The following is a 111,107-nucleotide window of genomic DNA, read 5'->3' on the forward strand; positions in this document are numbered from 1 at the left end:
GCCTTTTCCCCATCCATCCAGCCCCCCCACAACTGCTGCCTGTCTTCCCAGCTCCCTGGGGACTTTGGCCAGGGCCTGTTAATCAGCACTCAGATTAACTCAGATGTCCCCTCATCTCAGGCTCAAGTGCAAATCCTCACACCCCTCAAAGCCAGGTCACTGGCCTCACACTCCACTCAGAAAGCAAAGCAGTGGCTCTTGGGACTTTTCTCCTGGGATCCAGCAGGCTGCAGAGGGGGGCGGGGGGGGGAATGACTCCTTACTCAAGGGCTCCCCTAGCCTCAGGTGCCCTGGGGTGGCAGTTTCTCCAGACTCACAATGTCTTGGTCCTTCAGGCTGGCTGCCTCCAGAGTTGATGCTCACAGGGTCACCCTGAACAGGCAGTGCGATCATTTACTCAGAACTGGCTCCTGACAAGGCTGTGTCCCTCCAGATACCCATCCCTCACCCGCATGCACACCCCAGGGTATGGATGGCTTGGCTTACCCGACCAGGGCTCTCTAAAGGGAAAAGCTAATAAGCACAATAATACCTCCCCCTCACCTCATAGGCTCATCTTTTTCTTTTTAAAGATTTTATTTATTTATTTGAGAGAGTGAGTGAGAGAGAGCATGAGTTGGGGGGAGGAGGGAGGCAGGGGGAGAAGCAGACTCCTCACTGAGCGGGGATCCCCATGCGGGCTTGGTCCCAGGACCCTGAGCTGAAAGCAGATACTTAACTAACCTGAGCCACTCAGGTGCCCTGAGTGAGTTTTTTTTTTGTTTTTTTTTTTTTTTAAAGGATTTTATTTACTTATTCGTGAGAGACACAGGCAGAGGGAGAAGCAGGCTCCATGCAGGGAGTCTGATGTGGGACTCGATCAGAGGACCCCAGGATCACGCCCTGAGCCAAAGGCAGATGCTCAACCACTGAGCCATCCAGGTGTCCCAGCCCCCCTTTTGAAAGATTTTATTAGTTTATTTGAGAGAGAGTGCGAGAGAGCATGAGTAGTGGGGAGGGGCAGAGGGAGAGGGAGGAGCAGCCTCCCCACTGAGCAGGGATCTGGTCACCAGGCTGGGACTGGATGGCCAGATGCTTGGGTCAGGACCTGAGCCTTCTAAGCTACTGGGCCACTCAGGTGCCCCAACTCATCTCTTATTACATCATCAAGGCCTGTGCCTTGCAGGAGCTTCGGTCATGCGGACTTATTTAATTGTCCTGCCACCTCTGGGATAAAAGGTCAGCTAAGAAGTGGAAGGGCTATCTCTCTGCTTCCCACCTTCCCTTGACCTTTATCCTATTCTGACTCCCTGGGAGCATCAAATGTCTTTCCATCCAGGCCACCCAGGCCTTGAGGCAGCCTGTGGGGTCTCGGGTGCAGGGCCTGGGGTGGTGGCAGGGGCGGCTGCCCCAGGAAACAGCTCCCAGGATCTTGACAGCATCTGAGGAGAGGTGAGGAGAGCAGAGCCTGACACCCCTGCTTGGGGCCTCAAGGCTCAGAAACCTGAGTTACTCTTGTACCACAAATGGCAGGCAGGGGCCTGACCGCCTGCAGCTGGGGGAGGCGGGACAGAGCAGCCCCAACAAGCCAGCTCTTAAATAAATAATTAGAAAGGTAGGAAGGGAAGGTCTGGGCTGGTCTCAGGGTACAGCTTCCCAGCCAGGCCTGAATGTCTAAAGCCCCGAGTCTCTTGGTTCTGATGTACCCACCTCCTCCTTTCTTTTCTGTTCTGGAAGGAGTCAACCCACATTCCCAGAGTCCCTACTGTGCCCCCTCCCCCACAGGGTGATGGTGGGGACTCAGATGTACTCAGGATGGCCCCCCACCTCCAGCCAGGTGGAGTGGACACACCCATCCCTAGGCAATGACCATCCAAGTGGGCAGGAGCTGAAGGAGCTTGGAGGGACATCCGACCCAGCCTGGGGGTCTGGAAGACTCAGGGGATCCCCGAATCGAAATCTGAAAATCTAGGTTAAACAAAGAGAAGGTCGTGTGAGAAAAAGATGGTGGGACGGGACACCTGGGTGGCTCAGTGATTGAGCATCTGCTTTTGGCTTAGGTCATGATCCCAGGGTCCTGGGATAGAGTCCCGCATCGGGCTCCCTGCAGGGAGCCTGCTTCTCTCTCTGCCTGTGTCTCTGCCTGTCTATCTCTGTGTTTCATGAATAAATAAATAAAATCTAAAAAAAAAAAAAAAAAAAAAAAAGGAAAAGATGGGGAAAGACCACGGAGGTCAGGAAGGAGCAGACTGGGTAGGGCTCTGCAGACCAGGGTTTTTCAAAATGTTTCGAATTTAACACCCTCGAGGCACAACAGAAGGCGTATTTTACTTGCAACCCAGCATGTGTATGAACAGGTGTGCACACACAGATAAAGTAAAATGCCATGACACAATACTTACACAATAATTACTTATACACTATGCTCTGATTTTTCTTTTTCAAGGTTTTATTTAACAGAGAGATAGAGCCAGAGAGCACAAGTGGGGAGAGTAGCAGGGGGGGGGAGTGGCAGGGAGCCTGGTGTGGAGCTTGATCCCAGGACCCCAAGATCATGGTCCGAGCCCAAGGCAGACGCTTAACCAATTGAGCTACCCAGGCACCCCTGCTCTTATTTAATATTCCTTGATTAACTGCTTGAGATGCCCTATTTTATATCTTACTAATAGATTGACACCCGAGGTTTTAAAATATAGATGTATAGACTGCTAAGAAGCCGTGCGCTCCCATCAGAGGAATGGAATTCTTTTTTTTTTTTTTTTAAGATTTTATTTATTTATTCATGAGAGACAGACAGAGAGAGAGAGAGAGAGAGAGAGAGAGAGAGAGAGAGAGAGTCAGAGACACAGGCAGTGGGGGAGAGGCAGGCTCTCTGCAGGAGCCAGATGTGGGACTCAATCCCGGGTCCCCAGGATCGTGCCCTGGGTTGAAGGCAGGCGCTCAACTGCTGAGCCACCCAGGCATCCGGAGGAGTAGAATTCTAGAAGCAGCAAGTATGATCATCTTCAGGGCTGGCTGGTCACTGATATTCCTGTTGCCCTCTCCTTCTGGGGGATGTGGTAAGATTTTACTTCCTTCCCTTTTTGCCTCAGAGCCCAGGAATCTGTATGTTAACATGCAAAGGAAGCATGTGATGAACTTGAGTCTTATCAAGTTACCCCTGATAAGACAGGACAGAGCCCCTTTGGCCACCGCAGTGACTGTGGCAGGACCCAGCTTGGGGTAAACCCTGTTAAATGCATGATTTTAATGAAAGCTGTGTGTTTTTCTGAAGATTTTATTTTATTCTGTTTTTATTTTTTTAAAATTTCTTTGTAAGTAGGCTCCACGCCCAGCATGGAGCCCAGTGTGGGGGCTTGAACTCATGACCCTGAGATCAAGAGTTGGGTGCTTACCCAATCACCCAGGCACCCCTGGATATTTTATTTTTAAGTAATCACTACACCCAACTTGGGACTCGAACTCAGGACTCCAAGACCGAGAGTCTCATGACCAGCTGAGCCAGCCAAGTGCCCCTCCACGTCATTTCTTGGCACTTTCTTCCTTGAATTTTCCACTCTAACCAATTGGACTGTTCTTGGTTTCATAAATTCCCACCTCCAGGCCTTTGCCCTTCCTGTGTCCTCTGCCTATGCGGGCTCCCTCTTTCCTTTGCTGGTTTGCTCTGACATCTTTCAAAATTCAGCTCAGAGGCCCCTCCTCCAGGAAACCCTCCCTGAACTCACTTCCCAGACTGGACTTCTGTCCTGGGCCCCTGTGTCCTGGGACTTCTCTCCTGGGGTCGTCATGGTCTGCCTCGCCCATTGGACTAGGAGCCCAGGAGGGCAGGAGTGAGGCCTGTCCCTGTCATTGCTGGGACCCCAGTGCCACTCAGTACAGGGCCAGGCACACAGTAGGTGCTCAGAAGAAGTTTGCTGAGCCCACAAATGTAAATCTGAGGGAGGAGCAGAGGCTGCGTCCTCCGAGAACTCTGATCACAGGTCTGATGGCAAAGGCTGGCACCCTGAAGTTAACTCAGTCCCACCTGCTGTCTGATACCCGGTCCTCCCACGGAGGACACCATTCCAAACAATACCCATTTCATAGATGGCGGACTGAGGCCACCAAGGTCCTCCCTGCTCTGTGCTGTCCACATTCCACGCTGCTCAGCCAGCCTCCTCCTGGCCCCTGTTGCCTCCTTCCCAGAGCCCCAGGCCTTTTCTTCTCTAACGATGAAATTTGAATCTGGGTAGGAGGTTTGGCTCTGCAGAAAGCAGGCTGGCTGAGACTAGTTGGTTTACTTGCCTCTCTAAGCCAGAGGAGGGAAGGGGTGGGACACTCCTGGCCAATCCTGGACCAAACCCTGAAACCTTCCCCTCTTGGCCCAGACTCACACCACACTTCCCGAAAGTTCTGGGATCCCAGCTCTCCTGAGGCCTGGAGACTCCTCCCTCCATCTTGCCTCCCCATCAGGCACCCCCCCTCTTGAAATGTGAGAGCAGCAACTAGGTGAAGGCTGGTGGCAGAGGCCCCTGCGGCCCAATGAGCCTGGGCCACTTCTCTATACCGAGGGCTCTGATTCTTGGGAGGGCTGCCAGAAGCTTCCCTGCCCCCAGCCTGGCCACCTGCTGCCACAGCACCTGAAACCCAGCTGCCAGGGTTGCACCCGCTGCCTCTCAGTCTCCCTTCGCCCAGTGGTCTCAAGGCATGAACACTTCAGGGGAGGCAGGTGGGGAGGTGGGAGCACCAGCCCATGAGTCTGTGTCTGCGGGGAAAATACAGAAAAAGCCTTTATTTTTATTTATTTTTTTTAAATTTTTATTTATTTATGATAGTCACAGAGAGAGAGAGAGTCAGAGACACAGGCAGAGGGAGAAGCAGGCTCCATGCACCAGGAGCCTGACGTGGGATTCGATCCTGGGTCTCCAGGATCGCGCCCTGGGCCAAAGGCAGGCGCCAAACCGCTGCGCCACCCAGGGATCCCAGAAAAAGCCTTTAAAAAAATATTTTATTTATTTATTCATGAGAGACACAGAGAGGCAGAGACACAGGCAGAGGGAGAAGCAGGCTCCCCGCGGGGACCCCAATGGGGGACTCTATTCCAGGACCCTGGGATCACCTGAGCTGAAGGCAGAGAGACGCTCAACCACTGAGCTACCCAGGAGCCCTGAAGCCTTTTTTTGCTTTCACTTTAGATAACACATTGATCTCAGGAAGTCACCACAGCTTAAGATACCAGGAGGCTGTCATTTGTCAGCTATGAGCCAAAGCACTTTGTGCACATGAACTTGGTTCATCCCTCCATGATCTCGGAGGCCAGATACCATTTCCATTTTGAAGCTGAACAAACCACGGGGCTCACACTGGAGCCACAAAGCCACGCTTTTGTTTCTGAAAGCAACCACTTTGAGCACCTTCTGTGGATTCTTTTCTTTTCTTCTCTTTTCTTTTTTTTTTTTTTAAGATTTTATTTATTTATTTATTTGAGAGAGAGAGAGAGAGAGAGAGAGAGAAAGGGAGGGAGTGCTCTCGTGTGGATTCTTGCAGAGATAATCAATACATTTGAGACAGAGGCTGTTCAATATTTGCTTTACCCCATAGAGGATGTATGCCCTGTCTTATACACCTTCTCCCACATCTTGTGTTTTCTCCTTAATGGTCTTTCTTGACACTTGATTTATTACTGAAACTGGCCCTCCACCCAGTTCCTCATCCGCCTCATTCTGTTTGACGTCTGTATTCCGTTCTGTGGATGTGTTTGTCGACTGACTAAATCAAGGAGTTACTGGATAGACAGATGTTCCAGCTGAAGAATTTGGACTTTATCCCAAGGGAAGCCACTGCGGCCAATCAGAGGGTGGGGTGACCAGGTTACATCCATGCTTGAGGACATTCTAGGCTCTTTTCAACTCCGAGGCTTTGCATGTACGGGTCCCTTTGCCTGGAATAGTGTCTCCTTGGGCTTGGTCCAACCCTTTGCTACCCAGCTGGGATGTCCCCTCCCCCAGGAAGCCCTCCCTGACCTCCAGGTTGGGTCAAGCATCCATTCTGGGCTCCCCATCTCTGCACTGCTCACTCTGTGTCATCACCTTTTGGGGATGGGTGGTCTCTACCCCATTGTCCTGTGAGTCCCCAGAGGACAGGGCCAGGAAGGTATTGGTCCCTGGCACCATTCATCACAGGGCCAACCATTGCGCTCAGGATAGATGGGGGTCCCTTGAAAGACATGCCTCTGCTTGGGGAGGAGCCAACTGCAAGGGTAGTCATGGTATCTGATAGGGGTTGAGGGCACAGGCTGGGGTCGGAGACACCTGGGTTCAAATTCCCTGCCCAGGTAGGGAGTTTGGGCCACAAGAAGTCTCAATACCCCAGGCGCTTCCCAATCAGTAAAACAAGAGCCATGAGGTCTTGAGGATTAGTGGAGCTAAGATAAGTTCTGATAGCACTTCAAACAGAGTGGAAGCCACTCCTCCTGCCACCTCAGGGCTTTGCACCTGTTCTTCCTTTTCTCTAGATGTTCTTTCCCGATTGAAGGCTCTTTCTTGTCATTCACGTCCCATTGCAAATGTCACCACCTCAGAGTGGCCACTCCTGACCACTCCACCTCTCTGCCTTACAATGCTTCAGTTTTCTCTAGAATCTACCCTCTGGTAGGCCAGGATTATTTTCCTGTCTCCCCTCACTAGAATGTTTGCAAGGAGTTGTGTCTTTCTTTTTCCTTCCTTCCTTCCTTCCTTCCTTCCTTCCTTCCTTCCTTCCTTCCTTCCTTCCTCTCTTTTTCTCACTGCCAAATCCCCACACTTGAACAGCACTTGGCCCTTAGTAAAGGCTCAGGAAATGTTTTTAAAGATTTTATTTATTTATTCATGACAGAGAGAGAGAGAGAGAGGCAGAGACACAGGCAGAGGGAGAAGCAGGCTCCATGCACCGGAAGCCCGATGTGGGATTTGATCCCGGGTCTCCAGGATCACACCCTGGGCCAAAGGCAGCGCTAAACCACTGGGCCACTGGGGCTGCCCATCAGGAAATGTTTTGAATCAAGGGTCACTGTGTGCACACTCAAATTTATGCTCACATGGGCTCCAAGACAAGTGAGAAACCCAATACTCAGCTGGTAAGTGGTGGAGTCGGGATTCGAACCCATGCTCCTGTAGCTTTAGTGCCCACACTTTCTAGCACACAGCCAAGCACACAGGAGCTGAGCAGGAGTTTGTTAAATGAATATGACTTCAGCCTGGGTGAGATGGGGGTGGGGGCTTTCGGAAGTAGCTGAGGATGGGAGAATATACGAGGGGAGATTGTTTGAGAGACACAGGAAGGAGGTCTACACAGGTGGACAGGTGCCTGGGTGACACGACTTCAGAGCCTGGGCAGATCCGGGCTCTCCTGGCGCCAATGCCTGAGATCCTGCAGGATGTCATTGGAAGTTCCCAAAGCTCCTTCCCAAGTGAGTCTGGGCCTAGGGCTGGCAGTGACCAGGAGGGAAAGCTCACTACTGGGGTCCAGCAGCACCCACACCTGGTCCAAGCCCAAACCATGTTCTTCAATAATAAAAATAGCAATTATAGTAATAGCTCCAGTTAACTTTTTAAAGGGCTAATCTGCATCCTGTCTAAATGCTTTAAACATGTGATCACATTTGATCCTCATGGCACCCAAGGAGTTGTGATCTATTCTTCTTCCATTTTATAGTTGTAGAGACTGAGGCTCACAGATGTTGTGACTTGCCTGGAGCCTCACAGCTGCCTCACAAGGAAGTTTCTAAGCTTATCACAGTCTTTGAGCAAATGTGAATGCCTGAAATGTCCTCAGAGAACACGACAGCTGGGGAAGGAATTAGGATTTCCTTTTTTTTTTCCTTTTTGAAGATTTATTTATTTAAGAGAGAGAGAGAGAGAGAGAGAGAGAGAGCATGAGCACGAGCAGGAGGGCCAGAGGAAAAGAGAATCTCAATCAGACTCCATACTGAGTGCAGAGCCCAACTCAGCACTCGATCTCACAACCCCGAGATCGTGACCTGAGTGGAAACCAAGAGTCAGTTGCTCAACCAACTGCGCCACCCAGGCACCCCAAGGAATTAGGATTTCAACACTGCTGTGAGGGGTAGGGAATCGTGATGGATTCACTGGAAACAACTCCAATAAGAAATTCTGGGAGGCAACCCAATGGGTAGGGTTAGGAACTTGGGAGGCAGGCATGCAACTCCCAGCCTTCCCAGGTGTAGCCTTAAGGTGAATGACTTCCTTTGGCCGTAAGCCCCAATTTTGTGCATCTGAAGAATGGGTATAATAGTGAGATCTACCTCACCAAGCAGTTATGAGGATTCCAGTGAAATCAGGCCTATGCATTTGTCAAAAATCAGTGAATGGCACTTGCAATCTATGCATTTCATCGTAGGTACATTTTACCTAAAAGAGAAAAAAAAAACGGGGTGCCTAGATGGCTCACTTGGTTAAGCTACTGGCTCTTGATCTTAGCTCAGGTCTTGATCTCAGAGTCGTGGAGCCTACTTAAAAAATACGTATGGAAAAAAAATTAAAAAAAATATGTATGGGTAAGTATTTGGTGAAAACATTTCTAAAATTATTAGCACAGGGACACCTAGGTGGCTCGGCGTCTGCCTTTGGCTCAGGGCTTGATCCCAGGGTCTGGGATCGCGTCCCACATCAGGCTCCTGAGGAAAGCCTGCTTCTCCCTCTGCCTGTGTCTCTGCCTCTCTCTCTGTCTCTCATGAATGGAAGGGTAAAGTCTTAAAAAAAAAAATCATTAGCACAGTTGTTAGATTGAATTCTAATTTTTAATGGGCGAATGGTGACTTACATACCAGGGTAAGTGGATTACAATCCTAAGAACAGCTGTTATTATTATTTTTTAAAATATTTTATTTATTTATTCATGAGAGAGAGAGAGAGAGAGGAGAGAGAGAGGCAGAAACATAGGCAGAAGGAGAAGCCAGCTTATTGCAAGGAGCCCCATGAGGGACTCTATCCTGGACCCTGAGATCACACCCTGAGCCCCCTGAGCTGAAGGCAGACACTCAACCACTGAGCCAACCAGGGGTCCCTAAGAACAGCTGTTTTGGGGGTACCTGGATGGCTCAGTAGTTGAGCATCTGCCTTTGGTTCAGGTTGTGATCCCGGGATCCTGGGTTCGAGTCCCCGCATCGGGCTCCCCACAGGGAGCCTTGCTTCTCCCTTTGCCTATGTCTCTGCCTCTCTCTCTGTGTCTCTCAAGAATAAATAAATAAAAATCTTTAAAAGAAAAAAAACAGCCGTTATTGATGTGTTGGGTTCTGGACAGTGAACATTTATTTAAAAAAAATTTTTTTTAAAGATTTTATTTATTTGAGGGTCTTCTGGGTGGCTCAGTGGATTAAATGTCTGCCTTTGGCTCAGATCATGATTCTAGGGTCCTGGGATTGAGCCCCGCATCTCAGCGAGGAGTCTGCTCGTCTGTCTCCCTCTGCCTGCTGCTCCGCTTTCTTGTGCTCTCTGTGTCAAATAAGTAAATAAAATCTTTTCAGAATTATTTATTTGAGAGAGAGCATGAGTGAGCATGAGCATGGGGGAGGGGTGGAGGGAAAGGTAAGAGCAGACCCCCCACTGAGCAGGGGACCCCCCCCCCCCCACACACACACTGGGCTCAGTCCCAGGACCCTGGGATCATGACCTGAGCCCAAGGCAGATCCTTAACCGACTGAGCCACACATGCAGCCCTAAAAAAATTTTTTTTAAAGATTTATTTATTTACTCATGACAGATACACACACACTCATAGAGGCAGAGACACGGGCAGAGGAGAAGCAGGCTCCATGCAGGGAGCCCGACGTGGGACTCTCGATCCCGGGTCTCCAGGATCACGCCCTGGGCTGAAGGCGGCGCCAAACCGCTGAGCCACCCTGGCTGCCCTTTTTTTAAGATCTTATTTTTAAGTAACCTCTACACCCACCGTCTGGCTCCAACCTACAGCCCGGAGATCAAGAGTCGCGCTCTCCACCCACTGAGCCAGCCAGGCGCCCCGGGAACATTTAGTTTTTGAATTATTAACACTATTGAATAAATAGCTCCATCTCATTTAAATCTTACACCAACCATGTGTGGGATGGGCTTTAACAATCTGCATTTTACGTGAGTTTCGAGAGGCGGCAAAAGACCAAACTCCGGGCGGAGGCGCTGCAGGCCGGGGGAGCCACCTGGGGCTCCCTTGCACTCTCGAGACCCTCACGGCCAAGGACCGCCGTGGGTTACCCGCTCCCACTCACGTCCGGATTCCTTCCGCGGGAAGGAAAAAAAGCGCGTCCCGTCAACGCCCCGCCCCCAGCGGGCCCGCCCCCGCCCCCGCCCCTCGGCGTCCGGGGCTCCCGAGGTAGCCGGCTGCGAGTCGGCCTTCTAAGGGTGACCGGGCAGGGCTCTGGCCTCAGCCCCACCTCTCGCTCGCGGGAGGGCTCCGGGGCGCCTCCGCCAATGGGCGCCCGTGGTCCGCTCCCCGCCTTCTCAGGCCTCGCCCCTGCCCTTAATCCCCGCAGCTTCCGCCAGGCGGGCTCAGAGCCACGCGGCGCGCCCGCGAGCTTCCCCCCGGACCGCGGCTGTTACATCCATCCCGGGGTCCCCAGTCGCCGCCTTCCGCGCGCGCCCGGGGGCCTGGATCTCCCCTCCCTCCCGGACTCAAGAGCCCGGCTCTCCTCCTCCCGGAGCTCCATCTCCCGCCCCCCGACTCAGCCTCCCCAGCCTCCGTTTCCAGGACCCCGGCACCCCGAGATCCCTCGCCCCCCGGATCTGCGCTACCAGGACCTGGCTTCCTGAGGACCCCTGCCGCTTGCACGCCTTGAGCCCTCATCGCCGAGGACCCCAGGTCCCAGCCTGATAAACTCCTGCTTTCCCATCCCTAGGGCCGAGGAACCCAGGGGTCCAGATTCCGGGCGCCGGGCGCAATCTGGAAGAGCTGGGATCTCAGACTCTCCAGGAACCAAGGCGCCGTGAACTCCCGGCCCCCGGGAACCCTCCAAAGTTCCCGGCTCCAGGCTGTTACAAAACTCTCGGTTCTAAGGAACGCACGTCCGCGCGCCGGGAAGGAGCCCCAGGCGCGCGCCCCGCTTCCAGGCGCTCAGGAGCCCCGGGGCGCTCATCATGGTGGCCGATCCGCCCCGGGGAGACCCCAAGGGGCTCGCGGCGGCTGAGCCCACCGCGAACGGTGCCCCGACGTTGGCCCCCCTGGAGGACCCTGGCGCGACCCGAGGCGGCCGCTGCGGCTCCCGGGACCGGGTGCGCCGCTGCCTTCGCGCCAACCTGCTGGTGCTGCTGACGGTGGTGGCCGTGGTGGCCGGCGTGGCGCTGGGTATGGGGGTGTCGAGGGCCGGCGGTGCGCTCGCTCTGGGTCCCGCGCGCCTGGCAGCCTTCGCCTTCCCCGGGGAGCTGCTGCTGCGCCTGCTGAAGATGATCATCTTGCCGCTGGTGGTGTGTAGCCTGATCGGGGGCGCCGCCAGCCTGGACTCGAGCGCGCTCGGCCGCCTGGGCGCCTGGGCGCTGCTCTTTTTCCTGGTCACCACGCTGCTGGCGTCTGCGCTCGGCGTGGTCTTGGCGCTGGCGCTACAGCCCGGCGCCGCCTTCGCCGCCATCAACGCCTCGGCCGCCGCCACCGGCGGCGTGGAAGAGGCCCCCGGCAAGGAGGTCCTCGATTCGTTCCTGGATCTCGTGAGGTCAGAGCCCCCTCCCCGCCCGGTGGAGTCGGGGATGGTGGTTGGCGGGAGGAAAGGGGGTGCCTCAGCCACGTGGGGAGGGGACACGTGTTAGGGAGGGCGGGAGGGCATCCCCAGGGCCTGAGAGAGACCGGATCGGATGGTGAGGGACGGTGACGGTGGCCCTTTGTCAGAGTCCAGCGCTGAGGACAGAGCCCTGGGGAAGGAGGCTTCTAATGTGGGCGCCTGGGGACATGAGTGGGTACCCTAAAGAGGGTGAGAGGCCAAGAAGTCTTATGCTTGGGAGTTTGGGGGCAGGGAGGGGACATAAGAGGGTCTGCTGTGAGGACAGAGGATGAGTGGGGGGGGGGCGCTTGGAAGGGGATTTGGGGGCTGTTAAGGGCCTCAGGATGGTGGTTCTGGATCCAGGGTCAGAGGGCTTAGTTCCTTTGTGTAAGGAGCCCCTGGGGGACCTGAGGAGATCTGGGTGACCTCCACAGGCCCCATTTCCCAGCCCCAGTGCTCCCCAGGCTACGTGTCACCCTGTCTTAACGAGGTTCTTTTCTCAGCCTCCCATCCCCGCCCAGTTCAGCGGGGCCCTGGCAGCTTCCCTTTTATATGTTCCTGCTAAACCCTACCACCTCCAAGGACTTTCCATTCCATTTCCTCCTGTCTGGGCTTTCCCTCCATCCGCCCCCCAACCCCTCTAGGCTGCACAGAAGGGGGCCAGTTTAAAAAGGAGCAGACTCCTTTTCTTCTGATCTTTGCTCTCTGCCCAAGAATGGCACACACCCCACCCCACCCCACCCCCCCATTTTGAGGAGGGCAGACCCCTGCGTTTACATGGCCTGGCCTTTGGGACCTGCTGATTCAATGTCTCCAGGTTGGTAGGGGACTTCCTGGAAGTGGGGAGAGGAAATGATGAGTCACGGAACTGGGTTCTCCCAGCCGTCTGGGGTATCTGTGCCCGCGGAGATGCTGAGATGAGAGCCCTCGGGGAGGGCTTGGTGTCCAGAAGCTGCAGTGGGTGGGTGCCTGTTGGCTGGGGGAGATTAGCTGGGTTCTGATCCAGCGCTGCCGGGCCTGGGTGGGTATAGGCCTACTGGCCAATGGACACACCCACTGGGAGGCTGTTTTTGTGCACAGGCTTCCCCTTGTGCCAAAATAGAAGTAACACGCACACTGGGCCAGCTCCTCGGAGACTTAGCTGGAACATCTCAGAGCCACACAACTTTATAGCCAGTTGACACACAGCTGGACACAGGCACTCAGACACACAGACACTCAGCCACAGATGGGACCTCTCTCTCTCTCTCTCTCTCTCTCTCTCTCACACACACACACACGCACACACACGCGCACGCGGTATACTAACATCCCTTTACACAGCCACTCACTGATGCCAATAACTACACCAGTGCAGCGAGAGTTGCCTAAACATTCATGCTCAAGACCACGAACATACCCAACTCTGTCCCACATATCTGAACACGAACCTGCACCCCCAACCGGATACCAATGCTTGAGAAACTGTATACAGGCCCACAACACAGCTGTTCACCATATCACTAGGGAGGGAGGACACCAGAACATGGCATGGTTAGAACCACGCAGACAGCTGGCTGGGTTCAAATCCCAGCTTGGCTATCTCCTGGCTGGGCAAGTTTCTTTCCCTTTTTGTGCCTTGGTTCTCTTTTCTAGAAAATGGGGAGGAAAGGGTGTTGTCAGGAGGATTAAATGGGTGGATTTAGGGGCGCCTGCCTTGGTGTTGATCCGTCAGGTCTCGATCTCAGGGTTGTGAGTTCAAGCCCTGCTCTGGGATCCAAGCTGGGCATGGAGCCTATTTAAAAAATACAAAATAAAAATAAGTGAGTGGATTTATGTCATGCACAACAGGGGAGACTACAGACCCATTTGCTGTAACTTTCATCCCACTCAGACACAAGAGGCTGTTGAGGCACAAGAGGCTGTTGTTCAGCACCCTGACCGGCTCAGTGGGGTTTAATGTGTGCTGCTGCACAGATACACATTCATGACACACACAGCCATCCCTTGTCTCTCTCTCTACCTCTTTCGGAGGCACCCAGACCTTCCCCAAACCCTCTGACCCACTCAGACCGGCCCCAAGGCCCCCAGGGCCAAAGGGTTTCTCAGCCCTGCAGGAGGAAGTGGCTGATGCAAGATGCTCTGGGTATTAAGTTTGCTCCCTGGGGTGGAGCTGAGGCCCCGGTGACTGCCCCAGCCTGCCTTGGGAGGCCAGCATTCCTCACCTTAAATCCACAATCCCTTGGGCCTAGCATGCCAGCCTCTCTACCTCCTGGAAAAGTGTGCAGGTCAGGGCTCAGGTCTACCTGAACACACCTGGCCTGAGGCATAGGTGGGGACCACATTTGGGTGCCAATGGGGCCTCCCAAGTTTGCTTCCATCCCAAGAGGCCAATTCAGTCCCTCACATCCCCCCCAACTCCCCCCTGTGGTTTTTAATAACATGCCCCCCTCCCTGTCTGTCTCTACAGAAATATCTTCCCCTCCAACCTGGTGTCCGCAGCCTTCCGCTCAGTGAGTCCTTGGGGGTATGTCCCGAGGGGTGGGGGTGGGCAGGGAGGGACACAAGCCCCTGGCAGCCCCTAGGCACCTGCTTTTGGGTGGTGCCTGGAAAAGCAGATGTGCCCCTGCATTTATGAATGGGATTATAGGGTTCTAGGGTAGCCTCTGAAACCATCCATGCCTAATTCTCCTAATTGAGAAAGGAGACTATGGTTTCTGAGCCCCATCCGGGTTCTAATTCAAGCTTTGTGATCCTGGGCAAGTGCCTTTTCCTCTCTGAGCCTCAGTTTCCGCCTCTGGAAAACAGGCATATGGTATGAACATCCTACCTCAGCAGGGTTGCAGGCAGGATGCAAGGCGATTGGTTGTATTTGGGGGGTGCTTAGGGCCGGCTTTGAGCACTGTTAGTGCCAGGATGGAGTGGGGGAGCCTCGGTGGCAATTGATACTGACTCTTGTCCACCCCCACCTGCAGTACAGTACCACCTATGAACAAAGATGGATCAACGGAACCATGGTGAAGGTGAGAGCAGGGGCAGGGGGGTGGGGCCCCATCCATTGGCCCATTTGGGGTTTTTCCATTCTGTTCCCACCACAGCCTGGGTTTGCTCCCTGGGGCTTCTGACACTTGGTGGTACTTATTTTATACTCTCAGTAGCCACCGCCCAGTTTCCGGTTTCTCTGTTTTGCCCCCTGCTCCCTGGTCCAAGCTTCTCTTCTGCTCCCACCCCACTTGCCCCTGCCCCCTGTCCAGTTACCTTCCCCCTGCAGCTCCCTCTCACCCACCTACCCTCAACCTGGCACAATGTATTCTTTCCAAAGCACAAACCTGACCCTGTCTCGCCCCCTACCCACGGCCCCTTTATGCTCCCCACGGCCCTCGGAAGAAGGCCCAGGCTCCTTGCTCCAATCCGTGAGGCCCTGCGATGTCAGGCTTCTGCCCAGCTGCCCACCCAGCCTCGTGTTTTAGCTCTGGCTGGCCTATCCCAGCCACAGTGGATTTCTCTCTGTCCCTTGAGTGCCCAAGGCTCTCTCATTTCCAGACTGATGCACATTGTTTCCCCTCTCTCGAACCTTCTGCCACCTGTCTTTACCTGGTCAGTCCTCTTGTTCTCCAGATCTCTTGGCCTCTTCCTCTGCAGAGGCCTCCCAGACTCCTTCCTCCTGGCCCCCTCCCCGAAGCTGGCATCCTCCCTCAGTTCCCACACTCCCCTGGGTTTCCCCATTCTCCAGTCACTCTGGCTGGCCTCTGGTGACAGGTCTATTTCTCCTGGACCCAGACTGAGAGCCTTGGGAGGAAGAGACAAATGAGCTCCAGGAGCTGTCTTGTCTGCGTTGGGTCCCAGCAAGGCCCCAGACAGGCCCTTAGAAACTGTGCAAGTTGACTGAGCATCTTCCCTTCCTTCCCACTCTGTTCCTTGCCCAAAGGTGCCCATTGGGGAGGAGGTGGAGAGTATGAACATTCTGGGCCTGGTGGTATTTGCCATTGTCCTTGGTGTGGCCCTGCGGAAGCTGGGGCCTGAGGGAGAGCTGCTCATCCGCTTCTTCAACTCCTTTAATGATGCCACCATGGTGCTGGTCTCCTGGATCATGTGGTAGGTGGTGGGAGGGGTGTGGGGGAGCAGTAGGATGCGGGATAGGGCAACCCTCCATCTGTTCCTCAGAGCCACACAGCCTGGATTCACACCAAGTGTTGCCCATTGCCAGCTGTGTGACTTTGAGCAAGTGACCTACCCTGTCTGTGCCTCAGTTTCTTCATTAGAAGATGAGGATAGGACAGTGCTGTATTACAGGGGAACAGAGACCAATTGAGCACCTTCCCAATCCTCTTTTTTTTTTTTAAGATTTTATTTATTTATTAATGAGAGACAGAAAGAGAGAGAGAGAGAGAGAGAGAGGCAGAGACCCAGGCAGAGGGAGAAGCAGGCTCCATGCAGGAGCCCGACATGGGACTTGATCCTGAGACTCCAGGATCATGCCCTGAGCTGAAGGCAGATGCTCAACTGCTGAACCACCCAGGGATCCCCTCTCAGTCCTCTTAGAAGGTAACAAGAAGCCAGCTGAGCTGTGGCCACAGCTTAACAAATGCATCTCCATTGAAGAAAATTTTATTATTATTATTATTTTTTTTTCCATTGAAGAAATTTGCATGTGATCAAACATCTGAGTTATCATGAAGATGACATGAGTAATAGGAGATCTAGGTAAAGCACTTGTAAAGTGTTTTAAATGATTAGCACCTCCTGAGCATTTACTTAATGTTAGCTGATTATCATTATGAGTTTTGTTAAACCTCAGATAACGGGGACACACACACACACACACACGCGCGCAGGCCTCTGGCTTCCACCCTGCTCTTTCCCAGCCTCCTCTTCACATCATCCCACGCTGATTCTCAGGACCTACCATAGTTCTAGAAGGTGGGAAGTCAGAGAGATGCCAGGTTTGCTGCGTTTTTGACCAATCCTATCCTCCCTCCCCATCCCAGTTCTGGTGTAGCTGACATCTAAGAAACTGCTGTGCAGAATTGAGTGCACTCTGCCAGAGAGTCAGGGTAGTGGTTAAGAGCAGGCCCCTTGCCTCTTCCCACTTGTGTACCCTAGAACAAGTTACTTATCTCAGTCTGCCTTGGTTTCCCTACCTGGAAAATGGGACTGATAGTACCAGCCACAAATGAGTGTAAAGTTCTTGGGACACCACCTGACCTATAGCATGCCTATAATAAATAGTATCAGCTAATATTTATCAAGTATGTCACTTTGTATAACTTCTAGGCACAACCCACTGGCCAGAGCTTGGGCGTTTGGCCAAAACTAGCTGCACAGATGGCTGGGAAATGGGCCCTTTCTTCTGTTACCCAAAGAGATGAAGGAATTTGGGAGACAGCCATCATGATCAAACCGGGAGGCAGTCTGGGGAGGCCCCCTAGCTGGGAGACATGAGCACCCCTGGGAGCTTTACTCCAGGAAAGGGTGATAATAATTCCAGCAGAAGTTTATAGATCACTTATTGTGTACAAAGAGCTTTCAAGTCATTTCACCTGGCACCTCATTTCCTCCAACATTCCTATGAGGCCAGTAGCCTTAAAGTCCCTGTTTTACAGACCTATTAGATTTTAATTCAACTATAGCTACAGAGGAGCTTTTGTGGGATTGTGGTAAAGATTCATTCATGTTCAAGGGCTCACTCAGCCCATCATAAATGCTTCATATCTGTGGGCTGTTATTAAGACATGAGCCACAGACTTCATTTCTCATGATGTGGTGAGAGATTGTATTGGTTTAAATCATCCTAGCTGCTTTAACAAACAAACCCGGGAAATGTAAATGACTCATGGAGGTCAGGTTATTTTGTTTTGTTTTTTTAAGATTTTATTTATTTATTCATGAGAGGCAGAGACATAGGCAAAGGGAAAAGCAGGCTCTCTGCGGGGAACCTGATGTGGGACTCGATCCCAGGATCATGACCTGAGCCGAAGGCAGACACTCAATCACTGAGCCACCTAGGTGCCCCTGGAGGTCAGGTGTTAAGACCAAATCTGGCAAATGGCGATAGAAGCCTCCAGGCTTCTTTTATCCCTGCTGTACTATTTTCAAGGGGAAAGAGCTGGGACGGTGGCAGGGAATGTGCCAGAGCTTCAGCACACATTGCTCTGGGTGTTTCCTGCCCTCGAGGGAGGCTGTGATCAGGCTGTGTACCGAGCACAAAGCCTGGTCCTCCCGGATGGCACATGGTCAGAGGCTGTAATCTGTCTCCTGCAATTAGGTATGCCCCTGTGGGCATCTTGTTCCTGGTGGCTGGCAAGATTGTGGAGATGGAGGATGTGGGGATGCTCTTCGCTAGTCTTGGCAAATACATCCTGTGCTGCCTGCTGGGCCACGCCATCCATGGGCTCCTCGTGCTGCCCCTCATCTACTTCCTCTTCACCCGCAAAAACCCCTACCGCTTTCTGTGGGGCATCATGACAGCGTTGGCCACTGCCTTCGGCACCTCTTCTAGGTATGGCCTTGGGGCAGACTAGTCCAGGATTTTTAAACTAAGGGGCCTGAAGTGGGCATCAGATATCTGTAGACCTTTGAAATTTTGTGTTTGGGGACACTGGATCTGGATACAGAGGCCATATTTTTGTGAGTTTCTGATAAGGTCCAGCAACATCCCCCCACGTCCCCCATTAGAAAACCACTGGGTTAGAGATTTCTTCTTCCCTTCCTGAGAATTTCTCCTCCCGGACAAGGCCTGGCCCTGGGGGAGCGGTGGGTAGTGGTCTAGTGCTCCCTGGATCCAGCCTCTGGGAGCCCTTTCCACCCTCTTCTAGGTATTTTGTCCACCTGTGTCCTCAGAACCCGGCCCTCCCGCACAGCAGCATCCCACAGAAGCCTGTTATTGGTGGAGGTCCATTATTGGTAGAGCAGGGAGGGGGTGTGGGTCAGTGAGCTCCTAAGCATTGTAGAAATTAGGTTGGGATTTTTGTGTGTATTTTGAAGGACAGCAGTCTGTACTCTCCCAAGGGGCCCAAGACTCATAAATTATGGAATGCAGGCATTCTACAGGACCCTGGGTGCCGCTGGCTCTGGGAGAAGGGCATGGAGAGCAGGGGAGAGCTGTGGGTGGAGCCAGTGGGTGTGGTTGGGCGGGACTTCATGGGGGTGGGTGGGGCTGCGCTGACACCACGCCCCCCTCCCGCCCCAGCTCGGCCACGCTGCCTCTGATGATGAAGTGCGTGGAGGAGAAGAATGGTGTCGCCAAGCACATCAGCCGCTTCATCCTACCCATCGGTGCCACCGTCAACATGGATGGTGCGGCGCTCTTCCAGTGTGTGGCTGCAGTGTTCATTGCACAGCTCAACCAGCGATCCCTGGACTTTGTGAAGATCATCACCATCCTGTGAGTGTGGGTGCGGCGGCCATAGGGACCCCCGGCCCGTCTGACCCCCTCTCCTGAGAGTGCACGCCGGGCTCCCATGGGAGCAGGGCTCCCGTGACAGCTTCTCCTGCTAGCTACCAAGGCTTCTGACCCTGACCTCCCCTTGCTTCCCCCAGGGTCACCGCCACGGCGTCCAGTGTGGGTGCTGCCGGCATTCCCGCTGGAGGGGTCCTCACTCTGGCCATCATCCTGGAGGCAGTCAGTCTGCCCGTTCAGGACATCTCCTTGATCCTGGCTGTGGATTGGCTAGTGTAAGTGTGGGTCTGGGGCTTTGGGAGTCTAATGGGTATCCCTGGGAAAAGGGGATTGAGCAAGAGGGTCATTGAGAGGGAGTAAGAAGAAGAGAGGAAGAAGGGGTGATATCTTGATCCTTCTAGTCAGAGGGAAGGAAGGGATCTTGGGGGGGGGTCTCTCTCTCTCTCTCTCTCTCTTTTTTTAAATCTAAGAAGAATCCCAGAGAGAGTGTGCCCTAGTGGTGAAGAGTAGACTCTTAGGCCAGGCTGCTTGTGTTCAAATCCTAGTGCCACCTCTGCTAGCCCTTATGACCCTGCTTGAGTACTTCATCTCTCTTATCTCAGTTTCTCCATCTGTAAAAGGGAGGGACTAGCCTCTCTTTGAGGATCAGATGACATAAACATGTAACTCCATTATAAGAGCCCCTGGTAAACAGTTAATGCTGTGTCATTGTTGGCAATCACCGTTGTGCTATTAAGAGCATTAACGATTGGAAAAGTTTGGTCTCACAAGTTTAAAACAAGAGTTACTGTTTCTCAGCCACATCACTCCTAGGTATAATGCCAAGAGAGTTGAAAACATATTCACAAAAACTTGTACATGAACATTCATAGTGGCGTTATTCGTGATAGCAAAAAGGTAGAAACAACCCAATGTCCATCAACTGATGAATGGATACATAAAATATTATATATCCAGAACAATGGAATATTATTCAGCCATAAAGTGAAATGAAGCACAGACACATATTTAGACGCTACCACATGGTGAGCCCTTGAAAACCTCATGCTAAGTGAAAGAAGGTGGACACAAAAGACCACATATCATATGAATCCATTTCTATGTGATGCCCAGAATAGGCAAATCGACAGACAGTAGATTAGCAGTTGCCAGGGGCTGGAGAGGAGGGAATGGGAGATAACTGCTTGGTGGGTGTGGGAGTGTTTTTAGAGTGATGAAAACATCCTGGAATTAAATATCAGTGATGGTCATACAACTCTGAATATACTAAAAAACACTGGGGTGGAAGGGAGTGGAGGGGGGGAGAAGAGGGAGAGGGCGAGAGAATTGTAAGTGGGCTCCACGCCCAGCACAGAGCTCAAGGCAGGCTCGATCTCACAACCCTGAGATCATGACCTGAGCCGAAATCGAGTTGGACGCTCAACTGACTGAGCCACCCAGGTGCCTCTGGATTGTATACTTTGAAAGGGTGAATTTTATGGTATGTGCCCTATAGCTCAATTTTCTCAAATGGCACACACAAGGTATAAGGAGAAAGCAAAAAGAGATCTTGTATTATAAAGAGAAAGGCCCGAATGAGAAAGTATTTCGAGGGGAAGAGGAGAAGTGGCATAGGTCTTCTGAGTCCCCAAGAAAAGGGTAGAGTGACTTTTTGATGTTCCAGGAGAAACAAATTTTGTGTCTTATTGGAAGAATTGTTTGGGTTCCTGGGAGGTTGGAGGAAGAAATCTTTGGAGTTCTGAGAAAGAGAGAGTATAATGGGATACTTTGGGATTCCATGGGAAAGAAGAGAGGTATTCTGGGTGAAAAGATCTTTGAGGTGTTATTTTTATTTTTTTAAGATTTTATTTATTTTTTTTATTCATGAGACACACAGAGAGAGGCAGAGACATAGGCAGATGGAGAAGCAGGCTCCCTCTGGGAAGCCTGATGCGGGTCTCTATTCCAGGACCCTGGGATCATGACCTGAGCCAAAGGCAGACACTCAACCACTGAGCCACCAGGCGTCCCCATCTTTGAGATTCTAAGAAGAAGGGTTATCTGGCATCCTGGAAGGATGGAGGGATAAGCTGAGTCTAGGAGTAGAACAACATCCCATGAAGGAAGATGCGATGGGGACTCCTAGTTTTGTGGGGGGAGAAGTGGGGGGTTGGACACTACCCTCTCCCCTCCCACTCACTTTCCTGTCACTCCTGCCCCTTCAGAGACCGGTCCTGTACTGTCCTCAACGTGGAAGGTGATGCCTTTGGTGCAGGACTCCTCCAAAACTATGTGGATCGCACAGAATTGCGGAGCTCGGTGCCAGAGCTGATCCAAGTGAAGAGTGAGACGCCCCTGTCTCCACTGCCTGTCCCCACTGAAGAGGGGAACCCCCTCCTCAAACAGTGTCCAAGACCTGCCGGGGATGCGGACCCCTGTGAGAAGGAATCAGTTATGTAAACCCCACAGGGACTTTCCCTACCCTGATTGGGGCACTCTGGATATTGCGATCACAAACTGGGGCTCTGGAGGCCCTGCTGCACACTCAGGACATCCAGAGGCTCCAGCCTCTCCCCCTGCCCCCTCCACCAACATCAGATCTGGGAGGCCTCAGTGCTGGGGTGTATGTATGTGTGTGTCTCTCACCAAATCTTCCCCAGTTCTCAATTCCCATTCCCACCCAAGGCTAGGAAACAAAGATGGAGAATTAGTGTAGTAATGTCCTTCTGGACATTATTACAGGGCACAGGGCACAGGTCACCACGTGGATTTCTGCCCTCTTTGAGGGAAAGGATATTCCAATGGGTAGCTGGCTCCTTTGCTGGTCATTTTTGTGGTTGAGTGTGTGTGTGTGTTTGTGTGTGTGTGTGTCTGGTGACTCTACGGTAATCCCACCTTGTCCCCAGGACCTCTGTTCCTTCTACAGTAACAAACACTCCAGGGGACCCTGCTGGGGTGGGGGTGGGGGCGCAAGGACAAAGACTGCTGTCACTCCAAAGGACATTTTTGAGCAATAAATTGTCAAGTATATCTCATCGGATCTTTTTAAGACAAACAGCATGAGCTACACAGAAAAAACAAACATGATAAATAGGACTGCTTGAGATAAAATGTTCATCCAAAACACCATTGGGAAAAATCCGTGATGAGATAGCACTGCGCACATCTGTTGGAGTGGCAAAAAGCAAGTACAAAGCGTGGCCGGGGAAGCCAAGCAGCGGAACAGAGCCCCATGCACCGCTGATGGGAATACTTAACGGTCCAGACCCTTTGGGAACTCCCTGGGCAGTTTTTTATCAAGTTACCATAGTTACACTTACTAAACAGCTTCAAGAGTCCCACTTACCAAAGAGAAAAGAAAACTGCTCACCCAAAGCCCACTACACAAATGTCTATAGCTGCACTTTCCACAAATTGCCAAAATTTGGAAATGAGTCAATTGATATATCCGGATGGATGATATATCATCCTTCCTGTGATGGATGGCCATTCAGGAAAAAAAAAAAAAAAAAAAAAGTTTGATCTTTCAATCTGGATGCATCCCACGGATAACATTTTGAGTGAAAGTTGCTGGAAACTGCTCATGCTGTACAGTTCCATTTATATGATGGTCTGGAATGGGCAAAACTGGTTTATAGTGAGAAATCCAAACAGATGACCTGGGGGGGTGGGGGCTTAGGGAAACTGGGAATTTTCCCCGGGAAGGGGCACAGGGAAACTTCATGAACTAGGAAATGTTCCATTTCTTTTCTTTTATTCATGAGAGACACAGAAGCAGAGACACAGGCAGAGGCAGAGGGAGAAGCAGGCTCCTTGCAGGGAGCCCAACCTGGGACTGGATCCTGGGTCTCCGGGGATCATGCCCTGGGCAGAAGGCGGCGCTAAACCGCTGAGCCACCCGGGCTGCCCCTCCCCCCCCCCTTTTAAACCCAGAATTTGCTGTTTCTTTTTTTTTTTTAAAGATTTATTTATTTATTCATGATAGACATAGAGAGAGAGGCAGAGACACAGGCAGAGGGAGAAGCAGGCTCCATGCCGGGAGCCCGATGTGGGACTCGATCCCGGGACTCCAGGATCTTGCCCTGGGCCAAAGGCAGACACTAAACCGCTGAGCCACCCAGGGATTCCCCCCTTTTTTTTTTTTTTAAAGATTTATTTATTGAATTTGCTGTTTCATAAAAATACGCTGTATGACCTCTTCTAAGTCCTGTTTGAGTCCAGGATGTGGGTGACACCAATTGCGGCTCACCTGCTCTAGATCCTGTCCTGTACATTGCTGAGACATGCTGCACATTACTGATCATTATCTCGCCCTTCCCAGGGCTCTATGTAGACTGCCAGGGCCTGGAGGCACGACCAATCTGAGTCCACAATTATAGATGATATCTTGAGTGTCTTCAGCTTTTTTTTTTTTTTTTTTTTTTTGGTTTGTTTAGTTCCATCTCATGATCATTGCAGCGTGGAGGGGAAATAATTCATATCGGGTTCTGTGTAAAATTGTTGTGTATTGCACACAAACATAACCACTAATGAGTTCATTAAGTGTTGAATAATGAAGTAATTGGCGTTTTCAATGCTTTCTATTATGCAAAAATCCTTGGTGGGTGGTTATAAAAGTGTTGAAGAGTTTTAATGTTATTTGGGGATATTGGTTGGGGTTTTTGGAAGGAGCTGGGAATGCATTATTTTCCCCACTTAAAATAGTTGTTTATCCTCAAATTTTCTATTTAATGCTTTTGGGAAATGGATTAGATTTGGATAATGAAGGATGCCTATTTAAGGAGATACACACACGCATCTAATATATTGCATATGCTATTACACAATGTATACATATGAGGAAATCCATAACTCGGCCAAGTTCCACAGAACAGTATTTCCGCTTTTTTTTTCTACTTCATTTTTAAAAGTTGCTGGGTACATGTCACTAATTTGCCTAAGATGCTGATCTGGGTGATATTAATAGTCTGGAACCATTTCAAGTCTCATGAGTGTGGACAGGGGCTCCCAGACCCAGTCCCCACTGGGACGCGCACTCCCATGAGGGAGCCACCTCTGTCCTTTTCACCACTGTAAGCCCAGAGCACAGCATGGGGCCCAGCACAGGATAAGCATTCAATAAATATTTGCAGAATGAATGAACTGAGCTCCAGCCACAGAGCTGCCTGGCTAGAAGAGGTTGTTCCCCTGGTTGAGATCCTGCTTCTGCTACCTGCCGGCTATATCGCCTTGTATAAGCACTACGGAGTCTCATGCCTCAGCCTCACCCAAAGACCACTGGTGAAGATTACATAAGAGCAGAAGGAGGGGCACCTGGGTGGCTCAGTGGTTGATCATCTGCCTTTGGCTCAGGTTGTGATCCTGGGATCAAGTCTGTATCCATCTCCCCACAGGGAGCCTGCTTCTCCTTCTGCCTATGTCTCTGCGTCTCTCACGTATTGATGAATAAAATCTTAAAAAAAAAAAAAGAGGAAAAGCACCTGGATGGCCACCCTCTGGGGCCCTCCTCCCACCTTTCTCTCCCTTTCTTCATTGTTCCATCCACCCGGTTTTTGAGCCCTCTCCCCTTCTATCTTCTTCAAAGGAGCCTGGCTTGGGAGTTGTGCTCACACTAGCCCTGCCTTGGGCTTGGACTTGCATTCTAGATTCAGTAACAGGACAGAGGCTGGCAGGCACAGGGTGATGATAGCTTTGTCTCTCCTCAACAATATTTCTAGGCCTGTTCGACTCCCTCCCCCAATCTGCTTTTTTTTGGGGGGGGAAGGGGGAGATGGTGAACTTTATTAAGATAATTTGCATATAATAAACTGCATCCATTAAAGCAGGTAATTGGATAAAATCGACAGATGAATAATTAGTGAAAACCACAATTAAGATCCACAATATTCCCAACCACCTCCAAATATCCTGGTGCTCCTTTGCATTCTATCCCTTTCCACCCTCAGGCCCAAGCAACCACTGACCTGCTTTTGGTCATTGAGGATTAGTTTGTTGCTCCTAGAATTTCGCATTAGTGGAATCCTCTAGCAGGTAGCTTTTGTGTCCTGCTTCTTTTAGCATCATGCCTTTGAGATTTAGTCATGTCTTTGCACACATCCGTTTATTCCTTTTTTTTTTTTTAAAGATTTATTTATTCATGAGAGACACACACAGAGAGAGGCAGAGACATAGGCAGAGGAGAAGCAGGCCCCATGCAGGGAGCCAGATGTGGGAATCCACCCGGGGACTCCAGGACCCCTGCCCTGAGCTGGAAGGCAGATGCTTAACCGCTGAGCCACTCAGGCGTCCTCCATTTATTCCTTTTTGTTTTTTTTTTTTTTGTTTTTTGTTTTTTGTTTTTTTTGTTTTTTTTTTTTTTATTTTTTTTATTTTTTTTTTTTATTTTTTTCTTTTTTTTCTTTCCTTTTTGTTTTTAATCACAAGTGTTCCACTGTCTGGGTGCACCAGTTTGTTTATCCATTCACCTGAAATGGACACTAGGGCATTTCCAGTTTGGGGCTATTTTTTTTTTTAAGATTTATTTATTTATTTATTTATGATAGACATAGAGAGAGAGGGGCAGAGACACAGGAGGAGGGAGAAGCAGGCTCCATGCCAGGAGCCTGACGTGGGACTCGATCCCGGGACTCCAGGATCGTGCCCAGGGCCAAAGGCAGGCGCTAAACCGCTGAGCCACCCAGGGATCCCCCCCTTTAAAAAAAAAAAAAAAAGATTTATTTATTTATTTATTTATTTATTTATTTATTTATTTATTTATGATAGACATAGAGAGAGAGAGAGAGAGGCAGAGACACAGGAGGAGGGAGAAGCAGCAGTTTGGGGCTATTGTATATAAAGGAGCATAGGTATGCAGGTCTTTGCTTGCCATCCACATCCAGCAAATATTTGTAGTGCCCAGGGAGGAGATACCAATACTGATTGGTAAAGGGAGCAGTGCATCCAACAGCATTTGAGACAGTAACCCCCTTCCCTCCAGATATGCCCAGTTAACCCTTTGGCTGCTGGGGTGGGAGGGGAGAGCCAGGGGGGTAATAATAGGGAGCTCATGGTGATGACTGTTTACCAACAGATCAGTTATCTATCATGTAATATTTTCATGTTTTATGATCATCACTCCATACCACTGCATGTGCTGGCTTGAATGTCAGCTCGAGGAACATCCTCTTGGCTCTGCTGAAATGAAGTTCTCAGATAATATGCAGATGCCCATCTGCACATGATTTTTTTTTTTAAAGTTTATTTATTTATTTTTTTTAGTAATCTCTACACCCAATGTGGGGCTTGAACTCACGACCCTGAGATCAAAAGTCACATATTCTTCTGACCGAGCCAGCTGGAGGCCACTGCACATGACTTTAAAAACAATCTCTAGGGACGCCTGGGTGGCTCAGCGGTTGGGCAGCTGCCTTTGACTCAGGTCGTGATCCCGGAATCCTGCGAGGAGCCTGCTTCTCTCTGCCTGTGTCTCTGCCTCTCTCTGTGTCTCTCATGGATAAATAAATAAACCTTAAAAAAAAAAATCTATATTGCCCTAACTGTAACAAAAAAAGGAGAAATAAAATGATAACTTATAATATAAATTTCAATATGTAAACTGTAGGGCCACCTCCCCCAAACCCAAGGAAATAGCCAGATGTTTACACGGGTAATGTAGGCAGCTCCCAACACAGCTGGAAACACATGGTCTCCGATGTCTAATTATCAAAAGCCATGTGGAACATGACTTTTGGAAATTATTGACAATTCCTGGCTGAGTTTTATACAAAACACAATATAAGCTTCCCTCATTTCACTCAGTAGTTGCCCTTACAGGAAAATTTAGGACCTATTAAAACCTTATAAAAAGGACTTTGTGTTTGCATGAAGACAGAATTAGGTTCTGGGCTTAGACATTTTTTTTTTAAGATTTTATTTATTTATTCATGAGAGACACAGGCAGAGGGAGAAGCAGGCTCCATGCAGGGAGCCTGATGTGGGACTTGATCCCGGGTCTCCAGGATCACACCCTGGGCCGAAGGTGGTGCTAAACCACTGAGCCACCTGGGCTGCCCTAGACATATTTTTTTAATTTTAAAATTTTATCTATTTTGTATTTATTTAAGTAATCTCTATACCTAACATGGGGCTCGAATTCACAACCCTGAGATCAAGAGTTGAGTGCTCTTCCAACTGAGCCAGCCAGGGGCCCCTGAGCTCAGATAATTCTTCTTTTTTTAAATTTATTTATTAGAGACACACAGAAAGAGGCAGAGACATAGGCAGAGAGTGGAGAAGCAGGCTCCATGCAAGAGCCCGATTCGGAACTCGATCCCGGATCCCAGGATCACGACCTGAGCCGAAGGCAGCCGCCCAACTGCTGAGCCACCCAGGCATCCCGGCTCAGATAATTTTTAACCAGGTTTTTCCAAGTGAGGTTAAAATTTGGTTAGTATGCACTAGTCCGGAGGTGCTCGTTTTTACAGTATCAAAATACTTCTGTTCTGGTTGGCTCATCATACAAGAGTAATTGAGAAAGCACTAAAATTCAGTAATACATATCCTAATATAAACTCATTAATTCAAGTTAATTGTTGCAATAGGTTTTCTGTTGTATTATTACCTAGTTGATAATTAAGATATTGAACACAGAAAGCTATCAGGAAGTATTATGAAGGCTATTCAAGTTTCTAGTGTAATTGTTGTTAGTTCAGGAACAATGATGAGAAAACACTATGAGTGGTGCTAAGAGAAATTCTTTATCTACTGAGACCCCAAGTCACCTAAATGGCACTTAGTTTAATGGGAAATTGCCAGAAGAACCTGATGTGGTTCTCTTATCAAATCACAGCTAAGACAGGGTTATTTTTATATATATTTTATATAATAAATAAAGTAATTAAATTAATGAATATATATATGTAATATATCAATGAAGAAACCACACCAACAATTTCTAAATAAAACAAAATGATCACATGATTTCAGAATGATTTGAGCATCAGCTTACGTTCTTGGCAAACAATTTAAAGAAATATATATAGAGAGAGATTGTTTCCATTCTTTAGAGAATAAAAAAAGACATATTTAAACATTTTGATGCATATATTGACATATATATTAATTTCTATCACCGTGCCAGTTGCAAAATATTTTGAATATCAACATCCTTCATGAATGTCCAATGGGACATTTTAAAACTGTATGTGACAAGGGACAATGCTTTAGTGTGTGGAGATGCCTTGCTTATTAGGACATCTCCATCCCTGGGCTATGCCTCCCAAGAGCCAAAAGCACCACCCGGTCACAGTCATAACCCAAATCATCCCCATATGTTTCCAGAATGCTCCATGGAAACCCAACAGTCCCTGGGAGTCATTTGCGGGGTCCAGTGGCTAAAAACAGAGGTTGTGTCCTAAGAAGTTGGCCTTTGGAAGTGAGCCTCAGGAGCTTGGACCAAATTTGCATTTATCTTCTCCTGCTGGTCTGCAAAGCCTCCTCCTCCAAGGGCTTCACATTTCTGCATCACCCATCCCCCCAGCCCAAGCTATAGGTTTGAAGAGGCAGTGACTTGCCTAAGATCACACAAAATAAGTGGCCATTTCAAGAGTCAAACCCAGGCTTGATTCCTGACCCCTTTACCACTCAAGTGCCTCATGGCATCCCTGTGGGGTAAACGCTCATTATCTCCATTTCCCAGTGCAAAGCTGAGGTTCAGAGAGGCAGTCACTGCCTCTCAGTTCGCACTGAGAGAAAGTGGTAGCACTGGGTTTTGACTCCAGGCCTCTCCCACCTCAGAGCCTGTGGTCCCAAAAGCTAGGGTGTCCACACCCAGGGAGTGTGTGGGACAAGTCACTGAGATGAGCCAAATAAAAAACGTCCATATTTATTTTAAATTCTAAAATGGAATAATTTAGGCCTCATTACTAATCTATAGAATGATAGCAGTACCTGTATATAATTTATAAGTAAATACACATATTCAGGATACTTGCCCAAAGAGCAATTAGCCTTAGGTGCATGATCACAAAAGACAGGCCATCATGGCTTCACCTGCTAGGTAGTAAGAACGGCCTCCTGGGGCCCGGTCTCACAGACCATTCTGAGACACCTGGATAGTATCCAACTTAGTGTGGGCTCCAGACTGCTTGGGTTCAGGTCTCTGCTCTGTCACTTCCTAAGCTGTCTGGCCTTGGGCAAATGACTATCATTCTGGCCTCAGTTTGCTCATCTGTAAAATGGAAATATGATCAACCAGTTAATCTGTGTGGAACACTGAGAAGGTGCCTGGCACATCATATGGTGCTGAGTAACCTGCATTATGATTACCATTTATCCCGCCTGGCAAGTGGGCTACTGGGTGCAGAGAGCTAAAACAATGAGGTAACACAGTTACAGGGAGTAGTGGGTCGGGCATCCAGGACCCGGTTCCTAGCCAGAGCTGCAGCTCAGGGCTGAGCTTCTTTCTCCTCCTCTGTAAGATGGGAGTTAAGAGCAGCATGCACCTCACAGGGCTCTCCCAGGAGGCAAGGAGGTCGCACTCTGGAAGAAGGGACATAGTCATCCTGTCCCGCCAGGTACAGGGGATTAGAGAAACCAAAGGCTCAAGAGTTAGGAAAAGCTATGGGCGCTGAGGTCCCGCCATAGCGGGACGAAGGCGCCCTCTAGTGGCGGAAGCAACAACCCCAGCAACCAAATGTCCTGTGGGCTCTTTGTGATCTGACACTGCAAGGGCGAGCAGCGGTGGGGGGGGGGGGGGGGGGGGGGGTGGTGGTGGTGTCCTACGCACCTTGAAATTGGGGCTCTCCCTCAGGCCCGAGTAACCTGTAAGTGGTAGAACTGGGGTTTTAATCCGGCAGTCCGGCCGCAGCACGTACACTTTCTCCTCTTTACAAAACTGTCCGTGCTCTAAATCAAACCCAAGTTCTTGGGAATCTTGGGCAGGGCACGTCTTCGACGTCCAGGACCGTGCTGGGCCTCGCAGGGCAGCTTGGCATCCCCGGCCCGCCCACCGAATGCCAGCGGCACCAGAGCAAAGGACTGCTCCCAGAGCATGAGTGTTCTCCAGACCCCAGGAGCGGGGCGCTGGAGCCTCAGCCACTTCCTGCCAAACTCAGGAGCGACGGGTTGGGGTACTCGGGGTTCTCGATGACCCCGGGACCGAACTTGAGCTCCAGGAAGCGACGGTAGTTGTTAGGCGCCTGCGCCACGAAGCCAGCAAAGGACAAGGGCACGAGAGGCTGCAAGAAGTGCTCGGGGAACTCGACATCCTGCCGGTGGTCCAGCCACGTGTCCTTGGTCATGACCCCGTTGCGGGGGTAGAAAGGCCACAGGTCCACGTGCAGATGGTTGCTCTCGCTGTACTGCACGCGGAAGAAGTCGCCCTCCACGGCCTTCTCCCACACGAAGCCGCGCTCGTCCACCACCGAGCCGGCCTCGGCGCCCCGCAGCTGCTCGCAGTTGCCCACGTCCTCCAGGTAGATCCCCAGGTCCACGTCGTAGTCCCATGGGATGATGTCCCCGTGGCGGGCGGCCCCGAGCAGCGAGCCGCCCTCCAGCCAGTAGCGCACGCCCGCCGCCTCCAGCACACCCACCACGTAGCGGGCGGTCTCGCGCAGCGCGCGCAGGCAGCACGGGGGCGTCCAGCGCTCCTCGTAGAGGTAGGCCGGCGTGTCGCCCACCACCGTCCCGAAGCAGCGCGGGGTCTCCTTGTTGCACCCGAACCACTCGAGGCGCCCGCCTTCCCCGCTCACCAGGCGGATGCCCAGCGCGCGCAGCAGGGCCGCCCGCCGCGCGCGCCCCTCGCGCTCTGCCTTCCAGCGCGCGTGGGCCGTGGCCAGGGGGGGCTGGCGCGCCGCACCGAAGGGCAGGTCCAGCAGCTGCACCGCCCAGCCGCGCAGGGCCGTCTGCAGGAAGAGGCCGGTGCCCATCGGCCGGGCTAGGGGCGCCGACAGGTTGAAGAGGTCGCGGGCACGCAGGAGCACCACGGCGTCTCCGTCCAGGGCATCGCAGCGGAGCGCGGAGGGGGCCGGGCCGTAGCGGGCCGTCCACTCCCGCAGGCTGACGTTCAGGGCCAGGCACCGGGCAGGGTTGGCCGAGGCGACGGGGGCGGCCACCAGGCGTGCCCCTCCCGCCCGGAGCACCTCCACCATGCGCTCCAGCTGGCCTGGTGCGTCGGCCCTGGCCCCGTCAGGCACCAGAGCCACGAACTCAGTGGCCACGTAGGTCTCGGGGCGCGAGGCTGCGGCGGGCCGGTCCAGGGCGGGCTGGAGCAGCGCCAGGCGGACGTTGGGAACGCGGGGCAGCGCCAGGGGCGGGTAGGGGAGCGTGTCCGCGGCCACCACCACCGGCTGGGCTGCGTCCTGCTGCAGGAAGGAGTCCACCAGCTCAGGCACCGCGTTGTCAAAGGCCTCGAACTCCCGCACCAGGACGGTGACACGGGGGCCGCCAGCAGCTCCACGGCGGGGACCCCGGGCCCGGGAGTTCCTGGGCTGGTGCTGCAGCCAGGAGACATAGAAGAGGACCAGGAGGTTGAGTGTGATGGCGGCTGCCAGGGCAGCCTGGCAGCGGGTGAGACGCATGAGGCCAAAGACCGGCCCTAGCTGGGCTTCCAGGGCATCCTGGGGAGGTGGGGAGAACGAAAGGAGGGGCTGGAGCTGGTTGTCAGAAGCCTCCTACCCCCCCACCCTTCCCATCCTCAGCACGGCCCTTCTCTCCCAGCCCTTTCTCTATTTGGTTTCAGCTCTGATTTCCCCTCCTCCAGGAAGCCCTCTCTGACCTCCCATCCATCCACTTCCTCTGGGCCCCCTTCAGCTCCTTGGGTTGTCCCACCCGTAGCCATTTAGCCATTTCTTCACGGGGACAAGTCTGTATCCTCCCACTGGGCAGGTCCTGAGCTTTTCTCAATCACCCCTGGGTCCCTGGGTCCACCGAGCACAAAGCCTGGTGCTTGGCAAGGTTTTGTCAAATCTTCTTTCTTGTTCAATTGCACCTAATCTTTATCCTTTTCTTTTTCTTTTTTTTTAAATTTTTTTATGATAGTCACAGAGAGATAGAGAGAGAGGCAGAGACACAGGCAGAGGGAGAAGCAGGCTCCATGCACCGGGAGCCTGACGTGGGATTCGATCCCGGGTCTCCAGGATCGCGCCCTGGGCCAAAGGCAGGCGCCAAACCGCTGTGCCACCCAGGGATCCCTCTTTATCCTTTTCTTTGTCAACTTCTCATTCATGTTTGGGTTCAGTTATTAACGCCCCACTCCATTCCCAGGTCTTAGTTTGCGCCTTTTGCTCTCCCATTCCCTCCTCCAGGAAGCCCCCGCACCCCCATCTCTCTCTCCTGTCCCTCTCACACCTTGGCCCTTGCTCCAGGGTCAGGCTGCAGCCTCAGCATAGCCACCAAGCCCCTCCCCCCCACTGTCCCCTTCTCATTTCCTCAAATCCTGTGCCATCTGGCCATCTCTTTCCTGATGGTCAGCTAGATAGTTTTGGTTTTGCAAGACAGGCTAGAAATGTTTTCTTAAATCACAATTATCCCAATTTTAAATATTGGCCACTAATTAAAACAAATCAAAACAAAACATGGAATGGGTCAAACTTACAGAAACAGAAAATGGAATGGTGGTTGCCAGGGGCTGTGGGGAGGGGAAAATGGGAGTTGTTTAATGGGTATAGATTTCCAGTTTTTGTTTTTTTTTTTGTGTTTTTTTTTTTTTAGATTTCCAGTTTTGTAAGATGAAAGACTGTTTGCACGATAATGTTGAATACACATAACACTATTGAACTATATACTTAAAAATTAAGATAAGTTTTGGTTTGTGTATTTTACCACAACTAAAAATTTTTTTTCCTTTTAAAGATTTATTTATTTATTTATTCATGACTGAGAGAGAGAGGTAGAGACACAGGCAGAGGGAGAAGCAGGCTTCATGCAGGGAGCCCGACGCAGGACTCGATCCTGGGTCTCCAGCATCAGGCCCTGGGCCGAAGGTGTCACTTAAACCGCTGAGCCACGCGGGCTGCCCTCTTTTTTTTTTTTTTTTTTTTTTAAGATTTATTTATTTGAGAGAGAGAGTGAGCAAGTGAAAGCAAGGGGAGGGGCAGAGGGAGAGAGAATCTCAAGTAGTCTCCCTGAGGAGCATAGAGCCCTACCTCCCTATCTTGGAGCCCCTTTGGGGCTCGAGCCCATGACCCTGAGATCACCACCTAAGCTGAAATCAAGAGTCGGATGCTTAACTGACTGAGCCACCCAGACACCCCTATATTGTTTTTTTTTTTTAACTGTGATGAGTACTGGGTGTTATATGTAAATGAGGAATCACTAAATTCTTTTTTTTTTTTTTTTTTAAAGGTAGGCCATAGTTTTTTTTTTTTTTTTTTTTTTATTATTATTTATTTATGAGAGTCATACAGAGAGAGAGAGAGGCAGAGACATAGGTAGAGGGAGAAGCAGGCTCCATGCACCGGGAGCCTGATGTGGAATTCGATCCCGGGTCTCCAGGATCGCGCCCTGGGCCAAAGGCAGTCGCCAAACCGCTGCGCCACCCAGGGATCCCCGGAATCACTAAATTCTACACCGGAAACCAATTTTACCATGTGTTAACTAACTAGAATTTAAATAAAAACTTGAAATAAAAAAGTACTTTTAATGCTAAGTCCTATCAAATAATAAATTAAAAAAATTTTTTTTTGATAATAAAAAAATTTTTAAGAGGTGTTGGCAGCCTCTTTTGCTAAGGGGCTTCCGGCCACAGGGCATACTCACCCTTCCTTCATCAGCAGCACTCCTGAGCAACCCCCAGATGGCGCTGTCTCCCTGTCCCCATCACAACTTGAAGCTCTGGCTGGCCTCTAGCATGGGAGGTATGACTAACACTCCCCAGCTCTGAGCAGATACTTAAAAAAAAATTTTCCCCATGAAGGATTTCCATAGGTTTCTACTCCTCCCAGAAAGGGGGACAATAGAGACTCAGCTAATCTTCGTACCTCCTAAATACTTCTGACCACAGCACCACCTTCCATCCTGGTCCACCCAGATCCCCACTCTGCCTCCCCTGGTTTCCTGATCAAGTCTGCTCCTCATGGTAGCCAGAGGGTCTTCATAAAGCACAAACCTGACCTCTCCCTCCCCGCTTGGAACCTGACATGGCTACCCAGTACCCTGAGGCAAAAGTTAAATTTCTTACAACCTCCCACAAGGCCTCGGGTGACCTATCTCCTGTTGGCCCCCCAGTCCAGCTCCATCTCCTGCGACCTGTCAAACTCTGCCTAAACCACTTTGGACTCTTCCTCAAACAGATGTTATTTCTAGGCCTTTGAATGTTTTTTTTTTTTTTTAATTTTTTATTTATTTATGATAGTCAGAGAGAGAGAGAGAGAGAGAGGCAGAGACACAGGCGGAGGGAGAAGCAGGCTCCATGCACCGGGAGCCCGACGTGGGATTCGATCCCGGGTCTCCAGGATCGCGCCCTGGGCCAAAGGCACGCGCCAAACCGCTGCGCCACCCAGGGATCCCTATTTCTAGGCCTTCGTATATTCTGTTCCTTCTGCTTAGAAGAATCTTTGCCCAAACACCGCTTCTCCCCATGCCTTTTTTCTCCTGGAGAACTACTTATGCTTTACCACTCAGCTCTGGTGCCTCCTCCCCCAGGAAGCCCTCCCGGAACCCAAGGCTGGGTCAGAAGTCCTCCATGGGATCTTGAAGCCCCTGGGCTCCCAGTCCCAGCCCTGCCCATTCTGATTGGGCATCATCTGGGGATGGGTCGATTGGCCTCACTAGACGGTGAGACCTGGGAGGGTAAAGCCAGGGTTCCTGGATCACCTCTATGTTCCTAGCACATGGGTGGGCACTCAAAGTGCACCTGGTGAAAAGCTGATTCCCAAGATCAGGGTTCTCAGAGTCTACAGGGCCTCAGGTTCCTGAAGTCAAACTCTGTACTACAACTCTGGGCCCCAGATCTTCCTGCCTCCTCTTCCCGCTGCCCTTTACCAGGAATGCCCTCCTACCCCTCTTCACCCATCCCAGGCCTGCTTGCCCTTCTCTGACCCAGCTTGGCTGACACTCAAGAATCTGAGTTGCACTTTAAAAGCAACTTCTTAATCTTTGGAATCACCTTCTGGACCTTAGATTGATTCTTCCTTCCTTCACTTCTTCCCTCTCTGTGGAATGTTTATGACATCCAGGCACTGTTCTTGGCTCTGGGGACTCAACAGTGGACACATAGGACGCAGAGACAGACAGCAACCCTGACCTCCTATTACTGTGGAGGGAGGGATCTTTGGAACCATAGAATCTTCAGGGCCTTAAAAATTTTAGAATCTTAAAATCTTAGAGCTTATGTATACAGAAACATAGGAGACCACTGATGATTCTAGAATCTTCTAAAGATTCTAAAGAAACCAGGTGCCTGGATGGCTCAGTTGATTTGACATCTGCCTTCAGCTCAGGTCATGATCTGAGGGATGGAGTCCTGTGTCAGGCTCCCTGCTCAGCGGGGGGGGGGGGGGGGGGGGGGGGGGGGGCTGCTTCTTTCTCTGCCCCTCTCCTGCTTGTGCTCTCTCTCAAATAAATAGATAAAAATCTTAAAAAAAAAAGATTCTAAAGAGATCATCTTCCTGCTCTGCCCTCATCCCCCCTCCCCCTAGACTGTTCCCCACTCAGAGCCCAGAGAGATCCTGTTAAAATTCAAATTAGATCCTGTCCTGCATCTGCTGAAACCCTCTGTAGCTCATAACCCAAAGGAAAAGCCAAAGTCTTCACCAGGGCCCATAAGGCCCTGCATGATCCCCCACCCTCTCCTGCTGATTTAGCTTCTGCCACACTGGCCACCAAACCCCAGTCTTCAAATACTCCCAGGACACTATGGCCAAAGCGCTGGCTGTTCCCTCTGCCTGGATGCCCACCCCCCCCCCTGCCCCTTCTGTATCTGCAAGTCTCCTCCCTCATGGCCTTCAGGTCTCTGTTAAAGTATCACCTGTCCAGTGAGCCCTTTCTTTGCCCACTTTTTTTTTTCCTAAAGATTGTATTTATTTATTCATGAGAGACACATAGAGAGAGGCAGAGACATAGACAGAGGGAGAAACAGGCTCCCTGCAGTGAGCCCGATGCAGGACTCAATCCCAGGTCCCCAGGATCATGACCTGAGCCAAAGGCAGACACTCAACCACTGAGCCACCCAGGTACCTCTGGCCAGTCTTTTTCAAAATGCATCTCCCTATCACTCACATATTTCCTGTGCCCCATCCCTGCATTTTTCTCTCCAAGTCTTTACTGTGCAAATTTTACTGTTTTGTTCCCTGCTATATACTCAGAGTACACCTCAGTGCCTGGCACATAGCAGATGCTCAATAAATTTGTATGGCATGAATGACTGAATCCAGTTGTTCAGATGGGGAACCTGTGGCTCAGAGACAAAGGATGCAGGGAAAACCCAGGTCTCTATCTCCCACATTCTGGCTCTCAGCATGTTCTGTCTGAGTGCTTCTGGGCCACGAGGTGCCCAGCAGAACAGAGGACAGAAACTGGGTCCTCAGAGACCAGTGGGTATGATAGCCAGACCAACAGATGAGGGCAGTTTCCACATAAGAGAAAGAAAGGAATCATCAAGTACCCTGACAAGGTTGGACTTGGCTTCCTCAACCACAAGGGCTCGAAATGCCTTTATTGAGGAAAAGTGGATGAAATGATGATTTTGAAGGTCCGAATATTCTATGTGTTTCTGCACCACAATAGGATGGTAATAGCAACAATTCTAGTTGCTCTTAACATGCCAGATCCCTTTAATCTTCAAGTTATTTTTTTAAGTTATTTATTTTTTTAATTCATGAGAGACACAGAGAGAGAGGCAGAGACATAGGCGGAGGGAGAAGTAGGCTCCCCGTGGGGAGCCTGATGCAGGACTTGATCCCAGGACCCTGGGATCACGACCTGAGCCGAAGGTAGAGGGTCAACCACTGAGCCACCTAATTAGGCATCTCTAATCTTCAAGTTCTGATCACTTATTTATTTTTTATTATTTATTTTTAAAAATATTTTTATTTATTTATTCATGAGAGATACAGAGAGAGAGGCAGAGACACACAGGTAGAGGGAGAAGCAGGCTCCATGTAGGGAACCTGACATGGGACTCAATCCCGGGCCTCCAGGATCACACCCCGGGCTGAAGGCAGTGCTAAACCGCTGAGCCACCAGGGCTGCCCCTGATCACATTTAAAGATGGGGAAAAATCAGCACAGACAAGTGAAGTCACTCATTCAAAGTCACAAAGCTGGGAAACGGTGGACTCAGGATTTGACCCACAAAGCTGGCCCCCAGTCATGTTTTTAACCAATAAACTCTGCTGTCTTTCTTGGGTCCACTCAGACAGCCCAGCTCACTGTCTACCTTCAGTGAATATTCTGCAGCCCTAACCCGATAGGTGCTTTTCATCAACTCAACCAACAGACAGATATTTCCTAAGTACCCTCTGGGCCAGACCCTGTGTTCTGGGGACAGGGAGAGAGCGAGGCAGTCATTGGGCAGGCCCTCCACAGAGAGGAAGACAAAACCACAAACACACACCTTACAGATAGGTCAGGAAACCAGAGAGGGGTGTGAGAGAGAAAAGGTAGTCCGGGGAGGAGAGAACAGTTAAGCTGAGACTTTGTCTCTGTTCTCCACAAAACAACATAAGGGGATCCAGATTCACTTGAGGTCTAGGTTCACCTGGCCCGAGTGCTGCTCTAGACTGAGCCTTGGCTGCTCCATCTGTGGCATGGGAACACGACAGGCAGAGAAAATGAGCGACATGTGGGGAGGGCAGTTTCCACACGAGTGCTGGTGACACTGAGGAACTTCTTACCTCTGAGGCTGCTGTGGGAGCTCCGGGTGGGTGGTTCCAGGCCAGCTCAGCTGCATTGCTGAGGGAACAAGAACCAGAAAACCCCAAATCAGCCAATTTTGCACAGGAGAATATGATTTCACCTTACCTACAAAAGTGGCAATGAGAAGGTCAGAGAATCTTTTCTCTTGTTGTTCCATAAGCTCACCCACCATCTGGAGTGTCTCGGGAATGGGTGGGAAGGATGTCAGTTAGCATAACGACCTATAACCATCCCTTTCTTATGAATGTGTCCAGAAAGGTGGGGCTAGAAGTAACCAAAGCTGTTACCATGACAACCACAACCCCTTCCCTAGACATACTCCATCCTGAGACACAATCCTAAAAGGTCCCCTACCTTGGTGAGCTTTGCTCTTAGGGTCTCTGGAAGGGGAGGAATGCCCATGTTACCATAGTAACTAGGGGTTAGTTTTTCCCCATTTCCACCTCCTGGTCCAGGCCCTGTAACCATAGCAACCATTCCTCAGCAGAGCATCTTCTCCTCTAAATAAAAACACCTGGTTGGTTTGGTCCTGGCTCTCTCACGACGAGAAGGAGGTGGATGGTTACCATGGTAATGCCAGCTGGGTGGCTAGGGGGAGGGGTTGGGAAAGAGGTGTTCTTTCAGCAAGTCAGTGTCCTTGGGGCTAGGGTCCTTTCTACCTGAGCGCTAGGTGAGGTTGCCATAGTAACCAAAGAGCCGGTAGGGGTGGAAGGACCACCAGGGACTTAGGTTACCTTAGCAACCTCCTCCCGGTGCAGGGACGGGAGAGGTTTGGCGCTCCATTGCCACAAAGGGGGAGGGTTACCATGACTACCGACCTGAGCCAGGAACCAGAGAGGATGGGACCATTGCTGAAACCACCCCTGGTGGTCGCCCTTTCTTTCAGGGGGGACAGTGGCAAGGAGAGTGACATTTGGGTCTGGAGGGGGTTGGAACGAAGCCGGAGGAGAGGGGGCGGAAAGCGGCTCTTCCCAAAGTCCTGCTCTCCCCCCGGCGCGACCCTCTGGGCCTGGGTCTCGTTAGCCCTCCTCGCCGCCCGCGCCTCCGCCCCGCCCCTTCCCCCCCTTCCCCGCGCGCGCGCTTCGGGGTCGACCCGGGTGGGCGAGGCGCGTGCCCGGCCTCGTTCCCATCACCGCCCCCCCCCACGACCGGCCCCCACCGAGCGCGCGCGCGCGCGCGCGGGCGGGGGGGGGTGGTACGGCCGCGCAGGCGCGCGAGGCACAGCGGGCGCGCGGGCCGGCCCCGGGGCCTCCATGATGGAGGAGCGAGCGGCCGCCGCGGTCGCCGCCGCCGCCTCCTCCTGCCGCCCGCTCGGCTCTGGCGCGGGCCCCGGCCCGACCGGGGCGGCCCCGGCCTCTGCCCCTGCCCCGGGGCCCGGCCCGGCTGGTAAGGGAGGCGGCGGCGGAGGCAGCCCCGGGCCTACGGCGGGCCCCGAGCCCCTGAGCCTGCCCGGCATCCTGCACTTTATACAGCATGAGTGGGCGCGCTTCGAAGCGGAGAAGGCCCGCTGGGAGGCCGAGCGCGCCGAGCTGCAGGTGAGCGCCGCCCCGGGACCCCCGACCCCCCGCCCGGCCCGGCCCGGCCTCACCCGCCGCCGCCGCCGCCGCCATCTTGGAGCAATGGCCGCCGGGACGGCCGGGGGGGCGGGAGGGGACCGCGACCGGCCCGGAGACTGAGTGAGGGGCCGTCCGAGGGGGGTCCTGAGGGCGCCCGGCAGCTCGAGGCGGGAGCGGGGCCCCACAGGCGGGAGGATGCGACCGGGACCGGCCGAGAGGAGGGGCGCAGGGGAGCCGAGCCGGCTGAGCGGGAGTGGGAGCGAGCGGACCGGCAGACGCTGCCTGGAGAGGAGCCCAGGACTCAGCGGAGGGTGGTGGGAGGACTCGGGGGGCCTTGTTGGGAGCGAGCAAAAGCCCGAAAGGTGCTGCGGGGCTCCCACCCCGTCTCCGAGCAGGTGAGGGGTTAGCGGTGGAACCTGATGGGCTTTGGGTGGGAGAAAGGGGGCATCGGGGGGACTTGGGAGCCGCCGAGGGCGACAGTGAGTCGAGTGGGGAGAGGAAGTCAGGGAGCCTGGGACGGGGTGCGTTTCGGAGCACTTGTCCGGGATTGGGGGGAACTGGAAGATGGCTGTATGAGCACTTGGGATGAGAGAAGGGCCTCGAGGGGTCCCGGCAGGAAGATGTGTGCCCTCCCCTCTAAGGAAGGAGGAAACTTTGGGGAGCCCTGGCATGTGTGGCTATGGAGTGCAGGCAGGGAGGGTTACCGGGCGAGGAAGCTAGATAGGGCCAGGACTTGCTCCAGGAGCCTGTATGGAAGGGCTGCAGAGCTGAAACTCCAGTCTGAGGGGTGTGGAGGAGTGCGGGATGGGGGGGAAGGCCTTGAGATGGAGCTGTGTGTAGGATGCCTGGTGGAGAACTCTGGACTGGAGTGCGGTGCTGGCCAACGTGGAGATAAGGGGACCCGGGCTGGAGAACAGGAGGACTCACAGTGGGGGATACCTGGAGGATGGCAGGGCAGCATTTTGCAGAGCAGGCAGGCAGTGTTGAAGAAGCATCTCAGGACTCTGAGAGAGGATGTGTCTGCAGAAGGTTCCCATGGTTTGTGGAGTAGCTTGGGAGAGGAGTGTGCCCTGAGATGAAGTTTATTAGAGCCTGAGGAGTTGGGCTGGATTTCACGACCTTGAGAAGTGTGGGTCTGCTTGCAGAATGGGTCTGCTTGCAGAGTGTCTGGAGGATGGGGCATCAGAGTTGTGAGGATTTAAAGGGATCCAAGAATGGGCCATGAGGACTCTGAGGGTTCCTGGGCTGGGGTATAATTAGCAGAAACCGGTATCAACTTCTAGCAACCCAGTTTTCCCCTTCTGGTTCACAGCTTCCTGTCTAGTTGATATGGGGGCACCAAATAAATAACTTAAAAATTTTGTCCAGAGGATGAATGAAGAGACATTCCATAATTCTCCTCCTCCATCCCCCACCAGGGATCTTAGCTGTGTGATAGCTGAGGCTTAGCATTGAGGTAGGAGAGGAATCCTTATGTAAGTACCCCTTACTTTTGTGTTCAACTCTGTTCCCAGAGCTCTTTCCCAGCATACATCCAGCTAGATCTCAGTACCTCATTATGGAGACCGGGCAGGTGTCATAGCCCTCACTCAGCAGTAATGACAGCAGCTGTTTATTGAGCACATATGCAGTGCCAGGAACTGTATGAAGCACTTTAGATACATGGTATCATTTAATCCTTCTAGGATGGTGAGTGATCCTATTCCCCCACCCTTGCTTTTTGAGAAAAGAATCAGAAGAGAAAGGGAGGCTCTGAGAGAGAGAGACGGTCTGTGATTGTGGGTGGCAGGGCTGCTAGCCCATTCTCCATACCTCTCTGCTGCCCAATACAGATGAGGAAAATGTTCCACAGAAGCCCAGTGGCCTCTTGAGAGTCATCCTAGACAACAGTCATAACTAGATTGAATCTTGGTCTCTGGGACTTTATGCCCGTGTACGCTGCAGCACCCACTGTACCACCTTCTCATGTTTGAGACTCAAGAAAGAAAAGTTGTGGGGCACCCCAGGTGGCTCAGTGATTTGGCGCCTGCCTTTGGCCCAGGGTGTCATCCTGGAGACCCAGGATCAAGTTCTGCCTTGGGCTCCCTGCATGGAGCCTGCTTCTCCTTCTGCCTCTCTCTCTCTCTGCGTCTGTGAGTAAATAAATAAAATCTTTTTTTTTTTTTTTTAAAGAAAAGTTGTGTGTTTATGTCCTTATCCAGCAGCCCTTCTTGGAGTGTGAGAGGAACTTGTAGATAGCACCCAGTTAGGCTGTCCCATGTCTAGGCTGCCACATCACGTATTTTGTACTTTTGTTTTCCTTTTGTTCTGTCCCATCAGTGGAAATCCAAAGGTCTCAGAAGTATGTGCATACGTACATATATATGTGCGTATGAAAAGAGAAAGCTCTCTCTCTCACTTTGTCCCTTTCCTGTCCTTTTTCCCCCCTAAGATTTTATTTATTTGTTTGACGGAGAACATGGGGGGGGGGGCTGGGCTGGAGATCCCAGCCTGGGATCAGGATTTGAGCTGAAGGCAGATGCTTAACAGATGAGCCCCCCAGCCCCCCCTCCACCTTCCTGCTCTTCTCTGTAACTGTTACTGCTAGAAAAGTAGTTCAGCTCTGTGTGTAAAATATGAGGTCACATACATATCATTTTGTGACTTTTTCACATACTTGTTTCTCGTGTCACTTGTTTCTCATGTCTTGGTATTCCTTTCCTATCAGCACAGAGAGCTTTCTTACTGTTTTTGACAACTATGTTTCACCTGCTGTTTGTACCATAGCTCTTTTAGTTGACCCTTGCTGATAGGCTTTCAGCTTCTTTCCAGCTTTTCCCCCATCAGAAATGGCTGCAGTGAATATCTTTACATTCCCATGTGGGTATAAAGCAGAATAGGTGGGTGGAATGGTAGAAAGCTATGTTATAAAATGGTGATTTTAAATTTAAAAATTTGTTCTGCCACATTGCCCCATGGTTCCACACACTCCCATCAGCGGCATCTCTTTTTACACACCTTTGCCCGAACACTTACTACTTACAGAGGTGTGACTTCTCTTGTGAGACCCTTGAAGGCTGGGTCTGTGTCAGACTTTTGTGAGGAACCCTGAATACCTTTTCTCCAAATAGCTGAGTATAGCTCTTCTTGGCACAGGACCAGCTGTGCAGTCAATGCTCCCAGTGAGTGTGTGTGTCGGGTGGATGGTAGAAAAGGCAGCTTCTTGTGAGGTTCTGCCAAGAGGTACCCAGAGATCGGAGCAGGGAGGTGGTAAAGATGCCGTCTAACAACAGCAGGACTTTTGTTGTCAGGTGCCGGATCCTGAGAAGCCCGCAGTGTGGTTTCTGCCCTTCAGAGACCTCCAGGCTAACAGAGGAGGCTAGTTTGCACCAGAGGCGGCAGAGAACTGTGCACGCTCACCCGCAAATGGGGTTATTTGACTGTGTGGCTCTGCTCGAAGCACAGTGATTACTTTAAGAAAGCATAAGGGATGCCTGGGTGGCTCAGCAGTTGACCGTCTATCTGCCTTTGGCTCAGGATGTGATCCTGAGATTCAGGATCGAGTCCCATGTCGGGCTCCCTGCAGGGAGCCTGCTTCTCCCTCTGCTTGTGTCTCTGCCTCTGTGTCTCTTATGAATAAATAAATCAATCTTAAAAAAAAAAAAAAAGAAAGAATAAGATTTTTTAAAACAGAAATATAAGTTAAAATCATAAATATGTCCGATTTTATAGATATGTATGTTACAAATTTAAGATAAATGAACACGGGACAAGCACAAAAGATCACGTACAAACCCTATAGAGTTTATAGATCTCTGGTGCTTCTGGGGAGGGAAGCTCCCTGAGGACAGGAGGAATGTCTCAGGGGAATCTCAACTGGGTATTCATATAGGAGCAGCGATAGGGAGATGTGGTGAGCATGGTGGCGGCAGAGAAGGTGTGGAACTGCCCCCCCCCCCCCCACTGCCAGCCTCACTGCTCTGAGGGATCCAGTGGGGAGTCATCCCTGCCAGGAGTCTCTGACCCTGGGGCAGGAAGAGTGTAGGAGTTACAGGGCTAGGTGGGTCCTGAAGGGAAACAGGCAGGACTAGGGGCTGGCACAGAAAGGTCAGCAGCAGGATACAGAGAAGCATCCACTCCTGGGAGGACTGAGATGCTAAAGCTTCTTAGAAAGGCTTTGCAGTGCCGCCTGGCCGGGGAGATGGAACAGCCGCAGGAGAGGCGGCAGCCGTGTCTGTGCACAGTTCTGGGGGTGTGTGTGTTCTAACAGTCTGGCCAGAGGGAGTGGCGATGGGTGGATATGGTGGGTAGAGAACTTCCAGATCCTGGGCTTACCTGCCAGCCCACCATGGCACTCCTAGATCAGGCAGTGGGGCTGCTAGCATTTTCGGAGGTAGGAGGAACTGGCCGCCAACACTTCCCCTTCCAGTGGGATTCCACCAAGTTGCTTCACTTCAACCACATGTTTCTGGTTCTCTCTTTTCCCTTCTTTGCCAGGGGAGCTGGAAAGGGGACAACAGAGCAGAGTATGCTGAGCCAGGTTCTTGCACCACAATTATTAGGAGAAGGGAGATCGGGGCTTGCGTGATGATAGCAAGGAGATAAAGGGGCCAGGCTGAACAAGTGTGAGGGCCTGGTATGTTCTTGACTTCCCTTTCTTCTCCACGCAGATGGAGTCACCAGTGTTATCAGTCCTGCTTCCTTATTACCTCAGATCCACCAACCCAGCACTCCTTCCTAGTCTGGGCCACTGTCATTTCTTCTCAGGATTTCTGGGACCGCCTCCTGTGACTGACAGGTCTTTAGCTTTTTGGGCATGCGGTGTCCCCCCGACACCCCAGCCATCAGTTCTCCACAATATAACTGGAATTGTCTTTGTAGCAGGCACCGATTACGTCTCTCCTTTGCTTAAAACCCTTCTGTGGCTTCCCCTTTGCTCTTAGGACAATTCTCAAACTCTAACCTGACCTGCGGTCCTTTCTCGGGCCTACAAGCCTCTCTGCCTTTCCTCACTAACCCTGTTACACGTTCTCATGCCACTGTTCTGGCCTTTTTAGCGTTCCTTAAGCCTGCCACACAGCTCTTGTCTCTGTCCTCTGCCAGCAGCACACTCCACTCCCCTGGCCAACTTCTAACAGCCTTCAGGTCTTGGCTGAACTGTGCTTCTTACCTCCAGGAGTGGGTTGGTTGTCCCTCCTCCCATAACATCCTTTGTTCCCTCACCATGCCTCATCACACCATGTGTTGGTTGTTGATGTCCCTGCCTGTCCTGTGATGTACTGAGAGCTTGGGGGGGTGGGGGGGTGGGAGCAGGAACCATTCATCTTCTCCATTACGCTGCCAGTGCCTCATGCAGGACCTGGCTGTCACAGGCAGTCACTAGTGCTGGATACTGAATGAACGTAGGCGTTCAGCAGGATGTACCTGTGCTGGCAAGTAGAAGGCTCACTATGGAAGCCCCAGAGGATAGCGAGAACAGTGAGGAGGTGACTTGGGGCTTAGGTTTGGTGGTTGGCTTTTTCTTCCCCACCTCTCTCCCCACCTTCTATTTTTTTAAAAGATTTTATTTATTTATTCATGAAAGACACAGAGAAGGAGAGAGAGAGAGAGGCAGAGACACGGGCAGAGGGAGAAGCAGGCTCCATATAGGGAGTCTGACATGGGACTCAATCCCGGGTCTCCAGGATCAGACTCTGGGATGAAGGGGGCACTAAACGCTGAGCCACCGGGGCTGCCCCTATTTTTCTTTTTTAAAGATTTTATTTATTTATTCATGAGAGACATTTAGGGAGAGAGGCAGAGACATAGGCAGAGTGAGAAGCAGGCTCTATGCAAGGATCCCGATGTGGAACTCAGTCCTGGGACTCCGGGATCACGCCATGAGCCAAAGGCAGACCCTCAACCACTGAGCCACCCAGGCATTCCGCTCCTCGCCTTCTAAAGTGACTGGACAGGGCAGATTTGGATGGCTGAGAAGATACACAAAGGACAGAGATTCAGACTTCCAAGATGATGACCACGTGTGAGTCCACCTGTCTAGTCTTAGGTGTTTATGGATATATGTGTTGATTTAAAGTGTATAGAGAAAAAAGTGTTCAGAAGGGGGCGAAGGTCCCATTCCCTCAACAGACAAATGGGTTTTTTTTCCACCCACGCCATACCTGATGACATATGGTGATCTGTTCATTCTTTGTCCCATCCTCTCCTCTGGAACATGTACCTTGTCTTGTTTAGTTCTATATTCCTCTTTCTGCAGCTGTACCTGATACACAGTTGGGGCTCAGTAAAAAATCAGTGCAGTAAACAAATGAGTGCATGATAGTTTTGTCTTATATCAATGCACATTTATTTCTTTTTATTTTCTTGAAAGGCAGCCTACATTGCAGTTATACCTGTAGGCTACATCCTCGGAAGTGGACCTGTCAGGACAAAGGGATTGTGCATTTAACATTTTCATAGATGTGGCCAAATTGCCCTCCGGGAAGGATGTGTTGATTTATGACCCCATCAGTGGTATATGAGCATGCCCATTTCCCTAGTCCTTGGCCAGTGCCAGGCATTAATTAGCACATGCTCAGTTCTCAGCTAACCTAAGGGAGACACCTGGTCCCTGGAAGAGGACCAAGGTGTTAGTAGGCTTGTGGACAGAGCTGTGCTGTAATCCCAAATGCACGGGCAGGTAGGTCCCCCGGGCCCCTCGAGCCTCAAGGAGAGGGAGAGCAGTGTGGGTGGGCATCTGAGAGACTGCCGAGAACTTACAGTCCTGGAGCTGGGCTTTGAGAATGGGCACGGCCTGGAAAAGGTGTCTGTGGTCAGACCCGGGGCTTCCAGTGGAGTCATTGAAGTTCCCCAACTAGCATGTGATATTTGGGGATTGGCTCCAGGAAGATGCAGCTGCCTGTGGGGCAGGAGGCCTGTAAGCCACAGACATCTCTGCTTGATGGGTCTTGGGTCTTTTTTTTTTTTCTTTTTTTTTAAATTTTATTTATTCATTCATGAGAGTGGGTCTTGGGTCTTAAAGAACTGGGCCCATTTCATCGTTGTGGAAGAAGAGACAGGGAGAATAAAAATAATGAGAGGTAGGAGCTGGCATTTATTAGCCCTTCTTCTGTGCTAGGCCTCGGACTGAGAAGAACTTAACACATGAGGGGCAGGCACTCTCGTGAGCCCCATTTTCTAGAAGGGGAAATGGAGGCTCAGAGAAGGCTGATGACCTGCCTAAGATCATGCAGCAAGTAAGTGGCCGAGCCCGGCCTGTAGCACAGGCTGTCCCAGCCTGTAACAGTGGAGCACTTGGGGAGAAGCCAGGGTTGAGCCCTGCTCTTAGGGCTTTGGCACGGGACTTCTGGAACATGGTCAGGGGCCAGGATCCTGCCTCGAAGGCCGTTGGCCCAGTGTCTCCAAAAGACCTGTTGACAGACCAGAGCAGACTGGGGCAGCCCATGCCAGCAGACGGTGTGAAGTGGTTGGCAGGGGCCCTGGGTCATGTCTGTAGCATGTCTTGCTCACCCTGGGCAGATTCCAGTGGGACGCTTGGTCCCCACGGTGGGGGTTGGGTGGTAAAGCTTTTGCATTGGAGCGGGAGCTGAGCTGAGCCACCCACTCTTGTCCCTAAGCTCCCAAAGTAGCTTCCTACGCCTCCCAGAGACAGATGCTCTGGTAGAAATAGTGAGACACCACCTCCAGCAGCAACCTAGAGGACAGCACCTGCCTTAGGGTGGGGGAGAAGGAGCCTAGGCTTTTCACGCCTACCTCTCCACCTTCATCCCCGATCCGACTTCTCCCCCAAAAGGCAGGGGCCAAGTCACCCCTTTTAATTTCAAGGCTTAAGGACTCCTCCTCAGCTCTTTCATGGTGGGTCACATGACAGGGGACTCTGGAAACAGATCCAGCATGCCCTGTCACTGCTCCATTGAACCCTGGCTCAGGGTCTTCACGCCTGAAGAAGTGGCTGCTGCATGTCATTGTGGGAATAGGGGCTGGAGCTGATTGTCCTTATGTGAGTGAGGGACACACCTAAGTGAACCTGAGCCCGGCTGTCCTCCTGTTCCCTTCTGTCCCCCCAGGCTCAGGTGGCCTTCCTCCAGGGAGAAAGGAAAGGGCAAGAGAATCTCAAGACAGACCTGGTACGGCGGATCAAGATGTTGGAATATGCGCTGAAACAGGAGAGGTGAGTCCTTTTGAGAAGGCAGGCCTGAGTGGCAGGGTTTGGAGGCTGGCTGCAGTGCCTTCCAGCCTTGGGAGGTTTGCAATCCAGTGTTCTCTTCCCCATTGCCCATCATTGTCTGATCGTAGCAGAGAGGGACAGAACAACACACAGTAGGTGGAGTTCAGGATAAAGGCTAAGGACAATATTTATCATGATGGTGGCTCTCACTGTATGCACGTTGCCTCATTGACCCCGTTGAGCCACCTTGTGGGTACAGGTGAGGCTTCCAGAGGGTGAGGATGTCTTCAGGGACCCCTGGAGCTGGGGTAGCACCCCAGGCTGCCTGACTCCAAAGAGTGGATTCCTCATAATCCCATGTGTGGTGCCTTTTCCACCAGAACCGCTTCTTCACGGCAGGGGGGGAGGTGACTGCTTCATCGGGACTCGGGGAGGCTCTGGGATCTGGGATCCCTGAGGTGAGCGCTGGCCCTATATACTCCTCTGCGTCTGTCACCTATTAATAATTTGCTCTCTTAGGGCCAAATATCATAAATTGAAGTTTGGAACAGACCTGAACCAAGGGGAGAAGAAACCAGAATTGGCAGAACAAGGTACCCACCCACATATCTCCCCAACTTGGGTTCCCCATCCCCTGCAACAGAAGTCAGTGTGATGGAGTTGTGCAGAGTTGGGCCACCTCTTTTTTACTTTGCTCCGCAGGAAGCTGACTTGGCTGGAGCGGGTGCTGGGGAGGATTTGAGCCTCACTCTCAGTTCCCCTCTTCAGGGGCTACTCTGTGGGGCCCTGACTGGGAAGGGAGCTAGATAGTGTGAAGTAGGCCAGTCCTGCCTGCTGTCCCTCTGTGAAATAGATGGACACTGTCCTTAATGTTCTAAGCTCCTCGGAAGAGGGCTCTGTTCACCACCAGGTTGGTAGGGCAGGTGTTCCAGGTAGAGGGACACGTGTACAGAAGCATGGCGACATGAAAGAGGGTGGTATGTTAGGAGACGAGGAGTTACTGAGTGTGACTGGAACAGGTGGGTGGTACAGTGGAAGTGAGGGGCTGGGCGACCCGTCAAGGCCTTTCAGGGCCAGTTAACAGTAATGTTCTTTACGTCAGACCCCTCCCACCAACAGGAGTCCCACAAAGGCAGGGGTCTTTGTTACTGTTGTAGCCTGGATACCTAGCTGGGTGCTTAGTAGATGCGATGCCTGATAAGTAGTTGATGAACAAAATAAACACAATCTCATTTAATCTTCACAATCCCAAGAGCTAAGTGCTGTTAGTATTAACTAGTATTCTCAGAAGAGGAAGCTGAGGCTTAGAGAGGTAAACCAACTTGCTCCAGGTCACACAGCTGGTGAGTGGCAGAGTCATATTCAAAGTATAGAGTGTGCTTTGCAGACTTTCTCAGAACGGTGCCAGCTTCCTGTGTGGAAAACTGACATAAGTAGATGGGAGTCTGAAGGTAGTCTGGGAGGTGGTTTGAAGAATCTCAGGAGTCTAGGTAGAGGGTGTGGAGGGGTGCCCTCAGGAGGGGACTTGGTAGGATCTATGACAGTGACTGATAGTGACTGAAGAGGGTGGAAGGGTGAGGAGGGTGGAGGAGGTGATAGGTACATGGTGCTGCCCTAAGACGGCCTGCCTCCTTTATCTCCATTCTCCAGTCTCCAATGGCCCTGTGGAGTCGGTCACCCTGGAGAACAGCCCGCTGGTGTGGAAGGAGGGGCGGCAGCTTCTCCGACAGTGAGTGTGCAGGACAGGGGGGCTGGGCTGTGTTGGGGAGAAGGACATGTTTGGCTCGGGAGATAAGTCTGAAGACTCTGCAGTCCTTCCTGACTCCCCTGGGGGTGGGATGCTGAACTATCAGGGTTTCTCTTGGCCTGTCTTCTGTGGATGGAGCCCAGCCTGGAGAGGGAGGGAAGACTTGCTAAGAAGGCAGATGTAGGGGGGCCCTACTCCTGGGAAGTGACCCCAGATATCTCTCACTTTTTTTTTTTTTTTTTTTAAGATTTATTTGAGAGAGAGCTAGAGCAGGCATGAGTGGTGGGGAGGGGCAGAGGGAGAAGCAGACTCCTCATTGAACAAAGAGCCTGATGCAGGACTTGATCTTAGAACCCTCGGATCATGACTTGAGCTGAGAGCAGATGCTTGACCTACTAAACCACCCAGGTGGGGCAGCCCTGGTGGCTCAGCAGTTTAGCGCCGCCTTCAGCCCAGGGCCTGGTCCTGGAAACTCAGGATCGAGTCCCACGTCAGGCTCCCTGCATGGAGCCTGCTTCTCCCTCTGCCTGTGTCCTTGTCTACCCCCCCCCCCCCCCCGTGTGTCTCTCATGAATAAATAAATAAAAAATAAATAAATAAATAAAATCTAGAAAACAAAAACAAAAACCACCCAGGTGCCTAGAAGTCTCTCACTTAAAAGAAAAAAAAGGGGATCCCTGGGTGGCGCAGTGGTTTGGCACCTGCCTTTGGCCCAGGGCGCGATCCTGGAGACCCGGGATCGAATCCCACATCAGGCTCCTGGTGCATGGAGCCTGCTTCTCCCTCTGCCTGTGTCTCTGCCTCTCTCTCTCTGTGACTATCATAAATACATAAAAAAAATTAAAAAAAAATAAAAGAAAAAAAAGGGTAGGGCAACCCTCTTGGCCCCCCCCCTCCCTTTAGGAGCTCAATAAACTTTGTTGCCCACCAAAAACCAAAACAAAACAAAAACAAGTTATGTCAAATTATTTTTTAGTATTAAAGAGATTTGTGTGTTTTAGAAAACTCGAGAAACATAGGGAAACACACACACATAAAAATCACTCATAATTCCACCACTACCCAGGGAGTCTCACGCACCTGTAAGCATTTTGGTGTCTCTGGTGGGGCCCAGTCTGTGTTTCATAAAAGCAAGCACTCCCCTTCTTGGTGTTTTATACTGCATCATGTTTGTTAAGTGTTACGGACTTCCATATAAGTTAGTTAGGTTGCATCATTTTAAGAACCATAAAATTGCCAGTCACAGGGATAACTATCACTTCCCATAGCCAATCATTTCTTGTGCATTTCATCAAAGATGGTTCTGTAGTATGACAAACATCAGGAAGTTATATGTCCGTATCCCCAATTTCCTCAAGCTGAATGTCTGGAAGCGCCCTGCTAGCTTGCAGTGTGTGCCAGCAGCAGTGACAAAACAGTTGTAATAGGCAGCACTTGCGAGGTGCCTGTTATGTGCCTGGCCCTGTGCTGAGTGTTTTGCATTCCCATGTGGCCAACTACTAGTATTCCCCTAACAACAGAAGTGCAGGGAGGCCATGTGTTGTCATAAGATGAGGGTAACTCTTAAATGGAGGGTCTTGTGACCTCAGGCAGTCTGTACCCAGAGCCCAGCATCTTCACCACCATGCTTCTCTGTGTCTCCTCTGGTGAGGAGGAGGAGGCCTCGGCCACGGGTAGGCACTTGGGACGAGACAGCAGGTGAAGGCAGGTATGCTCTAGCATGTGAGGCACAGGCCCAGGGGTCCCAAAGGGACCAGGGCATGGTAAACATAAAAGGCTTCTGAACGAACCTCCAGAGGACCAGATACCCACAGATATGCACAATTGATTTTTTTCTCTATTTGTAACTTTCAGACCAGTGCCAGCTAGCTTCCATTATTTTAAATTGTGGAAGTAATAAACGCTCATTTGTAGAAGTGAGTGGAGTAAATTGCAAAGGTTGCTTTTAGATCTCTAATCCCTATTCCGAAGGTTGAAGGTCGAAGGTTTCTGCGAGTGCAGTGAGTATGTATCTTTCCAGGCCTCGTGGGGGCACACTTCAAATATATGTTTGCGTGTGTCCTGTACTTGTACACATGTTAGTGCTTTTTTTTTTTATTTTAACCAACACATGAATTGTGTGGATCGCATAACTTATGATTTTTGTTAAGCCATTTATTATGGCCATCTTGGCCCTCTGCCCCTCCTTTATTTTGTGCCTCTGTGGCCCCATCAGTCATTTGCGGCTACAGTCCCCCATGGTGGGCATGTAGCATGGCCCCTGCGGTCTGGCTGTCCATATAGCATCCCCTCTAGCATCTGTGTGACTGCACTGTGCTGGTACATAAAGGCTTCCCCCGGAAATAGACTTGAAAGTGGAGCAGTAAGGTCAGGTTTATGCTTATTTAAAACACTGGCATGTAATCTTAACCTGCTTCTCCAAAAAGCCTGTCCCTGTTTGCATCCGCCCCCATTGAATATAAAGAAGCTGGGGAGGCCTGACCTGCACTGGTTCTGTCTCCCTGTAGGTACCTGGAAGAGGTGGGGTACACGGACACCATCCTGGATATGCGGTCCAAACGCGTGCGCTCCCTGCTGGGCCGCTCATTGGAGCTCAACGGGGCTGTGGAGCCCAGTGAAGGGGGCCCCAGGGCCACACCAGGTCCCGGGGGCCTCAGTGGCGGTGAATCCCTGCTGGTGAAACAGATTGAAGAGCAGATCAAGAGGTGAGCCCTTGGTGAGCCCTGACAGGTTCGTTCCTCTGCTTCCCCTCCTCCTGGTGAAGGCCAGTGTCAGAAAAGCCAGCAGTGCTGCTGGGTTGCCCTGGTGGCTACTTCCTTCCTGGAGTGTATTATGGGCTGGTTTGCTCCAGAGCCCTCTCGGGCCCTTCACGAGATCCCTGGATCCTGTTCTGGTTCCCCCTGTGTGTACCCTCTGTGGCCTCGTGTTCTAGCCGATCTGTGCCACAGCTCATGCCCAGCCCATCTGCCTTCCAGAGGCTCAGGCCTCATGCTGCTTAGCTACTAGAGGCTGACCCTGGGTGGCAAACTGGGGCCTGGCAGGGTGTGAAATGGCCTCCACCCCCCAAGGAGCTTTTTTTTCCTTTTTCCAGGTTCCTTGTGTCCTCTCTGGTTACTGGTCAACATAAATAACTTGACAGGTGCTGATGTTCAGCATGCAGAGAAAGGGGGGAAAAAAGAGGTGGGGAAAATGGCATGGTTGGGGGAGGGGCACTCTTCATGGAGGTGACATCTGGGCAGAAAACTGCAGGAAATGGGACAGTGAGCTACACAAGTACCAGAAGGAGCATGTTCTAGGCAGAGGGAATGGCGATGATCAGGGTTCCGCTGGGCATGTTCAGGAACCTGTAGCAAGGCCAGTGCGGCTGTAGCAAGTGAGCACATGGGGCTTGTGGTCTGTGGTGAGGCTGAAATCTCAGGAGTCAGATCAAATGGGCCATAGTGGCCACGATAGGGAATTCGGATTCTACTCTCTGGGTTGTGGGAAGCCCGTGGTTTCGAGCAGGGGTATGACACAATCTAGTGAGCTGGTCGGCTTCGAGGAGAAGCTGTAGGGCAGCGTTGGGAGCAGGAGAGCAGTGAGGAGCCTTCTGTGCCATCCAGGCAAGAGGTGGGGGCTGTGAGCGGCAGGGGTGAGAAGTGGCCAGCCTCTCTCTCCGTGGGTTTTCTTTTTAAAGAAATGAACATAGGGGAGAGGAAGGAAATGAGGGGGTGGCTATGGGGCTTGGTCCAAGTGATGGGAGCATCATCAACTGCAGTGGGAAGGACAAGGAGTGGAAGGGACATCGGGGCTGCAAAGGGCGGGTGGAGTTTGTGGTTCTGGGTCGCCCCCAGGACGGGTGATAGGAGCCAGCCTGGAGCGAGCTGGGTGGGGCTGGACTCCAAACTCACCTCTAGGTCACCAGCATGCAGGTGGGATTTGGAAGCTAGAAGCGACAGCAAAGGAGGCTGAGCTCGTGCAGCCAGTATTGAGGAGGAAACCTGAGTGGTGTCCAACAGCAGAGCACAGACCTGCTTCGTTGCCAGAGGCTGTGCACATGGTGGCTGGGAAGGGAGTGCTGTATCTGGCAACCTGGAGGAGAGATGTGTCCTCCAGGCAGTAACCACATACCTGGGCAGTTGGCAAGAACTCTAGGGCATCGACCTAGCAGCAAGAAAGGAGGATGTTTGCATTTATCCAAACTCTGAATTCCACCCACTTTTCTACCCTGGACTCCGGTTTGGCAGATATTTCCTTTGTTAAAACATATTATCCAGGGTCGTTAGGTAGTCGGCCAGGAGTGGAAACAGGAGGCCATCTGTCAGTCCGAGGGTACAGGCTTATTGGCGGCAAGGCTGGCAATAGGGACACAAACATTTGCACAATGACCGGTTCCTCTTTCCTGCCGGGTATGTCTGCCACTTGCCTGACCTGCGCCTGTGGTTTGCCCGGGCTGTGGGAAAGGGGGCTGCTCAGTCAGTGGCGCATACTCTGTCCAACTCCCCTGACTCAGTATGTGCAGGCAGATGTGTGGTGGGGCGGCAGCTCAGAGCTCAGTAGTTGGACCCAGTGCGTGGTCCAAGTAAGGGTGGTCAGGTCTAGGTGAATGAGGGTCAGGTGGAGGCCGGGATTGGAGGGAGCCCTGTATGTGATCAGAGTCCAGGCTTCTCTGAGGTCACAGTGGGCTCAGTCCCCTTGAGGGCTGGGTCGAGGCTCTGGCCATGGTGATTTGGCACCTTCCTATCCGAGCTCTGTCACCTGGCAGGACTAATGCCCCCTTTGTCCCCCTGTCATGGGCAGGAATGCGGCAGGCAAAGATGGCAAAGAACGCCTGAGTGGTTCGGTGCTGGAGCAGATCCCCTTCCTGCAGAATTGTGAGGACGAGGACAGTGATGAGGACGATGAGCTGGACAGCGTACAGCACAAGAAGCAGCGTGTGAAGGTGCGCTTCCCTCCCCTTCCGCCTCCAGGGGGCCACCTGCTTTGTGGATCAGCTGCAGATAGTAGATCACCTATGGGTGCTCTTGGAGCTCCCTTTGTGGCATGGTTTGTGTGTGGCCTGACCCTGTCCTTTCCCAGGGTCCTCATCCCCTCTCCAGCCAAGCCCTGCCTCAGTACTGTGTCACCTAACTCCTGTCTTCCATCTTCCCTTCAGCTTTCACATTCTTTCTGGAGAGACCTGAACTCTCTCCAGACTGGGCCAGCCATGCACTGCCCTCTCACAGCCCTCTCTCTTGGCCTAGCCTCATCGTGGTCGCACAGAGATATTTTTGGCATGGTTGTGGCTCTCTGTCTTCTCCTTCAATAGATTGTGAGCTCTGTCAGGCAGGGACTGCAGGGGTTTCCTTGATCTTCTCTCCCCAGCACCTAGAGTGGATGTGGCAGGGCCCTGGCCCCAGCCTGGGGCCAGGTTGGGGTCCCATGGGGACTTTGTAGGTGCAAGTGTCCAGTGTGCTCTTGTGTCAGGGCCTAAGCCCAGGGCACTGCCTGCAGGGTAGAGTTCAGGTCTCAACTTGGCTTCACGGTAATGGCTCCCACCCCGTTTAACCCTTGCTCCTCAATTTTCCGAGCCACTGTGCTCCTGCCATTTTAGCAGCCCTAACCTCAGGCAGGGCCTGGGCTCCCCTATCTGATAAACGCCAGTTTGGGCATTTGTGGGTGTAGCTCTGTGCCAACAGCAACGATGCGGAGACAGAGGTCCGGTCCCTGGTGTGGGTGAATGTGTGGCTAGCGGCGTGCCCATGCAGGGGGCCCTCTGTGTGGGCTTCCCATCAGAACCCCTCCCTGCCTCCTACAGCCTCACCTTAGCTAGCACCCCTCCTCCAGGCAGCCCTTTCTGACCTCTTGCCCACCCTTCCTCCCCTTCCCCTGGCAGAGTTGGAGCCATCTGGACCCTGACCACCCCAGGCCCTCCCTGCCTGCTGTCCCCATGGCTGTACAGCACTAGCTCTGTCTTGGCCGCTCTGTCTCCAGTGTCCCCGTTTGGCTCAGCCCAGGGTCCCGCCTGGCATGGGCTCTCAGGGAGTGCATAGAGCCAGCACACTAGAGCTGTGTTACAGGAAAGTCAGGATGGCCCTGAGCCCCTATTGGGATTTTCACTCCTCTCTCAGCTCTTACCGCATCTTCCTCTGGGAAGCCTGCCCGCCCCTCTCTGCTCCTCTTAGCAGAGATCATTGCTGACTGTACTCCCTTAGGACTTCGTGCCTGTCACCACGCTTGTCCCGCAGACCCTTTGGGGTGGCTTATTATGCAGGGGTCTCATGCCTCCACAGCCTGCACTCTCCCCCCACGCACCTGCAGTGACCAGACTGACTCCAAAGACCTCCGAGACTCCAGGAGTGGCTGCTGGCCTGGCTCTGTGCCTTTGGGCATGTCTTAGCCATGATACCAGAGTCCCTGGCTCTGGGTTGTTGAGGATTTAATTAACATGAACTCATGCACACAAAGCCCTTGGCTCCCCTATGGCTGGCCGTACCAAGTGATCAGTGGTGGCAGTATGAGCAGTGCTGTGCCCAGAGGGCAGAACAGAAATAGACAGGCACCCTCTCTTTTGAGACCCTGAGAATGCCTGTTAATGTGGCCATCCTCCTGTGGAGCCCCAGTGCACCCCCCTTGCCTCTCCTGGTGTGCTGCCTAAACCTGGATCCCGGGTCTTCCATAGAGAAGGAAGAGGAGGTCACCCTGACCTGTCCCTTGGCCCTCCCATACAGGCCAGAGGCTGGCCCCTCCCAGATGCCTGAGCAGTTTTGACTCCAGTCCCAGCTTGGAGTGCTGAGCCTGTGGGCAGATCGACCACACCTTCAGGGGGCTTGCAGTCTGACTGAGGCAGGCCCTTGGGGGTGCCCTGAACTTGATCTAGTCAGGGAACACTTTTAGAGGGAGAAGCATCCCTGGAAGAGGCAGTATTTGAGGCTAGTGGTAGTCAGACCCCAGTGCTGGAGTAGGGTGTGTTCTTAAGCCAGCACTTAAAGCAAAAGTCAGCGATCAGAACTGTTTGTGAAAATTCTGGGGCTCCCTAAAGCCATTTTCTGTGGTCTTTGAGGTTCTGAGCATACAGCCCCTGGATGGCACTTTGTGCACAATGTAGTGATAACTGCATCATGAGAGGGTAAAGGGTCATATACAAGATGTCATTGTAGAAGGCTGTGTGTGAAAGGCATTCATGTGGGGAAATGCAGATGCCATGCTGCCCTGAAATCCCAAGTCTGGGCTAGGTTGAGGTGCACGAATCAAGGAACACAAGAGGTTTGGTTCTTAGCATTGCTTTAAGACTGACGGGGAGGAACACTGGCACTCACCTGCCCTGGAGTCCTACATCTCAGGATGGAAGAGCAGTGCTGTCTTCTCTCGTCCCAAAAGTAGCATGCGCTTGTCATGTGAGAAAACAAAGCTTGAGGCACCCAAGAAAGTTTTAAGGAAGACTCAGAACTCTTGGGAGGCTCACGGTCTGGAGCTGTGTTAGTGTATCTTGGAGTGGGAACCTGAGGTGCAGGGTTTCCCTGCTTCAGCCTGTTTGCTCACATTAAGTGCAGCAATGATAACTGTTCACAAGCTGGTGAAGTCACGTGGGATGCTTGCCTAGTGCGCTGAATAAGTCACAGAAGCTGGCGCGACTGCTCTACCCAGGCATCTGTTCCCACTTGAATTGTGCGCCTCCATACACACACTTGTGCATGTAGGCACACGTATCTTTCTCTTCTGTCCTAAAACAGACTATCTCACTTGAGATAAGAAGTACTGAGAAGTACTGTGAAGTACTGAGAAGTACTGTGCTGAGGGGGTGGGGGTTGTAGCAGGGGAGGGAATGGGAAGAGGGCAGGAGTCAGGAGGAGGGTCCTGGGAGGAATCAGAAGAGGAGGTAGTAGTGATGGGGAAGAGGTGGGCAAAGCCCTGGTAGGGGACTGCCAGTTCCCTGGCCCTAGTAAGGAGCAGCCTTTGAAGGCTTCCAGCAGGGGGAGCACAGCTGCCAAAGTGTGTGTGTGGGAGCCCTGCAGGGGGAAGGACACTGAAGGAAGGGAAGGGGAGCTGGTGGCTGGCACGCAGGATGCTTCTAAGCAGGGCGCAGGGTGAGGTGGAGGCCAGGAACCCTGGCTTCTCTGCCCTGGAGACTGGGTGGGCTTGGGCTCTGGGCCAGAGCCTCCTGACCTGTCTGGCTTTCTCCATGCCCAGCTTCCCTCCAAAGCCCTAGTGCCCGAGATGGAGGACGAGGACGAGGAGGATGACTCTGAGGATGCCATCAATGAGTTCGATTTCTTGGGCTCAGGAGAGGAGGGGGAGGGCTCCCCAGACCCTCGACGATGCACGGGAGAGGGGACCCACCATGAGCTGGGTAAGCGGAATTTCCTGGCCAGCTTTCCTTACCAGGCGAGGTAGAGGCACACACAGCCGCCTGCAGCTGCTTCCTGCCCCAGGGTCTCCACCGGACGGATACGCTTCCTGAAAGGAGGGTGGCCAAGGAGAGCAGGAGGCCGACACTGTGGTGGCCAGGCCCTCACCCCTTCCCTGGAAAATCCCTGCGGGGATGCAGAAGGCCCAGTGCTTCCCGGAGTGGGGTCTCCAGCCCTCCCTGAGGGGGGTCTCCAGCCCTCCCTGAGAGTCTAGGTCTCAGCGGCCCTCAGGGAGAAACCGGATGAGAACCTGGTGGGGAGAGGCTGACAGGGCAGTGCTGCATCTTCCTCCCGTTCCGTGACTCTGAGCCACAAGGCCCTTAGCGGTCACATAGGATGGCTGGGACCACAGAGGGTCTCAGCTCACTGTGTCCCCTCTGCCCGTCCCCCACTCCCACCTGGAACCCCAGTACTCTCTGGGACCGGGGCTTCCTGACTGCCTCACATTTACAGGAGGGGCTTCTAGCAGCTGGGTGGAACTGGTGGGCAACTCCAGCCCTGGACTTTTGTCCCTGCAGAAAGCCGGCGGGTTAAACTCCAAGGCATTTTGGCCGACCTTCGGGATGTGGATGGGCTGCCCCCTAAAGTGACTGGTCCCCCTCCTGGCACACCCCAGCCCCGGCCACACGAAGGTAAGAGGCCCCTGCACCCTGGCCCGGTCCCCTGGGGCACCATGGCATAGGGGTGCTGCAGAGCTAAGCCCGGGGCTTCTGTGTCCTCAGGGTCAAAGCCTGGCCTCTAGTCTGCAGCCTCCCTGTCGCAAAAGTTCGTCTGTCTGTCTGTCTCCCTCTCTTTTTGTCTGTCCTGCCCTGTCTGTCTGTCTGTCTCTCCCTGTCTCTCTCTTTCCAGCTGTGATTCTTGATCTTGTCCTCTCCCTGGCTCTCTGACTCCTTACCTCCTTCTCTGCTTCTCTCTCTCTCTCTCTCTCTCTCTCTCTCTCTCTCCCCCCACCCCTCTCTGCCCCCGCCTCCCCTCCCCCTACCAGGTTCCTTTGGCTTCTCCTCAGACGTTTTCATCATGGACACTATCGGGGGCGGGGAGGTGAGCCTGGGGGACTTGGCAGATCTCACCGTCACCAACGACAACGACCTCAGCTGTGATGTAAGTTCTCGGGCTGCCTGTTCCCCCGAGGGGCCTCCTTGGGCATCCTATGCTGTGCCTGCTCTCGCTGAGCTGTTACTGGGTGCCTTGCCTGCTGCGCTCAGTCCACTAGTGAGAGGATGCTGTGAGGTCATTCAGCAGCTCACCCTGGTTTACGGAGGGGTGCAGACAGGGCTGAGGGGGCTTAGGGAGGTTACTGAGGTGCAGGGCCTGGAAGACACTGGGGTGTAGCCGGCACTCAACTCCTTCAGGCCACACTCCCTTCCACCTGTGGCTTACGTGCATCTCAAGTCCTGGCCTCCCGCAGGCTGGCAGCAAGGAAGGGGGCCCAGGGTCAGCACGGTGCAGGGAAGATGGTCTGGACAGGAGATGGGCATTGAACTGACCTTTGTGGCCAGAAACCCCAAAACGAGGTGCAAGTGGGGCTGGTGGCCAATGGGCCAGAGGAAAGGAAACAACAGGGCCAGTGTTCTGAGCCCAGTACCCACAGAGGGGCCTCTGGCTCGCTGATAGTTTCTGAATCGGGGGTGTGTGTGCATTTCCCTGAAGCAGAACACCACCATGGCTTGTAGCAGAATTTCAAGTGGTTGGTGATGCCAGCAGGGTTGGAGGCACTGCTGTAGGATGCCAGGAAGTGGGGCCAAGATGGAGGCTTTGAGCAGGGGATGTGCCCGTGAGGGGGTAACCGTGTAGCGGCAGAGCCTTTGGCCCTAAAGAGCTAGGGCAGTGGTGATGGTGCAGGTGGGGACCATGGGGGAGAGAGCCCACGTGAAAGGGGGTTGGTTAGGTGGTGTGAACCTTATGTTGGGACAGGACACTGAGTCTTGCCTGACAGTCTGCTCATCATCTTTCCCAGTTGGCTGCTCCTGAATCCTCCATGCACAGAGCAACACCACCACCTCCCAGGGCATGTACAGTGACTCTAGAATACCCCTAATGTGTGGTCTCTGTGGCCTCCTGTTGTCCTAAGAGGATTCTCTTGTGACCCCTTAGCTTCTCTGCAGCCATTCACATCTTTCCAGTCCATGTCAGTTCACAAACGTGGCTCTGGTCTCAGCTTCTGTCACTTTGTCCCTTGCTTTGTAACCAGGGCCTCCTCTCAGGCTCTAGATCTGCTCTGGCAGCCACAGGGACTTTTGCACATGCAGTGTTCTCCTTCATTCCCCTCCCTGGATCTGGTTAAGTCCTGTTCCTTTGGTTCCTTTGGTGTCCCCTCAGGAATGCCTTACTGACTGCCACAGAGGCAGTCAGGCTGCTTGGGTGTCTCTTCCCAGTTCATTTTTAATTCCTAGCACTGCTTCTAGTTCATAGTTCCTGTGCACTGTGGGGTGATCTGCCTGTCTTCCCCAGGCCCCCTCTGAACTGAGTGTTCAGAGGGGTGCTGCACACAGGGTGCTTGGGGCTGGAGCCCAGTGTGTGAGGATGCTCCACGTGGGTTTGGGTAGGGAAGGGGCAGATCCTTGATATCCTGGATGCCAGTTGGCATCCACAGGACTGCTGGGACACTGAGCTCCCCCCACTCTAGCTCTCTGACAGCAAAGATGCCTTTAAGAAGACATGGAACCCCAAGTTCACTCTCCGCTCACACTACGACGGCGTGCGCTCCCTGGCTTTCCACCACAGCCAGTCTGCCTTGCTCACCGCCTCTGAAGATGGCACACTGAAGCTCTGGAACCTACAGAAGGCTGTCACAGCCAAGAAGTAAGGGCGACAACCCCAGAGGGGGAGGTAGAGTTCTGAGTGATGAGGGCCTCTCAGTGACATCTGGCTCCTCTGCCTCCCCACAGGAATGCTGCACTAGATGTGGAACCTATCCATGCCTTCCGGGCTCACAGGTAGGGAAGTGCCCCCCAAAGGCAGTCTGGCTCCTGGCCCACTCACTGCTACCCCAGGGGGCCAAATGCCCTCTGCACACGCACCCCCTTGATCCTTGTGCTCTGCAGACCAAGTGTCCCAGAGCTGGTTCTCAGCTCACCCTTCAAGAGAAGGAAACAGGCATGGGGAGTTGGGGGAAGGCAGGCCTGGTTGGCACAACCAGAGCCCCAGATGCTGAATTCTTTTGACCATCCTTGAAAAATCTAGCATTGGACTTCAAGGTCCCATCGTGGGGAGCCTGGAAAGGAGTGAGATGGAGTTTTTCATCTCCCCTTCACCACCTCTGCATCCTGTAGGGGTCCTGTATTGGCAGTAGCCATGGGCAGCAATAGCGAATGCTGTTACAGTGGTGGGGCAGATGCCCGCATCCACAGCTGGAAGATTCCGGACCTCAACATGGACCCCTATGACGGTTATGGTGAGGACAGCTCCCTCCTCCTGTCTGCACCTCCCCTCATGCCCCCGTGTCCACAGGAGCTTCTGCATTCCCTCAGCATCCACCTGTGCCTAACTGTACACCCCCAGCCCAGGGGAGGGAGCATAGAGCAGTGTGTTCAGCATGTGACGGGTCAGACAGGCTGAGGCAAGAAAGAGATGGCTTTGGGGAACGGTTTCCTAGAGGGGCTGGTGGGTGAGCGGACTCTGAGTCAGCACTGGGCCCGGGCCCCAGCATGTGCAAAGCCTTCTGGTGGCTGAGTGCAGGAGTGAGGAACAGTAGAGCAGGGGAGGGGGAGAGGTTAGTTGGGCCAGGTTGTAGGGAGTTCGCCCTTGATTCTTGGTGCACCTTTAAAAGTTAAGTGGAGAAGTGATTACACTGTCACTTCTGTTAAGTGTGTCGCCTATCCTCTGACATCTCTTTTGATAACTTTGATGACATGCATGGCTCTGTGTAGCAGTTGTTATGGCAGACAGAATTCAGAGGTATGTGTCTTCCCTTGAAGAAGACACAGTTTTCCTAAGAACAGTCCCACCCTGTGAAAGGTCAAGGGTCAGTCCCAGGTAGTATGTGCTCAGGGCCATGCAAGCTGCCACGCACGGGTGTGACGTCAGCAGGGCCTGACTGAGCACCCCGTGTGGACTTCAGTGAGCAGGGAGGCAGGGGTGAGAAGGGCTAGGGAGCTTTGGAGAGAGTGGGCAGGGCTTGTGCTCTGGGCAGAAAAGACTGCAGGGAGCATGGGTGGGGCCAACCAATAGGGCCCAGGCTGCAAAGGTTCTTGGGGCCTCAAAGCCACCATTGTTCTTTCTCCCCTTCACTAAGTCCTAAAAATCGTGTCCCAAGCACCTACTTTGTGCCAGGCACTATCCATGGGTCCTGTGGGGATGGCAGTGAACAGGGGGGAATAATCCCTGCCCTCTGGAGCTTCCATTCTGGATTGCCTTCAGAGTCCTAAAATCTTCCCAGAAGTGTTAGTGGGCAGAGTGTGAGTGGCTAGCAGGGGCAGGTTCCAGGGGTAACAGCTCTGAGCCCATGAGGACTCTAGGTATGAAGCTGGGTGAATGGGTGGACCCAGCCCAGCTGCCTGGCTCTCAGCTGTCTAGGTTGGAGCTGGCAGCCCTGACGTAGCCCGTTGTCTCCCTTTGGTACGTCCAGACCCAAGCGTGCTGAGCCATGTCCTGGAGGGCCACGGGGATGCTGTATGGGGCCTAGCCTTCAGTCCCGCCTCCCAGCGCCTGGCTTCCTGCTCTGCTGATGGCACTATCCGTATCTGGGATCCCAGCAGCAGCCCAGCCTGCCTCTGTACCTTCCTCACAGCTAGTGGTGAGTGAGGGCTGCCGACACCTCATAGAGGAGCTGTATAATTGGAGGCCCCTGCAGGAGCGTTACTCCTGACAAGGGCCCAGCTTTCCCAAGTCCTGTCCCACAGCCCTGGGGCAGGACCAGGTTTGTTAGGCAGCCTTTCTTCTCCTCTACCCTCAGATCATGGGATCCCCACCTCAGTGGCCTTCACCAGCACCGAGCCTGCCCACATTGTGGCCTCCTTCCGCTCTGGCGACACTGTCTTATATGACCTGGAGGCTGGCAGTGCCCTCCTTTCGCTGGAATCCCGGGGGAGCAGCGGTAAGAGGGGGCCCCAGGGCCGGGGGCTAGTATCTGAGTGCTTCCCAGGCCTCAGTCCCTCCTATGGCTTTGGTGACCCGATGTCCAGTGAACAGAAGACATTTTCCCTACCCCCTTGCGGGGGGCTGTGTGTCAGATGGAGGTAAAGTCCCAGCTGCCACTGTTGTGGCCAGCGAGGGGCTCTTGGGAAGGCTGAGGGAACAGAGATCATCAGGCCTCTTGGCAAAGCAGATGCTCCATGTGGGTGGCTGTGCCACCCCAGGTGGGGCACGGTGCCTAGGTTACAGAGGAAGTACTATGACCCTGAGCAGGAGAGCCCTGGGGGCCCAGTCCTCCTGGACAGCTAGGCATAGGGCAGGGCTGTAGGGCCGTGGTTCTCCTCTCGTCCTTCCCTCCTCCTTGCCTTCCAGGCCCAACCCAGATCAACCAGGTGGTGAGTCACCCAAACCAGCCCCTCACCATCACTGCCCACGACGACAGAGGCATCCGCTTCCTGGACAGCCGGACAGGTGAGGCCCCACCTTCTCCATCCACCATTCACTCATGCTCATGGCAGGGCCTGCCCAGATAGCAGAGCTCCTGGTGCCCACGCTGCAGGCTCTCAGCGTTTTGTCTGGGCCATCACCTTCCCAGGCAAGATGCTGAGAGGAAGTAACCTGCCACCCACCCTTTCTCCTCTCAGGGAAATCTGTGCACTCCATGGTTGCCCACCTGGACGCGGTCACCTGCCTTGCCGTGGACCCCAACGGCGTGTTCCTGATGTCGGGAAGTAAGTCCGGATGCTCCTGACTCCCTAAAGAGCAAGGGTGTGTGGGAGCAGAAGAGGAAGAGATGTGGGCACTGGTCACAAGGGAGTACTCCGGGGCTCCCTGAGGCAGGGGAACTGGCAGGGAGCCTCTGGGTAGAGCCGCCTGGAGGCATTTGCCTCTATCTCCTTTCATCCAGATAATCCTCTTGGGTGGGTGTGTTGTACCCGCCGTGCAGATGTGGACAGGCTCAGAGAAGTTACATGTTTTGGTTGCGGCCTGGTGGGTTGGTTGCAGGAATGAAGTTGGGGTCTCTCAGTCCCCATGGGATCTTTAGCATTTGCCACCACGTGCTTTCTGTGGATAAGAGCACTGAAGCCCAGCTCCTGTGGAGCTGTGCCTCAGGACGGGGTGGGACGTGGGCAGGTGGAAAAGGGGCCGTTGCTCCCCAGGGAGGTGGAGGGTGTGCCTGGGCCATCAGAGAGGCCATGGGCAAGGGGCCTTCTTCCACTCACTTCTGCTCCCTACCAACCGAGCTTGTGGGAGCTCATGAGCCAGCAAGTGCATGGGATGACAGAGCAGGTGGACGGGCTCGGGCACCCAACAAGCCTGTTCTTCATCTTCCGTGTGACGGCAGCAGCTGTCTCTAAGGATGATGGTAGAGGGAGTGGTCAGTAGCATCAAGTCCAGGGGAGAGAGGGTTTGGGACAGGGCCTGGGACCCCCCCACTGTAAAGGACAAATAGAGCCAGTCTCCACCACAGCCAGCTGTTCCTTCTAACATGTAAGTCAGGTCATCTCCAGAGGTGGCTCATGCCCCAAGGCCCAGTCCTGTCTGCTCCTCACTCTCTGACCACCTCTTCCTCCTCCCCATACTCCTGCTCAGGCTGCTACTGCCATATCCACCTCCTGCCAGTCCTCCAAACCTTCCCTTGGCCTTGCTGCCCGCAAGACTCTTCCTCCTGGTTTCCCCTTAGCCCTTCTGTCCTCACCCTGACCAGCCTGTATCCACAGTGCTGCTGACCATCTGGCATCATTCTTTCTGTTTTATTTACCGTCTGCCACATCGGAACGTCAACAGCCCTGGGCTTGGGGAGGTTAGCCTAGTACACAGGTCCCCAGTGAATACTTGGTAACTAGATGATGGATAGCAGGCTAGGCCAAAAGGATTCTCCCTCAGCCTGGGTGTTGAGAGGTGCGTGGAGAAGATGGGCCCTTTATCCAGTGCCAAGGCCAGCTCATCCAGAGGGTGAGGTTTGGAGGAGCTGGGGTTTGTCCTGGGGGGCAGCCCTTTCAGCTCCCACACCTGCGTAGGTCACGACTGTTCCCTGCGTCTGTGGAGCCTGGACAATAAAACATGCGTGCAGGAGATCACAGCCCACCGCAAGAAGCATGAAGAGGCTATTCACGCTGTCGCGTGCCACCCCAGCAAGGCCCTCATTGCCAGTGCGGGTGCCGATGCCCTGGCCAAGGTCTTCGTATGATGCCCACCTGGCCCCACCCTGGCTGCCACACCGGCTGGGGAGTGGGGCCGGGCAGGTGGGACTGAGGTGAGAGGCTGGGCAGGAGGCTTGGTCTGGGAGGGCAGAAACTCCTTGCATCCTCACCCCTAGTGAGACCTCAGACACATCTCTTCACCTGGCACTCCTAGAGGGTGCCACGTCCTGGTAGCCGGGGTTACCTTGTGAGAATCATCAAGGTAGCTCCTGGGCATCAAGAGAGAGGGCCGAGGTAGCCTTCCCTCTTGTACCTGGGGTGTCATGCTCCAGTCTTCCTTCTCTTCTGTCTACTCAGGTGACTCCCAGCCTCAGTCTGGAGGCCTGGAGGCCTGGCTCTTCCCGCCTGCCTGGGAACCTGGTGGTGCTAACGGCCCTTTCCCCAGGAGGCCATCCCCCATGGCCGTCCCTTCCCCAAGCATCTGCCTGGGGAGCAGCCTCCTTCAGGAATCACCCTCCGGGATGGCCTCCGGGAGCTTCCTCTCTGTGCCCTGACGCCCAGTCCTGCTTTCTGAGCTGCCTTCTTGGGTGCAGCACAGCCGGGGCTGGGTGTCCTTGGGGATCAGCTTTTCCAAGATGCCAGAAGGTGCCAGGTTCTCTCTTTGAACCCCCAACCCCCCTCTCCCATCTTCCCAAACCTGAGTGGCAGCTGTGCTGGGAGGAGCTCCAGGCGCCCCTGCTCTGTGGTTGACCCCCTGGGAAGCTGTGGAGCCAGCTGGACCCCGGGCTGTCCTCAGGCAGAGTGCCCGGCCTGGCCCACCCCAGAAGCACTCCCACCACCCTCCCCTCCAGTTCCCTCAACACAGCTTTCCAGACACTACCCAGCACCTCCAGGGCCAGTAACCCCCCGGGGAGCAGGTGATGCCCTCAGGGGAGGTGCCCACCCCTACCTCCCCCACCGCTCCCAGCACTCCTTCCAGGGGCAGCCCCCCAGCCCCCACAGGGTCACCCATGGGGAGAGATGCCCCTTGTTTGCCCCTCTCTGGGGCATGGAGGCTGGAGGGGTCCCCCACAACTCCCTGTATATCTGTATAAATAAATGGGATGTTAATGGAGCCCTGCCCCCCCCCACCCTCATGTCGTTATCACTGTGTGATAGTCTGTGTCTTCTTTCCTGGTCCTCCACTCTCTTCCTCTATTTATTTCACTCTCTTTTTTTGGGTCCCGCCCTGAGTCCTCAGGCCCCCTTCCAGGTTCCTGTTTATAAGCCCCCTCCCCTCTGCCCTGGACTTGGATGTGAAACTTGTCTCAATAAACCCTTTGGAGTAAGATGGGTGGCGGTGCTGACTGTCGAGGGGACCTGGGGAGCCGAATAATGGGCTCTGCCTGGGCTGGGTGGAGCTCAGAGAGGGGATATGATGGGTTGGGGTTTTGTGGTAGGGTGGGGGGCGGGAAGAGAGGGGCCCGGAGTTTGGGCGGAGTGTGGGTGGAGGCCCGGAAATGGGGGCACAGGACCGAATCTCCCCGTGCCTCCTAAGTACTCCCTCCCCAGGGGCCTCAGCAGTGGCCTGGGGGCAGAGTCCTGACAAGCAGATGATGTGATGTGACAGATTAAGACCTCCCCCCCTCCACTCCCAGCCCCCCCCCCCATGATGGCTGATTAAAGGGCTTGCCCTGAGTACTTAGCCGCCCCCACTTTCCCTTCCCTCCCCACGTGAGCCTGGGCTTACAAGGAGCCTCAGCCAACATGGAGTGGGGAAGGGAGAGCCTGGGACCTGCCCTGTAGAATGCCTCCGCTATGCTGGGAGCTGCCCCGAGGTTGTAGGTGGAGGCACCTGGTCCCTCACTGCAGGTGCCCCATGAGTCCCTTCCCTTCCCCAGGACAGTTGAATTGCAGTGGTCAGTCACACACTTAGCAGGAGCCAGACCCCACACTAAATTCCTCACATACTAATTCACTGGGTCCTCACAACAAGCTTAGGAAGCGGGAATCGTCAGTGTTAAGTTACAGAAAGTGAAATGGGGGGGGGGGGCTGCTTAGGGCCTCCAGCAAGCCATCAGCATTTGTATCCAGTTCTGTGGGCTCCCTCTGCATGTGTCTGGGCCTCAGCATCCTCTGTACAACAGGCCTGACGCTAATGCCCACCCTCTGGGTTAACAAAGGCTGTGCCCCAGTGCCCAGAATAGGACCCAGCCCTTGTCAGGACCCCAGGAACACTTGAAGAAGGATGCAGGTGGCCAGATGGCCATCAGGTGACACTGACCAAAACCTAGCTACGAGCTCCACGTGGCCTCGCTCCCCCCTCATCCCTCTGGGCTCTGAGCAACTTCCCCAGGTGGTGGTTTGGGTTTTCACTCCAGCCTCAGACTTCCTTCCCCAGCCCCAGCCAGCCCCCGGATGTGGTGGCAGAGTCACTACTGTACCGACCTCAGCTGCCCCCAGCAGCCCTTTACGGGGAAGGGGGGCTTGTCTTGAGGCCCCCATCCCGCCCTCCTGGTCTGGACCATCTACCCTGGGATGCCTTTGGAACTCAAAGCCAGGCTTTGAACCCTCAGTGAAGGGAGTGGGGTGGTAGCAGCAACTTGAGTGGTGATCTTGGATGACTTGGAGGAGTCACTTTGCCCCTCGGGGTTCAGTTTCCTGAGCGTAAACTAAATGGTAACCACTCTTATTATTAGCTGGGGAGGAGAAATCAAGTCTGAATTGTTCCTGACCAGGCTGGAAGAGCTGTTTTAGGACAAGCCTGGCGCGTAGTAGGCCAGCATTCAATGCTTGCTGGATGACTGATTAATGAACATACTCCTACTAAACATCTGAGGGCTTGAGCCCACCCCTTTATCTCTGCCAAGTACAGCAATGGCCACCACCTACTGAATCTCAGCTGTGTGCCAGGCACCATTCTGCAATCTCCCCACAAAGACTTCTGGGGTCAGGAGCTGATGGAGAAACAGGCTCAGAGAGGGGAAGCCACCTACCTAAAGCCACACAGACACATGCACGCTGTCCCAGAACAACCAGTTCATCTAGGGGGTGGGGAGGGTGTGGTGTCTTCCCTGGTTGCTATGGCCCTTTGAGGACCCCCGGGTCCGAGGCTCTTGGCTCTCCTGAGGGCTGGGGCAGAGTGGGGCGCCAATTGAAGGGAAACTACACCCCTTCTCCACCCGTCTTACTGTCCCGGCTCAGACAACCCAGCCCAAGCCCCTCCAGTCCATGCACTTCATCGAGGTTGGGGTTGCCAGAGACAGACATGAGGCAAGGTCCTTCCGCCCATCTGGAAGCCGCTGTCTTCCTAACCGTGTAATGGGCTGCGGGATCTCTACTGCACCCCCTCCACCGAGCGGGCATGGGGGTGGGGTAGACGACGCTCAGAGAAGAGGTAGGCCGAGCCCAGAGAACCCTGAGCGGGCTGGACCCGACACCAGTTTCCCACCCTTTCCCCTGCGGTGGGCGCCGGATGCAAGCCCGGCTAGATGGCCCCCTTCCTTAAAGGGCCAGACGCCTCCCCGACCGCTGATGGGGGTGAGAGTGGCTCGCCCCTCCTCTCTAGCTCAGGGAAGAGTTAACTTTCCAGACTTGGGTGTGTTGGGGGTCGGCATCAGTCCGGGATCCCTGCCCCGCGTCTCGCACCCGAGACGCCTGGGCCCGGGGCGGGGCAGGTGACGCCCCCACTTCGGAGGTGCCGGGCCTGCCCTCCCCTTCCGCCCCCGGCCCCCCCGGAAGGCTCCGCCCCCTCTGACGTCACCGAGGCCCGCGTGGATTGGCCGACTGCGCCATCGCTCCCGACACTTCCTCCTGGGCCGCAGCCGCAGAGTTAAACTTTGGAGGGGGAAAAAGAGCCACCGGCTCCCGGCGCCGGGCGACCCTCCCTCCCCACCCCCAACCGCCGGCGGTAACGCCCCCTTCTCCGCGGCCCACGACCGAACTTTTCTCCAACTTCTGAGACCCGTGAGATTCCCTCCTTAGCACCCCGGCCCTCGGGATCCCTTTGCCCATCCCCGGGCCCGTCGGATCCTTGGGATCTACTCGATCCCCGACTTCCTATCCTCACCCCCGAGGCCTGGTGAATCCCTCGAGCCCCCTTCTTCACTGGATCCTCGTCTTAGAGCCAGTGGGTTCTGGGATCCCCCCTGCTCCCTTTTCAAGCCTTTCTCTCTCCAAGGGGCTTTTTGATCCTGAGCTCTCCTGATCCCTGAGATCCCGACCTACTAGATTTTCTTGATTAGTCCTCTTTCTTGGACTTTTTCAATAACTGGATCCCCTCAAGCCATTAGATCTCTCCTTCATGACTCCCGGGTATCTGATCACTAGATTACATTTCTTTAACTTCCCAGGGTCCCGCCATCCGCAAGTGCCCTCAACCTGCTAGATTTCTTTTCTCGTATCCCCGGGATTACCGCGCTCCCAGCACCAGCTTCGAGCGCCCTCGAATCCAGCGGCCCGGGGCTCCCGGGCTCGGGCTACTTCAGCCGGATCCCGGGTGGGCGCCGGGCGGCCGGCGCCGGCGCCCGGTCCCGGGACTCCCCCCACCTATGGCCGCCTCCCCCTCCCATCTCGCCGGGCTCCCAGGCTCTCCCGGGCCGGGGTCCCCTCCGCCCCCCTGCGGCTTGGAGTTGCAGTCGCCGCCACCGCTACTGGCCCAGGTACCAGCTCCGAGCTCCGGGGTCTCCTTCCACATCCAGATCGGGCTGACCCGCGAGTTTGTGCTGCTGCCCACCGCCTCTGAGCTGGCCCATGTGAAGCAGCTGGCTTGCTCCATCGTGGACCAGAAGGTGAGGGGAAGGGTTCTTCCCATCGAGCTTGGGGAGAGGTCTGGGTGGGGGGTGATGGCAGGGGTGGCCTGGAGCCTGGCACAGGGGAAGGGGAAGAAGGAACATTAAGCCTTGGGTGACTGGGTGTGTGTGGATGGGGCATTTAGTCCCCTGTTGCCTCTTCACCCCACTAAGCCTTTGAGGGAGGCCTGAGCAGGGGTGGGGTGCTCCAAAGTCCTCCCCAAATTGCATGTCCCTGAATGTAGTTGTTTTCTGCAGCTAGCAGGGAGTAAAGGAGGGGCCAGATAGATGTAGAAGTGGGGAGGAAGGGGCAGGTGGGCCAGCAGATGGGGAACCTCCCCAATCAAGCCCATCCCCTACCTCCCATTTTGTGGAAACAGTAGAAATTGAAGCTGAGCTGGCCATGGCTATCGGGTGACATGTGTGGGTGTGGGTGCCTGCGCTAGCTGCCAAGGGCAAGTGAGGTCTCAGAGCCCAATCTCTGCCCCCCACCCCAGGCCTGAGCTGTATGTAGAGGGGCTGGCACCTCTTTGGATCCCCTAGAGGCTCTGGGGACTCTGTCCCCTCTCCTAATCACAGTGTCTCCACCCCCTCAGGTCTGATTCCAGCCTATTAAAATGGGCCTTCCCCAACCCCACCCTATTCTTAGTTTTGGATACCAGGGTCATCATGGCGAGAAGCTGGGAATCCTGGCAAGAGGGATTCAGGTAGAACTCAGTGTGTGAATTCTAGAATGTTAAAAGTTAGGTTAGTGGGCTTCTCAGTTGTTGGAATTCTAGATTGTAAAAATGTTAGAATATTAGAATTCTAGATTGTCCAAATACACAACTGCTAGGTAATTGAACACGTCTGACATTAAAGTGTTCAGGGGCACCAGGCTGGCTGTCAGTAGAACATGCAACTCCTGATCTCAGGGCCATGAGTCCCACACTGGGCATAAAGCTTACTTAAAAAAAAAAAAAAAAAAAAAAAAGATTAAGTGTTTAAACATTAGAATCTTAGCTTGTTGGGATACTAAAACATTAAAATGGTAGAATATCAGATTCCTGGGTTGTTGGAATCCTAGATGTTAAAATGTTAGAATTTTGGAATGCTGGGCTGTTGAAATCCTTTAATGGTAAGATACTCAAATGCCCAGAACATTAAAATATCAAACTGCTGCTGATCCAGATTATTGAAATCCTAAAATATATCATGATAATACATTGGAACCTAAGATTTTATATATGTATAATCATATCATGTGAGCATGTTGGAATCCCCAAATGTCCAAATTCCAGAATCTTCTCAGACCCCCAGAAATGAATTCCTTGGGCTTCAGAGGAACATTGGGAGCTAGGCGTACTCCCCTATTTTACAGCCTAGAGACAGACCCCCCCGACACACACAAACACAAGCAGTCAAGGCCCAGGCAGTCCCTGTCACCTGTGGACCCTCTCCCAGCAGACAGGAATATGGGGCTTCCTTGGCCCTTCCACCAAAACCCCCAAACCCACAGGTCCAGTTTTCACACCCAACTCAGCCTGCTCTTGGGGCAAACATATGGGGTGGGGGTGGGGTAGAGGGCAGATTGTCCCCTGAGTGTAATTTGTCTACCGCCCAAATCTTCAGCCTCCTCCCTCAGGCCTCACCCCAGTTTGGTTTTCTATCCTTTATGTCCAGGTGTGGCTGGGCCCCATTTCTTCCTTCCAGCTGCTCCACCTGGGCAGTTTCACTTTCTGTTCTACCAGGTTTCATTTCCGCCCCCCCCCCCCAACCCCTGCTAGGGACACCTGGGTCTTTTGGACATTGGGTGGGGGGCACCCTTGCTACCTCCAGCTCCCTTGAGCCTAGCTTTCCTGTTACCCCTCCTCTTCCACCCCCTCCCTGAGTCCTAAGTCCCCTTCTTCCAGCTGGCCCCACCCCAGTGCTGGGCCTGGAGCCAGGTAACAGGGACAATAGATCCAGGAAGGAAGCTGGGGTGGGGTGGGGGCATAAAGGAGGGGGTGTTCACTTAGCACCCCTCCTTCCCCCCACCCCCTGCAAATTCTACTAAGTGCTCATGCTCCCAGAGCCACACTCCCTCCCACCTCAGCTTCCCAGTCCAGCCACCAAACTCCGCTGGCGCCCCTCCCCGCACACCTGGGGCCCTGGCACCCTGCCCGCGGGAGCTGTGAGCTGCGCTGCGCTTGGGAGGCAGCAGGCAGGAAGCGCAGGGCTGCGGGGTCTCTGTTTCCGGGGGAAACTGCGGGCCCTGCCCTGGGAGTGTTCTAGACAGCTGCTGAAGGCAAGCGCAGAGCCTTTGAGCCTTTCCGTGGTGACCACCTCCGTCTCTCTCTCCCGCCCCTCAGTTCCCGGAGTGTGGCTTCTACGGTCTTTACGACAAGATCCTTCTCTTCAAACATGACCCCACGTCGGCCAACCTCTTGCAGCTGGTGCGCTCTGTTGGAGACATCCAGGAGGGCGACCTGGTGGAGGTGGTGCTATCTGGTGAGCGTTGGAGGCCCGCCTGGGGGCCTGGGGGTGCAGCCTCTAGCGGGGGCAGGACATCTGGCGGAGGGAGAGGAGAGGTGGGCCCAGAAACACGTTTTTAAAGTCAGGGCCAGTGGTTCAAAGCCCTGGTTGCAAGTTAGTCCCCTATGAGCTACCGCCCCGGAATGGGTGAATATATAGCTTGTGCACACAGTGGAATTTGCTCAGCACAGAATGTAGGCAATGTCCAGCACCACGGGTGAATCTCACAAACTTAATGCCAAAGGCAGATGCTACGTCAGACTCCGTATTGTAAAATTCCATTTATGAAGCACAGAGATGGATACAGGTAGGAGTGAGGGTGGCCAATGCCCTTTGAGAAGGTGCCCTGTTCTCCATCTCGGCAAGGGGCATCGCTACCATCACCTGCGGGGCAGGAGGGAGATCTCTGAGGATTGATTTAAACTTCCATTTATTTATCAGGATGTTGGTGACACAGTGTGTGCAGTTTGACAGTTCGGTGAGCCATGCACTTGAAATGTGTCTTTTTCTAGATGTTTGTTCTACTTTGATAGAGTTGTTGTTTGTTTTTTAAGATTTTATTTATTTGAGAGAGACAGACAGACAGTAGAGCAGCAGGGAAAGGGTGAAACAGGCTCCCTAAAGAGCAGGCAGCCCAATGAGGGGCTCGATCTCAGGACCCTGAGATCATGACCTGAGCTGAAGGCAGATGCTTAACCTACTGAGCTACCTGGGCACCCCAATACAGAATGTTAAATATTCTGATGCCCATGCCTCCATCCCACTGAAATGCTAGATGAAATCAGACTCAGATGCCTTGGTGGCTCAGCAGTTGAGCATCTGCCTTCCGCTCCAGTGCCTGGTGATCAAGTCCAGCATTGGGCTCCCCGCAGGGAGCCTACTTCTCCCTCTATGTCTCTGCCTTTCCCTCTGTGTGTCTCTCATGAATAAATAAATAAAATATATTTTTTTAAAGAAATCACACTCTGAAGGGTTAGATGAAGTCTGTACCTCACTATTTTCAGCCAGAACCTAGTCACCCACTGGCTGTTTGCATCTGAGAGATGAGCAAACTCAGCACCTCAAAGGAGTGGACAGCTCAAGGTTCTTCTTGGAACACGGGGGATAGGGGGGTACCTGCCTTATTCTTGGCTGCATTTCCACCCCCAGCCCTTGCATAGTGCAATGCTCAGTAGAATGGGTTGAATGAATGGATGGCAATTAGCAGAAGTTTGGATGTATGGCCCTGGTGATCTTTTTCAGGTTTTAAATACCCTCGTGGAGGCTGCCAACTCTTGGATTTGTATTCATCCAGGTCTCCCTCTGATAAATCCAAATCTTGGTCATATAGCTTGTCTCCCTGACACTTTTACTTGGCAGCTCTAGGCATCTCAGATATGGCCTGTCCAAGACAGAAATCTTGATTTTTGTCATCCTTTCTTCCAGCAGTGTTCTGCACCTTGGTGAAGGTCATCACCATTCACTCAGGTGCTCATGCCCCAAATCTTGGGGGCATCCATGACTCCTCCTTTCCTCTCACCCATTGCTTGATCTGTCATCGAAACAAGTGGTCTTACCTTTAGCATACATCCTGAATCTATTTCTTACTACCTCCTCTGGTCCCCCTGCTTTGAGTGTTACAGTAGCTCGTAAGTCAGATCATGACACTTCACTGCTCAGAATTCTCCCATGGCTCCCCACTACCCTTGGAACAAAATGAAACTCCTCAATATGGCCTTAAGGCTGTCCATGATCTGGCCCCTGGTAGTTCCCGGAATTCACCTGCTACACTGTCCCCCTTATATTTTTTTGTTCTTGCCATGCTTGCCTGTTCTCTGTCCCTTGAACAAACCAAGCCTTCCTCTCATCTCCAAGTCTTTGCACTGGCTCTCAGTGCCTCCTTCCCCACCTCTTTTTCTCACAGCTAGCTTCTTCATGTTATTTGGAGTTGAGCTTGAATGCTATTTCTTCCAGTGTCTGAAATTTCCTTATTTGTATGTTTGCGTTCCCTGTCTGTCTCCCCCAAACATGTCAGCTCCCTGAGAGTGGGGTATAAATCTGTCTTGTTCATAACTTTACCCAGAGTGTATAAACAGTGCTTGGCACATAGAAGAGAGTCCCCTTTCTGTTACACAATAACAAGGAAAAAAGCTCAATATTAGACTGAAATTCGGGGGGGCGGGGGGGTTTGGGGTAGAAAAGAGAATTAGTCCAAAAATGAAATTTTAAAAGCTAACAGGATCACCTGGGTGGCCAGTCGGTTAAGCGTCTGCCTTCAGTTCAGGTCATGATCTTAGGGTCCTGGGATCAAGCTCCACATGGAGCTCCCTGCTGCTTCACTCTCTCCCTCTGCCCCTACTCTCACCCCCTGCTGGTGCTCTGTCTCTCTGAAATAAATGAATAAAATCTTTAGAAAAAATTTAAAAACTAGCATTTATTGAGTACTTTCTATGTTCTCTGTTTAAATAGCTCTGGTTAAAATTTTTTTTTTTTTAATTTGTGCTTGGTTTGGCAGCACATATACTAAAATTGGAACGATACAGAGAAGATTAGCATGGCCCCTGCACAAGGATGACACGCAAAAATGTTTTAACATAAAAAAAAAAAAAAATACAGGGCACCTTGCTGACTCTGAGTGTGCAACTCTGGATCTCAGGGTTGTGGGTCGAGCCCCACATTGGGTGTATAGATGACTTAAAAATAAAAACTTAAAAAAAAAAGAGCACTGTGAGTTTTCCATATGTTGATTCATTTAGCCTTTAAAAAAAGTATCTATAAAGAATACTATTGTGATAGTGGGCATGTTCTTTCCTGGATACCTGCATGCCTCATACCCTTACCTCCTTCAGGCTTTTGCCCTAATGACACCTGAAGGAGGCCCTCCTCAACCACCTATTTAAAATTGGACATCCTGTACTTTCTCTCTCTCCCTTAATTTTTCTCCTAAGCACTTATTGACTTCTAGCTTGTTGTACATAAATTTTTTGTAGTTGTAATTTATTTCTGGAATATAAATATATATATATTGCATATACTTATGCATGTAATATACAAATATACATATAAATTACATTATATATTTTAATAAATTATGTATAAGCATACATAATACATATATGATATATATTTATATACATTTTACATTATATACATTTTACATTATGTGTAATCTAAATATATAAATATACATAATGTTCAAATTATATATTTTATATAATTCATATATAAAATTTATATATAAAATATATATTTCATATATATATATATATATATATATATATATATATATATATATAAAATTTTACCCTGGGGAAAAGTGCCAAGTTATACGTATAGAGATAAAGAACATCAAATGAGAGCATGCAAGTGTCTGTTTCGGCTGACTTGTGTCTTCCAGGGTACCCAGTTTATATTGGTTTTCAATAAATATTTGTCCCATTACTGAGACGAATTGCTTGAGAGGCTTTTTTTTTTAAATAATTACTTGAGTATAGTGGACACTTACTGTATATTTTATTACTTAAACATTTCCAAGAGGCAGTAAGTACAGTACTAAAATCGTGAACTTTGGAGCTACACTGGCTGGGGTTTTTCTTTTTTTTAAGATTTTGTTTATTTATTCATGAGAGACACAGAGAGAGAGAGAGAGAGGCAGAGACACAGGCAGAGGGAGAAGCAGGCTCCATGCAATCCCCGGTCTCCAGGATCACGCCCTGAGCCAAAGGCACATGTTCAACCACTGAGCCACCCAGGCATCCCAGATTTTTAAAATATATTTATTTGACAGAGAGAGAGAGAGAGAGAGAGAGAGAGGAGGTGAGCAAGAGAGCACAATCAGGGGGAGGGGCAGAGGGAAAGCAGAGTCTGGGCTCAGCAGGGAGCCCCATGTGGGACTCTATTCCAGGACTCTGGGGATCATGTCCTGAGGCGAAGGCAGATGCTTAACCAATTGAGCCAGCCAGGTGGCCCCTTTAAAAAAAAAAAAAAAAAAACATTTTATTTATTTGAGAGAGAGAGAGAGTACATGAGCAGGTGAGAGGGGCAGAGAAGGAGAAGCAGACTGAGCAGAGAGTCCGATACAGGGACTTGATACCAGGACCCTGGGATCATGACCTGAGCTGAAGGCAGAAACTTAATCGACTGAGCCATCCAGGCACCCCTGGGTGATTGTTAAATAAGAATATTTATTTTCGGGCAGCCCTGGTGGCTCAGCAGTTTAGCGCCGCCTTCAGTCCAGGGCCTGATCCTGGAGACCCGGGATTGAGTCCCTGCATGGAGCCTGCTTCTCCCTCTGCCTGTGTCTCTGCCTCTCTCTCTCTGTGTCTCTCATGAATAAATGAATAAAATATAAAAAAAAAAAGAAGAATATTTATTTTCTTTGTTTTGGTTGTCTGCCTCCCTTATTAGAGGCCAGGCAGGGAATTTGTCTTTTGGTTCTGTGTGGTGTCCCTAGCATCTAGAACAATGCTCAGTAAATGTTTATTGGATTTCCATTTTGAAGATGAGACAACTGAGATACATAGGTGTTTGGTCTTTTCTCTAGATGCTCAAGCTCCATCCTAGACCAAGTAATCAGCAACTTTGAGGGTAGGACCCAGGCATGCGTATTTTTAAATTTTATTTCAAGTGTTTAATTGTGGGGCACCTGGGTGGCTCAGTCAGTTAAGTGTCTGCCTTCAGCTCAGGTCAGGATCCAGGCTTCCTGCTCAGGGGGGAGCCTGCTTCTGCCTCTCCCTCTGCCTGCAGCTCCCCCTGCTTATGCTCTCTCTCTCTCTGCCAAATAAATAAAATCTTTAAAAAAGTAAAGTAAAATACTTAATTGTGAAATATATATAAAATTTGCCATCTTAACCATCTTTAAGTCTCTTGTTAGGTAATGTTAATTACATTCACACTGTCATGCAACTATCTTCTGGAGTGTTTTCATCTTGCAGAACCGAAAATCCGTACCCACTAAATAACTTCCCAGTCACTGGCTTAGGTGTCTTCCCAGTGGTGACGCTGGGATTGGAACCCTCTAGAGTATAGAATGTGAGCAAATGAAGGAAGGCAAGATGAAACCTTGCCGCCTGGAAGCTGGTGAGAGCCCCGGGAACGTACCCCGCTGCCCTGGCTCAACCATCCACCCCCTCCCTGCTGCCTGCAGCTTCGGCCACCTTCGAGGACTTCCAGATCCGCCCGCACGCCCTCACGGTGCACTCCTACCGAGCGCCTGCCTTCTGCGATCACTGCGGGGAGATGCTCTTCGGCCTGGTGCGCCAGGGCCTCAAGTGTGATGGTGAGGGTAGAGGGGCTGGAGGCGGGGCCCAGGGGCAGGGGGCGGGGCCCAGGGTGCGGCAGGGGTGGAGCTCCTATTAGGAGGCGGGGCTTCGAGGGAGAGGTAAGGCCCAGAGGCGCCGCTTGGGGGAGGAGTTGGAGGCGGGGCTTGGGACGGGGCGGGTCTCAGCTCTGGAGGTAGAGCCTGAGGTGGAGCTCCGAGGGAAGGGTTAGGAGGGAAGGGTAAGGCGCGGAGCTTGGAGAAGGGGAATGTGCCCAGGGAAGAAGGTGGAGCCTATATAACAGGGAACAACCAGAGAAACAGTCAATAGGAGGTGTATATTAAAGGATATTTGAAACGAATTGGCTTACAGGATGATGGGGGCTGGCTAAACTACTCTGAAATCCGGTCAGAAAGGGCAGCCTGGATTACCCGGCAGAAGCAGAAGCTGCTATCTCCAGGCAGAATTTCTTCATCTGGGAAATCTCAACTCTGCTTTTTAAACCTGTCAATTGAAACGGGCCCACCCAGGTTAACTAGGATACTTTCCCTCACTTCAAGTCATCTGATGGTGCACTTAAATCCCACCTACAAAATATCTTTACAGCAACCCTTGCATTCGTGTCTGAATTACTGGGGCTGCCAGCCTAGCCAGGTTGACACATAAAGCTGACCATCAGAGTTTGCTCCCTATTGACCAGGCACCTCAGTGTGCCAGGGCTGCCATAACCAAATACCGCAGGCCGAGTGGCTTAAACACCACATATTTATAACTCACAGTTCCGGAGGCCGGAAGTTTAAGATCCAGGTTCAGACAGGGAACCTTGGTTCCTGGTGGTAACCAAGCCATCTGCCTTGCAGATGGCTGCCATCTCTCTGGGTAGCTCACATGGTGTGCGGAGACACAACAGTTTCTCAAGTGTCTCCCTTTTACAAAGACCCCAGTAGCATGGGATCAGTACCCCACCTTTATGGCCTCATTTAACCTTAATTACCTCCTTAAAAGATCATTTTCAAATACATTCACATTGCAGGTTAGGGCATCAACATATGGATTTGAGGGGATGACCACATGTTCAGTCTACAAGCACTCATACACATGTCCTTAAACTATACTTTTTAAATTTTTTTTTAAGATTTTATTTATTTTTTATTTTTATTTTTTTATTTATTTATGATAGTCACACAAAGAGAGAGAGAGAGAGGCAGAGACACAGGCAGAGGGAGAAGCAGGCTCCATGCACCGGGAGCCTGACTGGGATTCGATCCCAGGTCTCCAGGATCGCGCCCTGGGCCAAAGGCAGGCGCTAAACCGCTGCGCCACCCAGGGATCCCTCTTAAACCATACTTTAAAAATAAAAATAAAGGGGTGAACACATAACCAAAATGTCTCAAGATTCCACAGGTCCACTCTTCCCATCTTTGACACTTCTGAGCAAGAACATTGAGATCTCACCTTGCCTGCAGATGAAAGCCACATAGCTGCCTTGACTATACACACAGCAGTTGAAGACCATCCATTCCATGAAGGCTATCTGCACCTGCATTGACTGTTCAGTGTTCTCTTATGTTCCATCATCTGAGGATCTCCAGCTTCGTGGTGGTCACGCTTATATGGAAATCTTGAGTCTTCAGTGCCCTGTGTTGCAGATGAGCATTGACTGGGATTGTTATCAGGCAGCCCTAAATATGCCGATGGCATTTAAGAGCTCTAAGGATGACAGCCACATCAGACCTGCAGAAAACCGATTCAGTGCGTTCAGAGCTGCTGTCAGTACTGCCATCATGCACAAACCATATCCAACTCTTAATGTCTTGGCATATGTAACCATCACTGCGCAATGTCATTAATTTTTTTTTTAAGAGGGAGAATGCACATATGCACATGATAAAGGGGGAAGAGGGATAAATAGAGGGAGAGAGATAATTTTAAGCAGGCTCCATGCTTAGCAAGGAGCCCAACACAGGACTCAATCTCAAGACCCTGAGATCATGAGCTGAGCCAAAACCAAGATCCAGACACCCAACTGATTGAACCATCCAGGTGCCCCTTGTGTCATCCATTCCAATGGACATCCTTAGCACAGACTTCATTGGCTCAACATCATAGATGATGGTCTTCGTTTGTGTGGTTCCAAAGGAATCACAAATGACTGTTCCTAATGCCATTAACACCTTCTGATGGGAGTCTGACTCTACCTTGATACTCACATAGGGAGTCAGGGATGAGATTTTGAAGTGCTATGAAGCACAGGAGTGAGTAAAAAACAACACTGGGAAGTATTTCCTGTAGGCAAAGGTCATTTGCCAACCTGAAGCTCTTCCCGAAGCACCACCTTCAGGAAAGCCTATGATAGCCGGGCTACCAGAAGACAGGCTTTATAAGGTGGCCCCAAAGAAGCTTCCAAAAGTGTGAGGAGCATTCTTCACTGCAGAACAGGGAGCATTCTTGGAATGATTTGGAATCACTGGAGATGTGCTGGAGCAAGTGCTCAGGAAGCCCACCAAGAAAATAAGCTGAGCCTGATTCTTTCATAGACAAGGATTTAAAAAAAGAAAAAAAAAAGATAAATTAGGAAAGAAATGACCATAAAGTCATACTTCTTTCTGATATGATAGAATCGTCCCGAGTACAATTGAAAATATGCTAACCCTTTCCCCAGAAGACAATGTGTGTTCACACTTTTCCTTCAATACCCTGTAATTTAAATGTTATACGGTGCTCCCTTCGGCGGCACGTAAACTAAAATTGGACCAATACCATATTAAAAAAATAATAAGTATTGTGTTAGATGATGAGGGGAGAGAAGGAAGAAGATAAAAATATTTGGTGCACATATATCAGAATAAGGAAGAAGTAGTCATTGCTAGTACGCTCCTCCTTTGTGCAACTGGTACAGTGGTTGTGGCTTCCTTCTGCCACTACCCAGTCCACATTCCTGGGGCCCTTAGCAAGCACCTCACCTGCTCATGGTTCTTTGCCTGGTGACTGGCCCAGAACCTTCTAGGCCAGTAGCACTTCTACCTGATTTGGGTTTTTATAGTTTTTCATTGACTTTAACGGCACTACTAGGGGGCCCTCCTGAGACAGCTGCTGTATTCCTAATCTACAGAGAAGGCAAAGAGGGTGGGGCGGAGCTTTAGAGCTCAGGACTGGCGAGAATAAGTCTCTGATCGTCTGGCGCCCCCCGCAGGCTGCGGACTGAACTACCACAAGCGCTGTGCCTTCAGCATCCCCAACAACTGCAGTGGTGCCCGCAAGAGGCGCCTATCGTCCACATCTTTGGCCAGTGGCCATTCTGTGCGTCTCAGCACCTCTGAGTCCCTGCCCTGCATGGCTGATGAGCTGGTGAGGGGCTGGGAAGCGGGCAGGCCGGGGTGGGGGGCGGGCAACAGGGCCCAGGCATGGGGTCACCCACTAATGTGTCCCCTCCCATCTTGCTGACCCCAGAGCCGTAGTACCATGGAGCTCCTGCCTCGCCGCCCCCCATCCTCCTCCTCTTCATCATCTGCTTCCTCCTACACGGGCCGCCCCATCGAGTTGGACAAGATGCTGCTCTCTAAGGTGAAAGTTCCGCACACATTCCTCATCCACAGCTACACACGGCCTACCGTCTGCCAGGCTTGCAAGAAACTCCTCAAGGGCCTCTTTCGCCAGGGCCTGCAGTGCAAAGGTCAGCGGGGGCCCCCATGGGGTGATGGAGGGGGTCAGAAGGTCCTGACACACACACACACACACACACACACACACACACACACACACACACTTAGAAGCTTGGGACCTCTCTCACCTGGGCTGGTGGCAGGATGTAAGACTCCCAGTACTATGGGGTCACCTGTCTGGTTCAGTTGGTGGGGCCTGTGACTCTTGATCTCAGGGTTGTGAGTTCCAGCCTCATGTTGGGTGTGGAGATAACTTAAAAATAAAATCTTAAAAAAAAAAAAAAAAAAAAGAATCCCAGGATTCTGATCCTTAGGAGCACAGAGCCTCAGAAGAGTGCCCTGAATCCTGGTGTTTTAGAAACTTTGGAATTCTGGAATCCTAGAACCTCAGTCAGTTGAAACTTAGAATCCTAGAACCTTAGACATTTAGATCTATAAGCCACTTATTGTGGCATTCTACAACTGCGGAACTTGAGAATTCTAGAACTACAGAACTGGAATCCTAGGCTTCAGGAATTCTGGATCCTAGGATTCAGCAAAAAGAACCACAGAACTTCAGACTCATAGATCCTAGAACTACCAAATTATAGATTCTTGGAATATTGGAACTTTAGAACCATGGGATTTGAGAATAATAAAAGCCCAGAAGCATTAAATGAGATCCTAGAGTCCCATAAATCTAGGACACAGAACTCTGGATTATCAAATTTCTAGAAAACCAGACATCTAGATCTATAAAAACTTATAATTCTAGAATCTCACCCAATTCTAGAATTCATTGAAACTGTCAAATTCTAGAATCTTAGACGTGCAGAGCTAAAGAACAATAGGAACATGAAATTATAGAATCTCGGGTGTATGGAATCCTAGAACCTTGGAATCATCAGATTCTGGAGGCTTCACAGTCCAGAAGTTGTAGAACTCTAGAGTCACTGATTTCTAGTCCAGAAATTGTAGAACTATAGAGTCACTGATTTCTAGAGTTTAGATATTGAAAACCCTAAAACCTTGGACATCAAGGAGCCTTATCAGTCTAAAATCATAGATACGTCAAGTTCTAGAAACTTGGACATTGAAATCTGGAGTCTTAGAAATCCAGAATAAAAAAAAATTTTTAAATCATATGAGAATGTGCTATTGGCCTCTAGTGGGTAGAGGTCAGGGATGCTGCTAAACACCTATGATGCACAGAAAAGCCCCTGCAACAAAGAATTACCCAGCCCCAAATATTCTAGACTCAAAGAGGGACAACCAGAGAAGGTTCAGCTAGGTTTCCTGCCCCAAACAGCAAAAGCAGAATCTTTTGGGCCTGGGGTTTAGGAGTCAAGGTTTAACCCTTACAGATGACCTGTCTCTCCCCTCCCACCTGTCCACTTGTTCCCTGTCCTCATACCAGACTGCAAGTTTAACTGTCACAAGCGCTGTGCCACCCGTGTCCCTAACGACTGCTTAGGGGAAGCACTCATCAACGGAGGTGAGAGGCTGTGGGCTGAGTGGGAAGGGGGGCGTGGGGTGGGACTGGGCAGAGGCCCCTCTAACACCCCTGTCCCCCTAGATGTGCCAATGGAGGAGGCCACCGATTTCAGCGAGGCTGACAAGAGCTCCCTCATGGATGAATCTGACGACTCCGGGGTCATCCCAGGCTCCCACTCGGAAAATGCCCTCCACGCCAGTGAGGAGGAGGAAGGCGAGGGAGGCAAGGCCGAGAGGTACCCAGGGCATCCTTCAGGGAAGACCCTTCCTATCTCTACAGTGGGTTGACAGCCCCCCCACCTAAAACTCCCAGGCACCCACACTTTGTTTTTTAATTTTCCCTTTTTCCTGAAAAATGCACATGGCTAGAAAGTTTTCATAGAAGCAGATGTTAATTTATATTGTAATTCTTTGGGGGGAACTGCTAATACAATCATTCAAGAGGTAGATAGTTACAACTCTTTCTGCCCAAGGGTCCTGTTACCATGCATTTTATTATTGTTGTTGTTGTTGTTAAGGTTTCATTTATTTGTTCTTGAGAGACACAAAGAGAGAGGCAGAGACATAGGCAGAGGGAGAAGCAGGCTCCCTGCAGGGAGTTTGATGCAGAACTCGATCCCAGGACCCCGGGATCACAATGTGACCCAGAGGCAGACACTCAACTGCTGAGCCACCCAGGTGCCCCTGTCCTCGTGCTTTAATCAAACCACTTTTTTGCACCCCCCCCCACACACAAAGTTAGTAGCTAGTCAAACCCTCCTACTTCCCTGTCTCCTAGCTGCTTAGCTCCTCTCCCTGAGGATGCCACTGGGATCAGCTGCTGGCAGGCCCTTCCAGAAAGTCTGTGTTGCAAAGTGACAGTGCAGAGAGTAAGAACAGGACTGCTATATCGCCTCAGGCAGGAGATTAATCTCTCTGGGCCCTCAGTTTTCTTCATCAGTAAAATGGGGATTCAGGAAGATCTACCTTTAAGGATTGTTGTAAGAGCAAAGTGAATGAATAGAAATGAAATACCTAAAATAGTGCCTGGCACACAGTAAGCATTCCATAGTGTTAGCTCTTCTCGCAGTATACTCAAATCTTAGAAAGGAAGGGAAACTACCCACTTTCTTATAACCATTTTGGCCTCAGATTGACCTGTATGGTCTAAGCAAGTCCCTTCCCCTTTAGATGCCTTAGTCTTCTCATCTGTTAAATGAGGGGAAGGGGAAAACCATCCCCAAGGACCCGACAGTCAGTGGCTTTCTTCTGGCACAGAAGCTCTGAAAAATAATTGGCTTAATTATATGTGTTTACATTATAAATGGGATTCATATTTATTCAGTTCTACTATCCCATACGCTCAAGTGCTTGGGGGCAAGGAGCTGGTGGGTAGATGTCAGGTCAGGTCCATTCTCCAGGTGCCTAGGACAGAGCCTGGTTTCAGGCATGGGTGTGGAATGCCTGTGTGTCCAGGAGGCAGGAAGGCAGCAGGGTTTTGGGAGCACGGGGCGCTAAAGGTTAAGAGCATCAAGGCTAGGTCCCAGCTCTACCACTTACACTGCTGGTCACGTCTCCCTGTGCCTCGGTTTCCTCCTGGGGCAGTAATGGCACCTGTCTCACAAGGCAATTTTCGAATTCCATTACATCATGTGGATCAAGTGCTTGCTGGGTTGTAAACACTGAGGAGATGGAAAGAGAATCCTCCCTGGTACTCTGTTCTTGAATTCCCAAAGTGTGGAGGTTGGGAGGGGATCCATCCTGGGGTATGGGGAAAAAATGTTTGCATCTTCATTTCTCTTTACTTTTACTCTCATCTTTTAAATGTTTTTACTTTTTAAATATGTTTTAGAATAATATTAATACACAATTAGTACATTGTATTAATACAGTAATACATATGTAAATGAGCGTAACCTCTGCATTGAAACCATCATCAATGTATAAGTATTTTTTTTAAGATTTATTTATTTATTCATGAGAGACACACAGAGAGAGGTAGAGACACAAGCAGCGAGAGAAGCGGGACCCCTGTGGGGAGGCCAATGTGGGACCTGATCCCAGGACTCCGGGATCACGACCCAACCCAAAGGCAGATGCTCAACCACTGAGCCACCCAGGCACCCCTAATTATTTTTTCTTGAACTAAATCCTTCTCAGAAGGAACATAAGGATTGCTGTCCCCATTCCTAGGTTAGAAGATTGAGGCTCAGGGGCTTCAGCCAATAATTACTAAGAGAAAGGGAGCTAAGACTTCACCTCACAGGGTAAGGGAGGCATAAACGTGGGGAGAAGGGTGAGCCACTTCCACAGTGCATCAGTAGACACTTAATGACCACCTACTGGGTTCTAGGACCCCAACCACACAGCTGTTGGGAAACTCTCTGGCCTCATAAAGCAAACACTCTAGTTGGGGAGACAGGTAGTAAACAGATGCATCCATAGCATCAGGTATTGATAATTGCTATCAAAATAAATAAAAATAAAGCAATGAGAGTGGACAGAGAATGAAGATATGCTATTTTAGTTAGGGTCATTAAAGGGGGCCTCTCTGAGGAGGTGACATTTGAAGAGATCTGAAGGAGGGGAGGAAAGGAAACATGTGAAAGATAGTGAGTGGAAGAGCCTACCAAGCAAAAAGAATAGCAAGTGAAAAGGCCCTGTGGTAGGGCCAAGCTTGTTCCAGGAACAGCACAGAGCTTGGTGTGGCTGGAGCAAGGAGGGCAAGGGGAAGGGAATGGGAGACCAGGCCAGAGGGGAGATGAATATGCAGGTCATGATGATGTCAGAGAGTTTCTTACTGGTGTTACCTGACCCAAGCTGCCTGGAGGTTCAAATTCCCTTTCTGCCAGGTCTTTCCTGGAGTGTTTAGTAACGGAGTAAGAAGCTGTCAGAGTTGGATCTTGATGGACTTGGGTGGGGGTATTGGGAAAGGCAGCCTATTTCACCAATGAGGAAACCAAATCTCAGAGAGGCAAAGAGAAGTGCCAAGGCCACCTGAGTCCTGGTTTAGTGGAGGGATCAAGAGGTGGCTGGTTCTGGAGTTGAGCAAGTCTGTGACTCTCTCAGGCTTCATTTCCTCTCTGTAATAATAGCATGTGGCCAGATAAGGGCAATGAGGCAGAGAGGTTGAGTCACTTGCCCAGTGTCACACAGCTGGCCGCACAATCACTGGGCTCAGTACAGATTAGCACTTATCAGAGGACCACTGGGTACCGAGCATTGTGGTAAACTCCTCAGAAAGATTTCACTCCTCACAGCTACCCCTTTGGGTGGAGAAACTGAGGTATATAGAGGGTAAGTGATTTGCCTGACTTCACAATCCAGTCTTGTAATGTGACCCTCTCAAGAGTCCCCTCCCCCATTATGGGAAATGTGGAAACCACAGAAGTGTGGCCAAAAAAACCCCACTCCTCGCTGCCCAGAGATGTGCCCTGCGGCACAGAGATGTGCTTATGCGTATTTTCCACTTGTAACCTCTATCCTCTTCCTCTCCCCCTCCCCCTCAGCTCCTTGGGGTACATCCCCCTAATGAGGGTGGTGCAGTCGGTGCGACACACGACACGGAAATCTAGCACCACCCTGCGCGAGGGTTGGGTGGTTCATTACAGCAACAAGGACACGCTGGTGAGTGGGCGGGGCGGGGCCAGAGTTAGGGGCGGGGCAAGGTCCGCCTGAGGAGGCTGGATGGGCGGGGCCGAGCTGGAGGCGGAGCTACAAATAGAGGGGTGGGCTCTTAAGGGGGCGGAACTAAGGACAGGGTCAGGGGAGGAGTGGGACCAGCAACTAGGAAGCTAGAGTTAGGGGCAGGGGCGAGAAGGACCTGAGGTTAGGTTATAGAGGATGGGATCAGCGGGTGCTGGGCCGGGCTAGAGGTATAACTGGAGGTAATTAAGTAGGGGTGTGATATAGGGTGGGGCCAGGCAGGTAGGGTCAAGTCGGGAGGGTGTGGTGGGGAGGGTTTATAGTGGCGGGGCCAGTTCTGGGCAGGCAGGAGATGGGTTGGGGCAGGAGATAGGGGCGGAGGAGCCTGGTGGAGGCTGACCTAAAGTTGGAGAGAGGTCATGGGACGGGGCAAGGTGGGGTGGAGCCGGAGCTAAGGCGGGAGGGGCGTGATCAACTTGAGAAGGGGGCGAGATGGAGGTGGGGCTGGAGTTAGGAACGGGCGGGGCCCACTGCGGGGCGGAGCTAGGGTAGAGGGGGTGGGAGATAAGAGGCGGAAGGGTGGAGCCTTCTGGGGGCGGGGCTAGGTCTGGGGGCGGGGTTTGGCTCTGCGAAGCGCGCCAAGGGCAGACCACCTCACCTGGGGCACCTTTCCCTACAGAGGAAGCGGCACTATTGGCGCCTGGACTGCAAGTGCATCACGCTGTTCCAGAACAACACGACCAACAGATACTACAAGGTGGGCCTTCCGGCCCCTGGCTCCCCCAGACCGCCTCCTCCCACTCCTCTTCCAGTTGCTTGCCCTGCTTGCCTGTCACCAGCAAAAGGGCTCACATGGCCCCACCTGGCTCCGCCACTTCCCAGCTGGGGAACCCGGGCAGCTTACCTCACCTGCCCGCACCTCAAGTCTGGCACCTGTAAAAGGCCCCATGGGCCGCCGTGGGGCTGCTGCCCTCATTCCAAGTTAACCTCCGTGAAGATAACTTTCGGAGCTCCCTGTCCCGTTTTCACTTTATAATGAAGTATTGGGTCATTTTTCAGTCTTCCCCACCACCTGCCCTGGTAGCGCTGTGCGCTGGGCAGTTTCCTCCTGGGTCCTTGGTTCTGCACTGCCCCCACACTCTTGTCCCACATAGCAGCCAGAAGAGCCGATAAAACCGCCAGAACCCTCCGGTTGCTCTTAAAATAAAACTTGGATGCCTCGGGGTTACCTGCTCTGGAGCGGCTTCCCACGGGGTTGGGGGTGGGGGGTGCCTTCTCATCTTTCCTGTATGCTGGGCCACACTGCGATGCCATCCCCACCACGTCTCTATCTCTTGTTTTTATTAGCTGTGTCTGTCTGTCCCTGTTTCATTTTTTCGTTTTTAAAATTCTTTTCTCCCTCTAATGCAACACTCCTCCACCCCCGCTTTCTCTTCCAAAACTTTTCAAAGCATGCTCTTTCCCTCTGCACCTACCTACCTTGCACCTTCTCTCTCTGTCCCCTCCCCTCCATCTGGCCCCCTCAGCCTCCTTCCTGATCTCCTATCTCAGTCCCATCCTTTCCCATCCACCCTCTGCATACAGCCAGAAACCTCCCCCTGCCTTGTTCTAAACCCTTCCATGGGATGCCTGGGTTGGCTCAGTGTTTTGGTGCCTGCCTTCAGCCCAAGGTGTGATCCTGGAGTCCTGGGATTGAGTCCCCCATCGGGCTCTGCGTAGGGAGCCTGCTTCTCCTTCTGCCTGTGTCTCTGCCTCTCTCTGTGTGTCTCTCATGAATAAATAAATAACATCTTTTTTTAAAAAACAAAAAACACTTCCATGGCTCCCCAGGGCCCTGGAGACAAAGCCCGTGGTCCCCTCTCATGACCTAACTTTATTTGTTCACCAAACCTGGCATACCTCCTGTGTGCTAGGCACCATCCATGTAATGGGAAGAGAACAGGTTGAACAGAAGCCTTTCCCACCTCAGGGCTTTGGCACATGCTGTTTCCACCATCCTCCACCAGCTGGCCTCTTTTTACCTTTCTGATCTCTTGCTTCACATACTTTCTTCCAGGAGGCCTTTTCTGACTACTCTATGCAAAGCAGGCCCTTTCCCACTGATACTGGATTCTATATGCACTTCTGAGTAAGTGGGAAGCCCCAGGGTCTGCCTGGCATCCTCATTGGTGCTGGTTCTTTTCCTGCCAGGAAATTCCGCTGTCAGAAATCCTCACCGTGGAGCCTGCCCAGAACTTCAGCCTTGTGCCACCAGGCACCAACCCCCACTGCTTTGAGATTGTCACTGCTAATGTCACCTACTTTGTGGGCGAGACTCCTGGCGGGGCCCCAGGGGGGCCCAGTGGGCAGGGAGCTGAGGCTGCCCGGGGCTGGGAAACCGCCATCCGCCAGGCCCTGATGCCAGTCATCCTCCAGGACGCACCCAGCACACCAGGCCACACACCCCACAGTAAGTCCCCACCCTGGGCCCTGAGAGGATGGGTCTGGAAGGGCTTGTGGTGGTGGGGAGGGTCCCAGGGAAGGGAAGAGCCAGGGAGAAGGCAGGGAATGGCACCGTTTAGAATGTGGCTTCTGGACTCAGCTGGCCTGGGTTCAAATCTCTATTAAGTCCCAGACCTGCTGTGTAGCCTTGAGCATGGGCTTTTCCCTTTTCTGAGTCTTGTCCCAGGTGGTGACAATTCCTCTGGATTGTGAGCTCAGACTGTTTCATTCAGGTATTTACTGAGTGTCTTCTCTGTGCTCATCCTGTGTTAGAGAGTTCTGGAGACATAGCAATGACCAAGATAGCCTAGGAGCTGCCCTCACAGGGCTCACAGTCCAGTAAAGGAAACTGACCTGTCTCCAACAGTGATGACCCAGAGTTGGCAGGGCGGGACAGGGGAGTCAGAGGACTGTGGGAGCTCAGAAGGGATAACTGATCCAGCCTGGGTATCCAGAAGGGCTTCCAGGACATGGCAACATCTGTGCTGAGACCTTGAAGCTGAGGAGGGTGGAGAGAGGGGAAAGCAAATGGGAAATATTTCAAGCAGAGGTAGAAGATGATCAGAAAGTCCCAGGTTCCTGCCTTCTGGAGCTCATAATCTAGTGTGAGTGACAGACACTTATCAGATCATCCTGCATGAACAACAAGTGTACACTACAGAACGTGTGCCCAGGAGTGACATTTGAGCTGAGACTTTGTGATGAGGATGATTTAACTAAGTCCAGAGTTAGGGAAGCACATTCATAGCAGAGGGAACAGCAAGTGCAAATGCAGGAGATAGGAAGGGACTTGCTGTATCTGAGGCCCAGCAAGGAGGCCAGGGTGTCGGGAGGACCCAACATGTTGTTTGATGGGGGTTGAAGTCAAAGAGGTAAATGAGGGACCAATGCCTGTGAGGTCATTGAAGGGGCTTAGGCTTAACTCCTGAGGGTGCTGGGGAGCCACAGCAGGTTTGGAGCAGAGGAAGGACAGGCTCAGGTTTGTGCTTCCCCATGGATGGTGAATAAGAGCAGAACAGGGGAAGAGAGACCAGGGAGGAAGGGGAGGGGCCAGACCCAGGATGGCGAGGGGGCAGATGTTCAAATGGCAGAAGGATCAGAACTCTGGCTCTGGTTGGGTGGTAGGGTGGCAAGTTCAAGGGGGAGATGTTGGACTCAGTGTGGACTTTCCCATTGAGCTTCAGTGTCCTCCTCTGTAAAATGGGATCAGCATGGCTTCCCTCGGCACTACTTGGGGTGCAATGCTCAGTGAAATCATTCATGATATCGTTTCTTGAACCCCCTCAGCCTATCTCATTTACTTTTCCCCTGGCCCTATGAGGGAGCTCCTCTTATTACCCTTATTCTTTAGATGTGGAAACAGATTCATAATGGACAAGTCAGTGGCCTGGAGCTGCACTGGATCCCCTGGATTTGAACCTGGGTGGTGTGGCTTCAGAGGCTGCCTCTGGAGCTAAGGGTGAAGATTATCCTGAGCCTGGGGTCCCCTCACCTCCACCTCTCCCCTCTCTCCAGGACAAGCTTCTCTGAGCATCTCCGTGTCCAACAGCCAGATTCAAGAGAATGTGGTGAGACCCTGCCCACAACCCATGGTCCCAAGGATGTCCTCTACCTCCCACACAGCGTCCCACCCTCCCTAGTCTCCTCAACACCCCATCTCCATCTGCACCCTTGACCCTCCCCTCCCTGCCATACAGGACATCGCCACTGTCTACCAGATCTTCCCAGATGAGGTGTTGGGCTCCGGACAGTTTGGAGTGGTCTATGGAGGTATGAATGCTTCTGAGCTAATCCAGAGGGGATCCTGGGGGTTTCTGGGCTCCAGATCTTCCAATCTGATTGGCTATATGCTCACTTCCTATTCTGGGTGACTTAGAAAGCTAGATCTTCCAGCCAGATGGTTGCAGGCGCTTCTTTTCTCTCTGAGAAAAGCCAATGGACTTTCACCCATTAATAGGAGAACGAATTCTGCACTCTGATTGGCCACAGAGCTAGTTCCTAGATTCCAATTGGTTATAAATCTAGTTTACCATGTTATAGATTTCCCTTCTCAGAGCTGTTTTCCACCTTCTTCATTCCACCTTTATTCCCAAGGCCCCATACTTGTTACATCTCTCCTGGAGACCCCTCAGAGCCACCTTAATGGCCTTCTGCCCATATTTGTTCAACTATGCCTGTGTCTCTGTGGTGGTGGTGGGGGGGGGGGGGGTATGCCTCTTGCCAGAACTGGAAGGTCTTGCTCCCTTCATCCCCTACCTCCCCTATCCTCTGCCCAGGAAAGCACCGGAAGACAGGCCGGGACGTGGCAGTAAAGGTCATTGACAAGCTACGTTTCCCCACCAAGCAGGAAAGCCAGCTCCGGAATGAAGTGGCCATTCTGCAGGTGACCATCAGGCTCTGGAGCCCAGCTCAGTTCCCACCTAGGAAGGATCTTCCCTTCCCACTTCCTCCTTTCAGGGGCCAACTGACCCAGGCTGAGGGTGGTCAGGGAAGGCTTCCTGGAGGAGGGAATATGCATGTTGGGACTGAGGGGTGGAAAGGTATTCTGAACAGAGGGACCAGCCTGTGCAAAGATCTAGAGGGGAGAGGGACATGAAGTCTTCTAGGAATTTGAAGTTCAAAGATACCAGATGGTTTATGTGTGGGGAGGTGGTGGGAGGTGAGGACACCCCATGGATTTTCTCCTCAGGGTACTGGGGAGCCATGGAAAGATTTTGAGCAATGAAGGGACAGGGTTGAGTGTGTGTACTTTAGGAAGATCTCAGGCTGCCCTGGTAGGTGGGTGGAGAGTGGTGGGACTGGAGCCTGGACCCCAGGGAGGAGGCTGGGTGGGGACCTGGGTGGGAGAAATGGAGTTAGGCCAGGCACGGCTGGGGGGAGGGAAGAGGATTTAAAACAGAGATGCACAGAGGTCGTTCCCATTGTTCCATATTTCTGTTCTCTCCCTCCCCCCTTCCCTCCTACAACCCTGGGCCTTCAGCAGAGCTTCATACCATAAAGATCCTTCTAGATACAGTGGTGTGGGGATGTGATTCTGTCTGGCCTGTGGGAAGCCCCTCCCCCTTCCCCCAGTGCCACCCCCAGGGAAGGAGCTGCCGCCCCCCGGGGTCATCCTTCTTATTTGTCGTCCATCTGGTCCCATGGCTTGCCTCGGGGGTCCCAAGTTCATGCGCAACCTGGACCCTGACTGCCACCCTACCCACCCCAGAGTCTGCGGCACCCAGGGATCGTGAACCTGGATTGCATGTTTGAGACACCGGAGAAGGTGTTTGTGGTGATGGAGAAGCTGCATGGGGACATGCTGGAGATGATCCTCTCCAGCGAGAAGGGCCGGCTGCCCGAACGCCTCACCAAGTTCCTCATCACCCAGGTACACCTGTCCCTGCCCCCCTCTGCCTGGCTCACCACCTGCCCTATGCCCAGGTCAGGCAGACACTGGTGGGAGTCCTAGTAGTGGACAATAAAAAATAGTAATAATAATAATAGAAAGAATAATAGAATGGTAATTTCAAAATAGTAGAGTAATAATAGAACAGACTGGAGAATAATAAGAGAATGATAACAATAGAACAATACAAATAATAGAGCAGTAGTGAAAAATCATAGTTATTAGTATAGAAAAATAAGAAATTATTATTTTATATTTTTATTACTTGAGATAATGAGATTCCCTAGGCCTGACTATATTCGTGTAGGAAAAGGGAAGGGGAGAGAGGTCTTTCTGTAGGGAGCTCATTCAGCCATGTATTAGATGGTTCACCAAGCTCTCCCTGTACCCGTGCTTTGTTCCTGGCCCCATGCCAGAGAGTGCAGGGGACACAGCTGTGACCAAGATAGCCCCAGCCCTGGACAGCAATCACCCAGAGTGGGCAGGGCAGGGATGGGGAATGTTAATGTGATAAGTAATTCAGCCACTCATTTTTACATACTGTGTGCCAGGCACCATTTTAACTCATTTTTTCTGCAAAGCAACCTATGTGGTAGTGGCCATGATTGCTCCCATTTTTTGAGAGGAAAGAAACCAAGGCTCAGAGACTTTAAGTAACTTGCCCAGAGTCATACAGCTAATGGGATTTGAACCTAGGATCCGTGCTTTTAACTAGTAATATCAAACTAATTGGTGTCATCCATATGTTGCCCTGCCTCTTACTTTGTTCACTTTAATAGTACTTCTGGAAGGCTATTCTATTTTGGTATGTAGTTAGTAGAGCTGCCTCTTTTTCTGAATTGTATCCCATGATGGATATCATCAAATCCTGTAATTGCTGAGTATGGAGGTTGTTTTCATTTCTCCACCATTACAAACAACATCCTGTGAATATCTGTCTACACATATTGCTGGGTTCTGGTGGGAGAATTTCTGTAGAACATGTTTCAGATTAATAGACTCCTGAGTCCAGAGGAATGTGCTTTAGAAATTTTTTAAACATGCTGCCAAGTTATTCTCTAAAATCCCTTTCAGTCTTTGCTCTCAACAACAGGTTGAGGCTATCTACTTCCTCACTCCTTACTAACTCTGGATAAAATAATCACCAGTCTTATAGGTGGAAAAGTAATACTTCATGTGGCTCTATTTGGCAGTTTAAAAATTATGGGTAAGGTTGAGCCATATTTTCCTATGTTTATTAGCTTGTGCTTTTTTATACCCTTTGCCCATTTTTCAATTGGATTATTATAATTGAATTTTGAGAGCTCTTTGTATATGAGGGACCCTGGATCCTTGTCAATTGTGTTCAGTTTTTTTCCTAAGATTTTATTTATTTATTCACGAGAGACAGAGACAGAGAGAGAGAGGCAGAGACACAGGCAGAGGGAGAAGCAGGCTCCAGGCAGGGAACCCAACGTGGGACCCGATTCCCAAAGAGGGTCTCTAGGATCACGCCCTGGGCTGAAGGCGGCACTAAACCGCTGACCCATCCTGGCTGCCCAATTTCTTTCTATGCCAGGATTTCTTTTCTTTTTCATTTCATTCATGGCTTTTGTTTGCCATAAAGAGTTTAACTTTTTATGGCAAAAAAGTTTTTATGTTAAACATTGCCTTTTGTGGCTTCTGGGTTTTACAGCTTTCCTGGAAAGGCCTTCCCATCTGGCTGGCCCCTCACCTGATTTGGGACTTGTTCTTTTGGTTGCAAAGTCCCTTGTGCTATGCTTCCTTTATGCAGGCCCAGCACCCTCATTCTCCCCAGCTCTATGCCTTCATCAGGTTGGCTTGTGGGGTGGGGAGAGAAGCCCACTTAGGCAGGCTCATCTAGACTTCGGGTGGGGAGAGGGAACTGCCTGCCTTCACCAACTGGTTAGTTTCTCTTTCTAGTCTTCCATCTCTCCCTCTCTTTTTGGCCTGTGCTCTTTTCTGTCTCCCTGCAGATTTCTGCCTTCTGCCTCTTCTCTGCCCCACCCCAAGTCCTGTGCTAGGCCCTTTATCTCATGGGCTTGTTTATGCTTCACAACTGCCCTCTGAGGTAGGTATTACTATCACCCCCATTTTACAGATGAGGAGACTGAGGTGGAGGGAGGGTCTTTGTCCTGCCCAAGGTCACACAGCTAGGTGGCCGAGATTAGAACCTGGATCTGTCAGCTTCCAACCTGCCCTCTTTGTTCTCCTCATTTACTAGTAAGGGAGGAGGTGGTCAACAAACAGGAAATCTGGAAAAGAGGTACATACACACCGGGGATCTCAATCTCCCTGGCTGTAGTACAAGGATTACACAGAATCAAGATGTTCATAGTGTCCGCAGATAAAGTGGTTGTAAATTGTATGGTTCCTTTTTTTTTTTAAGATTTTATTTATTTATTCATGAGAGACAGAGAGAGAGAGAGACAGAGACAGAGAGGCAGAGACACAGGCAGAGGGAGAAGCAGGTTCCATGCAGGAAGCCCGATGCGGGACTCGGCCCTGGGCCTCTGGGATCACGCCCTGAGCCAAAGGCAAATGCCCAATTGCTGAACCACCCAGGCATCCCTGTATCTGTTTTTTGCATTTTGTTTTGTAAATCAGCTCACCTCGCCATCATAAGATATTTTTGAATTAGCAGATAGAGCAGGAAAAGGTCTGTTTGAAACACACAAAGAAATATGTTCACCCGCAGGCCATCACAAAAAGAGTAGCCAGTGCCAATGATAGTAGTAGTTAACGTAGTGCTTGCTCTGTGCCAGACGCTGTCCTAGGCACTCTCTATGCCTCTACTCATTTAAACCTCACAGCAAACCCTGAGGTTGGGTACTTTTATTACCCGCATTTTACAGGCGAGAACACTGAGACCCAGAGGGTTAAAATGGCTTGCCCAAGGCTACAAGCTAGTTATGAAGTGTAGAGCCGGGTTTTCCACCTGCGGAGGCTGGCTCAAGAATCCACCCCTCGCCCCGCCTCTTTAGAATGTTGCATTCGATATATAATGTAGATCATTTTGGTATTTGGACTATTTCATATTAAAGTTTTTTAATGGATGAAAAATACTTCCTAGAAAATGGAGTCACACAGTAGTACCATCTTAAAGGCCACTACTTTACTAATAGCTGCCCCCTTTTAAAATATTTTATTTATTCATGAGAGAGAGGCAGAGACATAGGTAGAGAGAGAAGCAGGCTCCCTCGGGGAGCCCTACATGGGACTCAATCCCAGGACCCGGGGATCACACCCTGAACCAAAGGCAGACACTCAACCACTGAGCCACCCAGGCATCCTGCCCTCCACCCTCTTTTTAAAATAAACCCTAAGCTCAAGGTAGGGCTCGAACTCATGTTCCAGGAGATCACACGTTGCCAGCTCCGCAGACGAGCCAGCTTTACTAATAGTTCTTTTTTGTCAAGAGCTTACCACGTGCTAGAGGACCTCAGACTCTTCCCAAACCCCAGTGCTACAGTCGAGCCTTTCTGGAATCTTCAACTCTTAACCCAGGTGTCATGGTTTTGGGGTCCTGAGATTCTTATTTGGAGTTCCAATGCCTCCCCTGCCCCTGGGGGGGTATTTTTAGGGGTGCCGAGAGGGGCATGGATGGGGTTTGGAGGGCTGGCAGCTGCAGGCGGAGTGTGGGACTAGTACCTTTCTGCCTTTCTTACCCACCCCACCCCCTCCCCTCAGATCCTGGTGGCTCTGAGACACCTTCACTTCAAGAACATCGTCCACTGTGACTTGAAACCGGAGAACGTGTTGCTGGCGTCAGCTGACCCGTTTCCTCAGGTCAGTTATGTCCCAGCTTGATTTGGGGAGCCCAGCAAATATTGGAGGTGGGTGGGGATTGAATGAATCAGGATAACTGGAGACAGAGACTCGAGGTAACAATGGCTTAAATAAAATAGAGGCTTATTTCGCACTCATGTAGGGTCCAGCATAAGCATTTTGAGGCTGAAAAAGCGGTTTCTTAGTCAGGTACTCGGCTCCGGCTGTCTTGTTTTCAGCTCTCTATGATGTTGCCTCATCTCCGTGGTTCATGATGGTCTCCATCATGTGACATAACAGGAGGGAGAAGAGGAAAGAAACACGGTGGAGGGAATGAACACACCTCTTTCCTCCAGAACGGCGGGTGTGGAGGTTTACAAGGCACCTCTTCCAGCATCCCATTGGCCATGAGTAGCTCACGTGGTCCTGGCTGGCCGCAAGGGGGGGCTGGGAAATGTAGTCTTTATTCTCCATGGCCCTGTGGCCCATTCAATTCGAGTTTTTATTATTATTATTTTTAAAGATTTTATTTATTTATTCATAGAGACACAGTTACAGAGAGGGGCAGAGACACAGGCAGAGGGAGAAGCAGGCACACCATGCAGGGAGCCCGATGTGGGACTCCATCCCGGGTCTCCAGGATCACGCCCTGGGCTGCAGGAGGCGCTAAACCGCTGCGCCACGCGGGCTGCCCTCAAGTTTTTATTATTAATGGGGGAAGCGGAGGGCAATTTCTTCTGTGGGTCTGCTAGGAAAACAGTCCTAAGGAACCTTGGACTGGGCGGTGAGAATGCCCTTCAGGGGCAGAGCCAGATTGTATAGGGGTGATGATTATTAACAGATGGGAGTTTTTTGAGTGCCTACTATGTTTAAGGGCCTTAGTTACAGATTCTCATGTACCCCTTCCACATCCTGTGTATTTTTTTGCTTTATGATCTGTGTTTTGCAAACTTTGAGTTCATTTCACTTCAAAAGCCAGAGGTTCATTTTAGTCAACTAGGAATTGCTGTGTGCTTACTATGTGCCCAGCTCCATGTAGGGGCATCAGAAACTGTGGTGAGCAAAGATATCTCCTCTCTAAGGCCAACGAACGTTCATCTCTAGCAATGGTTTACAGCTAGGGCAGTTTTGCCCCCTAGGGGACATGTGACAATGTTGGAGACATTTTGGGTTGTCACAGCTGTTGGGCAGGTGAGGTGAGGATGGGTGCTGCTGGTATCTAGAGATACCAGATACTACAGTTTAGTAGCCACACTTTAAAAAGTCAAAAGAGGGGAGCCCTGGTGGCGCAGCGGTTTGGCGCCGCCTGCAGCCTTGGGTGTGATCCTGGAGACTTGGGATCGAGTCCCACATCCGGCTCCCTGCATGGAGCCTGCTTCCCCCTCTCCCTGTGTCTCTGCCTCTCTCTCTCTGTGTCTATGAATAAGTAAATAAAATCTTTAAAAAAAAGTCAAAAGAAACTTGTGACATTAACTGGATTTTTAAAAATTTGTTTCTAAGTAATCTCTACCCCCAGTGTGGGACTCAGACCCACAACCTTGAGATCAAGAGCTGTAGGCTCTATCAACTGAGCCAGCCAGGAGCCTCTAATGATATTAACTTTAATAATATACTTTACCCCAGTATATGGAAGTATTATTTCAATATGTAATCAACATATTAGTTATTAATGAAACATTCTTTCTTCCTATACCAAGCCTTCAGAATCTGATATGTATTTAACACCTAGGGCCTATCTCCATTCAGATGTGAAATTTTTATCAGAAATACTTGATTTTTTGCTTAGATTTCATAAAATTAGCAGTTGGAAAAGTAGATTGACATATCCAAGTTGTTCCAAGCATATTTTAAAAAGTTCTCCAATAACTAAGTCTAAGATGGGTTTTTTGTTTTTTAAAGATTTGATTTATTTGGGAGAGAGAGAGAGAATGAGCAGGGCGGGGAGGGACTGGGGGGAGAGAGAAAGAAGCAGACTCTCTGCTGAGTGGGAAGCTTGATCCCAGAACTCAGAGATCATGACCTGAGCTGAAGGCAGACACTTAACCGACTGAGCCATGCAGGTGCCTCTGCTTTCATCGTCGTCGTCGTTGTTATTGTTTTTAATAGTAAAATATATTATTCTCATTAACATTTATTGTGGAAGGGTAAAAGATTTTGACTCCCAGTGGAAACAGCTCACATCAACCTCATGGTTTCTTTCCACTTCTGGAAATCGTTCAGTTGTTAGTAGCACCCTTGGATATAACATAGGATCAGTTATGTAAATTAATGAAAATTAAATAAAATAAAAACTAGTTTGTCAGTTGCTTTTGCTACATTTGAGTGCTCAGTAGTCACAAGTGGCCAAAGGCCACCATATTGGTCAGTACAGATCACAGAGGGAAGAGCAAATGTCAATCATGTTGTCACAAAAATACTAGTATATCTGTAATGAGTTCTGTGATATGGTTCTCTGAGCTCACATAACTGTATAGCCCATTTAGAGAGTAAGAGAAAAAAGCCGCTCTGTAGAAAGAGTAAGTCCATTTTTTGGATGGACAAGTATTCTAGGCAGTAGGAACAGCCTGGGAAAAGACCCTGTATTTTTTTTAACAGCTTTATTGAGATATAATTCACATACTATATAATTCACTGATTCAAAGTATACAATTCAGAGACACCTGGGTGACTCTGTTGATTAAGTGTCTGACTCTTGATCTAAGCTCAGGTCTTGATCTCAGGATCCTGAGTTCAAGTTCCATGTTGGGCTCCACACTGTGCTCCATGCTGGGCATGGTGCCTACTTAAAAAAAAAAAAAAAAAAAAAAGTATACAACTCAGTGGTTTTTAGTGTATTCAGAATTGTGCAACCATCACCACAATCAATTTTAGAACATATTTAGAACAATTTTATATTTAGAACAATTTTAGAATATTTAGAACAATTTTAGAACATTAGAGAGAGGCCCCCAAACCAAATCCTTGACCCCCCAGACATCCTGCAATCCCACCACCCCTCATCCCAACCATGAATCTACTTTCTGTAGATTTGCCTATTCTGGGTGTTTCGTTTAAACAGAACATTCAGTAATAGAATATGTGGCCCTTTGTGACTGGCTTCTTTCACTCAGTTCATGTTTTAAGAATTCATTTATGTTGTAGCATGGATCAGTACTTTCATTTCTTAACAGCTAAGTCGTATTCCCTTGTAACATCTGTAGAAAAGGGTGCATCTTTGAAAAGGAAAAGGATCTTAGGACAGGGTGGTGTGGCTGTCACATGGAGTCAAGAGTTTGGGCTGTGGCTCTTTTTGAGGGCAAGCAACAGAGGCTTGGGGCTTCAAGGGTTTTGGACTCTGTCTGGAGAGTCTTCGTGAGCCACACAAGGGTTTTGAACAGGGGACGAACGATACACGAACGGAGATGGCAGCACAGAGGTGGTGCCACCTATGGACTTGGTAGGAAGGAGAACAGGACCTTCAGCCTGAGTGTTGCTGGTTCCAAAGCTTGTCCATGACCCCCGGCTGCTCCACCATCAAGGGAAATGGGGGCGAACATCTGTTACTGACTGCTAGCCATCGCGGTCAGCAGTTTACATGCAGGGTCACACTTAATCCCCAGGGAAGGCTGAGAGGAAGCTGCTTCAACATCCCTGAGACAGATGACGCTGGGGCTAGCAGAAGTTAAGGCCTGCCCCTGAGATCGGGGCCCTCACTGTGAGCCAGACACTGTGCCCACCACTTTATTTATTTGTTTTTTCACTGCATACAACCACCCTTTAAGGTAGGGATTTTTTTTTTTTTTTTTTAAGGTAGGGATTTTTAGGATCTCCGTTGTGCAAAAGAGGAAATAGAGGCACGGGGTGGTTAAGACACCTGTCTGATGTGGCGGAAGTATAGGGGCAGGTGGCATTTCTTGTCCTATGTGCTTTAGATGGATTAACTCATGTGACCCTCATGATGGACTCTTTGAGGTAGACGCTGTTTCCATCCTCCTCCCCGTACAGATGAGGAAACTGAGGCATAGGGAGTCACTTGGCCAAGGCCGCTTGACCAGTGAGAGGAAAAGCTTGGATTCCAACCAGCATGCAGTTCTGTCTGGAACGCAGTGGTGGGCGTGGTGGAGGGTCACTGGGCAGGGTGCAGCCTTAACGCCCCTTCGGACCCTCCACCCCACACCCTCCGCAGGTGAAGCTGTGTGACTTCGGCTTCGCGCGCATCATCGGCGAGAAGTCCTTCCGGCGCTCGGTAGTGGGCACGCCTGCCTACCTGGCGCCCGAGGTGCTGCTCAACCAGGGCTACAACCGCTCGCTGGACATGTGGTCGGTGGGCGTGATCATGTACGTCAGCCTCAGTGGCACGTTCCCTTTCAACGAGGACGAGGACATCAAAGACCAGATCCAGAACGCTGCCTTCATGTACCCAGCCTGCCCCTGGAGCCGCATCTCCTCCGGAGGTGGGTGGAGGCGGGCAAGGGGGGCGACCGGAAGTGGGTGAGTGGGCGGGACCATAGGAGAGGCGGGCCCTGGAACATCTGGTCCTGTGGGGGTGGAGCCTGGAGGTAGGTGGGGCTATGGGGAGGTACCCAGGACCTGGAACCTTGCGGCAGGGGCTAAAGGGTGTGTGTGGAGCTAGTCAGGCCTAGTTCTTAGTTCACAGGAAACAAAGTGCTCCAGGTGCGAGTGAGGGGTGCAAGGAGAGGGGAGCCAGGCCCTAGGGGGACACTGAGATCTAGGGGCTTTGGCCTGTGGCCAGGTAGTGGCATTGGGGCCTGTGAGTTGAGCCCCTGAAAGTTCTCTTGGAAGGCCTGTAACAATGGGGCCTGAGCCAAATGTGGAGGGTGGGCTTACAGCGGTGCTAAGATCCTGGGGAATGTTAGAAAGCCCAAGATGGAGGGGCAGGTCTTGGAGTCAGGGAGCTCAGGAAAACAGAGGATAGGAGGGAGGTTAAGACAATCACTATTCGGAACAGTTTATTCAACAAGCATGTGTGTGTCTACTGTGTGCCAGGCACTGACTGTCCTAGGTGCTGGGAATTCTGAGATGAGTTGGAAAGAAGAGGTCATGTAGGGAAAAGGTTGTCGAGGAGGGAAGGGCTCGAGAGGGATATAGCCTCATGGAGCAGGCAGAGAGGGGGTGACATAGGGCTTAGTACAGGAAAAGGTGGCAGCAGTGGGCCTGAGAGAGCTAAATAAAATAGTAAGTGATAAGAATGGATTCAGGAGGGATACCTGGGTGGCTCAATCCGTTAAGCATCTGCCTTCAGCTCAGGTTATGATCTCAGGGTCCTGGGATGGAGCCCCACATCGGGCTCCCTGCTCAGCAGAGAGCCTGCTTCTCTCTCTCCCTCTGCTCCTCCCCCCGCTTGTGTTCTCTCTCTTTCTCTCTCTAATGAATAAATAAAATCTTAAAAAAAAAAAAAAGTGGATTCATGAGTACTGGGGTAATACTGGAGGTCCTCAACATTGTGTTTTGGGACCCACTCAGAAATCTTTGTAAAAGCGCATCGGGTATGCGAAAGTGAATTTGGTGTGGATGGATATGTGTGAGGGAGGCTGTGTGGACAAGGCCTAGACTCACAGGGGTTCACACAGTGAGGCCTTGTCCTTCAAGGCTTCTGATCAAGGAGACAGCCTCGGACAAGTGCCAGCTTGTCTCGAATGCCTGACACTTGCTAATTCTCCTTTTCTTAAAGAACGGGCCTCTCTCTGAGCCTTCTGCAGGAAACCACTGACTATCATCTAATAATATTGTTTTCTGTTCATTTTATTTTTGTGGGCATGGCCAATAAACTTTGGGTTTTCATTTCATTGATAGAATATTTCTGTTATAAATAAATTCACTTTCGGGGATCCCTGGGTGGCGCAGCGGTTTGGCGCCTGCCTTTGGCCCAGGGCGCGATCCTGGAGACCCGGGATCGAATCCCACGTCGGGCTCCCGGTGCATGGAGCCTGCTTCTCCCTCTGCCTGTGTCTCTGCCTCTCTCTATCTCTCTGTGACTATCATGACTATCATAAATAAATAAAAAAAATTAAAAAAAAAATTTAAAAAAAAATAAATTCACTTTCCCCTTGAAAGTCCTTCAAGGGGAAAATGAATTTTTAAAAAGTGAAATGATTTAAAGCCAAATGTTATCGATTTTTTCTTTGATCAAATACTGACGTGGCTCAGACTTTTATTTTTTTTATTTTTTTTTAAATGTATTTTTTTTTATTATTTATTTATGATAGTCATACAGAGAGAGAGAGAGAGGCAGAGACACAGGCAGAAGGAGAAGCAGACTCCATACACTGGGAGCCCGACGTGGGATTCGATCCCGGGTCTCCAGGATCGTGCCCTGGGCCAAAGGCAGGCGCCAAACCGCTGCGCCACCCAGGGATCCCCCAGACTTTTAAATATACACAAGGGCCTACAGTGAAAATCCTCTCTCAGTCCTTTGCCATTCTTCCCAAAGGCAATGGCTATTACAAGTGTTACAAATATGTATGAGCAAATATGTAGACATGCATTCTTTTAGTTCCCCCTTTTATACAGGTGGCAGAGTACTATACATGCTGCTTTTCAACTTGCATTGTCCTCTTCACAGTACATCTAGGACAAATGGTTTAGCTTCAAGAAAAAAAATATTTTTAGAGATTTTATTTCTCTATTTTACAGAGAGCGGGTGCATGGGCGGGTGGGGGTGGAGGGAGAGGGTGAGGGAGAGAGAATTTCAAACAGACTCTGCGCTGACTGCAGATCCCCACTTGGGGCTCCACCCCACGACCCCAAGATTATGACCTGAGCCGAAATCAAGAGTCCGTAGCCCAACTGACTGAGCCACATAGGCTCCCCTGGCTTAAAGAAAAATGTTCAGTGAAGAACATTTCCAGGGGTGCCTGTGTGTACCTGTGTATGACAAAACTTAATGAAGGTGACATAGGAATGGGAAATCTGAGGGAGAGGCTTGGTGAAAAGATGTGGGAGCTAGTGTGTGTGCAATGTGGGGGGAGGGGTGGACAAAATGGTATTTTATTTATTTATGTATTTATGTATTTATGTATTTATTTATTTGACAAAATGGTAATTTAATGTGGATATAGGTGAGTGAGCGATTGGTGCGATTCCAAGCCACCTGGGCCAGTGCAGAAGGCAGGCCGGGATGGTAGCAGGTCGGCTGGAGTGGCCTGTTGGAGGAGGGGCGGCCCCTGACCGCTCAGGCCTTGAACTGTCTGTCTCCTTCCCATGCAGCTATTGACCTCATCAACAACCTGCTGCAGGTGAAGATGCGCAAGCGCTACAGTGTGGACAAGTCTCTCAGCCACCCCTGGTTACAGGTGATGCGGGGGGGCGGGGCTGAGAGCGAAGGGGGAGGAGAGGTCCCATTGGCTGGGTTGGGGGAAGGGGTGGAGCCCGATGGCTTATCGGCTGTGTAGGTGGTGAAGGATGCAGGTGCATTTTCCGTGAATCCGGAACGTGGCTGAGCTTCCCATTGGCTGGGAGGCAGGAGGAGGCGGAGCTGAATGAATTTCTATTGGCTGGGCAGGTTGCGAAGGGTGTGGCTTCACCTTCGTCTGTACCCGGCCTGTCACCCGCAGGGCAGGTGATGCGCGGGCGCCGCTCAGCTGCTATGGGCTGTGCTCTTCCTGCTAACACCTGTTCTCCCGGGCCCAGGAGTACCAGACGTGGCTGGACCTCCGAGAGCTGGAGGGGAAGATGGGCGAGAGGTATATCACCCACGAGAGTGACGACGCGCGCTGGGAGCAGTTCGTGGCAGAACACCCGCTGCCCGGACCCGGGCTGCCCGCCGATGGGGACTTCGGTGGGGCCCTGCCGCCGCAGGACCATGAGATGCAGGGGCTGGCCGAGCGCATCAGCGTCCTCTGAGGCCCTGTCCTCCCGCCTCGGCTGCCCAGTGATGCTGTCCTCTGGTCCCCGGAGAGTGGCCCTCCACACCATCTCAGCAAGGAACTGTTCTACACAGAAGGGGCTTCCTGCCCCGAATGGATGGGACACGCCCCGGGAGAGGAGCAGGTCGGGGGTCAGTGGTGGGTCAGCGGTAGTTATTTCCAACCCGAATTCCCCAGCAATTAAAAAGGACTCATCTCTGGCCCCATGGCTTCGGTCTCTGGCCACACCACACTCTATCATGAATCTGTTGCTAATCGAGATGGAGTTCACCTGGAAAGAGGACTGTCTGAAAAGGAGGCTGGAGGGAGGGGAGGTTGAGGGTGGGGGAGAGGGGACTGAAGGTGGAGGAGTTTTGGAAGGACTAACTGGGTTAGGTAATCTGGAGGGAGGACTGCCAGGATGGAAGACTACAAGGGGGAAGGTACAGAGGGTAGCATAAGGAGGGCAGGGAAGAAAAAATATGAAGAGTTCTAGTTGGAGGGAATATGCCAGAAGGGGAGGATGGATGGAGGAACGTGGCTAGAGAGATAGAGGGTTTAGAGCCAAGGCATCCCATGGCTTGTTTGAGGCACTTCTTTGGTCAGTGGTGTTACTGCTAATCATAACTACTAATAACTACAATGCAATTAGCACAGGTCTGGTCCATAGTAGAAATTGATCCACAATATTTATTTATTTATTTATTTTTAAATTTATTTATTTATGATAGTCACACACACACAGAGAGAGAGAGAGAGAGAGAGGCAGAGACACAGGCAGAGGGAGAAGCAGGCTCCATGCACCAGGAGCCCGACGTGGGATTCGATCCCGGGTCCCCAGGATCGCGCCCTGGGCCAAAGGCAGGCGCCAAACCGCTGCGCCACACAGGATCCCTGATCCACAATATTTAGTATTTTCTTTTAAATTGATGCAATGACTTCTCGACACACTGAATTTGTTCATACACTGGGTGCTGGGTGATGCTGGGGACACAGTGGTGACTGAGGCATCCCAGGTCCTACCCTCAGGGGGTTCACCATCCAGTGGAGAGACAGACCTGTCTGGGGATAGTAATGACCAGAGTGGGCAGGGCCGGGCTGGGGGAGTCCAGGAGGGTGGGGCAGCCTTGAGCGAGCCTGAGGGTCCAGAAGACCAGTCTTCTGAGATGACTTCTCAAGCTTCATCTTAGCCCGGAGGTTGTAGGCAGAGGGAACATCACTGCACCTTTGGCCCCCGCCCTCTGGTCCCCCAGCTCCTCATTGTCACCCAGACTTTTAAAGTATATATATTTTATTAATTTATTCATGAGAGAGGCAGAAACATGGGCAGAGGGAGAAGCAGGCTCCCTGGGGGAGCCCGAAACAGGACTTGATCCCAGGATACAGGGATGCCCTGAGCCAAAGGCAGACACTCAACCACTGAGCCACACAGGCATCCCTCACCCAGACTTTTGACTCTACAGCTGAGGGCAAACGATTGAAACAGGCACCTAAACAAGTTATCTCTAAACATTCAGATTTTCGTGCCATAAAGACTTTCCCGACCCTGGAAAAACAAGCTAATACTGAGAGCTTACTCTCTGAGGCTTCCTGGTGTATGTCATCTAGTCCATCTGCTGGCTAGTTTCAGAGCTACAGCTCCGATTTGAAGAAGGCCAGATGAACCTCAGTCAGTGAGGATCTCCAAATGAACAAGAATGCCTTTGAGGCATAATTTGAGCTAATAATAACTGGGAAATACTGGAGTCTCTTGGACTTCATCCTGAATGGCTCTCCCTCTAAAACTGGTCTAAGATCCAAGAAAGACAACTCCATCTCGTGATAGAGCCATGCTAGCAAATGCATGGAATGCACTCAGGCCTGATCCTGAATAATCTTACTGCTTCTGTTTTTTTTTTTCCCCCTAATTTATTTATTTATTTATTTATTTATTTATTTATTTATTTATTTATTTGAGAGAGAGGGAGAGTGCACAAGTAGGGGGAGGGGCAGAGGCAGAGGGAGAAGCAGACTCCCCTCTCAGCAGGGAGCCGGAGGTGTGGGGCTGGATCCCAGGACCCTGAGATCATGGCCTGAGCCGAAGGCACTTAACTGAACCACCCAGGTGCCCCCACATTGCTCCTATCTTAGCCACCAGTTTTGTTAACACCCTGAGACCTGAAATTAGAAATATGATCATAAATATAATGTTAGGGGCACCTGGCTGTCTCTGTCAGAAAAGCGAGTGGCTCTTGATCTGTGGGTTGTGAGTTCAAGCCCCACATTGGGTACAGAGATGACTTAAATGAATAAATAAATAAAAACTTTTTTAAAAACTCACAATGTGGGACGCCTGGGTGGCTCAGTCAATTGAGCACCTGCCTTCGGCTCACGTCATGATCCTGGAGTCTGCTTCTCCCTCTCCCTCTTCCCTCCCCCCACCATCCCTGCTCGTGCTCCTGCTCTCTCTCTCTCTCTCTCTCACACATGAATCTTTAAAAAATAGAAATTAAAAAATTAAAAACCCATAATGTTAGCTGGGAAAATGCCTTGATCACAGAATTCCATGAGGCCGTGTAACATCATGAGGAGGCCACGGCAGGTCAAATCAAAGCCACATGATGTCATGTAAGGCCCCACAACTTAAACAATCAGAGATGAGAAACCCCATCCTATCAGAGCCATCGGATACCACCAACCCCAAACTTGCAGGGACTGTAAAGAAAATGGGACACTAAAGTTGAGGGGTAAAATTTCGTCTCCCCAGGGATTCTCTCCTGGCAGGCTTTCTCCTCTGTGTCTATAAATAACCCCTCAAGACACAGGGGAAATGACTATCCCCATTAGTGGGTATCCTACCCGGTTTGGGACACAGGGGCCACGCCCTCCTCTTAAATATCTCCCCGCTCCCCTCTCCCCCTCCCTCCGTACACAGTCAATGATTACGATGAATCCCACAGTCCACCATGTGTTTATGTTTGTCTAAGTCACTCTGTGACTCATTAGGCCCCCTGACTACCCAGGACGGTTTATTCCCAAACGATTCTAAGAAATCTTTCGGGAAGGGATTTTCCTTCCATCTGGAACGTTATGATTTCATGTTTATGTCTTACAGTCCTGGAGTGCTCCTGTCCATCTCAGCCCACTACCCTTCCTCACTCCCCAGCACCCCCCGCCACAAACAAGCCCAGCAAACTCTCCCCCATTTTACTGTATTATCACCTCCTCTACAGATTCTTTCATGTCCCTCTGTGCCTGATTCACAATCTTTTTCTTTTCACCTGGGAAAGTCAACAATACCTGGGGATGGGTGGGCCTCAAGAGTTCACTAAAGCCCCTCCTTACTTTTCGGGGACTCTGAAGGCTGATTTGCCTGATGTGGTTTTCCCTTGCAATACCCCTGGAATCCCTCATGTGGATGATCCCTCACTCAGCTCACTCACTGACAATACCTACCCCAGGCCCTTGCTCACAGAGACACAAGGTGTCTAGGGACAGATTCCAGCCATGTGAGTCACAGGTACACCATCTAGAACATGACATCACCCCCAAAGGCTATCCTTATCCACAAAATGAATTTTTTTAAGATTTTATTTATTTATGAGAGACACAGAAAGAGAGGCAGAGACACAGGCAGAGGGAGAAGCAGGACTCAATCCCAGGGCCCTAAGATCATGACCTGAGCCAAAGGCAGATGCTCAACCACTGAGCCACCCAGGTGCCCCATCCACAGAATGAATTTATCTCATTGTTGTTGTTTTTTTAATATCTCATTGTTAATATCATCTTTCCCCAAGACTAAAATGCAATTCCAGTGATTTCTAGGCCTGTTAGGGGTTGAATTATGTCCCTCCATGCCCCCAAAAGATATGTTGAAGTCTTATTGCCCAATACCTTAGCATGTGATCTGATTTGGAAATAGGATGGTTACGAATGGATTGAGCATTATCCCACATACCCCTCAAAGACCCCCTCCCAACTCACCGCTTGATTTTCAAAAAATTTTATTTATTTGACTGAGAGAGAAAAAGCACAAGCAGGGGGAGCAGCAGAGGGAGAGGGAGAAGTAGGCTCTCCACTGAGCAGGAAGCTCAATCCAGGACTCCATCCCAGGATCTTGAGATCATGATCTGAGCCGAAGACAGATGCTTAACTGAATGAGCTGCTGCCCAGGCGCCCCTCAACGCCTGTCGCAGCAAAACTTGCCCTCTCCCTGACATCTATGAGTCAGGATTTCTGCGCTGCTTCCCCAACTTCCCCAACAGCCCCTTCAGGGGACTCAGTCTCTAGAATCACTGAACCTTTCACGTGGTAGATGACACAGTAACAACCCTAATGGCAAGAACCACCTCCTCACTGAACTCACCCAGATTTTCCAGCTATCAAAATATTGCTGATCTCAAGTCAACTGGTGCCGCTCACAATTTCTCTTGGTATCAATTGTATCACCCCTCTGATGACTCATTTTATGGTCCCAGTCCTGTCCCTGCATCTTCTCCTTGGTTTTCTACCTTAATCAATATTTTTAAAAACAACAACAAGAAGAAAAAAACCCCACAATGTTTATTTTCTGACCCCTCAAATAAATAAGGCAATTATTCACATGAGTCTTGGGATTGCCCCCAGTGACGTGTATTTTTTTAAGAATTTATTTATTTATTCATGAGAGACAAATAGAGAAAGAGAGGCAGAGGGAGAAACAGGCTCCATGCAGGGAGCCCAATGCAGGACTCGATCCCGGGACTCCAGGATCACGCCCTGGGCTGAAGGTGGCTCTAAACCGCTGAGCCACCTGGGCTGCCCAGTGATGTGTATTTTATGCGTAAATATTTTGCAGACTAGTATCCACCTGTCAGAGGCTGGACTGGCTTCTGGTATCTTGCCAATCCTGTAAGTCCTTTATCAGAGTTTTGATTCCCCTTCATTCTATGGATGTCTAAACTTCACTCTATCTTCTTCCAAACCTCCACCAAATCCCCCACAAATATAAGACATCTGCCACATTCTGTAAAGGCTGAAAGTCGCCGTGCAGACGCAAGATCCAGGATGACTGTGACCTCCTCCTTCATTAGTATCCAAAGGAGGCTTGGAACAGGAAGCCAAATGCTTAGCAGTAAGCTCTGAGGATTTCATATGGCTTCCAACCATGTTTGAACAACTTTTTAAATTTTTTTATTATTATTTATTTATGATAGTCACAGAGAGAGAGAGAGAGAGAGAGAGAGGCAGAGACACAGGCAGAGGGAGAAGCAGGCTCCATGCACCGGGAGCCCGATGTGGGATTCGATCCTGGGTCTCCAGGATTGCGCCCTGGGCCAAAGGCAGGCGCCGAACCGCTGCGCCACCCAGGGATCCTAAAAAAGATTTTATTTATTTACTCATGAGAGACACAGAGAGAGAGGCAAAGACACAGGCAGAGGGAGAAGCAGCCTCCCTGCAAGGAGCCGGATGCGGGACTCGATCCCAAGGCCCGGGGATCGTGACCTGAGTTGAAGGCAGATGATCAACCACTGAGCGATGCAGGTGCCCAATGTTTAGGCAACTTTTATACCGTGGTTAGGAACTTCCAAGGGAAGGACTTGTGTGTTAAGGTTGGAAGCTACTGCTGCACGTTCATTTCCAGGGACCCCTCATACGTCATTGTCATCGGTAAGAACAAGAGGCCACCCAGGAAATCTGCAGAACTGTGACTGCTGTTCTTACTCCATCAACCAAGGATCTCTCTGTACCTCCTTCTGGGAACACTCTCAAATGGCTGCCCTCGGGTCTCAAATCTTGGTTTTACTCCCTTATTCAACCATTAATAATTATCTTTTAATTTATCTTCCTAGGAATACTCGTCTTCGAATGTCCAGTGATCAGAACCTAAGTCCGTTCCAGATCCAACATTCCAAGCAAGAAATGGTTCAACTGGCTTTGCACAAAGAACAGAGATGAAAAACCAACCCTGACGTCATCCCAGACACTAACTACTGAGAAAATCTCGTTTGAGAGCAAGCTCCCCAAATCCACCTATCATAAATCCTGATCATCTACCCACTGTTGGAAAATTAAGGCTATTTAAGGACAGTCTAGGTGTGTCTTTTTTTTTTTTAAGATTTTATTTATTCACGAGAGACATAGAGAGGCAGAGGGAGAAGCAGGCTCCCTGTGAAGAGCCTGATGTGAGACTCAATCCCGGGACCCCAGGATCACACCCTGAGCTGAGGGCAGACGCTCAGCCACTGAGCCACTGGTCTGTCTTAAACAAGAGGGGGCTTAGGATTATTTTGTATTTATTTATCAGACCCTTCTGTGGCTCTTTATACACGGAAGGCGCTGGACAATATCTCAGTTCTAAGAATGACTGCAGAAGGTAGACAGCATTGACTCCCATCATACAGATAAGGAAATTAAGGCACAGAGGTTAAGCAAGTTTTCCAAGGTCACACAGCTAGAAAGTGGCAGAGCTGGGGCTCACCCCCCAGCCCCCCACCCCCAGGTAGTCTGGTCCAGTGTTTGTTCTCAAGGGCTATCCCTGTCTCTCCAGCTTACCACCAGAATGTCTCTGGTGCCATAAAAGAGGAGGTCATAAAAGAAGGAAGTTCTCTCATGATCTTCTGTGAGCCCTGGCTTGTAGGGAGTCAAGGTCTGTCTGAGAAATGGGTATGAATGTCGGAGCTAGATCTTGAAGGTTGTAGGGACACACACTCGGCGTAGTGACACGGGCTGGCCACCTGAGGGGGCGCCAGCCCGGCTTGCGGAGCCAGGGGAGCCAGAAGGGAACCTTGGAAACCAAAGTCAGGCTCAGACTCTTAGGACCACAGAACGTTGAGAACAGAGCATCTTAGAACGCTGAGAACAAAGCCTCTTAGAACGTCGAACAAAGGCTCCTGGAATCGTCGAATGATGGACGCTATGCCCCACACGATCTGGGAGACAAAAGACGCTTAGATTCTGTTTTGGTCGAATCGGAGAATCTTCAACCCAGGAAGGTCTCATAATTCCAGAATTTGGGATATAACCGACTCTTAGAAGCAAGACTGGCTGCAGAATTTGTGAAGCCTGGTGCAAAATGAATATGCGAGGCCCCTTGTTCAAAAAAATAAGAATTTCAAGACGGTGACAGAAGAATATTAAACTAGGTGCGGGGCCCTCCTAAGCTGGTCACATGCCGGTGAAGCCGGTCCCGTTTAGAAGCATTTTTTTAGGGGAGGATGTCGGTCTCAGCTGGCCTCTAGTTTTACAGCGGAGTGTCTGGGAAGGCTTCGTGGAAGAGGAGGCAAAATCAGGGCTCGACTCAATAACCCGTTCCGCCCCCTGCTCAGCCTCAGCGGCTTAGCGTCGCTAGGGGTGGGGGGAGAGGAAAGGCTGCCAAACTGTCACGTGGACCCATTCTCTATTTATAGATCACCCCTTCCCCTTTCGCCGGACAGTCCAATGGTAGCCGGAGCTCGCCCGCAAGGGGGCGGAACCAGCCGCGGGACCGG

The 111,107-nt window shown here is 51.5% G+C and overlaps 4 protein-coding genes and 1 non-coding gene across 8 annotated transcripts; 4 read left to right on the plus strand and 1 right to left on the minus strand.

Annotated features, from left to right (window-relative positions):
- The first annotated feature begins 10,503 nt into the window (after window positions 1–10,503).
- Window positions 10,504–22,085, plus strand: SLC1A5 (solute carrier family 1 member 5). 2 transcript variants are annotated; one of them, XM_041745312.1, is made up of 8 exons: window positions 10,504–11,653; window positions 14,148–14,190; window positions 14,653–14,700; window positions 15,606–15,772; window positions 17,943–18,176; window positions 18,867–19,061; window positions 19,217–19,351; window positions 21,281–22,085. In XM_041745312.1, exons 1-8 carry the CDS (start codon window positions 11,085–11,087, stop codon window positions 21,513–21,515), a joined length of 1,626 nt encoding a protein of 541 aa, XP_041601246.1. In that variant the 5' UTR covers window positions 10,504–11,084; the 3' UTR covers window positions 21,516–22,085. The 2 variants fall into 2 exon arrangements, with proteins under 2 accessions (XP_041601246.1, XP_041601247.1); XM_041745313.1 differs by having other exon boundaries at window positions 11,421–11,653; window positions 14,148–14,204.
- A 5,686-nt stretch (window positions 22,086–27,771) lies between these two features.
- LOC121484029 (fukutin related protein) lies at window positions 27,772–39,824 on the minus strand. Its single transcript, XM_041742629.1, has 3 exons — window positions 39,477–39,824; window positions 37,867–37,924; window positions 27,772–31,651 (listed from the first exon to the last, which is right to left on the minus strand). The coding sequence occupies exon 3, from the start codon at window positions 31,610–31,612 to the stop codon at window positions 30,125–30,127; it is 1,488 nt and encodes a 495-aa protein (XP_041598563.1). The 5' UTR covers window positions 31,613–31,651; window positions 37,867–37,924; window positions 39,477–39,824; the 3' UTR covers window positions 27,772–30,124.
- STRN4 (striatin 4) lies at window positions 39,074–66,248 on the plus strand. 3 transcript variants are annotated; one of them, XM_041742627.1, is made up of 19 exons: window positions 39,293–39,423; window positions 46,541–46,658; window positions 47,490–47,593; window positions 48,110–48,183; window positions 49,241–49,319; window positions 51,845–52,042; window positions 54,117–54,258; window positions 57,486–57,645; window positions 58,222–58,335; window positions 58,689–58,804; window positions 60,330–60,505; window positions 60,592–60,639; window positions 60,976–61,097; window positions 62,271–62,438; window positions 62,598–62,738; window positions 63,149–63,247; window positions 63,421–63,507; window positions 64,798–65,033; window positions 65,278–66,248. In XM_041742627.1, exons 2-18 carry the CDS (start codon window positions 46,650–46,652, stop codon window positions 64,965–64,967), a joined length of 2,007 nt encoding a protein of 668 aa, XP_041598561.1. In that variant the 5' UTR covers window positions 39,293–39,423; window positions 46,541–46,649; the 3' UTR covers window positions 64,968–65,033; window positions 65,278–66,248. The 3 variants fall into 3 exon arrangements, with proteins under 3 accessions (XP_041598559.1, XP_041598560.1, XP_041598561.1); XM_041742625.1 differs by lacking the exon at window positions 46,541–46,658 and having other exon boundaries at window positions 39,074–39,423; XM_041742626.1 differs by lacking the exon at window positions 46,541–46,658 and having other exon boundaries at window positions 39,075–39,423; window positions 58,710–58,804.
- A 2,481-nt stretch (window positions 66,249–68,729) lies between these two features.
- Window positions 68,730–103,917, plus strand: PRKD2 (protein kinase D2). The gene is made up of 18 exons (XM_041744762.1): window positions 68,730–69,689; window positions 72,020–72,158; window positions 77,308–77,439; window positions 80,613–80,767; window positions 80,870–81,092; window positions 82,478–82,555; window positions 82,637–82,790; window positions 86,043–86,160; window positions 86,858–86,935; window positions 88,369–88,627; window positions 90,175–90,227; window positions 90,357–90,429; window positions 90,936–91,042; window positions 91,868–92,029; window positions 95,738–95,836; window positions 99,981–100,248; window positions 103,022–103,107; window positions 103,445–103,917. Exons 1-18 carry the CDS (start codon window positions 69,450–69,452, stop codon window positions 103,655–103,657), a joined length of 2,637 nt encoding a protein of 878 aa, XP_041600696.1. The 5' UTR covers window positions 68,730–69,449; the 3' UTR covers window positions 103,658–103,917.
- On the plus strand, window positions 74,661–74,767 carry LOC121485903. The gene has a single exon (XR_005986409.1). It is a non-coding gene; the product is annotated as a U6 spliceosomal RNA (small nuclear RNA).
- Window positions 103,918–111,107: the final 7,190 nt, after the last annotated feature.

Source organism: Vulpes lagopus, chromosome 2 (assembly GCF_018345385.1).
Source record: "Vulpes lagopus strain Blue_001 chromosome 2, ASM1834538v1, whole genome shotgun sequence".
NCBI lineage: Eukaryota > Metazoa > Chordata > Mammalia > Carnivora > Canidae > Vulpes > Vulpes lagopus.

What these genes read in the sequence shown, in the direction of transcription:
- LOC121484029 (XM_041742629.1), bottom strand. Translation starts at nt 31,612, where the DNA reads ATGCGTCTCACCCGCTGCCAGGCTGCCCTGGCAGCCGCCATCACACTC.
- PRKD2 (XM_041744762.1), top strand. Translation starts at nt 69,450, where the DNA reads ATGGCCGCCTCCCCCTCCCATCTCGCCGGGCTCCCAGGCTCTCCCGGG. An exon ending in CCAGGGCCTGCAGTGCAAAG is followed by an intron (nt 81,093 to 82,477) that starts GTCAGCGGGGGC and finishes TCCTCATACCAG; the next exon opens with ACTGCAAGTTTAACTGTCAC. An exon ending in CCAAGTTCCTCATCACCCAG is followed by an intron (nt 92,030 to 95,737) that starts GTACACCTGTCC and finishes CCCTCCCCTCAG; the next exon opens with ATCCTGGTGGCTCTGAGACA.
- SLC1A5 (XM_041745312.1), top strand. Translation starts at nt 11,085, where the DNA reads ATGGTGGCCGATCCGCCCCGGGGAGACCCCAAGGGGCTCGCGGCGGCT. An exon ending in TGTCCGCAGCCTTCCGCTCA is followed by an intron (nt 14,191 to 14,652) that starts GTGAGTCCTTGG and finishes CCCCACCTGCAG; the next exon opens with TACAGTACCACCTATGAACA. An exon ending in GTGAAGATCATCACCATCCT is followed by an intron (nt 19,062 to 19,216) that starts GTGAGTGTGGGT and finishes TGCTTCCCCCAG; the next exon opens with GGTCACCGCCACGGCGTCCA.
- STRN4 (XM_041742625.1), top strand. Translation starts at nt 39,142, where the DNA reads ATGATGGAGGAGCGAGCGGCCGCCGCGGTCGCCGCCGCCGCCTCCTCC. An exon ending in ATTGAAGAGCAGATCAAGAG is followed by an intron (nt 52,043 to 54,116) that starts GTGAGCCCTTGG and finishes TGTCATGGGCAG; the next exon opens with GAATGCGGCAGGCAAAGATG. An exon ending in GGGGACCCACCATGAGCTGG is followed by an intron (nt 57,646 to 58,221) that starts GTAAGCGGAATT and finishes TTGTCCCTGCAG; the next exon opens with AAAGCCGGCGGGTTAAACTC.